The 144,179-nt window shown below is 38.4% G+C and overlaps 1 protein-coding gene and 1 pseudogene across 1 annotated transcript; one reads left to right on the top strand and one right to left on the bottom strand.

Annotated features, from left to right (window-relative positions):
- Window positions 1-45,855: 45,855 nt before the first annotated feature.
- On the bottom strand, window positions 45,856-87,872 carry LOC100911818 (selection and upkeep of intraepithelial T-cells protein 10-like). Its single transcript, XM_017593925.2, has 6 exons — window positions 87,797-87,872; window positions 78,642-78,923; window positions 66,210-66,380; window positions 65,401-65,505; window positions 62,520-62,642; window positions 45,856-45,980 (listed from the first exon to the last, which is right to left on the bottom strand). Exons 1-6 carry the CDS (start codon window positions 87,870-87,872, stop codon window positions 45,856-45,858), a joined length of 882 nt encoding a protein of 293 aa, XP_017449414.2.
- On the top strand, window positions 46,424-55,326 carry Dek-ps1 (DEK proto-oncogene, pseudogene 1; annotated as a pseudogene).
- Window positions 87,873-144,179: the final 56,307 nt, after the last annotated feature.

Genomic DNA, 144,179 nt, shown 5'->3' on the forward strand with positions numbered 1-144,179 from the left:
TAGCTCTGAGGGCCTGCAGAAAGAAACGGGACAGCATGTATCAGCAGCTTGACAGCACACCTAAAAGCTCTAGAACAAAAAGAAGCAAACACACCCAGGAGGAGTAGAAGGCAGGAAATAATCAAACTCAGACCTGAGATCAACCAAGTAGAAACAAAAAGGACCATACAAATAATCAACAGAAACAAAAGCTGATTCTTTGACAAAATCAACAAGATAGATAAACCCTTAGCCAGACTAACGAGAGGACAGAGAGCATGTATCCAAATTCACAAAAAAAGAAATGAAAAGAGAGACATAGCAACAGATTCAGAGGAAATTCAAAAAATCATCAGATCATACTACAAAAGCCTATATTCAACAAAACTTCAAAATCTGGAGGAAATGGACAATTTCCTAGACAGATACCAGGTACCAAAGTTAAATCAGGATCAGATAAACCATTTAAACAATCCCAAAACTCCTAGAAAATAGAAGCAGTCATTAAAATTCTCCCAATCAAAAGAGCCCAGGTTCAGATGGGGTCAGTGAAGGATTCTATCAGACCTTCATAGAAGAACTCATATCAATACTATCCAAACTATTCCACAAAATTGAAACAGATGGAGTGCTACCAAATTCCTTCTATGAAGCCACAATTACTCTTATACCTAAACCACACAAAGACCCAACATAGAAAGAGAACTTCAGACCAATTTCCCTTATGAATATCGATGCAAAAATACTCAATAAAAATCTTGCAAACCGAATCCAAGAGCATATCAAAACAATCCTCTATCATGATCAAGTAGGCTTCATCCCAGGTATGCAGGGATGGTTAAATATATGGAAAACCATCAACGTGAACCCTATATAAACAAACTGAAAGATAAAACCCACATGATCATTTCATTAGATGCTGAGAAAGCATTTGAAAAACTTTAACACCCATTCATGATAAAAGTCCTGGAAATAACAGGAATTCAATGCCCATACCTAAACATAGTAAAAGCCATATACAGCAAATGAGTAGCCAATATTAAACTAAATGGAGAGAAACTTAAAACATTCCCACTAAAATCAGGGACTGGACAAGGCTGCCCACTCTCTCCCTACTTATTCAATAGTTCTCGAAGTACTAATCAGAGCTAACAGAAAACAATAAGAAATCAAAGGCATACAGAGTGGAAAGGAAGAAGTCAAAATATCACTATTTGCAGATGATATAAGAGTGTATTTAAGTGATCCCATATATTCCATCAGAGAACTACTAAACCCGATAAAACACCTTCAGGAAAGTGGCTGGGTATAAAATTAACTCAAATAAATCAGTAGCCTTCCTCTATACAAAAGAGAAACAAGCTGAGGAAGTAATTAGGGGAACGAATCCCTTCATAATAGTCCCAAATAATATAAAATACATCGGTGTGAATTTAACCAAGCAAGTAAAAGACCTCTGTGATAAGAACTTCAAGCCTCTGAAGAAAGAAATTGAAGATCTCAGAAAATGGAAAGATCTCTCATGCTCATGGATTGGCAGGATTAATATAAGAAAAATGGCCATTTTACCAATGCGATCTACAGATTAAATGCAATCCCAATAAAAATTCCAATCCAATTCTTCATAGACTGATACAGAAAAAATTGCAAATTCATCTGAAATAACAAAAAATCCAGGATAGCTAAAACTATCATCAACAATAAAAAGACTTCCAGGAGAATCACTATCCCAGAATTCAAGCAGAATTACAGAGCAACAGTGATAAAACTGCATGGTATTGGTACAGAGACAGATAGATAGACCAATGGAACAGAATTGAAGACCCAGAAATGAATCCACACATTTTATTTTTGACAAAGGAGACAAAACCATCCAATGGAAAAAAGATGGCATTTTCAGCAAATGGTGCTGGTTCAACTGGAGGTCAGCATGTAGAATAATGAAGATTGATCCATTCTTATCACCCTGTATAAAGATTAAGCCCAAGTGGATCAAGGACCTCCACATCAAACCAGATACACTCAAACTTATAGAAGAAAAAGTGGGGAAGAATCTCGAACACATGGGCACTGGAGAAAATTTCCTGAACAAAACACCAATGGCTTATGCTCTAAGATCAAGAATCGACAAATGGGATCTCATAAAATTGCAAAGCTTCTGTAAGGCAAAGGAAACTGTTGTTAGGACAAATCGGCAACCAACAGATTGGGAAAAGATCTTTACCAATTCTACAACTGATAGAAGGCTTATTTCCAAAATATACAAAGAACTCATGAAGTTAGGTTGCAGGGAGACAAATATCCATATTAAAAATGTGGTTCAGAGCCAAACAAACAATTCACAGCTGAGGAATGATGTATGTCTGAGAAGCACCTAAAGAAATGTTCAACATCTTTAATCATGAGGGAACTGCAAATCAAAACAACCCTGAGATTTCACCTCATACCAGTCAGAATGGCTAAGGTCAAAAACTCCAGCGACAGCAAATGCTGGCGAGGATGTGGAGAAAGCAGAACACTCCTCCATTTTTGGTGGGATTGCAGACTGGTACAAACATTCTGGAAATCAGTCTGGAGGTTACTCAGAAAATTGGACTGAGGACTCAGCTATATACAGTATATACTCCTGGGCATATACCCAAAAGATGTTCCAACATACAACAAAGATACATGCTCCACTATGTTCATAGCAATTTTATTTATAATATCCAGAAACGGGAAAGAACCCAGATGTCCTTCAACAGAGGAATGGATACAGAAAATGTGGTACATCTGCACAATGGAATACTACTCAGCTATCAAAAACAATGACTTTATGAAATTCATAGGCAAATGGATGGAACTAGAAAATATCATCCTGAGTGAGATAGCCTAATCAGAGAAAAACACACATGGTATGCACTCGTTGATAAGTGGATATTAGCCCAAATGCTCGATTTACCCTAGATGCACAGAACACATGAAACTCAAGACGGATGATCAAAATGCGAATGCTTCACTCCTTCTTTAAAAGGGGAACAAGAATACCCTTGGGAGGGAATAGCGAGGCAAAATTGAGAACAGAGGCTGAAGGAATGCTCATTCAGAGCCTGCCCCACCTGTGGCCCATACATATACAGCCACCAAACTAGATAAGATGGATGAAGCAAATAAGTGCAGGCTGACAGGAACTGGATGTAGATCTCTCCTGAGAGACACAGCCAGAATATGGCAAATACATAGGTGAATGCCACCAGCAAACCACTGAACTGAGAATGGGACCCCCATTGAAGGAATCAGAGATAGGACTGAAAGAGCTTGAAGGGACTTGAGAGCCCATATGAACAACAATGCCAACCAACCAGAGCTTCCAGGGACTAAGCGACTACCCAAAGACTGTACATGGACTGACCCAGGGCTCCAATTGCATATATGCAGAGAATAGCCTATTAAGGGCACCAGTGGAAGGGGAAGCCCTTCCTGCAAAGACTGAACCCCCAGTGAACAGGATTGTTGGGGGGATGCTGGTAATGGCGGGAGGATGGGGAGGGGAACACCCATATAGAAGGGGAGGGCTAGGGGCTAGGGGGATGTTTGCCTGGAAACTGGGAAACGTAATAACAATTGAAATGTAAATAAGAAATACCCAATTTAATAGAGATGGAGAAAAAATGGAAAAAAAAGAAATACAATTCAGCTACAAAAATAAACCATCATGAATTTTGTAGGCAAATGGATGAATCTTGACCATACCATTCTGAGTGAGGTGAAACACCGCAGAATTACATGCCTGGTATGTATTCACTTATAAAAGGGTATCAGTCATAAAACTCAGGATACCCATGCTACACCTCACGAACCCAAGGAGACTTGATAGGAAGTAGGGCACAAGCAAGTGTGCTTAAGTCTCAACTTTAAGGCAGAATGGAATGGTTGTTGAAGTGTGTAGGCTGTTGACTATGGGGGAAAGCCTGGTAAAGTTGAATAAAAGCTTGAAGTCCTGGAGACCCTGAAGGGAGAAAAGGAGCTTCATCTGATTCCAGCACAAGAACCCTGTCATATACCCACAGGGTCCCACCCATATATGTTCAAATCAGAGTTCTCCATGCTATTGAGTTATCTAGAGGTCCCGAGGGAGTTCCAATAAGTCCCTTGCCAGATATTCCTCACTGCAAAAGGTATTTAATTTCAGGTCCAACCTCAGAATTGGGGTATGATTTTACACATCCAATTTCCACTATGACAATAAACTGTTTAGAACTAGGCACTGCCTCTTTTCTTTTTTATTCATTGCATATCTTTTACTTACATTTTAAATGTTATCCCCTTTCCTGGATTCCCATCCAGAAACCTACTATCTCTCACTGCTTCTATGAGGGTGCTCGCCTACCCACTCACCCACTCCCTCCCACCTCCCTGTCCTGAAATTCCCCTACACTGGGGCATCAAACCTTGACTGGACAAAGGCCTTTCCTCCAAACGATGCTCAAGAAGGCATCCTCTTGTACTTATGTGGCTGGAGCCATGAGTCAATCCCTGTGTACTCTTGAGATGGTGGTTTAGTCCCTGGGAGCTCTGGGGAGTAGGGTTGATAGTTCTTATGGGTTGCAAACCCCTTCATTCCTTTCTCTAACTCCTCCCGTTGGGACTCCATTCTCAGTTCAATGATTGGCTACAATCCTGTATTCATGAGGCTCTAGCAGAGCCTCTCAGGATACAGCTATATCAGGCTCCGGTCAGCATGTACTTCTTAGCATCCACGATATTGTCTAGGTTTGGTATCTGTATATGAGACAGATTCCCAGGTAGGGAACTGTCTGGATGGCCTTTCCTTTATTTCATACTTTGTCCCCATATTTTCTCCTGAGTGTTTTTGTTCCCCTTTCTTTTTCAAGCTTTCCTGTCCATCAGCCCCCTAACTGCTCCCCCTCACCTTCTATATGGGTGATCTGCTGCCCATCTACCCCCAATTACCACCCCCAACAATCCCTTACACTTGGGGTCCACCTTTGGTAAGACCATGGACTTCACCTTGCACTGGTGCCCCAACAAGCCTATTTACTGCAACCTATGCAGTTGGAGCCCAGGTTCAGTCCGTGAAGTCTTCAGGTAGTGGTTTAGTCCCTGGGAGCTCTGGTTGGTAGTCATCGTTGTTCATATGGGGTCACAAGCCATTTGGGCTCTTTCAGTCCTTTCTTTAATTCCTCCAACAGGGTTTCCGTTGTTCTCAGTTCAGTGGCATTTGCCTCTGTACTCAGCATGTTCTGGCTGTGTCTCTCAGGACAGATATATTTCTGATTCCTGTCTACATGCACTTCTTTTTTTTTTTTAATTAACTTGAGTATTTCTTATTTACATTTCGAGTGTTATTCCCTTTCCTGGTTTACGGGCCAACATCCCCCAACCCATCCCCCTCCCCTTCTTTATAGGTGTTCCCCTCCCCATCCTCACCCATTGCCGCCCTCCCCCCAACAATCACGTTCGCTAGGGGTTCAGTCTTAGCAGGACCCAGGGCTTCCCCTTACACTGGTGATCTTACTAGGATATTCAATGCTACCTATGAGGTCAGAGTCCACGGTCAGTCCATGTATATAGTCTTTAGGTAGTGGTTTAGTCCCTGGAAGCTCTGGTTGCTTGGCATTGTTGTTCATATGGGGTCACGGGCCCCGTCAAGCTTTACAGTTCTTTCTCTGATTCCTTCAATGGGGGTCCTGTTCTCAGTTCAGTGCTTTGCTGCTGGCATTCGCCTCTGTATTTGCTGTATGCTGGCTGTGTCTCTCAGGAGAGATCTACATCCGGCTCCTGTCTGCCTGCACTTCTTTGCTTCATCCATCTTGTCTAATTGGGTGGCTGTATATGTATGGGCCACATGTGGGGCAGGCTCTGAATGGGTGTTCCTTCTGCATCTATTTTAAACTTTGCCTCCCTATTCCCTCCCAAGGCTATTCTTGTTCCCCTTTTAAAGAATGAGTAAACCATTCGAATTTTGATCATCCGTCTTGAGTTTCATGTGTTCTAGGCATCTAGGGTAATTCAAGCATTTGGGCTAATAGCCACTTATCAATGAGTGCATACCATGTGTGTTTTTCTGTGTTTGGGTTACCTCACTCAGGATGATATTTTCCAGTTCCAACCACTTGCCGATGAATTTCATAAAGGCACTGTTTATTATAGCTGAGTAATATTCCATTGTGTAGATGTACCACATTTTCTGTATCCATTCCTCTGTTGAAGGACATCTGGGTTCTTTCCAGCTTCTGGCTATTATAAATAAGGCTGCTATGAACATAGTGGAGCACGTGTCATTTTTAAATATATTGGGGCATCTTTTGGGTATATGCCCAAGAGAGGTATAACTGGATCCTCAGGCAGTTAAATGTCCAATTTTCTGAGGAACCTCCAGACTGATTTCCAGAACGGTTGTACCAGTCTGCAATCCCACCAACAATGGAGGAGTGTTCCTCTTTCTCCACATCCTTGCCAGCATTTGCTGTCACTTGAGTTTTTTGATCTTAGCCATTCTCACTGGTGTGAGGTGAAATCTAAGGGTTGTTTTGATTTGCATTTCCCTTATGACTAAAGATGTAGAACATTTCTTTAGGTGTTTCTCAGCATTCGGCATTCCTCAGCTGTGAATTCTTTGTTTAGCTCTGATCCCCATTTTGTAACAGGGTTATTTGTCTCCCTGCGGTCTAACTTCTTGAGTTCTTTGTATATTTTGGATATATGGCCTCTATTTGTTGTAGGATTGGTAAAGATCTTTTGCCAATTTGTTGGTTGCCATTTTGTCCTAACAACAGTGTCCTTTGCCTTACAGAAGCTTTGCAGTTTTATGAGATCCCATTTGTTGATTCTTGATCTTAGAGCATAAGCCATTGGTGTTTTGTTCAGGAAATTTTCTCCAGTGCCCATGTATTCGAGTTGCCTCCCCAATTTTACTTCTATTAGTTTGAGTGTATCTGGTTTTATGTGGAGGTTCTTGATCCACTTGGACTTAAGCTTTGTACAGGGTGATAAGCATGGATCGATCTGCATTCTTCTACTTGTTGACTTCCAGTTGAACCAGCACCATTTGCTGAAAATGCTATCTTTTTTCCATTGGATGGTTTTGGTTCCTTTGGCAAAAATCAAGTGCCCATAGGTGTGTGGGTTCATTTCTGGGTCTTCAATTCTGTTCCATTGGTCGATCTGTCTGTCTCTGTATCAATACCATGCAGTTTTTAGCACTACTGCTCTGTAATACCGCTTGAGTTCAGGGATAGTGATTCTGCCGGAAGTCCTTTTATTGTTGAGGATAGTTTTATCTGTCCTGGGTTTTTTGTTATTCCAGATGAATTTGCAAATTGTTCTAACTCTTTGAAGAAATGGATTGGTATTTTGATGGGGATTGCATTTAATCTGCAGATCACTTTTGGTAAAATAACCATTTTTACTATATTAATCCTGCCAATCCATGAGCATGGGAGATCTTTCCATCTTCTGAGGTCTTCTTCAATTTCTTTCTTCAGACTCTTGAAGTACTTATTGTACAGATCTTTTACTTGCTTGGTTAAAGTCATACCAAGGTACTTTATATTATTTGGGTCTATCATGAAGGGTGTCGTTTCCCTAATTTCTTTCTTGGCTTGTTTCTCTTTTGTGTAGAGGAAGGCTACAGATTTATTTGAGATAATTTTATACCCAGCCACTTTGCTGAAGTTGTTTATCAGCTTTAGTAGTTCTCTGGTGGAACTTTTGGGATCACTTAAATATATTATCATATCATCTGCAAATAGTGATATTTCGACTTCTTTTCCGATCTATATCCCCGTGATATACTTTTGTTGTCTGATTACTCTAGATAGAACTTCAAGAACTATATTGAATAAGTAGGGAGAGAGTGGGCAGCCTTGGCTAGTCCCTGATTTTAGTGGGATTGCTTCAAGTTTCTCTCCATTTAGTTTAATGTTAGCAACTGGTTTGCTGTATGTAGCTTTTACTATGTTTAGGTATGGGCCTTGAATTCCTATTCTTTCCAGGACTTTAATCATGAAGGGGTGTTGAATTTTGTGAAATGCTTTCTCAGCATCTAATGATATGATCATGTGGTTTTGTTCTTTCAGTTTGTTTTTATATAATGGATCACGTTGATGTTTTTCTTTATATTAAACCATCCCTGCATGCCTGGGATGAAGCCTACTTGATCATGATGGATGATTGTTTTGATGTGCTCTTGGATTCGGTTTGCCAGAATTTTATTGAGTATTTTTGCGTCGCTATTCATAAGGGAAATTGGTCTGAAGTTCTCTTTCTTTGTTGTGTCTTTGTGTGGTTTAGGTATAAGAGTAATTGTGGCTTCATAGAAGGAATTCGGTAGTGCTCCATCTGTTTCAATTTTGTGGAATAGTTTGCATAGTATTGGTATGAGGCCTTCAATGAAGGTCTGATAGAATTCTGCACTAAACCCGTCTGGGCCTGGGCTCTTTTTGTTTGGGAGATCTTTAATGACTGCTTCTATTTCCTTAGGAGTTATGGGGTTGTTTAACTGGATTATCTGTTCCTGATTTAACCTCCGTACATGGTATCTGTCTAGGAAATTGTCCATTTCCTGCAGATTTTCAAGTTTTGTTGAATATAGGCTTTTATAGTAAGAGCTGATGATTTTTTTGAATTTCCTCTGAATCTGTAGTTATGTCTCCCTTTTCATTTCTGATTTTGTTAATTTGGACACACTCTCTGTGTCCTCTCGTTAGTTTGGCTAAGGGTTTGTCTATCTTGTTGATTTTCTCAAAGGATCAAATTTTGGTTCTGTTGATTCTTTCTATGGTCCTTTTTGTTTCTACTTGGTTGATTTTGGCTCTGAGTTTCATTATTTCCTGCCTTCTACTCCTCCTGCGTGTATTTGCTTCTTTTTGTTCTAGAGCTTTTAGGTGTGCTGTCAAACTGGTGACATATGCTTTCTCCTGTTTCTTTCAGCAGGCATTCACAGCTATGAGTTTTCCTCTTAGCACAGCTTTCATTATGTCCCATAAGTTTGGGTATGTTGCACCTTCATTTTCATTAAATTCTAAGAAGTCTTTAATATCCTTCTTTATTTCTTCCTTGACCAGGTTATCATTGAGTAGAGCATTGTTCAACTTCCACGTATATGTGGGCGTTCTTCCCTCATTGTTATTGAAGACCATCTTTAGGCCGTGGTGGTCTGATAGCACACATGGGATTATTTCTATCTTTCTGTACCTGTTGAGGCCCGTTCTTTGACCTATTATATGGTCTATTTTGGAGAAAGTACCATGAGGAGCTGAGAAGAAGGTATATCCTTTTTCTTTAGGATAGAATGTTCTATAAATATCTCTTAAGTCCATTTGGTTCATGACTTCTCTTAGTCTGTCTACGTCTCTTTTTAATTTCTGTTTCCATGATCTGTCCACTGTTGACAGTGGGGTGTTGAAATCTCCTACTATTATTGTGTGAGGTGCAATGTGTGTTTTGAGCTTTACTAAGGTTTCTTTTACGTATGTAGGTGCCCTTTAATTTGGGGCATAGATATTTAGGATTGAGAGTTCATCTTGGTGGATTTTTCCTTTGATGAATATGAAGTGTCCTTCCTTATCTTTTTTGATGACTTTTAGTTGAAAATTGATTTTATTTGATATTAGAATGGCTACTCCAGAGGGCTTTTTCCGATCATTTGCTTGGAAAGTGGTTTTCCAGCCTTTCACTCTGAGGTAGTGTCTGTCTTTTTCTCTGAGGTATGTTTCCTGTAGGCAGCAGAATGCAGGGTCCTCGTTGTGTATCCAGTTTGTTGGGGAGTTGAGGCCATTGATGTTGAGAGATATTAAGGAATAGTGATTATTGCTTCCTGTTATATTCATATTTGGACATGAGGTTATGTTTGTGTGCTTTTCTACTCTTTGTTTTGTTGCCAAGACTGTTAGTTTCTTGCTTCTTCTAGGGTATAGCTTGCCTCCTTATGTTTGCTTTACCATTTATTTTCTTTTGTAGTGCTGGATTTGTAGAAAGATATTGTGTAAATTTGGTTTTGTCATGGAGTATCTTGGTTTCTCCATCTATGTTAATTGAGAGTTTTGCAGGATACAGTAACCTGGGCTGGCATTTGTGTTCTCTTAGGGTCTGTATGACATCTGTCCAGGACCTTCTGGCTTTCATAGTCTCTGGTGAGAAGTCTGGTGTGATTCTCATAGGTCTGCCTTTATATGTTACTTGACTTTTTCCCTTACTGCTTTTAATATTCTTTCTTTATTTTGTACTTTTGGTGTTTTGACTATTATGTGACGGGAGGAATTTCTTTTCTGGCCGAATATATTTGGAGTCCTGTACGCTTCTTGTATGCTTATGCATATCTCTTTCTTTAGGTTAGGGAAGTTTTCTTCTATGATTTTGATCAAGATATTTACTGGTCCTTTGAGCTGAGAGTCTTCACTCTCTTCTATACCTATTATCCTTAGGTTTGATCTTCTCATTGAGTCCTGGATTTCCTGTATGTTTTTGGACCAGTAGCTTTTTCCGCTTTACATTATTTTGACAGTTGAGTCGATGATTTCTATGGAATCTTCTGCTCCTGAGATTCTCTCTTCTATCCCTTGTATTCTGTTGGTGAAGCTTGTATCTACGGCTCCTTGTCTCTTCTTTTGGTTTTCTATATCCAGGGTTGTTTCTATGTGTTCTTTCTTGATTGCTTCTATTTCCATTTTTAATTCCTTCAACTGTTTGATTGTGTTTTCCTGAATTCTTTCAGGGATTTTTGTGATTCCTCTCTGTAGGCTTCTACTTGTTTATTTATGTTTTCCTGTGTTTCTCTAAGGGAGTTCTTCATGTCTTTCTTGAAGTCCTCCAGCATCATGATCAAATATGATTTTGAAACTAGATCTTGCTTTTCTGGTGTGTTTGGATATTCCGTGTTTGCTTTGGTGAGAGAATTGGGCTCTGATGATGCCATGTAGTCTTGGTTTCTGTTCCTTGGGTTCCTGCGCTTGCCTCTCGCCATCAGATTATCTCTAGTGTTACTTTGTTCTTCTATTTCTGACAGAGGCTAGACTGTCCTATAAGCCTGTGTGTCAGGAGTGATGTAGACCTGTTTTCCTGTTTTCTTTCAGCCAGTTATGGGAACAGAGAGTTCTTCTTTCGGGCATGTAGTTTTTCCTATCTACATATCTTTAGCTGTTCCTGTGGGCCTGTGTCTTGAGTTTACCAGGCAGGTCGCTTGGAGCAGGAAGGTTTATCTTACCTGTGGTCCTGCGGCTCAAGTTTGCTCGTGGTGTTGCTTATGAGCTCTCCTCCGGGGCAGCAACCAGGGAGATCTGCGCTGCCCTTTCCGGGAGCTTCCCTGTACCCACATGCACTTCTTTTTTTTTTTTTTTAACTTGAGTATTTCTTATTTACATTTCAAGTGTTATTCCCTTTCCCGGTTTACGGGCCAAAATCCCCCTAACCCCCTCCCCTTCTTTATAGGTGTTCCCCTCCCCATCCTCACCCATTGCCGCCCTCCCCCCAACAATCACGTTCACTGGGGGTTCAGTCTTAGCAGGACCCAGGGCTTCCCCTTACACTGGTGATATTACTAGGATATTCAATGTTACCTATGAGGTCAGAGTCCACGGTCAGTCCATGTATAGTCTTTAGGTAGTGGCTTAGTCCCTGGAAGTTCTAGTTGCTTGGCATTGTTGTTCATATGGGGTCTCGGGCCCCCTCAAGCTTTCCAGTTCCTTCTCTGATTCCTTCAATGGAGGTCCTGTTCTCAGTTCAGTGCTTTGCTGCTGGTATTGGCCTCTGTATTTGCTGTATTCTGGATTTGTCTCTCAGGAGAGATCTACATCCGGCTCCTGTCTGCCTGTACTTCTTTGCTTCATCCATCTTGTCTAATTGGGTGGCTGTATATGTATGGGCCACATGTGGGGCAGGCTCTGAATGGGTGTTCCTTCTGTCTCTGTTTTAATCTTTGCCTCTCTATTCCCTGCCAAGGGTATTCTTGTTACCCTTTTAAAGAAGGAGGAAGCATTCGAATTTTGATCATCTGTCTTGAGTTTCATGTGTTCTAGGCATCTAGTGTAATTCAAGCATTTGGGCTACTAGCCACTTATCAATGAGTGCATACCATGTGTGTTTTTCTGTGTTTGGGTTACCTCACTCAGGATGATATTTTCTAGTTCCACCCATTTGCCTATGAATTCATAAAGTCATTGTTTTTGATAGCTGAGTAATATTCCATTGGTATATATATATATATATATATATATATATATATATATATATATATATATATATGTAACCACATATGGGTCAGGCTCTGAATGGCCATTCCTTCAATCTCTGTTCTAAATTTTGTCTCCCTATCTCCTCCTATGGATATTTTTGTTCTGCTTTTAAAGAAGGAGTGAAGCATTGGCATTTTGGACTTCCTTCTTGAGTTTCATATGGTCTGTGTGTCTTGGATAATTCAAGCATTTGGGCTGACATCCACTTACCAATGAGTGCATACCATGTGCATTTTTCTGTGACTGGGTTACCTCACTCAGGATGATTATTTTCTAGTTCCATCCATTTGCCTATGAATTTCATGAAGTCATTGTTTTTGATAGCTGAGTAGCTCTCCATTGTATAGATAAGAACGACTGGCACATCGACACATTGCTTTACCTTCTTGAGCTACATGTGGTCTATGAATTGTATCTGGATATCCCAAACTAACATCCATTACCAATGAGTGTGTACCACTTCTGTTCTTTTGTGATTGGGTTACCTCATTCAGAATATTTTCCATTTCCTTCCACTTGCCTAAGAATTTCATGAAGGCATTATTTTTAATAGCTGAGTAGTATTTCATTGTGTAAATGCAACACATTTTCTGTAACCATTCCTCTGTTGAAGGACATCTGGGTTGTGTCCAGCTTCTGGTCATGGGAACTATGCTATGAACATAGTGGAGCTTTGTCCCCATTATATGTTGGAGCATCGTTTTGGGACTATTCCCAGGAGTGGTATAGCTGGTCCTCAGTTAGTACATGTCCAATTTTCTGAGGAACCACCAGACTAATTTACTGAGTGGGGAAACATGCAGACTTTCTTTGCCTACAGAGCCACAGTTTACTCTCCTGTAGAAGGCCTCTCTATTCTCCCAACCACAACTGCCACCAAGCCTGCCACTGCCAAGCCAAGGAATCTCCCTGCTGGAGCTTTCCTCCTGAGACCTGGCTAGATACTGTTCCCAGTGCAAGGGCCTCCCCACTCAGTTCTCAGCTCTTCTGAGACTCCCAATGGAGCCTGGAAAAATAAGTGGTCCAGGCCTCTTCACAGGCAAGGGGACCCCAAAACAAGTTCCAGCTTTCCCATGACTATTACTGCATATCTATCCCTGGTGTGATGCCTTGGTGCTTCCCTACTGTCATCACCCAACCCAGTGGCACCATGGGGTGAGCACAATCCTAACTCCCTGTGTTCTACCTCCCCAAGTCTGCCCTGTGGCTGAGCAGATGTGGGCACACCACCCTACAGAAGGTAGATGGAAGCAGGTAACTCAGTGGGAGAGGGAATCTTGAGGTAAGTGGGTTGGTTTGTGGTTAGGTGTGAGAGGGGCAAGAGCATGGCCAGGTGGCCATGGAATGATTGAATGGTAAGTGATAGATCAGGGACTAGGGAGCTTCTACAGGAAGAGACAGAGAGCTGTAATAGGAGAGGTACCCAAGAATTAATTGGGAATGCCCACAGCGTTAGGAATATGGAGCCTAAGAAGGTAATCTTCTATGACTAGACAGAAACTTCAGTGGGGCAATATAGACACTAACCCACTCACAAAACTTTTTACCTGAAACTTTTCCTGACTACAAGAAATACAAGATTAATGATGGAGCAGAGACTGAGAGGATGACCAATCAATAATCAGCCCAATTTGTGACCCCTCCCTTTGGCAAGCATCAATCCCTTACACTATTAATGATACTCTGTGTTTCTTGCACACAGGAGTCTAGCATGGTTATCCTTTGAGAGGCTCCATCCACCAAACAACTCAGACAGATACAGACACCCCCAGTCTAACAGTGGATGGAGCTTGGGAATTTTATGGAAAATTGGAGGAAGGATTACAACCCCTAAGGGAATGGGAACTCTACAGGAAGGCCAACATAATCAACTTACCTGGACTATTGGAGGTATAAGAGACTGTACCTACAACCAAAAAATATTCACAGGTTGGACCTAGGCCTCCCAACACATATGTAGCAGAGTCATAGCTTGGTCTTTTTGTGGAGCTGGAGCTAACCCAGAAACTCTTGTCTATATATGGGATATGCTTTTCTTCTAGCTGGACTGTCTTGTCTGGTCTAAGTGGGAGAGGAAGCACTTAGCCTTCTAGAGACTTGAAGTGCCAAAGTAGTATGGTACACAAGGGGGCCCACACCTGCTCACAGGAGAAAGGGAGGGGAGTGGGGGTGACTGGGAGAGTGGGAGATGAACAGGATGTAAAGTAAATAAGGAAAAATGTAAATAAGTAAATAAGGAAAAAATAAATAATTTTTTTAAAAAATTAAGAAAACCCATATTTGTCTATGTAGCATTACTTCAAGACAATATATCTCTGTTGAATTGCAGAAATCTACCCAATAGGGTTAGTTAATGCCTGGGGATTATTATGTTAATTAAATGACAGGAAAAACATATCAGTTGTAAGAAACAATCCTGAACTGGTCTCTTTGGGATTTTGCCTCATTTTGCAGACCATGCCAAAAAAAAAAAAAAATGGTGGGCCACTTCCAGGAATGCCACCTGCTAGTCTTAGCCTATCCTAGATGGTTCATGACACCCTCTGAAATCCAGGGCCTCTTTTTATAAAATACAATCTCTTGGATACATTTAGTGTTGCTTCTACATTTATGATTTGAAGGCTGACCACTTGGGATTGGGTAACCAACTAATCCTCAAAAAACACTAATTCTTTTCTCAGTAGTTATTAGTTGCCTGAAGTTCATGGTCCAGAGCTGGATCTGTCTTAGATTTTCCCTTCCACAACAACATGGTTATTAGTGTTGTCACTGTTCTGATAATGTTTAATCATTCATATTTTGGTATCTGTGGTATAGCTTCTCTGTAATTTCTAGGAAACAATATTCTAGCAGATCCTCTGGCTCTTACAATATTCTAAAAATGTTCTATGAGCCTTTGATATAGGGGTCATGTTGTAGATGTATCTATTTGGGATGGGTACCCCATAATCAGTTGTTCCACATGTTTGGATGTGTTTTCTGTAATGGTCCTCTCAAGAAAAAATTTTTTCTTGATCACTGGGTATAGAAATATATATATTTAGAATGGAATTATGAATTATGCAGGTCTAGTAAAGTGGTAGTGGTAGATTCTCCTCTAAGATCCATGAACTCACTAGTCCTGGGTTTATTCTTTTACTTCCAGTAGTTCATTGATAATTATACCTCCCCAATCACTCTCCTATTCCATCCATTGTAAACTATCTTATGTGTTCTGATTCCTTCACATTTTATTATGTTTTTGAGATCAGATAATTCTATTACCCTGGAAATTTGTTTGGCTTCTATGCTTCATTAGGCTACCTGGTTATTTTGTTTCAAAAATCTTCTAAGCCATTATATGCTCTCTGAAAGTTGAAGTGAGAGGGTTTTGTTTGTACTGTTGAAGGCTGTTGAAATCTGAAAATTCAAAAGATGAGGTTTTAGTAATCTCTGGGAAATTTTTTCTCATGCTTTACATATGCATCGATTCTGCCATATAGTGACTTAACAAATGCTGGTTCTATTTCTGGAATATAAGATTAGATAAGAAAAAAATGTTTACTCTTCTGCTAAATTCTCTGTCACACAGTCATAAAACTGGTTTCATATGCATAATTTTCTTTGCAAACAGTACATCATCTTTATTATAGATAGTTGTGACTAAGAAAACACAAAGTGAAAAAGAAAGGCATTGATGTGAGTTGCTTGTATCATTTTAAAGATAACTGATTGTTTTGTTTAGAAGTTGCTTGTTTTTTTCTTTCTTAAATAAGCTATCGAAGAGAGAAATGATCTGCATATTCTTACTTATCTAAGTAAGAAAGTTTGAAAGTTGATTTTATAGAAGAAAGTAGAATAGTTGTCTCTAAAAGCTGAGATGAGGGATGACCATGGGAGTTAAGAGGGAGGCTTAATTATAGGTAACAAAAGATAGTTATTTAGGAAAAATAAGCTCAGTTAGTCTGAGTACACTTTTTTTAGATTCAATTGATAAGATATAATTGCCCACCTAAACATACAAAGCCCAGTACCATCCATCCCTTAGGAACATTAATAACAACCTGTAAATACACAGAGAGGAATCTTTACGTCAGCCTCCATTATCTCTCCCTTCTCTCTCCCTCCTCTCTCCCTCCTGTCTCTTCCTTTCTGTTCTAATCTCGTCCTCTTCTTTCAAACTTCTCTCCCACCCATCCTTCCTTCTCCTCCAATGACAGGCCTCCTTCTATCCTGTACCTGCCCCGCACCTGTACTTTACATATTCAATGGGGAGAAGGTTCAGGTGAAGTCACCTGATTCCTGAGTAGAGACTAGGCAGCTGTGCTTGGGGCAGTGGAATTAGCATAAAAATACAGATAACTTCAGGGCAAACCACAACATTTCCCCCTTTTTGTCCAATAAAAAAGTATTTTCACTTATATAAATTGAGTACAATTATTACCATTCTACAATTTATAAAGCATCTGATATACTCAACACCCAGTCCATCACTATATCAGTTAAACAGAACATTTAGTTATCCATTCCAGCTGAAGAAAGGCTTAAAATCTATATTATATCTTGGCTAGCTTGTATACTATCTGATAACTATCCAATAAATATGTATTTTCAGAGTTAAACAGCCTGATGAGCTATGAGACTCTAATCAGTCTTCAACCCCGCCAGAAATCTGAGAATGATCAAATATCTATACACATAAAAAGCCTAACATGGCTTCCAGAACTAAGTAGAGACAAATCTCCACTAGCACAGGTCCCTGTTAGCAACATGTGAGCACAAGTCTTCAACCTTCTAGCTCAAAATCAACTGACAGACTCTTGAAATGCAGATTTTGAAGGGCTGATCACCCTGTCTTGGCAGAGTTTATCAGTCAACTATTCTGCATAATTTGTCCTTTTCTGGACAGTATTAGTCTGCAGATGAAACAGGCAGTTTTGTTCATTGGCAGCCTAGCCACAAAGTATTGCCTCATCTGGAGGTAGAGATGTTTAAATTCTTCATTAAATCCACCAAAGGGGAACTGTTAGGAGCAGATATGTCTCAACAGAAGATAAATAACTTTAAATCTCAAATTTTGTGGATTTCTGACGTTTTTGAAAACTATCTACCTATATAAGACAATCTGGACTGTTGTCTTTATACCTTAACATCTTGAAAGTACTCTCACAAAGTCAGCAATATGTTTGCTATTTGGCCCTTAACTCATATGTGTAATCAACTCAGAAGTTTGTAATGACTTCGATAGAAGGACTAGCTCTAAACCTTGTATTTTTTAAAACAAAGATATAATTTTAGCTTAGTTACCAAATGAGATTATGACTGTATAACTCAATCTAGTTAATTCCTCTGAGTACTCTTTACAATAATCTATCTTGCTTTTCAAATAATGGAAAGAGAAAAGTTTGAAGATATTGAACAGTATTTAAGGAAACATAATTTCTCCTTTGCTAATGTGAGCAGGGCACATTAAATTATCAATCTGGTGAGCTAGAGAGATGGCTCAATAGTAAAGAGTAGTTAATGGTATTACAGAGAACAGAAACTTGCTTCCCTACACCCATGCCTGATTGCTCACAACTACTTGTAATTCTAGTTTCTGTGGCTCTGACAATATCCTGGCCTGCATGGGTACACATATGCACATGTGCATACTAACACATGGAAATATACATAGAAAATAAAAGTAAATATTTCTAAAATAATTTATGTCCCTGGAAACCCCAAAATATTCATTATACCTCTTTTACAAAGGAAAATTTTAAATGTTGAAACAAAAACAAACAATGTAAAATTTAGAGAAAACTAATACAAAACACAGCCAATCAAAATGGTAAAGTTTACTTACAAATGTTTATAGGAGGTGCTTGCCTGAAACAGTAACATCCTAGCCATTCTTCTGGTAATAGCAAAATGATGTTATTGCTTATTCTGTACTTTTTCATTAATTAATTTATTTATTTACTTCATATCCTGATCACATCTTTCCCTCCTCTTTTCCCGCTCTCATGTTAACAAACCCTTCCCCCTTTTAATTGTTTTATCTAAGGGCTTGTCTATCCTGATGATTTTCTCAAAGAACCAGCTCTTGGATTCCTTGATTCTTTGTATTATTCTAGTTCTTTCTAATTATTAATTTCAGCCCTATGTTTGATGATTTCCTGCCATGTACAACTCTTGGGTGTGTTTAATTCTTTTTGTTCTAGAACTTTCAGGTATGCTTTAATGGTGTTATTATGAGTTCTCTCCAATTTTTTGGAAATAGCATTAAGACACAATGCTATGAACTTTCCTCTTAACACTGCTTTCACTGTGTTCCATATGTTTGGGTATGATGTGCCTTCATTTTGTTGAACTCTAGAAAGTCTTTAATGTTTATTTATTTATTTATTTATTTATTTATTTATTTATTTATTTATTTATTTAATCTTTATTTCTTTACAAACCCAGTGGCCTCTCAGATAGAAGTGGTCAGTTTCCTTAAGTTTGTAGGCTTTCTGTTGTCTTTGTTGTTATTCAATTCCATCTTTTATTCATGATGGTCTGATAAGATACAAGAAATCTCATTTTTTTTATTTGTTAAGGCTTGCTTTTGTTATTGACTACGTGGTACTTTTGTAGAAGCCTCCGTGTGGTGTAGAGAAGAATATATATTCTTCTATGTTTGGGTTAAACGTTTGCTACATATCTGTTAGGTACATTTGATTTATAAATTCTGTTACTTTCATATATCTCTGTTTAGTTTGTGTCAATGAACTGTCCATTGGTGACAGTGAAATGTGGTATGTCTCCCTTATTAATGTATGGGATTCAATGTGTAAGTTAAACTTTAGTAATGTTTCTTTTATGAATGCATGTGCCCTTGCATTTGGGGCATAGATATTTAAAATCGATACATCATGTTGGTGGATTTTTCCTTTGATGAATATGAAATGTTCTTCCCCATCTTTTTTATTACTTTTGGTTCAAAGTCTATTTTATTAGAATTAGAATGGCTAACCCAACCTGTTTCTTGGGTCTGTTTGTTTGTTTGTTTGTTTGAAAAACCTTTATCCAACCCGTTACTCTGAAGTAGTATCTTTATGTTGCTGAGGTGTTTCTAGTATACAGCTGAATGATAGATACTGTTTTCATATCTAATCTGTTAGCATGTGTCTTTTTGTTGGGGAATTGTGTTCATCGATGTTGAGAGATATTAATGACCACCAATAGATAATTTATGTTTTGCTGATTGTGTCTATATTTCCTTTAGATAAGAGCAATTATGTGTTAAAATGTTGAGAATGGTGGACCCATTGCCTAACCTCTGCATATGGTCTCTACAAGTTCTCCCTCCCCTTTGTTGGTCATTTCACATAATCTCATCCCTGCTGGCTCCTGGAAGCCTATTGCTTTTCTGGCCTCTGTGATTTGCTGGTGACTATCCCAGTTCTCCACCCTCCTGCACACCTCTGTTCAAATTCCTGACCCTCTGTATATCATCCCTGTATCCTCTCTTACCTGGTACTGTCCCCCCTTTCTCCTCCTCCTCCTCTCTTCCTCCTAAGTCCTGCCCACTCTCTAAATCCGTGAGTATTTTGTTTCCCATTCTAAGAATGTCCTTCTTAGAATGTAGGAAAATGTGGGAAAAGCATCCACATTTGGGTCTTCTTTCTTCCTGAATTTCATATAATTTGAAAATTGTATCTTGAGTATTCCAAGCTTTTGGGCTAATATTCACTTATCAGTGAGTGCATCCCATGTGTGTTCTTTTGTGACTGGGTTATCTCACTCAGGATTACATTTTCTAATTCATCCATTTGCCTAAGAATTTCATGAAATTCTTAGGAGAGACAGTCTTAGAGTAGCTCTTCTAGCTCTTACATATTTCTTCCCTTCTGCCACAAAGTGCTCTGAGCCTTAGACATAAAGGTTATGCTGTAGATGTATCTATTTGAACTGATCACCTCATAATCCAGTGGTCTGTATATTTTGACCAGGTTTTTTTTTTTTTGGTTTTTAGTTTATTGTTGTTGTTGTTTGTTTTTTGTTTGTTTGTTTGTTTGTTTGTGTAATGGTCTTACTCTGCAGTGAAGAAAAACTCCTTTGATAAATGGTGGTAAAACTACACTTCTGGGTATAGGAATACATATTTAAAATATAATTGTGAATTACACTGGACTAGTAAAGTGGCAGTAGTAGATTCTCATGTAAGATCCATGGCTTCACTCGTTTTGAGCAGTTGGCTTAATTTCTAGTACCAGGTATGGTTTTCCTCTTAATGAGTTGGCCTTAAATCTAGTTAGAGAGCTGTAGATTATTTCCAAGATATAAATGCCTATATTGCAATTTGGGGGGTATTTTTCCATGCTAGTTCTGATTATAGTTTGGTGATATCATGGCTAGATTGGAGTACTGATAGTTTTCCCCTTTGGCAGCTTGCATAGCAACATCTCACATTCTTAATCCTATTTCACGGGGAAGAGGCACTCAATTTAGATCCAACTCGACTCTTCTGATACACGTGTCCAAAGTTCATGATGTCTCCAGCAACAGGAACTTCCCATCAAATTCTGGGAGACAGCCAAGGAAAACAACAATAACCTATAAATGTTTGGGAGTCTCTTGGGACTTCCCAGACAAACAATAGAAAATAAGGTTTCTCATGCCAGGTGCTGAGGGTTTTCATAGATGTTCTATAGCTATTGGAGAAAGCATTTTCACCTCATGTGGCAAATCTTGATTTAATATATATCTGTAATGGGTGGATTGGATGCCCCTTTCTGTTATGTCTGAGGAGAGCAACACTATACATAAAATAAATAAATCTTAAAAAAAAGAACATGAAATATGTACAATAAATGTTAAAAATCTTGTAGAAATATTCAAAACTCTGATGGGTTTTTATTTATTTATTTATTATTTTATTTGTTTAAATTTCAAATGTTATCCCCCTTCCTAATCTCCCCTCCACAAAGCTCCCATCACATCCCCCTCCCATTTGTCTCTAAGAGAATAGTTCCCCACCAATCAACCCACCTACTTCCACCTTACCCCTCTGGCATCCAACTACATTGAGTCAGCAAGTCTCCACAGGACCAAGTGTCTCCCTTCCCATTAATGCCAAATAATTCAGTCCTCTCCTATATATGTAGAGAAAGTCATGGATCCACACATGCATATGTGGTTGGTGGTTTAGTCTCTGGTAGTTCTGTGGGGTCTACTTAGTTGATACTGTTGTTCTTCCTATGGGGTAGCAATCCCCCTCAGCTCCTTCAGCCCTTCCACTAACTCTTTATTTGGGGTCCCTGGGTTCAGTCAAATGATTGGCTATGAGGATCAGCATCTGTCTTAGTCAAGTGCTTACAGAAACTCTCAGAGGACAGCCACAACAGGCTCCAGTCTGTAAGCACATCTTGGCATCAGCAATAATTTTGGGTTTGGTGTGATCAGATGGAATGGATCTAAAGGTGGGTTGGTCTCTGCATGGCCTTCCCTTCAGCCTCCACTCCATTTGTATCCCTGCATTTCCTTTAGACAGAAACAATTTTGGGTTAAAAAATTTTAGATGGGTGGGTGGCCCCATCCCTTCACTGGGGGTTGACATTGTCCTTTGCCTTGCAGGAGCTGTTGAGTTTCATGAGGTTCCATTTGTCAATTGTTAGTCTTAGAGCCTGAGGCATTGTTGTTCTGTTCAGGAACTTTTCCCCTGTAACTGATGTGTTCAAGGCTCTTTCTCATTTTCTTTTCTATTAGATTAAGCATATCTCTTTTTAATTGGATATTTAATTGGATATTTTATTAATTTACATTTCAAATGTTATCCCCTTTCCCAGTTCCCCTCCAGAAAACCCCTATCCTATCCTCCTCCCCCTGCTTCTATGAGGTGCTCCCCTACCCACCTACCCACTCCCTCCAGCCTTCCTGCCCTGGCATTACCATACACTGGGGCATTGAGTCTTCACAGGACCAAGGGCCTCTCCTCCCATTGATGACTGACTATCAACTAAGTAGACACCCCAGAGTGCACAGAGACTAAGCCACTAACCAAAGAGTATACATGGAGCAACCCATAGCTCCAGCTGCATATGTAGCATACCTTATTTTATGTTTAAGTCCTTGATCCACTTGGAATTAAGCTTTGTACACAAAGACAAAAATGGATCAATTTACAGTATTCTGCATACACACTATAAAAATAAGTGTGAAGATTACTCAAAGAGCTAAAACTACATGTGCCATTCTATGCATGCTTAAGTATATATCCAATGCATCTGCACTTACTATAGTGACACTTACTCTCTCATGTTGACTCCTTTTTTTTCCAAAATGGCCAGGAAATTGCCAGAAGTTAAATTCAAGTAGCATACTTACAATATGCAAAATACTATTGTGGACATAAAGATACATGAATTTCTTTTGGACCCTTATTTTAATTGAGCTGTACACTAAGAAGAGAAACTTCAGGATCCTATGATTTCTTTATTTGTTATTCCAATTTCCAAAGTGATCATTTAACATTCCCACCAATCACATATAAGAGTTACAGCTTCTTATGATCTGATCAATATCACTTCATTTTATATATCAGACTTCTGAATGGGCATTAACGCACACGTTTTTTTCTTAGAGATATTATTTTAGTGAGTTTTGTCCATTCATACACCCATTTTGAAGAGAGGTTTTTAAAGTCATTTTCAAATATTTAAATAGTGTTGTTTGGTTTGACTCTTGAGTATGAGAAATTCTCTGTGTTTTATCAATAGATATTAATCATTGTTACCCTTTCCACAGATTGCCTTTTTATTTTGTAAAGAATGCCTTTAAATGAACAAATTAAAAAATATGCAGTCCATACTATGGTCACTTGATTTTTGACAAAGGAGCCAAAACCTTCCAATGGAAAAAAGATAGCATTTTCAGCAAATGGTGCTGGTTCAACTGGAGGTCAACATATAAAAGAATGCAGATCGATCCATGCTTATCGCCCTGTACAAAGCTTAAATCCAAGTGGATCAAGGACCTCCACATCAAACCAGATACACTCAAACTAATAGAAGAAAAAGGGGGAAGCATCTCGAACACATGGGCACTGGAGAAAATTTCCTGAACAAAACACCAATCACTTATGCTCTAAGATCAAGGATCGACAAATGGGATCTCATAAAACTGCAAAGCTTCTGTAAGGCAAAGGACACTGTGGTTAGGACAAAATGGCAACCAACAAATTGGGAAAAGATCTTTACCAATCCTACAACAGATAGAGGCCTTATATCCAAAATATACAAAGAACTCAAGAAGTTAGACCACAGGGAGACAAATAACCCTATTTAAAAATGGGGTTCAGAGCTAAACAAAGAATTCACAGCTGCGGAATGCCGAATGGCTGAGAAACACCTAAAGAAATGTTCAACATCTTTAGTCATAAGGGAAATGCATATCAAAACAACCCTGAGATTTTACCTCACACCAGTGAGAATGGCTAAGATCAAAAACTCAGATGACAGCAAATGCTGGAAGGATGTGGAGAAAGAGGAAGACTCCTCCATTGTTGGTGGGATTGCAGATTGGTACAACCATTCTGGAAATCAGTCTGGAGGTTCCTCAGAAAATTGGACATTGAACTACCTGAGGACCCAGCTATACCTCTCTTGGGCCTATACCCAAAAGATGCCCCAACATATAACAAAAACACGTGCTCCACTATGTTCATCGCAGCCTTATTTATAATAGCCAGAAGCTGGAAAGAACCCAGATGTCCTTCAACAGAGGAATGGATACAGAAAATATGGTACATCTACGCAATGGAATATAACTCAGCTATCAAAAACAATGACTTTATGAAATTCATAGCCAAATGGAGTGAACTGGAAAATATCCCAAGTGAGGTAACCCAATCACAGAAAAACACACATGGTATGCATTCATTGATAAGTGGCTATTAGCCCAAATGCTTGAATTACCCTAGATGCACAGAACACATGAAACGCAAGACAGATGATCAAAATGTGAATGCTTCACTCCTTCTTTAAAAGGGAACAAGAATACACTTGGCAGGGAATAGGGAGGCAAAGATTAAAACAGAGGCAGAAGGAACACTTATTCAGAGCCTGCCCCACATGTGGCCCATACATATACAGCCACTCAATTAGACAAGATGGATGAAGCAAATAAGTGCAGGCCGACAGGAACCGGATGTAGATCTCACCTGAGAGACACAGCCAGAATACAGCAAATACATAGGTGAATCCCAGCAGCAAACCACTGAACTGAGAACGGGACCCCCATTGAAGGAATCAGAGAAAGGACTGGAAGAGCTTGAAGGGGCTCGAGACCTTATATGAACAACAATGCCAACCAACCAGAGTTTTCAGGGACTAAGCCACTACCCAAAGATTATACATGGACTGACCCTGGACTCTAACCTCATAGGTAGCAATGAATAGCCTAGTAAGAGCACCAGTGGAAGGGGAAGCCCTTGGTCCTGCTAAGACTGAACCCCCAGTGAACATGATTGTTGGGGGGAGGGCGGCAATGGGGGGAGGATGGGGAGGAGAACACCCATTTAAAAAAAAGAAATATTCAAGTTAATAAAGATGAAGAAAAAATTTAAAAAAATATGCAGACCATTTTTTTTCTACAGTTTCTCTTGTTTTCTGTGCCATTGATATTGCATGTCAGAAATCAATGTCAAAAGATTATGGAATGGCCAAAAAGAACCTAAGGAAATATTCAAAAACATGGAAATGCAAAACAAAACAACCCTGAAATTCCACGTCACACCAGTGAGAATGGCTAAGATTAAAAACTCAGGTGACAGCAGATGTTGGCAAGGATGGGGAGAAAGAGGAACACTCCTCCATTGTTGGTGGAATTACAGACTGGTACAACCATTCTGGAAATCAATCTGGAGGTTCTTTTGAAAATTGGACATTCCACTACCTGAGGACCCAGCTATACCTCTCTTGGGCATATACCCAAAAGATATCCAACATATAACAAAGACACATGCTCCACTATGTTCATAGCAGCCTTATTTATAATACCCAAAAGCTGGAAAGAACCCAGATGCCCTTCAACAGAGGAATGGATTCAAAAAATGTGGTACATCTACACTGAGGAGTACTGCTCAGCTATCAAAAACAATGACTTCATGAAATTCATAGGCAAATAGAATGAACTAGAAAATATCATCCTGAGTGAGGTAACTCAATCACAGAAAAACACACATGGTATGCACTCATTGATAAGTGGATATTATCCAAAATGCTCAAATTACCCAAGATGCAATTGACAGACCACAAGAAGCTCAAGAAAAAGGATGACCAAAATGTGGATGCTCCCACTCCTTCTTAAAAGAGGAAAAAAGTATCCATAGGAAAGGATATGGAAGCAAAGTTTAGAGCAGTGACACAAGGAATGGCCATTCAGAGCCTGACCCACATGTGGCCCATATATATACAGCCACCAAAACTAGATAAGACTGATGAAGCTAGAAAATGCACGCTGAAAGGGACCCGTTAGAGATTTCTCCTGAATGACACATCCAGAGCATGTCCAATACAGAGGTCAATGGTAGCAGCAAACCACCGAACTGAGAATAGAACCCCTTGGGGGAAATTAGAGGAATTATTAAGAGTTGAAGAAACTTGCAACCCCATAAAACCAACAATGCCAACCAACCAGATCTTCCAGGGACTAAACCACTACCAAAAGACTATACATGGACTGACTCAGGGCTCCAACTGCATATATGGCAGAGAATAGCCTTGTTGGGGCATCAGGGAAAGGGGAAGCCCTTGGTCCAGCCAAGGGTGGATCCCCAGTGCAGGGGAATATGACGGGGCAATAAGGGGAATGTATATTGGGATTACCCATATGGGGGAGGGGGAGGGGAGGAATGGGGGCTCATGGACAGGAAACCAGGAAGAGGAATAATCTTTGAAATGTAAGTAAAGAAATATATCTAATAAAATATTTTAAAAAAAGAAATTAATGCCAAAGTAAATGTAAAAAGTTTTTCCTATGTTCTCTAAGAGTTATAATAGTCACACAATTTGGGCACTATGTTATGTATGGAAATGTAGGGATAACCAATTTTCCTGCATTGTTTCGTGAAAAGATTATGCATTACCCGGTGAAAGATATTGGTACCCTTAAAAAAGTGGTTATTATTCTGTGACATATAAAATCTCTGGGACATTCCACTGGCCCCTATGTCTATCCTCATGTTAGTACCACAATATCACATATTTTTGTGTGATGAAGTGATACAAAAGGGTAGCAGATTCAATCCATGACTATTAATTCAATTGCTGGGGTTCTGGTAAGAGGAAGAGGTTTTTTTGTTTGTTTGTTTGTTTGTTTGTTTGTTTGGTTGGTTGGTTGGTTGGTTGGTTGGTTGGTTGGTTGGTTTTGGTTTGGTTTGGTTTGGTTTGGTTTGGTTTGGTTTTTTGGGGTTTTTTGGGTTTTTCTTTGTTTTGGTTTTGGGGGGTTGGGTTTTTTTGTTGGGTTTTTTTGTTTGTTTTTGTTGTTTTTATTTTTTTAAATGAAGGCCATAATTCAGTTTGTTTGCACTCCTGGGAAATAAAGAAGCCAGCGCACATTTTTTCTTTTCTTTTCTTTCCCTTTCTTTTCTTTTCTCTTTCTTTCATTTCTTTCTTTCTTACTTTCTTTCTAGTTTTTTTTTATTATCTAGTTTTTTGTTTGTTTGGTTTAGTATGGTTTGAGTTTTGTTTTTCAAATAGTCCTGGCTCTTCTGAACTCCTTTTATAACAAGGCTGGCCTCTAACTCACAGAGATCTGCATGGCTCTGCCGTTTGGGTGCTAGGATTAAAGGCACAGTGGTCCATGCCTACCCAGTGCACACATTCTTAGTATTTACAGTACAGAATCAACACATTTGTCAACATATATTTTACAGACTTTCTTCTACTCTGTGGAAGTTGTTTAATTTTCATTCAATGAATCTTGAATAGAAAAAAAGCTATTTTATTCATATATGTGATGAAACATCTTAAAATGTCAGTGTTATGTTTTCAAGTACATTTTCATTTCTGTGCAAATATCATCACTATCCATTTCCAAACTAATTCTTTTTCTTTCTAAATCTTTAGTAACTCTCTGACGCTGACTATCCCTACCTTCAATTACTAGAAATTATCATCCTATTTTATTCATGTATACTACAATTAGATTAAGTGTTTTATAAAGTAGGATCTTACAATGTTTTTGAACAGCTTTTTCATTTAGTATAATAGTTTCAAAGTTTATTTATATTTCATATGGCAGAATTTCTTTCTTTCTTAAGACTGAAAAATCCATTGTATTACTCTTATATATTTTGCTTATCTACTCATCCATTGATGGGCATCTACATGTTTTAGTTGTTATACATAATGCTACTCTACTACCAACATAGACACATAACTCTTCTAGATTCTGCCTTCAACTATTCAATAATACATAAAAATGTATATGTTGAATATTCTAACATATACATTATTATTGGATATTTTTATTTACATTTCAAATGTAATCCCATTTCCCTGTTTCCCAACAAAAAACCCTATTCCCACCCCCTCCCTTTCTTCTATGAGAGTTTTGCCCCTCCAATGAGTCACCCCTTCCTGCCTCCCTGAAATGATATTCCCCTACACTGTGGAGCCCAGCTTTGGCAAGACCAAGGGCTTCTCCTCCCACCGGGGCCCAAAAGGCCATCCTTTGTTACATATGCAGCTGGAGTTATGGGTCTGTCCATGTGTACACTTTAGTAGGTGGTTTAGTCCATGGGAGTCTGGTTGGTTGGTATTGTTGATATTATAGGGTTACAGACCCTTCCAGGTCCTTCAATTTTTTGTAACTCCTCAATGGGGACCCCATTCTCAGTTCAATAGTTAGTTGCCAGTGTCTTCCTCTGTATTTATCAAGCTCTGGCAGAACCTCTCAGGAGAGAGCTATATCAGGCTCCTGTTAGCATACTCTTCTTGGCATCAGCAATATTGTCTGGGTTGGGTGGCTGTATGTATATGGGCTGGATCCCCAGGTGAGACAGTCTCTGAATGTACTTTCCTTCAGTCACTGCTTCAAACTTTGTCTCGATACCTCCTCCTATGAATATTTATGTTTCCCCCTTTTAAGGACTGAAGCATCTGTACTTTGGTCATTCTTCTTCTTGACCTTCATGTGGTAATTCTGGCTTTTGTGCAAATATCCACTTATTAGTGAGTGCATACAGTGTGTGTGTGTGTGTGTGTGTGTGTGTGTGTGTGTGTGTGTGTGTTCTAATGACAGTGTCCTTTGCCCTACAGAAGCTTTGCAATTTTATAAGATCCCATTTGATGATTCTTGATGTTAGAGCATAAGCCATTGTTGTTCTGTTCAGGAAATTTTCCTGACTGACCATATGTTCAAGGCTCTTCCCCACTTTTTATTCAATTCATTTGAGTATGTCTGGTTTTTATGTGGATGTTCTTGATCCACCTGGACTTCACCTATATACATGGTAGTAAGAATGGATCAATTTGCATTCGTCTACATGCTGACCTCCAGTTGAACCAGCACAATTGGTTGAAAATGCCATCTTTTTCCACTGGATGGTTCTAGCTCCTTTCTCAAAAGTCAAGTGACCCTAGGTGTGTGGGTTAATTTGTGGGTCTTCAATTCTATTCCATGGATCTACCGACCTGTCTCTGTACCAATACCATACAGATTTTATCAGTATTGTTCTGTAATGCTGCCTGTGGTCAAGGATGGTGATTTCCCCAGAAGTTTTTTTCTTGTTGGGGATAGGTTTCACTAATCTGGGTTTTGTTTTTTTTTTTTTTTTTTGTTATTCCAAATGAATTTGCAAGTTGCATTTTGTAACTCTATGAAGAATTGAGTAGGAATTTTGATGGGGATTGCATTGAATCTGTAGAATGCTTTTGGCAAAATGGCCATTTTTACTATATTAATCCTGCCAATCCATGAGCATGGGAGATCTTTTCATCTTCTGAGATTTTCTTCAATTTCTTTCTTCATAGATGTGAAGTTCTTGTCATACAAATTTTTCACTTGTTTGATTAGAGTCACACTGAGGTATTTTATATTATTCTTGACTATTATGAAGCATGTCATTTACCTAATTTCTTTCTCAGCCTCTTACTTCTCTGGATAGGACTTCTAGTACAATATTGAAGTAGTAGGGAGAGTGGGCAGCTTTGTCTAGTCCCTGATTTTATTGGAACTGCTTCAAGCTTCACTCCAGTTAGTTTGATATTGGGTACTGATTCGCTGTATATGGCTTTTACTATGTTTAGGTATGGGCCTTGAATTCCTGATCTTTCTAAGACTTTTAACATGAAGGGGTTGTTGAATTTTTTCAAATGTTTTCTCAGCATCTAATGAGATGATCATGTGTTTTGTTGTCTTCGTGTTTGTTTACATAGTGGATTATGTTGATGGATTTCCATATATTGAACTATTCCTGCATAACTGGGATGAAGCCTACTTCATCATGATGGATGGTCATTTTAATGTGTTCTTCGATTGGGTTTGTGAGTATTTTATTCAGTATTTTTGTGTTGATGTTCATATGGGAAATTGGTCTGAAGTTCTCTTTCTTTGTTTGGTCTTTGTGTGGTTTAGGTATAAGTGTAATTGTGGCTTCATAGAAGGAATTGGGTAGTGTTTCTTCTGTTTCTATTTTGTGGAATTGTTTGGACAGAACTGGTATTAGGTGTTGTATGAAGATCTGAAGCTTGAAATTTTTTGGTTGGGAGACTTTTAATAAATGCTTCTATTTCTTTAGGAGTTATAGAACTGTTAGGATGGTTTATCTGATCCTAATTTAACTTTGGAACTTGGTATCTGTCTAGAAAATTGTCCATTTAATCCAGATTTTCCAGTTTGGTTGAATATCGGCTTTTACAGTAGAAACGGTTAATTTTTTAAAATTTCTTTAGATTCTGTTGTTATGTCTCCCTTCTCATTTCTGATTTTGTTAATTTGGGTACACTCTCCTTGCACTCTGATTAGCCTGGCTAAGGGTTCATCTATCTTGTTGATTTTCTCAAATATCTAGCTCCTGGTTTTGTTGATTCTTTGTAATCTTCCTTTTGTTTCTACTTGGTTGATTTCAGGCTTGAATTTGATTATTTCCTGCCATCTACTCCTCTTGGGTAAATTTGCTTCTTTTTGTTCTAGCTTTTTGGATATGCTGTTAAACTACTAGTGTTTGCTCTCTCTAGTTTCCTTCTGGAGGAATTCGGAGGTATGTGTTTTCCTCTTAGCATAGCTTTAATCGTGTCCCATAAGTTTGGTATGTTGTGCCTTCATTTTCATTATATTCTAAAAAGTCTTTAATTTCTTTATTTATTTATTCTCTGAACAAGTTATCCTTGAGTAGAAATTTGTTCAACTTCCCTGTGTATGAGGGATTTCTTTCTTTCATTTTCTTTTTTGTTGTTGTTGTTGTTGTTGTTATTGAAGACCAGCCTTAGTTTGTGATCAACTGATAGGATGGATGGGATTATGTCTATGTTCCCATATCTGTTGAGACCTGTTTTGTGGCCAATTATATGGTCAATTTTGGAGAAGGTAGCAGTAGGTGCAGAAAAGGTATATTCTTTGGTTTAGAATGAAATGTTCTATAAATACTGGTTAAGTCCATTTGGTTCATAACGTCTGTTAGTTTCTCTATGTCTCTGTTTAGTTTCTGTTTCCATGATCTGTCCATTGATGAGAGTGGGCTGTTGAAATCTCCCACTATTGCAATGTGTGCTTTGAGCTTTTGTAAGGTTTCTTTTATGAACATAGGTCCCCTTGCATTTGGAGCATAGATATTCAGAATTGAGAGTTCATCTTGGTGGTTTTTCCTTTCATGAATATGAAGTGGCCTTTCTTATCTTTTTTTAAAATAACTTTTGGGTTAAAGTCGATTTTATTCTGTATTATAATGGCTGCTCCAGCTTGTTTCTTGGGACCATTTGCTTGGAAAATTGTTGTCCATCTTTTTACCCTGATGTAGTGTCTGTCTTTGTCACTGAGGTGTGTTCTCTGCATGCAGCAAAATGTTGTGTTCTCTTTTCATAGCCAGTCTATTAGTCTATATCTTTTTATTGGGCAATGGAGTTGATCAATGTTAAGAGATATTAGTAAATAGTGATTGTTGTTTGCTGTTATATTTGTTGTTAGAGATGGAATTATGTTTGTGTGGTTATCTTGTTTTGGGTTAGTTCAAATTAGATTATATTCTTGCTTTTTCTAGAGTGCAGTTTCCCTTCTTGTGTTGAAATTTTCCATCTATTATCCTTTGTAGGGCTGGATTTGTGGAAAGGTACTGTGTAAATTTGTTTTTGTCATGCAGCATCTTGATTTCTCCATCTATGTTAATTGAGGGTTTTCCTGGGTCTAGTAGCCTGGGGCTGATATTTTTTTATTCTTAGGGTCTGTATGACATCTGCCTAGGATTTTCTGGCTTTCAAAATCTCTAGTGAAAAGTCTGGTATAAATCTGATAGGTCTGCCTTTATGTGATACTTGACCTTTTTCTCTTACTACTTTTAATATTTCAAAAGAACACACTGCACCTCACACAATAATAGTGGGAGATTTCAACACTACACGCCTACCAATGGGCAGAACATGGAGAAAGAAACTAAACAGAGATGCAGAGAAACTAACAGAAGTTATGAAACAAATGGATTTAACAGATAACTATAGAACATTTCATCCTAAAACAAAATAATACACCTTCTTCTCAACACCTCATGGTACCTTCTCCAAAATTGACTATATAATCAGTCACAAAACAAGTCCCAACAAATAGAAGAAGATTGAAATAATCCCATGCATCCTACCAAATCACTATGGACAAATTCTGGTCTTCAATAACAATACAACAACAGAAAAATCACATACATATTGAAGCTGAACAATGCTCTCCTCCATGATATCTTGGCCAAGTAAAACAATAAAGAAACTAGTTAAAGACATTTTTACAATTTCATGAAAGTGAAGGCACAATGTACCCAAACTTATGAGATACAATGAAGGCAGTGCTGTGAGAAAAACACATAGCTCTCAGTGCCTCCAAAAAGAAACTGGAGAGAGCATACACTAGCAGCATGATAGTACACATAAAAACAAGGCTCAACCGCCAGGGTAGTGGAATATCAGGAAGGGGAGGCAGGAATGTTTGAGTGGATGGATGGTGGAACACCCTCCTAGAAAAAGGGGGAGAGAAGATGGGATAGTGGGTTTATGGATGGGAAATCAGGAAAGGGGATGACATTTGAAATGTAAATAAATAAAGAAAATCAATAAAAGAAGGAAAAAAAGAAATCTGAAACTGTATTGCACTTCAGAATCACCTAAAAATACACATTTAGTAAATTATGTGCTATACATATGCACACTACTTTTGAAACTTGTAAGATAATAACTTTACAGAGTCTACTCCTCCTTACTGCATGATTTCATCATAACCTTTAATATAAGCTTATAGCAAAAACAGCAGGTCCACCTCTATTTATACTCTGGGGACTGTTCAGCCACAAGAGCAGGAGGACCTAATTGAGGACTGCCTGAGAAACCAAGGATTACTGGTGCAGGCATAGACAGCCAATTTGAAAACGCTGTTTAGAAGAAATGTTTCTGGTGCAGGTGGAGGGTATTAAAGGATTCTGCAGCAGTGTTCAAAGAGCTTGCTGTGTCATTTCTTACCCACTCTCAGAGTCTGTGTAGTGTGCTATTTCACAAATAACTCAAAAAAATGACTGGATAAAACTTTTTAATTTAAATTTAATTTTTAGGATATTTTATGTATTTACATTTCAAATGCTATCCTCTTTCTCTCCTTTTCCATACCCCCTCCCCCTCTCCCTACTTCTATGAGGATGCTCCCATTCCCACCCGTCCACTCCCACCTCACCACCTTGACATTCCCCTACATTGGGGAAATGGGACTTCACAGGAACAAGTGCTTTTTCTCCTGTTGATACTGAACAATACCATCCTCTGCCACATATGTGGCTGAAATCATGGATCCTTCCATGTGTGCTCATTGGTTAGGGGTCATGTGTACTCACTTGTTAGTGCTTTTGTCCTTGAGAACTCTGGTGGGGTTTGGTTTGTTGATACTGTAGTTTTTCCTATAATGTTGCAAATCCCTTCAGCTCCTTCAGTCTTTTCACTAACTCCTCCATTGTGGTCCCCTTGTTCAGTCCAATGGTTAGCTGTAAGCATCCTCATCTGTATCAGTAGGGCTCCAGCAAAGCCTCTCAGGGAACACTCATATCTGACTTCTGTCAGCAAGCACTTCTTGGCATTGACAATAGTGACTGGGTTTGGTGGCTGCATGTGGGATGGATCCCCAGGTGGGGCAGTTTCTGGGTGGACTTTCCTTCAGTCTTTGCTCCACTCATTGTCCCTGTATTCCCTCCAGTGAGGATGCTTTCTCTATTCCATAGTATAGTTTTGCCTTCTTTGTCAAAAGTTGGGTGTCTATAGGCTTTTGGTTTTATTTCTGGGTCTGAAGTTCTAGTTCATTGTTCAACCTGTCTGACTCTGCACTAATACCATGAGCATGTGTTTTTTGTTGTTGTTGTTTTTGTTTTTGTTTGTTTGTTTGTTTTTAAATCACTGTTGTTTTATAGTACAGCTTGAAGTCAGGGATGGTGATTTCACCAGAAGTTCCTTTTTGGTGAGAATTATTTTGGCTATCCTGGGTTTTGTTGTTGTTGTCACTTTTCCATATGAATTTGAGAATTGCTCTTTACATGTCTGTGAAAACTTGTGTTGGAAATTTGATGGGGATTGCATTGAGTCTGTAGATTGCTTTTGGTATGATGGCCATTTTCACTATGTTTTTCCTACCAATCCATGAGCATGGAAGATGTTCCCACATGATCATTTCATTAGATGATGAAAAAGTCTTTGACATAATGCAACATCACTTTGGGTTAAAAGTTTTGTAGAGATCAGGAAATCATGGCAAATATCTAAAATTAACAAAAGTAACATATAGCAAACAAACAGCCAACATCAAAGTGGAATGGTACTGGTCTAACTGGTGGTCTGCATTAGGAGAATGAAAATTGATCCATATTAATCATCCTGTACAAAGCTCAAGTCGAAGTGGATCGATGACCTCAATATAAAACCAGATACACTGAGTCTAATAGAAGAGCAAATGGGAAAGAACCTCAAACTCATAAGCACAGATAGAAATTTCCTGAACAGAACACCAGTAGCTCAGGCTCTAAAATTAGCAATTGACAAATAAGACTTCATGAAAACAAAAAGATACTGTAAGTCAAAGGACACTTTCAAGAGGACAAATCAGCCACCTACAGATTTGATAAAAAAAAAAAAAAAACAAAGCCAACTTCGCTGATCCTGGCCCAGGCTCCCTGCTCCCAAACCCCATGGGAGAGATAGCACACCACCCTGACAGGTGGGCACTCCTAAGACTGCAGAGCCAGAGAGAATAACAATACTGCCCACCCCTGCCCACATCAATGACCCAAGAGGAAACTATATAGGGCCTCTGGGAACCAGAAGATAGGGGCACTGAAGCAGCAGGTCCCCTACAGTCCAGACACCACACGGATCTGAAGGGACCTGGACAAAAGCTCCCTGCACCCAAATCCACTGGGAAGGAGAGCTAAACCTTCAGAGGGGCAGACAAGCCTGGGAAGCCAGAAGAAAGTACACTCTGCCCACATTTCTGACTCCAGAGGAAAACACCTAACACCATCTGGGATCCCGGTGCACGGGGGCCCCAGGAAAAGGCAGCGCAGGCCCTCCTGGTTGCCGCCCTCAAGGAGAGCTCAAAAGCAGCCCCCCAGGAGGAACTTCAACCACAGGTAAGACCAACTTTTCTGATCCAAGCTACCCGCATGGTGGACTCAGGACACACAGAAGCAAAATTCCTCTGGGATAAGACACTTCCGGTTTTTAGCTGGAGCCCCAACCCCACTGATCCTGGCCCAAGCTCACTGCTCCCAAAACCCTTAGGAGAGAGAGCTCACCACCCAGAGAGGTGGGTACTCCTGAGATTGCAGAGCGGGAGAGACCACCAATACTTTCCACCCCTGCCCAGATCCCTGGCACAAGAGGAAACTGTATAGGGCCTCTAGGAACCAGAAGATAGGGGCACTTGAGCGGCAGGTCCCCTGCAGTCCAGACACCACCGGACCTGAAGGGGCCTGGTCAAAAGCTCCCTGCAACCAAATCCTGTGGGAGGGAAAGCTAAACCTTCAGAGGGGCAGACACACCTGGGAAGCCAGAAGAGACTACACTCTGCCCACATTTCTGACTCCAGAGGAAAACACCAAACACCATCTGAGAACCCAGTGCATGGGGGCCTGGGAAAAAGGTGGCACAAGACCTCCTGGTTGCTGCCCTCACTGAGAGCTCAAAAACAGCCCCCCACGAGCAACTTCAGCCAAGGGACCACAGGTAAGACCACCTTTTCTGCGCCAATTGACCTGCATGGTGAACTCAGGACACAAGCCCACAGGAACAGCTGAAGACCAGTAGACAGGAAAGACTTCACTCCCCAAAGCAGAACACTCTGCTTCTGCTGAAAGAAAACAGGAAAACAGGTCTACAGCGCTCCTGACACACAGGCCTATAGAACAATTTAGGCACTGTCAAAAATACCAGAACAAGGTAACACTAGAGACAACCTGATGGTGAGAGACAAGCGCAGGAACCCAAGCAACAGAAACCAAGACATCATCAGAGCCCAATTCTCCCACCAAAGCAAACACTGATTATCCAAACACAACAGAAAAGCAAGATCTAGATTTAAAATCACATTTGATCATGATGATGGAGGACTTCAAAAAAGACATGAGGAACTCCCTTAGAAAAACCAAGGAAAACATAAATAAGTAGAAGCCTATAGAGAGGAATCACAAAAATCCCTGAAAGAATTCCAGGAAAATATAATCACACAGGTAAAGGAATTAAAAATGGAAATAGAGGCAATAAAGAAAGCACAAAGGGAGAATAACCTGGATATAGAAAACCAAAGGACGAGACAATGAGCCGTAGATATACGAATCACCAAGAGAATACAAGAGAAAGAAGGGAGAATCTCAGGAGCAGAAGATTCCATAGAAATCATCGACAAAACAGTCAAAGATAATGTAAAGCAGAAAAAGTTACTGGTCCAAAACATACAGGAAATCCAGGACTCAATGAGAAGATCAAACCTAAGGATAATAGGTATAGAAGAGAGTGAAGACTCTCAGCTCAAAGGACCAGTAAATATCTTCAACAAAATCATAGAAGAAAACTTCTCTAACCTAAAGAAAGAGATGCCAATAAACATACAAGGAGCCTACAGAACTCCAAATAGATTGGACAAGAAAAGAAACTCCTACCATCACATAATAGTCAAAACACCAAATGCACAAAACAAAAAAAGAATATTACAAGCCGTGAGGGAAAAAGGTCAAGTAACATATAAAGGCAGACCTATCAGAATCACAACAGGCTTGTCACCAGAGACTATGAAAGCCAGAAGATCCTGGATAGATGTCATACAGACCCTTAAGAACACAAATGCCAGCCCAGGTTACTGTATCCAGTAAAATTCTCAAACAACATAGATGGAGAAACCAAGACATTACATGACAAAACCAAATTTACACAGTATCTTTCTACAAATCCAGCCCTACAAAGGATAATAAATGGTAAAGCCCAACATAAGGAGGCAAACTACACCCTAGAAAAAGCAAGAAACTAATCATCTTGGCAACAAAACAAAGAGAAGAAAAGCACACAAACATAACCTCATATCCAAATACGAATATAACAGGAAGCAACAATCACTATTCCTTAATATCTGTAAACATCAATGGACTCAAATGCCCAATAAAAAGAGATAGATTAACAAACTGGATACGCAATGAGGACCCTGCATTCTGCTGCCTACAGAAAACAAACCTTAGAAACAAAGACAGACACAACCTCAGAGTGAAAGCCTGGAAAACAACTTTCCAAGCAAATGGTCTGAAGAAGCAAGATGGAGTATCAATTCTAATATCGAATAAAATCGATTTTCAACCAAAAGTCATCAAAAAAGATAAGGAAGGACACATCATATTGACCAAAGGAAAAATCCACCAAGATGAACTATCAATCCTAAATATCTATGCTCCAAACACAAGGGCACCTACATACATAAAAGAAACCTTACTAAAGTTCAAAGCACACATTGCACCTCAAACAATAATAGTAGGAGATTTCAACACCCCACTCTCATCAATGGACAGATCATGGAAACAGAAATTAAACAGTGATGTCGACAGACTAAGAGAAGTCATGAGCCAAATGGACTTAACGGATATTTATAGAACATTCTATCCTAAAGCAAAAGGATATACCTTCTTCTCAGCTCCTCATGGTACTTTCTCCAAAATTGACCATATAATTGGTCAAAAAACGGGCCTCAACAGGTACAGAAAGATAGAGATAATCCCATGCGTGCTATCGGACCACCACGGCCTAAAACTGGTCGTCAATAACAATAAGGGAAGAATGCCCACATATACGTGGAAATTGAACAATGCTCTACTCAATGATAACCTGGTCAAGGAAGAAATAAAGAAAGAAATTAAAAACTTTTTAGAATTTAATGAAAATGAAGATACAACATACCCAAACTTATGGGACACAATGAAAGCTGTGCTAAGAGGAAAACTCATAGCGCTGAGAGCCTGCTGAAAGAAACAGGAGAAAGCATATGTCACCAGCTTGACAGCACACCTAAAAGCTTTAGAACAAAAAGAAGCAAATACACGCAGGAGGAGTAGAAGGCAGGAAATAATGAAACTCAGAGCCAAAATCAACCAAGTAGAAACAAAAAGGACCATAGAAAGAATCAACAGAACCAAAATTTGATTCTTTGAGAAAATCAACAAGATACATAATCCCTTAGCCAGACTAATGAGAGGACATAGAGAGTGTGTCCAAATTAACAAAATCAGAAATGAAAAGGGAGACATAACTACAGAATCAGAGGAAATTCAAAAAATCATCAGATCATACTACAAAAGCCTATATTCAACAAAACTTGAAAATCTGCAACAAATGGACAATTTCCTAGACAGATACCAAATACTGAAGTTAAATCAGGACCAGATAAACCATTTAAACAACCCCATAACTCCTAAAGAAATAGAGGACATCATTAAAGGTCTCCCAACCAAAAAAAAGCCCAGATCCATATGGGTTCAGTGCAGAATTCTATCAGACCTTCATAGAAGAATAGAAGACCTCATACCAATACTATCCAAACTATTCCAAAAAATTGAAACAGATGGAGTGCTACCGAATTCCTGCTATGAATCCACAATTACTCTTATACCTAAACCACACAAAGACCCAACAAAGAAAGAGAACTTCAGATCAATTTCCCTTATGAATATCAACAAAAATACTCAATAAATTTCTGGCAAACCGAATCCAAGACCACATCAAAACAATCATCCATCATGACCAAGTAGCTTCATCCCATGAAGGGATAGTTTAATATATGGAAAACCATCAATGTAATCCATTATATAAACAAACTGAAAGAACAAAACCACATGATCATTTCATTAAATGCTGAGAAAGCATTTGACAAAATTCAACACCCCTTCATGATAAAAGTCCTGAATAGAATAGGAATTCAAGGCCCATAACTAAACATAGTAAAAGCCATATATAGCAAACCAGTAGCTAACATTAAACTAAATGGAGAGAAACTTGAAGCAATCCCACTAAAATCAGGGACTAGACAAGGCTGCCCACTCCCTCCCTTCTTATTCAGTATAGTTCTTGAAGTTATAGACACAGCAAGCAGACAACAAAAAGAATCAAAGGGATACAGATTGGAAAAGAAGTAGTCAAAATATCACTATTTGCAGATGATATGATAGGATATTTAAGTGATCCCAAAAATTCCACCAGAGAACTACTAAACCTAATAAACACCTTCAGCAATGTGGCTGCATATAAAATTAACTCAAATAAGATCAGTAGCCTTCCTCTACGCAAAAGCAAAACAAGCCAAGAAAGAAATTTCGGAAATGACACCTTCCATAATAGTCCCAAATAATATAGAATAACTCGGTGTGATTTTAACCAAGAGAGTGAAAGATCTGTATGATAAGAACTTCAATCCCCTGAAGAAACAAATTGAAGAAGACCTCAGAAGACGGAAAGATCTCCCATGCTCTTGGATTGGCATGATTAATATAGTAAAAATGGCTATTTTACCAAAAGCGATCTACAGATTCAATGCAATCGCCATCAAAATCCCAACCCAATTCTTCAGAGAGTTAGACAAAACAATTTGCAAATTCATCTGGAATAACAAAAAACCCAGAATAGCTAAAATTATCCTCAACAATAAAAGGACTTCCGGGGGAATCACTAGCATGTAGAAGCATGCAGATCGATCCATTCTTATCACCCTGTAAAAATCCTAAGTCCAAGTGGATCAAGGACCTCCAAATTAAACCAGATAGACTCAAACTAATAGAAGAAAAAGTGGGGAAGCATCTCAAACACATTGGCACTGGAGAAAATTTCCTGAACAAAACACCAATAGCTTATGCGCTAAGATCAAGAATTGACAAATGGGATCTCATAAAACTGCAAAGCTTCTGTAAGGCAAAGGACACTGTTGTTAGGAGAAAACAGCAACCAACAGATTGGGAAAAGATCTTTACCAATCCTACAACTGATAGAGGGCTTACATCCAAAATATACAAAGAACTCAAGAAGTTGGACTGCAGGGAGAAAAATACGCCTAGTGAAAAATGGAGCTCAGAGCTAAACTAAGAATTCACAGCTGAGGAATGCCAAATGGCTGAGAAACACGTAAAGAAATGTTCAACATCTTTAGTCATAAGGGAAATGCAAACCAAAACAACTCTGCAATTCCACCTCACACCAGTGAGAATGGCTAAGATCAAAAACTCAGGTGACAGCAAATGCTGGCGAGGATGTGGAGAAAGAGGAAGACTCCTCCATTGTTGGTGGGATTTCAGACTGGTACAACCATTCTGGAAATCAGTCTGGAGGTTCCCCAGAAAGTTGGATATTGAACTAGCTGAGGACCCAGCTATACCACTCTTGGGCCTATACCCAAAAGATGCCCCAACATATAACAAAGACACATGCTCCACTATGTTCATATCAGCCTTATTTATAATAGCCAGAAGCTGGAATGAACCCAAATGCCCTTCAGCAGAACAATGGATACAGAAAATGTGGTACATCTACACAATGGAATATTACTCAGCTATCAAAAACAATGACTTTATGAAATTCATAGGCAAATGGAGGGAACTGGAAAATATCATCCTGAGTGAGGTAGCCCAATCACAGAAAAACATACATGGTATGCACTCATTGATAAGTGGATATTACCCCGAATGCTTGAATTACCGTAGATGCACAGAACACATGAAACTCAAGAAGGAGGACCAAAATGTGAATGCTTCACTCCTTCTTTAAAAGGGGAACAAGTATACCCTTGGGAGGGAATAGGGAGGCAAAGTTTAGAACAGAGGCAGAAGGAACACCCATTCAGAGCCTGCTCCACATGTGGCACATACAAATACAGCCACCAAACTAGACAAGATGGATGAAGCAAAGAAGTGCAGGTCAACAAAAACTGGATGTAGATCTCTCCTGAGAGACACAGCCAGAATTCAGCAAATACATAGGGGAATGCCATCATTAAACCACTGAATTGAGAACAGGACCCCCATTGAAGGAATCTTAGAAAGGACTGGAAGAGCTTGAAGGGGCTTTAGACCCCATATGAACAACAATGCCAACCAACCAGAGCTTCCAGGGACTAAGCCACTCTCCAAAGACTATACATGGACTGACCCTGGACTCCAACTGCATACTTAGCAATGAATAGCCTCGTAAGAGCACCATTGGAAGGGAAAGCCCTTGGTCCTGCCAAGACTGAACCCCCAGTGAACATGATTGTTGGGGAGAGTGGGTAATGGGGGAGGATGGAGAGGGGAACACCCATAGAGAAGGGGAGCGGAGGGGTTAGGGGGATGTTGGCCCGGGAATAACAATCACAGTGTAAATAAGAAATACTCAAGTTAATAAAAATGGAAACAAAAAAAAGAATGAAGGTTGATTTTTGTACTAAGGTTTGTATATGATTGAGAATGAATGTAAGGAGAGAGATTGTAGAGACCATGTTTCTGATTTATGGAAATTATACATATTATTAAACTGATCTATATATATTAGCTCTCCAATCGAGAGCTAATATCAAAAATATATAAACAACTGGAAAAGTTAACCTCCACAAAACAAACAATCCAACTAAAAAATGGGTTACAGAGCCTAAACAAAGAATTCACAACAGAAGAATTTCAAATGCATGAGAGGCACTTAAAGAAATGTTCAAAGCCCTTAGTCATCAGAGAAATATAAATCAAAATGTCCCTGATATTCTACCTTACACCAATCAAAATGGCTAAGATCAAAAACTCAGATGACAACACATGTTGGTAAGGATGGGGAGAAAGAGGAACACTCCTCCATTGTTGGTGGGATTGCAAATTGGTAAAAACCACTCTGGAAATCAGTCTGATGGCTCCTCAGAAAATTGGAAATATTTTTATCTGAAGTCCCAGCTATACCACTCCTGAACATATAACCAAAAGATGCTCCAACATATAACAAACCACATGTTCCACTATGTTCATAGCAGTATTATTTATAATAGCCAGGGGCTGGAAACAGCCCAGATGTTCTTCAACAGAAGAATGGCAACAGAATTTGATTCATTTACACTATGGAGGAGTGCTACTCATATTAAAAATAAGAACATAGGGTTGGGGATTTAGCTCAGTGATAGAGCGCTTGCCTAGCAAGCGCAAGGCCCTGGGTTCGGTCCCCAGTACCGAACAAAAAAAAAAAGACTAAAAAAAAAAAAAGAACATTATGAATCTTGTAAGCAAATGGATGGAACTAGTTATTATCATTCTGAGTGGGGTAACTCAGACCCAAAATTACATATATGGCATGTACTCACTGATTAATGGATTTAGCCAAAATGTACAGAAAACCTAGGACACAAACAGACCTTAAGAAGTATAACAAGGGGGTTGGGGATTTAGCTCAGTGGTAGAGCGCTTGGCTAGTAAGTGCAAGGCCCTGGGTTCAGTCCCCAGCTCAAAAAAAAAAAAGAAAAGAAAAGAAAAAAGAACAAAAAGAAGTATAACAAGTAGAAAGGCCCAAGAGAGGATGTTTCTGTTCCACTTAGAAAGAGGAAGGAAATAATCACAGGAGGCAGACAGGAGGGACCTAGGTGGGAGAGTAGAGGGGGTGAAAAAAAGGGGAACAAGATCAGGTATGGGGTTGTGAGACAGGAGAGAAACCCAGAGGGCCAAGAGAAGGAATGGAGATAAGCAGCCTAAGGGGAGAGGTAGTGGGAAGGGATACAAGCGACCCATGAGGCAAGAGACTCTAAGGACTCAATGGGAGGACCTTAGCCAAAATGTGCTATATTGGGGAGAAAGAATTCGAAGAGCCCACCTCAAGGAGAAAGACAGGACATCAAGCAGAGGGGACCTGCAGTCAAAATTTCTGACCCAGAAATGAACCCGTTTAAAAAGAATTACAAGGACAAAAATGGAGAAGAGACTGAAGGAAAGGTTGTCCCATGAACTACCCAACTTGGAATCCATCTAAGGGGTCAGGGATGGGGTGGTCACCAAAGCCTGAAACTATTACTGATTCTATGATGTGCTTCCAGACAGGAGCTTGGGATGACTGCCTCCTGAGAGTCTCTACCAGCCCATGACTCTGACAGAATGAAATACTTACACTCAATCATTGAATTCAAGTTGGAGACCTCTGTGGCTGAATTAGTGGAAGGATTGAAGAAGCTGGAGGGGAGAGCAACTGCATAGGAAGAGCAACCGCATAGGAACACCAGCCATCACATACCAGGGAGCTCTCGGAGACTGAGCCACCAACCAGGACCATACTCGGGCCAGTCTGAGGCCCCTGGTACAAATTTAGCAGAGGTCTGACTGGTCAAGCCTTAGTTGGAGAAGATGTGCTTAATCCTCAAGAGACTTGAGGCCCTGAGGCCCCAGGAAATGGAAAGACCTTTGGGTAGCACCCTCTCGGGGAAAGGGGGAGGGATAATTGAATTAGGAACTGTGGCAGGGGGACTGAGACAATGGGCAAAGATGAGAATGTAAATAAAATAATGAAAATTGAAAAAAATATATAAACTTCATTTCATAAGAAATTTTAGATTGTGACATTTTATCACAACAAACAAAAGTAGATAATGAAGGCATTGATTATCAAAGAATGGGGCATTGCTATGAAGAATCTTCTCCCTTTCCTCTCTCTCTTTGAAACAGAAGAAACTAGAAAAAACAGTTAAACACTATACATAGAACATAGCAGGACATTCTACTAGGAGTTTGGAAGACAGTCCTGAGAATAGTGTAGACTAAGGAGGCCTAATTCTAGAGCTCCCAAGGGAAATAACATCTCTGTAAACAAACTGGGCTAAAGTCTATTCAGAAGATATTTTGACAAAAAATAATCTGGCTATTTTCTGTTCACATGCTGCTAATTTAGAGGAAGCTGAACTTAATGAACTCAATTCTCTGGCACAGGAGGGCATAGCTTTAGAAAATTCCTTCCTAATCCAGAAGATAACAATTGCCAATAACTGCAAAACTAGGGTTGAAATTTCACATCCAATTCATATTTGGTGCTGGGGTTTGATCTGGTTTAGGCTTGCACTGATATTTTGCATGCTGTTACAACTATTCTGAGTTAATGTGCATAGCTTCTCTATTATATCAGAATATAATATTTCCTTGTACTTATTCTCCACCTTTGGCTCTTATATGCTTCTAGAATGATCTTTGAGCACTGAGTGGGTTGCAGTATACATATCCCTTTAGGTTGACCATTCTATAGTTGTTTATAGTCTGCACCAGGGGCAGTTGTTCTGAGTTAATCATTGTCTTCTGAAAACATAAGCTTCTCAGGTGAGTATTCAGAGACACAGTAAATAGTGAATGTAATAACAAGTCATTAGTAAGTGGCTTAATGCTATGTTCATTTATCAGGATAATGATATTACCTTTTTCCGCTGCAACCTGTGCCCTGTTTAGCCATAAGTTCTTTGCTTGATAATGGAGCCAAGTATTGATCCTATGTATTGAAACTGAAATCCAATGAAAAAACAATTTGTTAATCCTTTGATTTACAAATCCTATGTCACTGTTACAGCAGCATGCGTGCAGAGTTCATATCTGGGTATAAATAATTACTTTTCTCCTCTGGTAGCCCACATAGCACCTACCAGAACTATGAAACTAGTTAATGGATGAATCTTTCAGAACTGAAGAGATGGTCTTGTCATTAAAGAATTAGACTCATATTCAGTGATTTCTTTTTCTATTTCTTTACATTGAAACTTTTTTCATTGTTTAAGCTTATTTCCTAAAAATATCCAAACACATATTTTTGTTTCATTTTGTTTTAGCATCATTTTTATAAACAAATATTTCAGTCCCTTTATATTTCTGATTACTTTAAGGATTTTTTAAATTTTTATTATGTTTATTTTTGTTTGTATCTATACGTGATTATTTGGAAGTGAATGCATATGCAAAAGAAATCTTAGAAAGGGTTTTGGATCCCTTGGAATTGGAGTTACAGATGGTTATGAGCCATCTGACATGAGTGCTTGGAGCCAAACCCTTGTCCTCTGGAAGAGTAAATACTCTTAATCATTGAGCCATTTCTCCAACCTCTTTCACTGATGTATATTTTAATTCTTCCAGGAAATATTCATTATATGTTAACTAGTTATTATTTTATAAGTGTAGATATTCTCATATCTGATAGATATTATTTATGAAATTATTTATATTTTGATACTAATTTATGAAATTTATAAAGATAATGCATAATTAATATATCTTTAGAAATTTTCAATAGCTAGTAAAATATTTTATTTTGCTAATAAACACTGACTTAATATAAGTGTAATTTTTTTGTTTCAAAACAACTTTCTCATAAATTTTTCTTATTGATTTCCCTTACTACTTTCAGTCATCCTTTTTAAAAATATTTTCACACCTGAAAATTTTTCAGGAAATTATTTTAACAAATCCATATTGATTAAATCTTTACTGAATTTAAGATGTGAAGGAGCACATGCATTACATACCATGTAGATATTTCTTGGTGTCAAAATCTATGTTTTTTGCCCTGAAACTACATAGGCATAGACACAAACAACAAAAACAGTGCAGCCGGTTGTATTTATATATTTGTCCACATATATACATATATTCATGTTCAACAATAATAATCAAAAGAGAAAGAATCGATTTGAGCACATGGGAAGGGATGGAAGGAGGATACCTGGAAGGAGCTGGGGAGAAAAAAAAGGAGAAGAGGAGAAGTGTATTTTTAAAAATATATACTTTTGAGACAGAACAAAATTTAATCAGAAGACCCTCCCGGTTGTATGCTTTATAGATATAAATTTTACAACCCAAATAACTATTTTTTTCTGTCTTTCTTTATTGCCTTAAGTTTCCCAATTGAGACTGCAGTCCAGTCTTAAGAGCTGAAGAAGGTTGAAGCTGTCCTGTTCACAATTTTCCTGGTGCTGACTAAATATTGCCTCTTCTCAAGATCACATCATTAATTTCTTGCAATTCAACATATTCAGAACTATTTTCCTCAGAGTTGTGTGTTGAATGATCCAGAGAAGGTAAGCAGGATATCTGGTCATAACCTGGAAGAAAGTATTTCATTATCTGACACATCAACACACACACACACACACACACACACACACACACACACACACACCACTATTATGTAGCAACATGTTATATTCAATCATCATATAAAAGTTAAAAGAAGCATTGGGGATTTAGCTCAGTGGTAGAGTGCTTGCCTAGCAAGCTCAAGGCCCTGGGTTCGGTCCTCAGCTCCGAAAAAAAAAAAAAGTTAAAAGAGAGATCCTTTTCTACAGTGAGGTACTCAAGAACCACAGTGCTAGAAAGCCATTAGTCTTAAGGCAGAATATGACATAGTTTGGAATAAATAAATCTTGGCAGATATAGATATTTTATATTCATTGTTGGGTTTATATAAATAGGACTCCCTTTAATAAAGGCATCCGATTACCTTGTGCTGTTGTGAGAATGTACAACAGCTTTCACATCTCTTAAGATGGCTGTCCTTACCAACTTAACTTCTGAGTTTAGGAATGAGATCTCCAGAACTGTCATCTGTATAGCTTATTTAAGGTAAATATAACTAGGACAGCTCATTTTTCTAAATGAATATTAACTATGAAGTTTTTTTATTTTCCTTTTATTTATTCTCTCATACAATATTTCCTGACTGCAGTTTCCCCTCCTCCTTTTCCTCCCAGTTCCCATCTCTATTTCACTTCTCCTCCACATCTGCTCCATTTCCTTCAGAAAGGAATCAAGCTCCCCGGGATATGAATGAAACATAGAATAGCCAGATGCAACAAAACTAAGAAAAGCCTTCATGCCAAGGCTGAACAGGACAACCCAGTAGGAAAAGAAGTGTCTCAAGAGTGAATGAAAAAGTCAGAGACACACCTTCCCATTGTTAGGAGTCCCACAAAAACATCAAGCCATAACATAAGCAGAGGACTTAGTAAAGACATTTCCAGGCTCTATGTTTGCCACTTCAGTCTCTGTGAGTTCCTATGACTCCTGGTTATTTGCTTCTATGAACTGTGGTATCCTCAAAACCTTTTGCTCCTATAATTCTTCTTCCCTCTTTCTGCAGGGTTACTGAGCTATAAAGGTGAGAATCCGAGACCTCTAACTAGATGTACTGTCTGTCTACCATTTGGCTGTGGGTCTCAATATATGCTTCCATCAGCTGTCAGAGTAAGTCTCTCTGAAGACAATTACTCTACATACTAATCTATGTGTATACAGGGTATACAATTAGGAATCATTTTTTTCTATCCTAGGTGTCTAGAATATCCATCCTCCATTTTCTGGTTATCTGGGCAGTATATTACATGGGCTTCCTCTCCTGACAAAGACCCAAAATTAGGCCAGTCATTTTTGGCCATTCCCATACATTCTGTACCTCTATTACCCGAGTACACCTACCAGGCAGGATAGATAGTAACTCAAAGGTTTTGTGACTCCATTGGTACACTCCAACCACTAAGAAGAAACACCCATTCAGAGCCTGCCCCACATGTGGCATATATATATATATATATATATATATATATATATATATATATATATATATATATATCCACCAAACTAGATAAGATGGATGAAGCAAAGAAGTGCAGGATGACAGGAACCGGATGTAGATCTCTCCTGAGAGACACAGCCAGAATACAGCAAATTCATAGTTGAATGCCAGCAGCAAACCACTGAACTGAGAACGGGACCCCCATTGAAGGAATCAGAGAAAGAACTGGAAGAGCTTGAAGGGGCTTGAGACCCCATATGAACAACAATGCCAAGCAATCAGAGCTTCCAGGGACTAAACCACTAACCAAAGACTATACATGGACTGACCCTGGGCTCCAACCTCATAGGTAGCAATAAATAGCCTAGTAAGAGCACCAGTGGAAGGGGAAGCCCTTGGTCCTGCCAAGACTGAACCGCCAGTGAACATGATTGTTGGGGGGAGGGTGGTAATGGGGGGAGGATGGGGAGGGGAACACCCATAGAGAAGAGGAGGTGGAGGGGTTAGGAGGATGTTGGCCCAGAAACCGGGAAAGGGAATAACAATCGAAATGTAACAATCGAAATGTAAATAAGAAATACCCAAGTTAATAAAGATTAAAAATAAAAAGCCTTGTCTGGTTACAGAAGATGACCAGTTAAGTTTCTATGTCCTCCATTACTAGGGTAAACCTCATAGAATCTTAAAGTTTCTACTGAACTAAGTTTACACATTGTTTCCAAATGTCAATTCCAGTCATCTAGTCATCTTTCTCAGTTCTCTCTCTCTCTCTCTCTCTCTCTCTCTCTCTCTCTCTCTCTCTCTCTCTCTGTCCATCCTTTCCTATCCTATCACCTTATCTCACCTATTACAGTCCCACCCGATTCTAGAATGCCCACAAAAATCTGTTCTAATCTCTCTTACCAAGGGGATCCAAATTAGCAAAATATGAAATTAAAATTAACAACAGATACTGAGAAAATCCAAAGAATGTTTAGGTCATACTTTAAAAACTTGAACGCCACAAAATTGGAAAATCTAAAAGCAATATATTATTTTTCTGATAGATCCCACTTACTGAAATTAAATCAAGAACAGATAGATAATTTAAATAAAACTGTGACCTCTATGGAAATAGAAACAGTATTAAAAGTCTCCTCATGAAAACAGCCAAAGGCCACATGGTTTTAGTGTGGAACTTTATCAAACTTTCAAAGAAGAACTAATATTAATACTGCCCAACCTATTCTGCAAAATAGAAACAGAAGGAATATTCTCAAAGTCATTTCATGAGGCCAGAGTCATGCTTATATCCAAACTATCCAAACTACAAAAAGATTCAGCAGGATTCTGAGGAGCAGAGAGCAAGCCTGTGGCCCGAGGACCTTGGCCCTTGTACTTTCTACTCAGTGACTACCTTCTTTGCGCACCCACAGACACCACGTGTCAGTGACAGCAGCCCCCACTACAGAGGGAGAAGACATTCCTGTGTTGCCTGCATCTGAGAAGGAACCCCTGAGATACCTAGTCCCAGACAGGAGAGGGAAGAGGAGGAGGAGGAAAGAAGGAGGAGGAGGAACACAAGAAGGATGAGGAGGACAAGGAGAACATGGAGGACAAGGAGGACGAGGAAGAAAAAGAAAATAGTCTTATCATGGAAGGTAAGAGAGTAGAAAAGGCAAGAAGATGAAAGTAGAAAAATTGAGGATGCAAGTGTCTTCCTTGCAAAGAGAGTCCTTTACAATTGCATAAGGGAGGTGAGAAACTTTGTGAAGTTGAAGGGATACATTGCTTTCAGAGTAAGAAAAAAAGAGATGAACTTAGTAATCTACACAAAATGCTTTTCAACAGGCCAGGCACAGTGTCCTCCTTGAAGAGGAATGTGGGTGAGTTCAGTGATATTACATTTGAAAGAGGCAGTGCCCAGTATAAAAAGGAGGAAGAAATGATGAAAAAGTTTAGAAATGCCATGTTAAAGAGCATCTATGAGCTTCTTGATTTAAAGAGGTCAGGTGTGAACAGTGAACTAGTGAGGAGGATCTTGAATTTCTTAATGCATCCAAAGCCTTCTAGCAAAACATTGCCAAAATCCAAAATGAAAAAAAATCTTCCTGCAAAGGTAGTAAAAAGGAACAAAAGAGTTCTGGAAAATCAAAGCAAACTAAATAGCCAGAAATTCTGTCAGATGAAGATGAAGAAGTGATTCTGTAGTGATGAAGATGAGAAGAAAAATAAGGAAGAGTCTACAGAAGAGAAAGAGAAAGAAAGTGAAGAGGAGCAACCACCAAAAACAACATCTAAAAAAAGAAAAGGCAAAACAGAAAGCTACCGCTAAAAGTTAAAAATAAACAAAAAAATCTGTACAGAGTGCTAATGTTAAGAAGGAAAAGGGCCAAGTAACATACAAAGTCAGGCCTATCGGAATTGCACCAGACTTCTCAACAGAGACTATGAAAGCCAGAAGAGCCTGGTCAGAGGTCATGCAGACTCTAAGAGAACACAAATACCATCCCAGGCTACTATACCCAGCAAAACTCTCAATCAACATAGATGAAGAAACCAAAATATTCCAGGACAAAACAAAATTTAAACTGCATCTATCTACCAAATCCAGCCCTACAAAGGATCAAAGAAGGAAAATTTCAATATAAGGAAGATATGTATACCAAATAAAAGACAAGTTATTAAGCATCTCACAACAAAGCCAAAAGTAGAAAACCATAAGCACATACGGACAAAAGCAAATCTAACAGGAACCAACAGTCATCTGTCTTTAATATCTCTCACTATTAATGGACTCAACTCACCTTTAGAAAGATATAAGCTAACAGACTGGATATGCAAACAAGATTCAGGATTTTCCTGCATACAAGAAATACATCTCATTAATAAAGACAGACCTTATCTCAGAGTAAAAGGATAGAAAAAGGTCTACCAAGCAAGTGGTCCCAAGAAAGAAGCTGGAGTTGCCATTCTAATATCCAAAAAAAAAAAAAAACTTTCAACCAAAAGTTATCAAGCATGATGAGGAAGGATACTTCATATTCATCAAAGGGAAAATTCACCAAGAGAAGATCTCAATTCTGAACATCTATGCCCCAAATGCAAGGGCACGAACATTCATAAAAGAAACTTTAGTAAAGCTCAAAAGCACACATTGAACCCCACACAATAATAGTGGGAGACTTCAGGACTCCACTCACCAATGGACAAGTCACTGAAACAGAAACTAAATAGAGACACAGTGAAACTAATAGAGGTTATGAACCAAATGGATTTAACAGATATATACAGAACATTTCACCCTAAAACAAAAGAATACATCTTTCTCTTCAGCACCTCATGGTACCTTCTCCAAAATTGACAACATAATTGTTCAAAAAACAACCCTCAACTGATATAAGAAGATTGAAATAATCCCATGCATGCTATCAGACCACCAAGGCCTAAAGCTGGTCTTCAATAACAGAAAAAAGCAACAAAAAAAAACTATCTACATGTGGAAACAAAATCACTCTCTACTCTGTGATAATTTGGTCAAGGAAATAAAGAAATTAAAGACTTCCTGGAATTTAATGAAAATATTGACACATCATACTCAAACCTATGAGACACAATGAAAGCAGTGCTAAGAGGAAAATTCATAGCACTAAGTACACTAGAAAAGAAACTAGAGAGATCTTACACTAGAAAAGTAATAGCACAACTGAGAGCTCTAGAACAAAAAGAAGCAAACTCACCCAAGAGGAGTAGAAGGAAGAAAACAGTAGAACTCTGGGCTGAAATCAACCAAATGGAAATAAAGAGAAGAATACAAAGTATCAGCAAAGCCAAAAGCTGGTTCTTTGAGAGAATCACCATGATATATAAACTCACAGCCAAACAAATTAAAGGGCCCAGAGGCAGTATCCAAATTAACAAAATTAGAATTTAAAAAGGAGACATATCTACAGAAATGGAGGAAATTCAAAAAATCATCAGATCCTACTACAAAAGCCTATATTCAACAAAACTGGAAAATCTAGATGAAATTAATGTTTTCCTAGACAGATACCATATACCAAAGTTAAATCAAGAGCAAGTAAACATTCTAAACAGGCCCATATCCCATCAGGAAATAGAAGAAGACATTAAAAAACTACCAACCAAAAGAAGCCCAAGGCCAGATGGATTTAGCTCAGAATTCTACCAGACTTTCAAAGAAGACCTGATACCAATACTCCTCAACTTATTCCATAAAATAGAAACAGAAGGAACACTACCTAAGTCATTCTATGATGCTACAATTACTTTGACACAGAAACCACACAAGGACCCGACCAAAAAAAAGAGAAATTCAGACCAATTTCACTTTGAATATCAATGTAAAAATACTCAATAAAATTCTCACAAACCAAGTCCAAGAACACACAAAACCATCATTCACTATGATCAAGTAAGCTTCATCCTAGCGATGTGGGGTTGGTTCATTATATGAAAATTCATGAACATAATCCACCACATAAACAAACTCAAAGAAAAAAATGACATGATCATCTCCTTAGATGAAGAAAAAAAATACAGCACCCCTTCAGGTTAAAAGTATTAGAGAGATCAGGAATTCAAGGCACACACCTAAACATAATAAAAAGCAATTTATTGCAAACCAACAACCAATATCAAATTAAATAGAGAGATACTTGAAGCAATCCCACTAAAATCTGGGACAAGACAAAGATGCCCACTCTCCCCATATCTACTCAATATAGTACTCAAAGTGCTAGCTAGACAACAAAAGAGATCAAGGGGATACAGATTGGCAAAGAAGAAATAAATGTATCACTATTTGCAGATGATATAATAGTATGAATAAGTAACTCCATAAATTCTACCAGAGAACTCTCTAGCTGACAAACAACTTCTGCAAATGATCAGATATAAAATTAACTCAAATAAATCAGTAGTCTACCTTTATACAAATGATGAACAGGATGAGAAAAAATTAGGGAAACAATTCCCTTTTAAATAGCCACATATAATATAAAATATCTTGAGGTAACTGTAACCAAACATGTGAAAGATGCTAATGATAAGAACTTCATGTCTCTCAAGAAAGAAATAGAAGAAGATATAAGAAAATAAAGAGATCTCCCATGCTCATGGACTGGCAGACTTAACATAGTAAAAATGGCCATCCTACCAAAGGTAATCTACAGATTCAAAGCAATCCCTATCAAAAAGCCCAACACAATTCTTCAAAGACATGGAAAGAGTAATTCTCAAACTCATCTGTAAAGGAAAAACCCACAGAATAGTGAAAACCATCTTTAACAATAAAAGAATGGCTGGGGGAATCACCATTCCTGATCTCAAGCTCTACTACAGAGCAATAATGTTAAAAGCTGCAGGGTGTTGTAAAGAGACAATCAGCTTGATCAATGGAATACAATAAAAGGCCCAGAAATAAAACCACACACTTATGCACACTTCATCTTTGAAAAGGAAACCAAAAATATACAATTGAAAAAGAGAAAACATCTTGAATAAATGCTGCTGGTTTAACTAGATGTCTATATGTAGAAAAATGAAAATAGAACCATATTTGTCACTCTGCACAAAGTTCAAGTCCAAGTGGATAAAGGACCTCAATATAAAAACAGATACACTGAATCTAATAGAAGAGAAAGTGAAATAGAACCTTGAACTCACAGGGGGAAATTTCTGAAACAGAACTCCAATGGCTCACACTCTAAGATCAATAATTGATAAATAGGACCTCGTGAAACTGGAAAGCTTCTGTAAGTCAAAGGACATAGTCAATAACATAAATTGGCATCCTACAGATTGGGAAAAAGTCTTCACTAACCACACATTGATAGAGGGTTAATATCTAAAATAGATAAAAACACAATAAGTTTACCACCAAAAAAAACCAAACAACCCAATCAAGAAATGGGATATAGAACTAAAATGAGAATTCACAGTAGAGGAATCTCAAATGGCTGAGAAGCATCTAAAGAAATGTTCAAAGTCCTTAATGATCAGAGAAGTGGAAATCAAAACAAACTTGAGATCCCACCTTACACCAGTCAGAATGGCTAAGATCAAAACTTCAGGTGACAACATATGTTGGCAAGGATGTGGAGAAAGAGGAACACTCCTCCACTGCTGTTGGGATTGCAAACTGGTACATTCACTCTGGAAATCAATTTTGAGGTTCCTCAGAAAATTGGAAATAGACCTACATAAAGATCCAAAAATAAAACTCTTAGGAATATACCCCACAGATGCCCTGCCATGCCACTGGGACACATGTTCCACTATGTTCATAGTGACCTTATTTGTGATAGCCAGATGCTGAAAACAACCCAGACGTTCCAGGACAGAAGAATGGATACAGAAAATGTGGACCATCTACACAATGGAATACTACTCACCTATTAAGAAAAAGGACATCCTGAGTTTTGCAGGCAAATGGGTGGAACTGGAAAATGTCATCCTGAGTGAGGTAACTCACACCCAAAAGTACGTGCATGGTATGTTCTCACTAATAAGTGGATATTAGCCCCCAAAAAAGAGTACAGAATACTAAAATACAGTCCACAATACTCAAAAAGGTCAACAAGATGAAATGCCCATGTGGGGAGGCCTCAGTTCCACTTGGGAGGGAGAAGAAAACAACCACAAAGGTGGAGGGAGGGAAGGACTGAGGAGGAAAAGGGGTTGGGGGTTATGAGAAAGGGGAATATGATCTAGTATTGGGTCAGGGAAAAAGACTGAAGGACTGAGGACCAGCAGAAAGAATGGAAGCAGGGTCCTCAGGAGAAAGGAAGTTGGGAGAACCCTCTAGAATGTACCAGAGACTTGGAAGTAAGAGACTCTCAGTACTCAAAGGGGGCAGATGCTAGATGAAATGCCCTACAGTGGGGAGAGGCAATTTGTTGAACCCACTTCCAGCAGAAAGACAGGGCTTCAAGTGAGGGATGGGGTTGCTATCCCACAGCCAAATTTCTGACCCATAATTCTTCCTATCTGAAAGGCATTCAGAGATGGAAATGGAGAAGAGCCTGAGGAAAAGGAGGTGTAGTTACAAGCCCAAAGTGGGATCCAGCTCAAGGGGAGGCCCCAAGACCCGACACCAATACTGAAGCTATAGGGCATTCACAAAAACAGACCTATCATGACTACTCTCCAAAAGATCCAACAAGCAGCTGAAAGAGTATGTTCACCCAACCAATGAACAGAAGCTGCTGGCCCCTCTGGTTGAATTAGGGAAAAGCTGGAGGAAGCTAAGAAAATCAATCCTGTAAGAGGACCAGCAGTCCAATTTACCTGGACCACTGAGTTCTCTTAGAAACTGGATTACCGACCAGGCAGCAAACACCACCTGAGATGAAGCCTCTCAACACATATAAAGCCGACCACTCCAGGGCCTGGGTTCAGTCAGAGAAGATACACCTAACCCTGAAGAGAACTGAAGATCCAGGAAATTTAGAGGCCTGATGGGGTGGGTGGGATGAAGACATCTTTGTGGAGACAGGGTTTGTTGGGGAGGAGGTATGAGATGTGGAACATCTGGGGTGTGGACCATGATGGGAATAAAATGTGGTGTGTAAAAATTTTAAAAAAAAGAGAAGGCAAACAGCAGTACCACCAAAAAGAACTAAAACAGTGCCAAAAAAGAATCTGAATCTGCGGATAGTTCTGATGATGTACCCTTAATTTTTAAAAAAATTGAAAAATAAACAGCTACAGATGAAAAGCTAAAGGAAACAGTGAAGAAATTACTGACTGATGCTAACTTGGAAGAAGTCACAAAGAAGCAGATTTGCAAAGAGGTATATGAAAATTATCCTGCTTATGGTTTAACTGAGAGGAAAGATTTCATTAAAACAAGTATAAAAGAGCTACTCTCTTGAGATAGAAGACAGATGGCTTGTTTGCAGATTCAAAGATCTGATTTGTTCCAGCAAAAGACTATTGTTGATAGAACTTGCTGCTGACTCTTTTGCATGTTACATATATTTGAGATTGTGGTTTTTAATTGAATTTTCTTGCAGTTTTCAGTTTAAGTCTTACATGATAGTAATTGTTCCTTGATTTTTATAGATGTACATTTTGGGTTTCTTTATTGTAAGGTCATAGATTCCTGAACTATTATGAATTTTAGTGAACTTAAAGTTAGCTTGCTTAAGACATACTTAAGACATCAAAGCAAACACTGGTATAACCAGCATTTATATGCACAAAGACTATTGCAATATTTAGTATATGAAATAGTTTGAATACACCTTCTGTTAGTGTGAAAACATAGTGGCAGTTTGTTCATCATAACAAAGCACAGCTGTTCAGATGACCGAGTTAGTACTTTTCTGCATGTGTATATATGTCAAGTTGTTGGCATGACAGAAGTAACAGATGTTATTTTTTATTTTTAAAAACCAATTTGTTGTATATATTTTTATTTCTTTTGTGCAAGTCAATATTTTAATCTCTTGCATCTTTAAACTGTTAACTAAATATCAGTGTTTATCCAGGCAGCAATGAGAGAACAGTCAGAGTTGAGTGGTGATGGCACTGAAGGACTGTTGGTTTCTGATTTGCCCTGAGAGTGCCAGAGAAATTTTATAATGAGGATATACACATCACAGCTTCAAAAACCAGGAAAGAGTGAGCATACCTGGCTTGTATATAAGTGAACTGACAGTAGTAAACTTTTGACCGTATAAATATTAGATGCAAAAACCTAGTTACCTTCATAATTATGATTAAAAGTATCAGGTGTAAGGCCAGAGTTGGTGTGGACAATGTAGGTACCTTTAAAAATATTTATCAAAAACCATATAGTAAATTACTTTAATATTTAAGTATTACAGAAACAAGGCTCTTTGATTTTAAATTTTTGTTAACCAAGATTTTAAGATGGTGAAACAGAGTGTCCATGAATCTAAATTTCAACTGCCCTTATAACCTATTTCTGAATTATAATATTCTGCTGGAAAAAGTGACGTTTGATGTACAGAGTGTTTGATCGTCACATCATAGATCAGATTTGAGCATTAACAGCTATCTTCACATATTTGACTTCAATATGCTTAGAGTAAAATGGAACAAGCAATTAATTGGGGATGAAAAGCCTTTAAGTAATTTGTCAGAAATCTTTGCAATAAAGAATAAATAAATGTTAAAAAATTAACGGCAAAAAGATTTAACAAACGAAGAGAATTGCAGACAAGTTTCTCTTATGAACATAGACTTCCATGCTGTCTCCACTGTGTGTCACAAGGAAGGGGAGAAAAAACACCAGTGAGCTCATGAAACATAAAATTCCTTTATTATTCCCACCACATAAGCACTGATGGATCAGGATTTGGGACCTTGCTTCATCTGGCAGCCCCAAGTAAACACTGAAGCAGGGAGTATAAGCAAAAGCTTTATAAGAATCAGAGACAAGTTATGGTTATAATTTTTACCAATCAGATCTCAGTGATTGGAGTCTTCCCCAAGTGGTTCATCATTATCAACTGACATATAATTTAAGTGAATTTGACCAACCAATCAAATTCATTTGTTCTTTTTGTTGTTAGGAATAGACATCATGTGTTGGGAGCAATATTGTTTTTTAGAGAGGGAGATAGGAACAGTTATGTTTGGAGAATTGTTGTTGCTTAGAGGGAGTTGTTCAGTTAGGTAAAATGAAGTCTAAAGTCAAAATAGCAATACTTAAGTTCTGTTTATCAGTTCTCAACAGGTGCAAAAATACTTAATAAAATATTTGCAAACTGAATCCAAAAACAAATTAAAAATATCATCTACTATGACCAAATAGGTTTCATACTAGAGATGCAGGGATGGTTCAACATATAAAAAAATCAATCAATATGTTCTACCATAATAAGAACAAACTTAGAGGGGGGAAAAAAACCACATGATCATATTATTAGAGGCCTAAAAAGCCTATGAAAAAATCTGACCCCCCCTCATGCTATGAAGTCTCTTAATCAGTTTTAGTGATCTGCTTAGGACCTCAGGATTTTATTGACTCTATTAACCACATCCACTATGAGTAGCCTATTTTTACTCTGTTTCTGTTTTTGATCCACTTAGAATCGAGTTTTGTCAAGAGTGATAGATATGGATCTATTCGCAGTCTTCTACATGCATACATCTAGTTAGACAGGCACCATTTGTTGAAGATGCTTTCCTTTTTTCATTGCATAATATTAGTTCTTTAACAAAAATCAGGTGTTCAGAGATGTGTGAGTTTATGACTGGCTCTTCAATTTTTTACATTGAACAAAGTGTCTACTTTTTTCCAATATCATGGAATTATTATTACCATGGCTCTGTAGTAGAGTTTTAATTCAGAGATGATGATGCCACTAGACGTTTTTTATTAATCAAAATTGTTCTTCACTAACCTATGCCTTTTGTTTGTTTGTTTCCATATGAAGTTGAGTATTGTCCTTCCAAGGTCTATAAAGAATTATTTTGGAATTTTGATGCGGGTTACAATAAATCCATAGCTTGCTTTTGATGGGATGGCCATTTTTTTCTACTTTGATCTTACTGACCCTTAAACATAGGAGATTGTTCCATCTTCTAATATATTTTTCTATTTCTTTCTTCAACTACTTGAAGATTTAATCACTTAAGTCTTTCCTTGCTTTGTTAGAGTTGACCCAAGATATTCTGAATTATTTGTGGCTGTTATAAAGAGTGCGGTTTCCATAATTTCCTTCTCAGTTCATTGTTATTTGTATATAGGAAGGCTACTAATGCTTTTTAACTAATCTTGTATCGAGATACATTGATGAAGGTGTTTATCAGCTGTAAGAATTCTCTGATAGAATTTTGGAAGCCATTAATGTATACTAACAAATCATCTGTGAATAGAGAAAATTTCAATTATTTCCTTTCCAATTTAAAGTCCCTTGATCTCTTTCAGTTGTGCTATTGATCTAGTCAGAATTGCTATTATGTTGAATGGATAAGGAGTGAACAGCCTTGTCTTGTTCTTGATTTTATTGGAATTGATTTGAGTTTCTCTGCATTTAATTTGACATTGACTATAGGCTTGGTGTAAATTACCTTTATTATAATCCGGTATGCTCTTTGTATCACTACCCTCTCCAAGACTTTACATATTTGCCTCCAACTCAAGGGCATCAATATTCGTTACAAATTACTAAAGCTTTAATTTCACATTGAGAGTGGATGGCTATTTTGTACTTAGTCTCCATTTGCCCATAGAGTGAAATTAACTTCAAGTTCTCAGACTTCACTTACCAGAAGTAATTATCCATAGCTGACATTCAATATTCCCCTAAAATTTCATAATACTATGGTTTATTGTTTATGCTCTGTTATCTAAATTCGCTGAAATGCCCCTATTCACCACTTCTCTGTTACCCCTCTTCACTCACTTAGGACCAATCTGCCCTAAAGTCAGCTGATAATAATTTGTCCAGAGAGTCAAAATGTAGTTCTGTCACCATCCTTACCTTCTAAAATTATGAACCTGGTTTTTTCTTTAAAAAGCTGGCCCTAAGAAAAGACTGAAAACACAATTAGATTCCTGAATCCCTTTTTGTGGGCCTGATTGATCAGTCTTTTGGTGTGTTCTTGCATAACTGAGATAAGTGTTCTTATGGTTTGTGTGGAAATTCCTGAAATCCAAAAATTATATCTTCCTCTTGGCACCTCCTGAAACTTTCTCCAAAATTGGCCACATGCTTGCTTACAGTGTAAGCCTAAATAGATATAAGAAAATGGAAATAACCACTAGTATCTTATCAGACCACCATGATTAAAGCTAGATGTCCACAAAAAGAAAAACAACAGAAAGCCTACTAATGCATGGAAACAGAGTCACTCTCTACTCAATGAAAACTGGGTCAAAACAGAAATGAAGGAAAGAATGAAGGTCTTTCTAGAATCAGCGAAAATGAATATACATCATATTCAAACTTGTGGGACACAAGGAAAGTGGTGCTGAGGAAGGTTTATAATATTAAGTGCTTACATAAAAAATAGAGAGATCTTATGCTAGAAACTTAACAGTACAACTGAAAGCTCTAGAATAAAAAAAAGATGGCAGGAAATAATTAAACTGATGGCTAAAATCAATAAAACAGAAATAAAGAGAAAATTCAAAAAATTAATGAAACAAAGAGCTGGTTCTTTGAGAAAAATCAACAAGATAGATAAACCCTTATCTAAACTCTTACTTTGTCTCAATAACAGATAGAACTAAAGTCTGGTGAACCTGTTTTCATTTAGTGTCTTCCCCACTTTCATTGAGTTACTTTTTGTACACGTTACTCAAGGAAAACTGAAAAAATTAGTGATGTCATTTTCTGAATCCTGGGGCTCTAGGAGCAGCAAAGCCTCAAAGTTCATCCCGTGAATTAACTCAAAAGAGCAGGGCTGTACCCTGAAGCAAGCATGTTCTGAAAACCTAGTCATTCTTCCAAGTCAAAATGACTTATTTATACAATCTCACAGTTCCAGAATTGGGAAATTGATCAAGGATGTCACACCTTCATTTCCTGAAAACAGTTTCTTAAGCAGTGAAACTGACAATAACAAAATTATATCCTAATGAAACATAACATCCTCTCGTTTAAGCCAAATTTTTGCAAATATTTCTATAAGCACATTATTTTTAAGACACTCATTTTTATATACAGAAAATTAATTCTGTTTTTATATCAATATATTAATATTTTACCTTACATAATTTATGTTTTGAGACAACTTATGTATAATTGTGCATATAGTATCAACTACTTCTAATAGCTTTCTTACCAGGTGCACATGTGTATTTCACTTATGTAATAGCTCTATTTAACTAGAGCGAACAGGTAGATTTTTAACTCAAACAGAAATTTAAATATTTAATTTTATGTAGAGCCTAACAGAAACAACAATATAAAATGTGTGACATTCTTGTGTTTTAAAGTTTTCCATTTTAAAATTGTGTTAAAATACACTCATATGTTAAAGACATCTAATTGTTTTGAAATGTTAAGCCATTAGTAAACCATCCAAATAATTCTAATTATTATCAGATTAATTATATATAAAAGTTTTATAAGATTTATTTGGATAAGCCTCAAAAATTTACTTCCATATTCCAAACAAATTATAGAAGATATTTATAAATGAAATAATTGTATAGCTATTAAAACATACCTGAAATCAATAAGAAATATATACATTGCTTAATAAAATTTATTATCTGACTTGAGAATTGTTTTGTTATATATATCATTTCTGAACATACATATTTAGTCTAATTATATAATCAACAGTACTTTTAAATTTAACATTAAAGTTTCTCTACTTTTAAGCCAATTCCAAAATTAATCTTTTAAATTTGCTTGCTAGTTTGTCTAACCAAAGCCAGTCCACCTACAAATGTAAGGTTTGTCATCCTTCCTTTGTGAAGAATAAAAAATTCCACACCGAGTCAACTTACCTAGGTTCTATATGTTACTATATATACATTTGTGTCTCCTGTTGAAAGGGGAATTTACATGAAGGTATTTGACAAACATATGCATATTTTTTCTTTGTATCAAGCAGAGTCTCAATAAATATACTTATATATCAGGTATTAGTTTTTGTTTATCTTATTATATTTTATTTTGTTATATTTTATTATTAGCCCTTAAAAGCCTTTTGGGTTATTTTTCTCCTAATCGGACAAAAAGGAAAGTAGATCTGGATGGAAGGGAATATGGACAGGAACTGGGAGGAGTAGGGAAAGGGGAAACTGCAATCAGGGTATATTATGTGAGAAAAGAAAAAATCTATTTCCAATAAAAATAAAACTAAAAAATCAAGAAAAGTTGATGTAAAGATGAGATTGAGTGTCCCAGTTTTGAATGACACTGTACTTTCTTTACTTTGGCTAATAAAAATGAAACAGGAAAATGAATCATGTTTTGGAATTGTATGTTTAAAAGTCCTGAAAAAGAGGTCCCTAGCAACCAATAAATAATCTCAAATATACATTGTTTCTTTTTAGAATCTGTTTTCGAAGAAAATATGTATTAAAATTTGCATAGTCAGTATAAAATGTTGTGATGATATACAACTTTTAACTTATGACTCCAATCAACATTGTTTTAAATTAAAAAATGTACTTTTATTAAACTACCTATACCTTTTCCCTTTTTCTTTTCTTTTCCTTTCAAATAATGGCCAAATTCCTAAGCAATCTTTCACAGACACTCAGCTTTATCACTTACTCTGTGAAACAAATTTTCCCTTCTAGATGGGAATGCTTGCTAGTTTCCATGAAAAAAGTCCTGGCTTTCTCTCTTCCTCTTCTCCATCTCCCATGCCAGCAGATGCTAAAATTTATAGTTTGCAGGCCCTGTAGTTTTTCTCTTTAATAAAATTGTACCACACTTTCCCTTTATGTCTGTGTTTAAATTATTTTATTAATGAAACTAATATCCCAAAGAGGAAAAGCCAGATTCTATTTTCTCTCTGGGTGGCCCTGAATGTTTTTTCTAAGTATGCTTTATTGAATGTCTTTATAACCTTTCAAGGCCAGTTAAAGACAGTAGCTGGAGAAATAAAAATCCTTGTAGTTTAATTCAGCTTATCTTGGTCTTGTTAAGTTATGGAAGAAACTTTCTTACAACAGCATTCAATAAGAATTCAAATTAGAATTCAGAAAATTAATTACACTTTGTGAGAGGGGCAAAGTTCAACTCTATCTACCTAGACCTGTGGAGGAGGAACCTGACAGTGCTTCCCATCGTCAAGGATAACACTTCAGAAAATACTTAAAGGAGGAACAGCAGTGAACCACATAAGGAAGGCTTCAGTTAAGGTAGATCTTCCCTTTTCAACCAAGTCAGTAAAGATACTCCTTTACAGGCAAGCCTACATACTAACCTAATGAACACTAAGAACTGCATGAATCCTAAAATGCCCTGATTTTCTTATGGAAAAAAAAAGTAGCAATAATCCAAGTTTCTATTTTCCTCCAACTCACCAAGCAAAGATTTGATTCACAGGGATTCAGGTAGAGAAAGAGGAGACTTAAAGTTCCTTGGAGAACCTTGGAATTCCCACCCCAACCTTAACTTACGGTTTAGGGTCCAAAGTAGAAACAAAATGATCCCAATGAAAAATATCATCACTAAAATCAAGATTATGCATATTTTCTGCAGCCAATAACTATACAATGAGTATGCATCATCCAAAATAGAAGCTGGAGGGGGAAAGAAAGAAATATTAGGCATACTTTAAAATAAGTAAAATACAGACAGGAAAATATGCATGAGTTAAGAAACCAGATCAGAGTATCCTAGTCAACAAGAAGAAGGAAAAGGAGATTTTAAGTAGCCTTCATTTCTGGGCAAAGTTTAGGCCACCAATCTATAGTTTTATAACAAGATTTGCAGGTTGAGTGAGTCCAAGGGTTTGTGCAGTTTAGTCTGAGCCATATGTGAAAATGATAAGATGTTGTTACTTGTAATCATTTATCTACCAGTAGCTGGAAGCATCATCTTGCTTATTTTTATTCTCTGGTTCCAGATCTGCCAAAACAAGATGTTGCAGAAACAGCACAGAGGAAATACATGGTTTCAATGAACACACATGTACAAACACATACACATACACACAAAACACGCACACACAGCAAGTACAGCCCATGTAACACTAGATGTATGTCTTTCACTAGATGGCAGTCAACATACCAGAGGCCACAGCTTTAAAGAAAATTGATTCTCCCTCTCCCAGGAGTTGTCAAATGCCAATACCTCCATAGCAATGGGTGCAACTTTATGCCCAACATGCTTCTCCATGCTAGACTTTTGTCTGACCCGAGTCTACACAGGTCATGTGTATCCTGTCTCAATTGTTCTGAGTTCATATGTATAACTGTCCTGCTGTGTACAGAAAACACTGATTCTTTGTAGTCACCCAACAGCTATGACTTCTACAACTTTTCTTTCTTCCCTTCTGCAATGATACATGAACCTTGGGTGGAGGTGTGCTATAAATATCCTGCTTAGGAGTAACTGTTCAGACATCTTTTATGCTCTGTACCTTGATTTCTGTGATGTCATCTATTGAAAATAGGAGCTTCTCTTATGAGAACTGAATGATGCACAGTCTAGGTTCATGGTATTTGTGGTACCTATGTACATACACACTGCATCTTACCTGATAGCTGAAGTCCAGTTCGTTTTCATTATATCTGATTTGCTGTTTAATGTTTTCACTGTGTATTTTTTTAATTCAACTAGTATCATTGAATCTATATAGAAATTTTACTTGGACTTTTTAAATATTCTTAAATTTCTATTATAGTTTTTGACTGTTAGTATTTTAAGTCCATTCTTTCATTTTTAAATACAAAATATACATTTCATATGCTTAATATACACAAAAAGTTCAGACCACGGTTCCAAATTTTGAAATCTAAGCTTCTTTGACAGTCTTTGTCTTCAAATTTTCATGCTAGTTAATACCTGCAGTCTTGATATGGAGAATAATTTCTAAAACATATTTATTTTTATTTTATGCACATGAGTGTTAGAAGCCAGAAAATATCTACAGAACCACTAAAACTGTAGATATAGTGAGTAGTGAGCTGCCAGTGAGATGCTGGAACAGAATCCAGATCTACTGCAAGACCAGCAAGTGCTCATAAGTACTGAGCCATCTCCTGAGTCCCTAAATTCTTCATTGTATTCTGAAAGTTGTACAATTTTACTTAGTAATTTGTTTTTTACAGATTATTTCTGTGATTGCTACTTTGATCCCACCAGATAATTGTGAATATTTCTATTAGAATCCTCCTTAAGAGAGTTCTGAGAATTAGAATTAGCCCATTTAATCCTGACATGGTCTTTAGAATCAGGATATCATAATCCCAACAAAATCATATAAAGGAAAAGGAGGGAAAGTCATAAAAAGGAGGGAAAGGAGAAGATGAGGAGAAAGGATGCATATACATTGATATTTTCTATTACTCAAAATATCTTTGTTGTTTCCTTGGTGTCAAATATAATTTTAAAATTACATATATGTATAAGTGTTACATGAATAGAAATATGTATTTTAATCAGAAATACTGGTATATGGTATTTAGTGTATTTCATAGTGTTGAAAGTTAATTATATCTCCCATATCTTTATAGAGTATTGCTATATTTCAATTTCCTTTGAGTTCATTTATTTGAATTGGAGGCTTGTTTTAATGATTCACAGTGAAGTAGATGGCATGCGTTTCATTGGCAGCCATTCTGAAATATATCTTGAACTGGAAAAAGGCATATGTATATCTAATAGCTGATAAATTTTGTCTTATGTATGAGTGCAAATTATGTATGACAATAGCTAGATCTTTTGGTTTTCTTTGGTGGTTGCTTTATAATAAAATAATTTTTAATAACCATAATGAAGTGAAAGTTATTTCTAAATCCTCAGATAATGTCCCATACATGATGTAGGCTGTATTGTGACTATACTTTCAATCTATACATATATGCCAAAGAAGAACAAATATCTTTAAGCAGTCTTAGAAACTGAAAAGAAAAAATCAAATGGGAAAAATTGGACTAGTTTTCTTTCATTAATTTTCAAAAAGATTTCTAAACTAAATGTATTTTAATGTTATAAATTATTGGTTTAGTGTAAATGATAAGTGACAACAGAAAATTGTACTTTGTAGGAGACTTTCTGTAGTTGATTAAATGAAGTCCAGAACTGGAGAAATAAAGCATTTCATTGTTATACAAAGAAATGTGACTGTGAGTATAAAAATATAAGCAGTCATGAAGAAGACTAAAACTTTGAAAACTATGTAATTCCGAAAACAGAATTTGAAGATACTGGTATATTACTGAAACCTTGAGTGCTACTGTTGTGACAAAGACTACAAAGATAAATAATTCCAAGATGAAAAGTCACTGGACAGAGGAGAGGGGAAATGCCAGATCCTGTTCTAGTGCAACTCACCTCTGCTCCTGAACTTCAAGTATAGAGGGAGGAAGCCAATATACAAAATGAGCAGGAAACTCTCCCAGATAAGTGTACAGCAAACTTTCATTTTATTATTCAAAACTGAAAAATAGTAGTAAAAGTTAGGCACTAAGTCTTGGAGAATGCATTCCAGCAGCAAGAGACTTACAGGAAATATCATTGTCTTGAAAGTTTGGTGTTATATTCATTTGTTTATTTAAGTTATGTCAGGGCTAAAGCTTTATAAGCAAGATTTTTAGGGTAGGGTTAGGAACTTTTAGAGAAGACAGAACTTAAAATTTGGTGAAGCTAAGATTATCACCATTTAGACTGAAGATGGAATGTACTTAAAATAATATCAAATAATAAAAATCTTCTTGCATTTTTTCACAACTGTGTAGCACAAAATCAGCCTGAGAATATGATTTGGGTGATGTGGGAACCTGTTCAATAGAACTTTGTCTCCATTCTTTAGTTCCCAAAGACTGAAGAATCCACAGAGAAGGGCTTCTGTGAAACTCTGAGCTAACCAAAAAAGGAAGAAGCTGCCTTGCATTCACCCAGTAAGGAATCCTCTGAGAGAATTCTGAGACCTTGAGGGGAATATCAACTATAACTATACCCTACCACTGAAGAACTTCGAGGGAGGTGGGGAAGGGTGTACCATAACCTGAGGATCTCAGAAGATTTTGAGAACCCTTTTAATAAAGAATATTGAGATACACTAACATTCAGAGTCACACTATTTTGTATGATTCACATCTGAATATTGTATTTCAAGAAGAAATGGTTTCAGAGCTCTTTACCTTTTTGGATTTTAATCATTAGTTCTATTAAATAAACAGGTTTTCCCATGATTAAACAAAAAATAAGCATTCCTCTGAGAATAATAATAAAAACTATAGTGCTTAGATATGTTAAAGGACATAAAAATTTGTTTGACATCAATGACATATACTCCGATTTGAACAGGACATCTGAAAGAAAGAACAAACGGACCTGGTGTTATTATTTGGACATACATTTCCCAGAAATGATTCATATTACAAGTCCCCTGATCCAACCACTGAGAAGTGTTTGAGCCTCAAAAGCTCTGACTGTGTCAGTAAATTAATGTATTGATGGACTCAAAATCTGATGGCATTTTTTTTGTGGAACCTGGCAAAAAATGTTAGGAAGTAAAGTTGGTTGGATAGAGTAGGTAACTAGGGACACATTTCAGAAGGATATATCTTGCTCCTGTCCCACCTCCAATTGCTCATTCAGGGCCATTTGATAGTTTGTTATTGTTTGAAACTGGAATTATCTAGGCACCTGAAAAGAATGAAGATTAAAGACTCAGGGAATCTAGGTCCCCTTGTCACAATGCCTGGAAGATAGAAATTTGGGTAGCTGTGAAGATGAGGCAAAACAGTCAATTTTGTCTCCTCAATACTCTGATATTTTAGAGGCATTTGTGTCTTATAATGTGACTATTGGACTACTGAAACAATGCACCCCTAAAAAAATTAGGATTTCCCCCAAAATATCAAATTCAGAGAAGGAAAAGCTCCAGTTCAAAGAGAAACTTATCTCCCCAAATAGATATTTTACAGAGATCTAGCACTTTGTTGGACTACCTTTTAGGGTGAAACTGAATCCCAGACAATGATGGAACAATTGTGGTAATAGGGTACTACAACTTGGCCAGAACTTCTGAGGTTATATAACCTTGGCTGTATAGTTAAACTTTAATCTCAGTTCAGGTTCTTGAAAGTGGCCTTGGGGAAGTGACTGGATTTTTTATACCTCTTCCCAGAATAGCCACATAGACTAAATCTCTATTTTGTGCATTTCTCTATTAACTAGCTGTTTGAAATGATTCTTTGGCACAGACTATAGCTTTCAACTTTCATATCAGGTTTTCTCCTTCAACCATATGAATCCCAAGAATTGAACTAAGGTTGAAAGGTTTTCTAACTGCTTGGTCATCTTGCAAGCCCTTGCTAATAAAGTAAATTATTATTGCTATTTCTTCATGTAATTCTATACTATTCAGAGACTAATAGCTTCTGAATTTTGTTTTTGCTCTGAGTCGAGTTCCATTTGTTAAGAGCCCTAATCTACATCTATACTACAATGTAGAAAGAATATATTGTGTATTGTATGGATGCATCACCTGTTAATGAAAAAACCGATTGCCTATGCCTTAGACAGAAAATAGAATGTGGAGTATCTGGGATGCAAAAAGTATTCTGGGATAGAATCAGGCCTGGCAAGGTTCACATGGAAAAATGTGAGGAGATTGATAGAGAGTACTTGAGCACAGGCAACTAGACATGTAGGTTAAAATAATTGGGTTATTGTAGTTATGATCTAGTCAGAGTAAAGCTATATGGCCAAGATAATTTAAATAAATTTTGAGTCTGAGTCATATTTCAGGAAACATGGAGCTGGGAAAAAGAACCAACCCAAACTTTGACAAATGGCACCCAAGTTATAGCAAGTAGATCCCAAGTTTACAACCTAAAAAGGCCCAGGTCAAAAGTGGGGAAAAAGTCAGGCTAGCCAGATGAGAAGCCTGGTCAATTTTAAAAATTAACAAAACCAGACCAAAGTCAAAGCTTCCCTGAATAACTCAAGATTTGTGGCTGGGATGATTTCCTAGTAAAGGAGCACTGGAGGATAATGTGGAATGAGACATTTTTTAAAAAGCCCCTATTAATTAAAAAGCAGAACACAGAAGATGGGGCAACTCCCAAGGGCAGAGTATCTTGGGTGACAAGGGAGATGAACCTGGCTTCTATTTACACACAGACTGAATCCAGCAGAAGCAGAAGTAGATGGCAAAACCAGGGTTGAAGGGGGAACTTACTGGAGACCATAGCTGCAAGATAAGTCACATCAGGTTCTACCATGCTTAGCACAGCCTATAAGTCCAATCTTGTCCTATGAGAATTAAGGCTCAGTATTCATTGTATGCTAAAATGCATCCCTATGTTGGCTGCTATGACCAAAGTCAAGCTGAAAGTATAGTGCCCTCTCCCTGAAAAGACATGAACAGGAGCATGGCCAGATGCAGCACAGACTTTAAGCTAAAATAGAGTACACACAGGAGACAGGGAAAAGCAGATGTTTTATGAATTCTAGACCAGATTGTTTTACAAAATGAAGTCAGGGTAAGACTTTCTGCTTGCATATACAGCCACTTACAAAAGACAGACTAAAATTAAAAATGACACATTTTCCACTAAAAGTATTATACAGGATTTTGCTTAATAATACTAAGAAATGCCCTTAGTAATTTAAAAAATAAACACTCATTGATCTTAAATTTATATAAAGGAAAGAGAATATAGGTATTTTTTCCACATGAGATGCGTATATAATTTCAAATTGAAAGATAATGCTTAAAATCCTGTGGGGGAGAAAGATGGATTCTTGGAAGTACAAACAATCCTGAGAACTCAGAGGAGACAACTATGACTGCTCACATTCCTGGCCCAAGAAGAACTTGCCTAGTACCCTCTGGGCCCTCTGAACACAGGAACCTAGGAGCAATCAGAAACATGGCCCTTCCAGTCTCTGCCTGTGCCCAGAGCTGAAAGCCAGTCACCAGGAGTACTGACACAACTGAGAACAGAAGTAACACTTCTGCATCAAGCAACCTGCCTGGTGGCCTCAGGACACACAAAAGCAGGAGCAGTCTGGCACAGGAAAATTCCAGTTGCTGCCTGTACCCAGAGCTGACCAGGTACCACTAATCTCTGTACCCAGATCTGGCTGGGAAAAAAAGGTCTACAGAAGTGCTAACACACAGGCTTACAGGAGTGTCAGAGAAAGAAGACAAAGTAACACAGGAAACAACATGATGGTGAGAGGCAAGCACAAGAATCTAAGCAACAGAAACTAAGACTACTTGGCATCATCAGAACCCAGGTCTTGAACAAAAGCAAATACTGGATAATCAAACAGACTGGAGAAGCAAGATTTAAATTTAAAATCACATCTCATGATGATGATAGAGGACTTTAAGGAGGACATAAATAGGCACTCGAGCGGCAGGTCTCCTGCGGTACAGACACCGCCCGGACATGAAGGGACCTGGTCAACAGTTCTCTGCACCCAAATCCCATGGGAGGGAGAGCTAAAGTTTCAGAGGGGCAGTCACACTGGGAAGCCAGAAGAGACTACACTCTGCCCACATTTCTGACTCCAGAGGAAGACACCGAATGCCATCTGGGACCCCAGAGCATGGGGGCCCCAGGAAAAGGCGGCATAGACCCTCCTGGTTGCCACCCTCATGAAGAGCTCAAAAGCAAACCCCTACGAGCAACTTGAACCGCGTGACAACAGGTAAGACCAACTTTTCTGTTCCAAGCGACCTGCCTCATGGACTCAGGACACACAGAGGCAAAATTTCTCTGGGACCAGACACTTCTGGTTTTTAGCTGGAGCCCCAACCTCACTGATCCTGGCCAACAGCTCACTGCTCCCAAAATCCTTGGAAGAGAGAGCTCACCACCTGGACAGGTGGGCACTCCTGAGACTGCAGAGCAGTAGAGACCACCAATACTGCCCATTCCTGCCCACATCCCTGGCCCAAGAGGAAACTGTATAGGGGATCTGGGAACTGGAAGATAGAGGGAACTCGAGCAGCAGATCTCCAGCGGTCCAGACACCGCCCAGACCTCAAGGGACCCGGTCAACAGTTCACTGCACCCAAATCCCGTGGGAGGGAGAGCTAAACATTCACAGGGGCAGACACACTGGGAAGCTAGAAGAGACTACACTCTGCCCACATTTCTGACTCCAGAGGAAAATACCTAATGCCATCTGGGACCCCGGTGCACCGGGGCCTCTGGGAAAAGGCACACAGGCCCTCCTGGTTGCAGCCCTCACTGAGAGCTCAAAACCAAGCCCCCACAAGCAACTTCAGCCGTGGGACCACAGATAAGACCAACTTTTCTGCTCCAAGCAACCTTCCTGGTGAACTTAGGACACAGACCCACAGGAACAGCTGAAGACCAGTAGACAGGAAAGACTACACGCCCAAAAGCAGAAAACTGGGCTCCCATAACTGGCTAAAAGAAAACAGGAAAACAAGTCTACAGCACTCCTGACACACAGGCTTATAGGACAGTCTAGCCACTGTCAGAAATAGCAGAACAAGGTAACATGAGGGACAACCTGATGGCGAGAGGCAAGTGCAGGAAGCCAAGCAACAGAAACCATGACTACATGGCAGCTTCGGAGCCCAATTCTACCACCAAAGCAAACACTAAATATCAAAACACACTGGAAAAGCAAGATCCAGAATTAAAATCACATTTGATCATGATGATGGAGGACTTAAAGAAAGATATAAAGCACTCCCTTAGAGAAATGGAGGAAAACATAAATAAACAAGTAGAAGCCTATAGAGAGGAATCACGAAAACCCCTGAAATAATTCCAGGGACACAAATCAAACGGGTGAAAGAATTAAAAATAGAAATAGAAGCAATAAGGAAAGCAGAAAGAGAAACAACCCTGGATATAGAAAACCAAAGGAAGAGACAAGGAGCTGTAGATAGAAGCATCACCAACAGAATACAAGAGATAGAAGAGAGAATCTCAGAGGCAGAAGATACCAAAGATATCATGGACACAACAGTCAAAGATAATGTAAAACAGAAAAAGCTACTGGTCAAAACATACAGGAAATCCAGGCCTTAATGAAAAGATCAAACCTAAGGATAATAGGTATAGAAGAGAGTGAAGACTCTCAGTTCAAAGGACCAGTAAATATCTTCAACAAAATCATAGAAGAAAACTTCCCTAACCTAAGAAAGAGATGCCCATAAGCATGCAAGAAGCCTACAGAACTCCAAAGAGATTGGACGAGAAAAGAAACTCCTACCATCACATAATAGTCAAATCACAAAATGCACAAAACAAAGAAAGAATATTAAAAGCAGTAAGGGAAAAGGGTCAAGTAACATATAGAGGCAGACCTATCAGAATCACAACAGACTTCTCAACAGAGACTATAAAAACCTGAAGATCCTGGACAGATGTCATACAGACCCTAAGAGAACACAAATGCCATCCCAGGTTACTGAATCCAGCAAAACTCTCAATTAACATAGATGGAGAAACCAAGATATTACATGACAAAATCAAATTTACACAATATCTTTCTATAAATCCAACTCTACAAAGGATAGTAAATGGTAAAGCCCAACATAAGGAGGCAAACTACACCCTAGAAAAAGCAAGAAACTAATTGTCTTGGCAACAAAACAAAGAGAAGAAAAGCACACAAACATAATCTCACATCCAAATACGAATATAACAGGAAGCAACAATCACTATTCCTTAATATCTCTCAACATCAATGGACTCAACTCCCCAATAAAAAGACATAGATTAATAAACTGGATACACAATGAGGAACCTGCATTCTGCTGCCTACAGGAAACAAACCTCACAGACAAAGACAGACACTACCTTAGAGTGAAAGGCGGGAAAACAACTTTCCAAGCAAATGGTCTGAAGAAGCAAGCTGGAGTAGCTATTCTAATAGCGAATAAAATCGATTTTCAACCAAAAGTCATCAAAAAAGATAAGGAAGGAAATTTCATATTCATCAAAGGAAAAATCCACCAAGATGAACTCCCAATCTATGCTCCAAATACAAGGGCAACTACATACATAAAAGAAACCTTACTAAAGCTCAGAGCACACATTGCATCTCACACAATAATAGTAGGAGATTTCAACACCCCACTCTCATTAATGGACAGATGATGGAAACAGAAATTAAACAGAGACATAGACAAACTGAGAGACGTCATGAAGCAAATGGACTTAACAAATATTTATAGAACATTGTATCCTAAAACAAAAGGATATGCCTTCTTCTCACCAGCTCATGTTGCTTTCTCCAAAACTGAGCATATAATTGGTCATAAAACAGGCCTCAATAGAGAGATAGAAATAATCCCATGTGTCCTATCAGACTACCATGGACTAAAGCTGGTCTTCAACAACAATAAGTGAAGAATGCCGGCATATACATGGAAGTTGAACAATGATCTACTCAATGATACCCTGGTAAAGGAAGAAATAAAGAAATAAATTAAGACTTCTTAGTATTTAATGAAAATGAAGGTACAACATACCCAAACTTATGAGACATAATGAAAGCTCTGCTAAGAGGAAAACCCATAGCTCTGAGTGCCTGCATAAAGAAACAGGAGACAGAATATGTCAACAGCCTGACAGCACACCTAAAAGCTCAAGAACAAAAGGAAGCAAATACACCCAGGAGGAGTAGAAGGCAGGAAATAATCAAACTCAGAGCTGAAATCAGCCAAGTAGAAACAAAAAGGACCATAGAATCAACAGAACCAAAATTTGATTCTTTGAGAAAATCAACAAGATAGACAAACCCTTAGCCAGACTAACGAGAGGACACAGAGAGTCTGTCCAAATTAACAAAATCAGAAATGAAAACAGAGACATAACTACAGAATCAGAGGAAATTCAAAAAATCATCAGATCCTACTACAAAACCTATATTCAAGAAAACTTGATAATCTGGTGGAAATGGACAATTACCTAGACAGATACCCGGTAGCCAAGTTAAATCAGGAATTAGTAAACCATTTAAACATCCCCATAACTCCTAAAGAAATAGAAGTAGTCATTCAAAGTCTCCCAACCAAAAAGAGCCCAAGTCCAGATGGGTTCAGTGCAGAATTCTGTCAGACCTTCGTAGAAGACCTCATACCAATAATATCCAAAATATTCCACAAAATTGAAACAGATGGAGCGCTACTGAATTCCTTCTATGAATCCACAATTACTCTTATACCTAAACCACAGAAAGACCCAACAAAGAAAGAGAACTTCAGGCCAATTTCCCTTATGAATGTCAATGCAAAAATACTCAGTATAATTCTGGCAAACCGAATCCAAGAGCACATCAAAACAATCATCCATCATGATCAAGTAGGCTTCATCCCAGGCATGCAGGGATGGATTAATATAAGTTAAAACATCAACGTAATCCACTATAAATGTGAACTGAAAAATAAAAATCGCATGATCATTTCATTAGATGCTGAGAAAGCATTTGACAAAATTCAATATCCCTTCATGATAACAGTCCTGGAAAGAATAGGAATTCAAGGCTCATAGCTAAACGTAATGAAAGCCATATACAGCAAACAAGTAGCTAAAATTAAACTAAATGTAGAGAAACTTGAAGCAATCCCACTAAAATCAGGGATGAGAAAAGGTTTCCCACTCTCTCCCTACTTATTCAATACAGTTCTCCAATCCTATCCATAGCAATCAGAAAACAATAGGAGATCAAAGGGATACCGATTGGAAAGGAAGAAGTCAAAACATCACTATTTGCAGATGATATGATTGTATACTTAAGTGATCCAAAAGTTCCACCAGAGAACTACTAATCCTGATAAACACCTTCAGCAAAGTGGCTGGGTATAAAATTAACTCAAATGAGTCAATAGCTTTCCTCTACACAAAAGAGAAACGAGCCGAGAAAGAAATTAGGAAGATGACACACTGCATAATAGTCCCAAATAATATAAAATACCTTGGTATATCTTTAAACAAGCAAGTGAAAGATCTGTATAATAAGAAGTTCAAGCCTCTAGAGAAAGAAATTGAAGAAGATCTCAGAAGATGGAAAGATCTCCCACGCTCATGGATTGGCAGGATTAATATAGTAAAAATGGCCATTTTACCAAAAGCGACAGAGACAGACATATAGACCAGTGGAATAGAATTAAAGACCCAGAAATGAACCCACACATCTATGGTCACTTGATCTTTGACAAAGGAGCCAAAACCATCCAATGGAAAAAAGATAGCATTTTCAGCAAATGGTGCTGGTTCAACTGGAGGTCAGCATGTAGAAGAATGCAGATCGATCCATGCTTATCACCCTGTACAAAGTTTAAGTCCAAGTAGATCAATTACCTACACATCAAACCAGATATACTCAAACTAATAGAAGGAAATGTGGGGAAGAATCTCGAACACATGGGCACTGGAGAAAATTTCCTGAACAAAACACCAATGGCTTATGCTCTAAGATCAAGAATCAACAAATGGGATCTCATAAAACTGCAAAGCTTCTGTAAGGCAAAGGACACTGTTGTTAGGACAAAACAGCAACCAACAGATTGCGAAAAGATCTTTACCAATCCTACAACTGATAGAGGACTTATATCCAAAATATACAAAGAACTCAAGAAGTTAAACTGCAGGGAGACAAATAACCCTATTAAAAAGTGGGGTTCAGAGCTAAACAAAGAAATCACAGCTGAGGAATGCTGAATGGCTGAGAAACACCTAAAGAAATGTTCATCATCTTTAGTCATAAGGGAAATGCAAATCAAAACAACCCTGAGATTTCACCTCACACCAGTGAGAATGGCTAAGATCAAAAACTCAGGTGACAGCAAATGCTGGAGAGGATGTGGAGAAAGAGGAACACTCCTCCATTGTTGTTGGGATTGCAGACTGGTACAACCATTCTGGAAATCAGTCTGGAGGTTCCTCAGAAAAGTGGACATTGAACTACCTGAGGATCCAGCTATATCTCTCTTGAGCATATACCCAAAAGATGCCTCAACATATAACAAAGACACATGCTCCACTATGTTCATATCAGCCTTATTTATCATAGCCAGAAGCTGGAATGAACCCAGATGCCCTTCAACAGAGGAATGGATACAGAAAATGTGGTACATTTACACAGTGGAATATTTATCAGCTATCAAAAACAATGACTTTATGAAATTCATAGGCAAATGGATGGAATTGGAAAATATCATCCTGAGTGAGGTAACCCAATCACAGAAAGACATACATGGTATGCACCTACTGATAAGTGGCTATTAGCCCAAATGCTTGAATTACCCTACATGCCTAGAACAAATGAAACTCAAGACAGATGATCAAAATGTGAATGCTTCACTCCTTCTTTAAAAGGGAACAAGAATACCTTTGGCAGGGAAGAGAGAGGCAAAGATTAAAACAGAGACTGAAGGAACACCCATTCAGAGCCTGCCCCACATGTGGCCCATACATATACAGCCACCCAATTAGACAAGATGGATGAAGCAAAGAAGTGCAGACTGACAGGAGCCGGGTGTAGATCGCTCCTGAGAGACACAGCCAGAATACAGCAAATACAGAGGCGAATGCCAGCAGCAAACCACTGAACTGAGAATAGGACCCCCGTTGAAGGAATCAGAGAAAGAACTGGAAGAGCTTGAAGGGGCTCAAGACCCCATATGTACAACAATGCCAAGCAACCAGAGCTTCCAGGGACTAAGCCAATACCTAAAGACTATACATGGACTGACCCTGGACTCTGACCTCATAGATAGCAATGAATATCCTAGTAATAGCACCAGTGTAAGGGGAAGCCCTGGGTCCTGCTAAGACTGAACCCCCAGTGAACTAGACTGTTGGGGGGAGGGCGGCAATGGGGGGAGGGTTGGGAGGGAAACACCCATAAAGAAGGGGAGGGGGAGGGGGATGTTTGCCCGGAAACCGAAGAATTATTATTAAGTATTAAATAAATTTTTTAAAAAATCCAAAAAAAAGAAACAAACAGAAATTATGAACCAAATGAATTTAACATATTTAAAGAACATTTCATCCTAAAACAAAATAATATAGTTCTTCTCAGCTCCTCATGATACTATCTCAAAAAATGACCATATAATCAGTCACAAAACAGGCTACAACAGATACAAAAAGATTGAAATACTTCTCTCAGCTCACCATGGACAAAGGTGACTTCAAAAAAACCACAAAGGACAGAACACATATACATAGAAGTTAAACAAATCTCTATGCAATGATAACTTGATCAAGGAAAAAATAAGAAAGAAATTAAAGACATTAAAATTAAGGAAATTAAAGAAATTAAATTAGAATTTAATGAAAATGAAGGCACAATATACTGAGAAAGCATTTGAGAAAAATCAACCCCCCCTTCATGTTAAATGTCTTGGAAAGCTCAGGAATTGAAGGCCCATACCTAAACAAATTAAAAGTAATATATAGCGAAATAGTGGCCAATATAAAACTAAGCGTAGAGAAACTTGAAGCAATCCCACTAAAATCATGGAATAGACAAGACTCCCACTCTCTTCCTCCATATTCAATGTAGTACTCAAAGTCCTAGCCTCCTAGCCAGAGCAATCAGACAACAAAAGGTGGTCAAATGCATACAAATTGGAGAGGAAAAAGTCAAAATATCACTATTTGTAGATGATATGATAAATACTTAAGTGAACCCAAATGTTCCACCAGATAACTACTAAGCCTGATAAACAACTTCAGCGAAGTGGCTGGATGTTAAATTTACTCAAACAAATGAGTAACCTTCTTTTACTCAAAGTATATACATGCTGAGAAACAAATTAGGGAAACAACACCCTTCACAATATTCACAAAGAACATAAAATACATTGGTATGATTCTAACCAAGCAAGTGAATGATCAGTATGACAAGGACTTGAAGTCTCTGAAGAAAGAAATTGAAAAAGAACTCAGAAGATTGAGGTCTCCTATGCTCTTGGATGGTCAAGATTAAGTTTGTAAAAATGGCTATCTTGCCAAAAACAATCAACAGATTCAATGCAATACCCATCAAAATTCCAACACAATTCTTCATAGAGTTGGAAGGAGCAATTTGCAAATTCATTTGGAATAGCAAAAACCCAGCATAGTTAAAACTATTCTCAACTTCTGGGGGAATCACCATCCCTGACCTCAGGCCATATTACAGAGCAACAGGCTAAAACTGTATGGTACTGGTACAGATACAGGGAGGTAGATCAATGGAATAAAATTGAAGACCCAGAAATGAACCTATGCACCTATAGCCATTTGATCTTTGACAAAGGTGATAAAACCATCCAGTGGAAAAAAGATAGCATTTTCACCAAATGGTGCTGTTTCAATTGGAGGTCAGCATGTAGAAGAATGAATGCAAATCAATCCATTCTTATTGCACTGTATAAACTTAAGTCTAAGTGGATCAAGGACCTCCACATAAAACCATATACACTGAATCTAATAGAACAGAAAGTGGGAAAGAGACTTTAATACATAGAATTAGGAGAAAATTTCCTGAACAGATTACCAATAGCTTATGCTCTAAGATCAAGAATCGACAAATGGGACCTCATAAAATTGCAAAGCTTCTGTAAGGAAAAGAAACTGTCAATAAGACAAAACAGCAACACACTGAATTTAAGGCTTATGAGAAATCTCCCTATGATAAGGATCACCAGTCTATATCATAGGCTGCCAGGCTTCCTTATGTTTGAGACTTTGTTTTTATGTCTCCCTCCATTTTCTTGCATGGGAGTGGAGGCAGTTTCCTGTAATTATCCTACTTCTATGACTTTAAGCTGCCCTGTTATCACTTTCATGCTTCTTGGTGCTTTCTTCTATTTTTCTATTTAGAATATGACCTTTCCTTGTTACCCTGACTCCTCTTATCTACAAAGCCACACACAGAAAAATTCGAATCTTCATTTTAGCCCAGAAGTTGTACATGCTGTTTTCCAGATGAGACAAAACAGTAATTTTAAAGGAAAAATCACGTTCAAGCGTCCAAATCTAGAACTACTTTATGTGGAAGTCATATAGTGTTTGAATCCTTAACCTGCAACACAGACTAAGGACTCATTGTCCAATTATTTCAATATCTTCTTTAAGATTTAGTTTTACGGGGTTGGGGATTTAGCTCAGTGGTAGAGCGCTTGCCTAGCAAGCGCAAAGCCCTGGCTTCAGTCCCCAGTTACGAAAAAAAGAAAAAAGATTTAGTTTTACATATGTGTACATGTGTGGAGGTGAGTATCTATGAGTGTATATGAGCACATAATTGCAGGAGAATTTGGAGTCTAGAAGAGGGTATTGGATTCCCTACAGCTTGAGTTGTAGATAGTTGTAAGCATCTAGTATGCTAGGAACCAAAGAGAACAAGAATTCTTAACTTCTGAACCTTTGCACTAGCCCCAATGCCTTTCTTTAAAATATTCTTCATAGCATCCAGTATTTCTCTGATTTTCAGCAACCCAAACAGTGTAGCTTTATAGCAATTTGTAGCATGTAATGTAACTTCACGTTTATTATTTCACTCAGTTCTATTCTTAATTTGACCTCTTGACTAAAACATTTGATATTTGATAGAACCAAGTTATAAAAGCTTACCTGGTAGGACAATACTTCTCTTTTTCTCCTGATTAGTAGTTACATTGTAAATGGAGCAAGAAATAGGACCTTGTACTCTGTTCTTCAGAAGAATTCTGCTCTTCAAATATAATAACCCAGCTCTATCCTCAAAATCATATGTGGTTGAATGTGAAGTTATATTCCCCTCGCTGTCTTTCCATGTCATCTCAACAGGTGGTGTCAAACTTCCTGAAGTACATTCCACCAGTACCCCTCCTGTATCTGGAAACTGAATGGTAACCTGCATATCCACACTCATAGCTAGGAATAAAAGAAAGATGGCATTTTGATTCAGTGTGGATTCAAGAGTTGAGAAGACAGCGATATCAATACTCTGTAGAAAGATAAATCAATTCAATAAAACATAATTAAATTTCAAAGGATTTTTGCACAGGTACATGTGACCTGATAGATGAATATTAAAATTTTCATATATGCATTTATACATATGTGAAATTTCATATGTAATAATTCAAATTACTAGCATTGAATTAGCATATAATAACTTGAAATGATAATAATATTTCATTTTTACTTTAATGGTATATTTTAACATGTCTTTCATTATTATGTAATGGTATAGCATAATGGTTCAGTATATTTATATAATAGAAGACAGATAAATTGATTTTGAGTGAGCACATGTTGGAATTCACTACAACTAAAAAAATAACAAAATATTCATAGTAAATTATTTAAAACTTATATTTTAAAACAATTTGCAAAACATTTATATAGTATATTAAGATTTATTGAAAAGTATACATATACACATAAGCACGCCCACAAATACATTATGTGCATGCATTTCTGTATATATACATACATGTATGTACATGTGTGTTTTATATTTGATGTGTATATGTGGTATAAACTCAGACATTGATGTATAAGAAACAAATTATTTTAGCTTTGTGTTGAGAATAATTCATGATTTCATAGCTCTGGGACTAAGGACATTTCACAATGAATTCACTGTATTATTATGTTTTATTTATATTCTCAGGTGGAAGCAATTACCACTTTCATCAAACAAATATCTTTTTCCAGAAAATGGAGTCCATCCCAGAAACTATGGCTAGGTACAATGTAGAGATCAAAGGACTATAGGGAGTCCAATCCAGTAGGTACAATTACATTATAACTTCTACTTAGGGAACATAGCCAAAGTGGGGGTGGAAAAATTGTTAAAGTCAGAATACAAGAGGCCTGCACTGAGACAGTCTCTCCTAGAAATGTCAGCATAAACAAGACTGAAACAATAGCAACATCAACAGGCATAATAAAATAGGAGGAAAATTTGCAGGGTCTCATACAAGATAAAGAAATTCAAGAAATTAATGATTGCTGTCAAAACAAGTCTCCTTTATTAGTTGTTCAATGCAGAATGGCCTGCCCTGTTGTATATACATATGTATATTTATATATTTGTGTGTATATGTGCATATATATATGGTTGTATGATGCCTGATTGCATTATTGTATGACAATAATAATTTTAGAAAAAGAAACTATCAACGTAAAAGTGGGGGTAGGACATAAGAATTAGAATTAGGATACATGGGAGGGACAGAATTAGAGAAACTGATATAATTCTAATTGTAAGTAAGAGTATATTACAGATATATTGAAATTGTAATTGTATCATTCCTTCCTTTCCTTTTCTCCCTTCAACCTGTCCCATACCTCTCTCCCTCTCTCCCTCTCTCCCTCTCCCTCCCTCTCTCTCTCCCTCTCTCTCTCTCTCTCTCTCCTTCTCTCTCTCTCTCTCTCTCTCTCAAATTCATATCCTCTTTTTTTCATGATTGTAGCAAATATACTATTTTTGTTGCTTTGTTTTAGTTGGTTTCTTTTTGAAACCAGATCTTATTACATAGCTATAATTGCCTGAAACTCCTGATGAACCTCAAGCAGGCTTTTAACTTACAGTCACCTGTCTTTGCCTCCCAAGTGTTAGGATTAAAGGCTGTCTCTTCTTTACTTGGCTGACAATTTTCTTTGCTGTACATAAACATTTATTTTCATGAAGTCAAATTTGCCTATTGTTGGCCTTATTTCATGTGTTACTGTGTAGTGAATGCTACAAAGTTCAGTTTTGCTTCTACATAGAAGCAAAAGTCTTCAAGGATGACACAGTCATTGCAAACAGGATCTCACAGCAGTTTCAGTAACCTGCAATAGGCCTGCTTAAGACTGAGCCTGCGTTGATTATTAAGGGAATTGCTTATGGGACACTATCAGTTTGTGCTGAACTATTGGTAGATATTTTTTTTTATTAACTTGAGTATTTCTTATATACATTTCGAGTGTTATTCCCTTTCCCAGTTTCCGGGCAAACATCCCCCTCCCCCCTCCCCTTCTTTATGGGTGTTCCCCTCCCAACCCTCCCCCCATTGCCGCCCTCCCCCCATAGACTAGTTCACTGGGGGTTCAGTCTTAGCAGGACCCAGGGCTTCCCCTTCCACTGGTGCTCTTACTAGGATATTCATTGCTACCTATGGGGTCAGAGTCCAGGGTCAGTCCATGTATAGTCTTTAGGTAGTGGCTTAGTCCCTGGAAGCTCTAGTTGCTTGGCATTGTTGTACTTTTGGGGTCTCGAGCCCCTTCAAGCTCTTCCAGTTCTTTCTCTGATTCCTTCAATAGGGGACCTATTCTCAGTTCAGTGGTTTGCTGCTGGCATTCGCCTCTATATTTGCTGTATTCTGGCTGTGTCTCTCAGGAGCGATCTACATCCGGCTCCTGTCGGTCTGCACTTCTATGCTTCATCCATCTTGTCTAATTGGGTGGCTGTATATGTATGGGCCACATGTGGGGCAGGCTCTGAATGGGTGTTCCTTCAGTCTCTGTTTTAATCTTTGCCTCTCCCTTCCCTGCCAAGGGTATTCTTTTTCCTCATTTAAAGAAGGAGTGAAGCATTCACATTTTGATCATCCGTCTTGAGTTTCGTTTGTTCTAGGGATCTAGGGTAATTCAAGCATTTGGGCTAATAGCCACTTATCAATAAGTGCATACCATGTATGTCTTTCTGTGATTGGGTTAGCTCACTCAGGATGATATTTTCCAGTTCCAACCATTTGCCTACAAATTTCATAAACTCGTTGTTTTTGATAGCTGAGTAATATTCCATTGTGTAGATGTACCACATTTTCTGTATCCATTCCTCTGTTGAAGGGCATCTGGGTTCTTTCCATTTTCTGGCTATTATAAATAAGGCTGCGATGAACATAGTGGAGCACGTGTCTCTTTTATATGTTGAGGCATCTTTTGGGTATATGCCCAAGAGAGGTATAGCTGGATCCTCAGGCAGTTCAATGTCCAATTTTCTGAGGAACCTCCAGACTGATTTCCAGAATGGTTTTACCAGTCTGCAATCCCACCAACAATGGAGGAGTGTTCCTCTTTCTCCACATCCTCGCCAGCATCTGCTGTCACCTGAGTTTTTGATCTTAGCCATTCTCACTGGTGTGAGGTGAAATCTCAGGGTTGTTTTGATTTGCATTTCCCTTATGACTAAAGATGTTGAACATTTCTTTAGGTGTTTCTCAGCCATTTGGCATTCCTCAGCTGTGAATTCTTTGTTTAGCTCTGAACCCCATTTTTAATAGGGTTATTTGTTTCCCTGCGGTCTAACTTCTTGAGTTCTTTGTATATTTTGGATATAAGTCCTCTATCAGTTGTAGGATTGGTAAAGATCTTTTCCCAATCTGTTGGTTGCCGTTTTGTCCTAACCACAGTGTCCTTTGCCTTACAGAAGCTTTGCAGTTTTATGAGATCCCATTTGTCGATTCTTGATCTTAGAGCATAAGCCATTGGTGTTTTGTTCAGGAAATTTTTTCCAGTGCCCATGTGTTCCAGATGCTTCCCTAGTTTTTCTTCTATTAGTTTGAGTGTGTCTGGTTTGATGTGGAGGTCCTTGATCCACTTGGACTTAAGCTTTGTACAGGGTGATAAGGATGGATCGATCTGCATTCTTCTACATGCTGACCTCCAGTTGAACCAGCACCATTTGCTGAAAATGCTATCTTTTTTCCATTGGATGGTTTTGGTTCCTTTGGCAAAAATCAAGTGCCCATAGGTGTGTGGGTTCATTTCTGGTTTTCAATTCTGTTCCATTGGTCTATCTGTCTGTCTCTGTACAAATACCATGCAGTTTTTATCACTATTGCTCTGTAATACTGCTTGAGTTCAGGGATAGTGATTCCCCCTGAAGTCCTTTTATTGTTGAGGATAGCTTTAGCTATCCTGGGTTTTTTGTTATTCCAGATGAATTTGCAAATTGTTCTGTCTAACTCTTTGAAGAATTGGATTGGTATTTTGATGGGGATTGCATTGAATCTGTAGATTGCTTTTGGTAAAATGGCCATTTTTACTAAATTAATCCTGCCAATCCATGAGCATGGGAGATCTTTCCATCTTCTGAGGTCTTCTTCAATTTCTTTCCTCAGTGTCTTGAAGTTCTTATTGTACAGATCTTTTACTTGCTTGGTTAAAGTCACACCGAGGTACTTTATATTATTTGGGTCTATTATGAAGGGTGTTGTTTCCCTAATTTCTTTCTCGGCTTGTTTCTCTTTTGTATAGAGGAAGGCAACTGATTTATTTGAGTTAATTTTATACCCAGCCACTTTGCTGAAGTTGTTTATCAGCTTTAGTAGTTCTCTGGTGGAACTTTTGGGATCACTTAAATATACTATCATGTCATCTGCAAATAGTGATATTTTGACCTCTTCTTTTCCGATCTGTATCCCTTTGATCTCCTTTTGTTGTCTGATTGCTCTGGCTAGAACTTCAAGAACTATATTGAATAAGTAGGGAGAGAGTGGGCAGCCTTGTCTAGTCCCTGATTTTAGTGGGATTGCTTCAAGTTTCTGTCCATTTACTTTAATGTTAGCAACTGGTTTGCTGTATATGGCTTTTACTATGTTTAGGTATGGGCCTTGAATTCCTATTCTTTCCAGGACTTTTATCATGAAGGGGTGTTGAATTTTGTCAAATGCTTTCTCAGCATCTAATGAAATGATCATGTGGTTCTGTTCTTTCAGTTTGTTTATATAATGGATCACGTTGATGGTTTTCCATATATTAAACCATCCCTGCATGCCTGGGATGAAGCCTACTTGGTCATGGTGGATGATTGTTTTGATGTGCTCTTGAATTCGGTTTGCCAGAATTTTATTGAGTATTTTTGCGTTGATATTCATAAGGGAAATTGGTCTGAAGTTCTCTTTCTTTGTTGTGTCTTTGTGTGGTTTAGGTATGAGAGTAATTGTGGCTTCGTAGAAGGAATTCGGTAGGGCTCCATCTGTTTCAATTTTGTGGAATAGTTTGGATAATATTGGTATGAGGTCTTCTATGAAGGTTTGATAGAATTCTGCACTAAACCCGTCTGGACCTGGGCTCTTTTTGGTTGGGAGACCTTTAATGACTGTTTCTATTTCCTTAGGAGTTATGGGGTTGTTTAACTGGTTTATCTGTTCCTGATTTAACTTCGATACCTGATATCTGTCTAGGAAATTGTCCATTTCCTGAAGATTTTCAAATTTTGTTGAATATAGGTTTTTATAGTAAGATCTGATGATTTTTTGAATTTCCTCCGAATCTGTAGTTATGTCTCCCTTTTCATTTCTGATTTTGTTCATTTGGACACACTCTCTGTGTCCTCTCGTTAGTCTGGCTAAGGGTTTATCTATCTTGTTGATTTTCTCAAAGAACCAACTTTTGGTTCTGTTGATTCTTTCTATGGTCCTTTTTGTTTCTACTTGGTTGATTTCAGCTCTGAGTTTGATTATTTCCTGCCTTCTACTCCTCCTGGGTGTATTTGCTTCTTTTTGTTCTAGAGCTTTTAGGTGTGCTGTCAAGCTGCTGACATATGCTCTTTCCTGTTTCTTTCTGCAGGCACTCAGCGCTATGAGTTTTCCTCTTAGCACAGCTTTCATTGTGTCCCATAAGTTTGAGTAAGTTGTATCTTCATTTTCATTAAATTCTAAAAAGTTTTTAATTTCTTTCTTTATTTCTTCCTTGACCAGGTTATCATTGAGTAGAGCATTGTTCAATTTCCACGTATATGTGGGCATTCTTCCCTTATTGTTATTGAAGACCAGTTTTAGGCCGTGGTGGTCCGATAGCACGCATGGGATTATTTCTATCTTTCTGTACCTGTTGAGGCCTGTTTTTTGACCAATTATATGGTCAATTTTGGAGAAAGTACCATGAGGAGCTGAGAAGAAGGTATATCCTTTTGCTTTAGGATAGAATGTTCTATAAATATCCGTTAAGTCCATTTGGCTCATGACTTCTCTTAGTCTGTCTACATCACTGTTTAATTTCTGTTTCCATGATCTGTCCATTGATGAGAGTGGGGTGTTGAAATCTCCCACTATTATTGTGTGAGGTGCAATGTGTGTTTTGAGCTTTAGTAAGGTTTCTTTTACGTATGTAGTTGCCCTTGTATTTGGGGCATAGATATTTAGGATTGAGAGTTCATCTTGGTTGATTTTTCCTTTGATGAATATGAAGTGTCCTTCCTTATCTTTTTTGATGACTTTTAGTTGGAAATTGATTTTATTTGATATTAGAATGGCTACTCCAGCTTGCTTCTTCTGACCATTTGCTTGGAAAGTTGTTTTCCAGCCTTTCACTCTGAGGTAGTGTCTGTCTTTGTCTCTGAGGTGTGTTTCCTGTAGGCAGCAGAATGCAGGGTCCTCGTTGCGTATCCAGTTTGTTAATCTATGTCTTTTTATTGGGGAGTTGAGGCCATTGATATTGAGAGATATTAAGGAATAGTGATTATTGCTTCCCGTTATATTCATATTTGGATGTGAGGTTATGTTTGTGTGCTTTCATTCTCTTTGTTTTGTTGCCAAGACGATTAGTTTCTTGCTTCTTCTAGGGTATAGCTTGCCTCCTTATGTTGGGCTTTACCATTTATTATCCTTTGTAGTGCTGGATTTGTAGAAAGATATTGTGTAAATTTGGTTTTGTCATGGAATATCTTGGTTTCTCCATCAATGTTAATTGAGAGTTTTGCTGGATACAGTAATCTGGGCTGGCATTTGTGTTCTATTAGGGTCTGTATAACATCAGTCCAGGATCTTCTGGCCTTCATAGTTTCTGGCGAGAAGTCTGGTGTGATTCTGATAGGTCTCCCTTTATATGTTACTTGACCTTTTTCCCTTACTGCTTTTAATATTCTTTCTTTATTTTGTGCGTTTGGTGTTTTGACAATTATGTGACGGGAGGTGTTTCTTTTCTGGTCCAATCTATTTGGAGTTCTGTAGGCTTCTTGTATGTCTATGGGTATCTCTTTTTTTAGGTTAGGGAAGTTTTCTTCTATGATTTTGTTGAAGATATTTACTGGTCCTTTGAGCTGGGAGTCTTCACTCTCTTCTATACCTATTATCCTTAGGTTTGATCTTCTCATTGAGTCCTGGATTTCCTGTATGTTTTAGACCAGTAGCTTTTTCCGCTTTACATTATCTTTGACAGTTGAGTCAATGATTTCTATGGAATCTTCTGCTCCTGAGATTCTCTCTTCCATCTCTTGTATTCTGTTGGTGAAGCTTGTATCTACAGCTCCTTGTCTCTTCTTTTGGTTTTCTATATCCAGGGTTGTTTCCATGTGTTCTTTCTTGATTGCTTCTATTTCCATTTTTAATTCCTTCAACTGTTTGATTGTGTTTTCCTGGAATTCTTTCAGGGATTTTTGCGATTCCTCTCTGTAGGCTTTTACTTGTTTATTAATGTTTTCCTGTGCTTCCCTAAGTGTGTTCATGTCTTTCTTGAAGTCCTCCAGCATCATGATCAAATATGATTTTGAAACTAGATCTTGCTTTTCTGGTGTGTTTGGATATTCCATGTTTGTTTTGGTGGGAGAATTGGGCTCCGATGATGGCATGTAGTCTTGGTTTCTGTTGCTTGGGTTCCTGCGCTTGCCTCTCGCCATCAGATTATCTCTAGTGTTACTTTGTTCTGCTATTTCTGACAGTGGCTAGACTGTCCTATAAGCCTGTGTGTCAGGAGTGCTGTAGACCTGTTTTCCTCTCTTTCAGTCAGTTATGGGGACAGAGTGTTCTGCTTTCGGGCGTGTAGTTTTTCCTCTCTACAGGTCTTCAGCTGTTCCTGTGGGCCTGTGTCTTGAGTTCACCAGGCAGCTTTCTTGCAGCAGAAAATTTGGTCTTACCTGTGGTCCCGAGGCTCAGGTTCGCTCGTGGGGTGCTGCCCAGGGGCTCTCTGCAGCGGCAGTAACCAGGAAGACCTGTGCCGCCCCTTCCCGGAGCTTCAGTACACCAGGGTTCCAGATGGTCTTTGGCTTTTTCCTCTGGCGTCCGAGATGTGTGTGCAGGGAGCAGTCTCTTCTGGTTTCCCAGGCTTGTCTGCCTCTCTGAAGGTTTAGCTCTCCCTCCCACGGGATTTGGGTGCAGAGAACTGTTTATCCGGTCTGTTTCCTTCAGGGTCCGGCGGTGTCTGTGGCAGGGGTCCTGCTGCTCCTGGGCCCTCCCCCGCGGGAGCCCAGAGGCCTTATACAGTTTCCTCTTGGGCCAGGGATGTGGGCAGGGGTGAGCAGTGTTGGTGGTCTCTTCCACTCTGCAGCCTCAGGAGTGCCCACCTGACCAGACGGTTGGGTCTCTCTCTCACCGGGTCTGGGAGCAGAGAGCTGCTGCGGGCCGGGATCCGCGGGTGTGGGACTTCCGGTAAACACAGAATGTGCCCGGTCCTAGAGAAATTCTGCTTCCGTGTGTCCCAAGCTCACCAGGCAGCTTTCTTGCAGCAGAAAATTTGGTCTTACCTGTGGTCCCGAGGCTCAGGTTTGCTCGTGGGGTGCTGCCCAGGGGCTCTCTGCCTATTGGTAGATTTTAAGGCAGAGGTAATCATTGTCTTCTGTTTTGTGTGTTCACCATGCCCCAGCAGATAATCTGCAACATGTGGCCACACAAACAGTCCTGGTTACAAAGCAATGGGTTATAATTCAAAGCAAAAAGCATAAATGTGAAAAGGGGACAGATCAAGAGGAGAGGAAGTGACAAGAGTGAAAGGAGAATAAAAGTATTGGAGCCAAGTAAGCAGATTGCCTGAAAAGCATGCATTAAATTGTCTAAGGAAAAATTTCATCAATAAAATTTGGAGGATGTCTCTACCTTGGGTGAGTACTGTGATCTGTAAGAGAAGGAAGACCATGAAGAATCCAGGTAAACAGGAAGCTGAAGGCTCCATCACACCTGAAAATTTAAATTTAAAATGTGGCATCAAAATTGGTGCATTAAGAACAAGACAACACTGAGAAAAGCAACAAGAAACCATTCTGTAATCCCACCTTTTGGGAAAATTCCCATTACAAGGGAAAATATTAATGGCTGGTTCCTCTCCTCTAAAGTGATCTCTTCTAGAGTCCTGTCCTGTTTTGCATTTGTCTCTATGCTTTCAGGAAATTAACTTTACTGAATGGAGAATCATTCATCCATAAGAAGAATAAAATCCTGTCATTTTCAGCAAAACAAGTAGAACTGGAAGACATAGTATTTAGTAAAACAAGTCAAACACAGAAAAAATATTATCTTGTATTTGTGGAACCAAGCAATATAAACCTAGATAATTACTTCAGAACAAAGTTAACCTAAACAATTCTTTCAGAAGATGAGAGACAGAGTCACCATTTCACACCATCCGTATTTACAACCAGTGTAAATCAATATCCATGAAAGTGGCACTGTCTTGATGGAAAATTGAAGTTATAATTTTTTACATTGGCGAAGAATTTATATATTGATACAGATTTCATTGGTATAAATCTTTGTATATCGATACAAAATTTGAAATTACTATTGTTACTTTTAGATGGGCACTGTGTCTATGTAACTCATTTAAGAATGAAAGGATTTGACACAGTCCTTCTATAGCTGCTATTACAAACTGTTTAATTAATTAATTATTTTAAAATGAAGTACCCCACAAAAAGTTACAAATGAAAGTAATAGAGTGTTGATAACTTTATAATAGAGAAATATAATAGACATCTTTTCAGTCATTCAAAATTTCTAACCAAAAATTGAATATACCAATATCTAGTGGTGAGAAAATCTTATTTGATGGCCCAGGCTAAAATAATTATTGTATACCTAATCAAAAAATAAACTATACAAACTTAAACTGGTAGCAATCTTATAATATACTTGTCCTATAATCCTCAAGAGAGAATTTCCCAGATTTAAAGAAACTTGAAAGAACTACATCATTAGTGCCTTGCGTAATCCTTGATGAGATTATTTTGCTATAAAGAACATTGCATGAACAAATTGACAGACTGGAATGGATTCTCTGTGTAGAATAAAATTTTTGTACTGTTTTTGTGTAAAGTGAAATTCTCAAGAAAATATCTTCATTTGTGTTCAATATCTACAAAGTTCTGTAGATGTTTAAAATTGATAGTTAAAATTTCGGAGATTAAATGAAGCTGGAATGTTGTAGATCTTGGGCTTCCTTTTACCATCTAAATAGGCATTTATTACCCAGTCTGTGTTTGACTTAGCACGCTAGTGGCTATCAGTAATTTTCTTTTTAACAATGCATAGACTGTGTGATTAGAAAAGTAGTTTAGTGGCTAAGAGCACACATTCTCTTGCAAGTTCAATTCCCAGTATCCACATCAGATATTTCACAAATTACAACAAATAATTCCACATTCATCTTTGCAGGCACCGGCACTCACATGCACATGCCTACACAGAGATAAAATAAAATAAAATTGTAATTATATATAGACAAACTTATAGCATCCACCAACCCAAAGGCTTTACCAGATCGCATCTGAGGGCTATAGAACTTTTCCTACATTACTTGAAACCCACTTACCTTATGATCAAACTAAGTATATATAAGTATCTCAATTTATGGTTTCCTTTGTCCTGTTAATTCATTAAACTGTTACCAGCAGTTTCATCTAAATTTGTATTCCAGGGCCATGGCCATTAATATTTGGCTGGAAAATAAATTATCTCTTATTCTCTAAAATGAAGTGGTTTTACACTGATAATTAAAGCAATCATGAATGTTTGGGGTTTTTTGGGGGTTTGTTTTGTTTGTTTGTTTTTGGTTTGGTTTGGGTTTTTTTGTTTTTTTGGGTTTTTTTGTTTTTTTGGTTTTGTTTTTTTGGTTTTTTGGTTTTTTTGGAGCTGAGGACTGAACCCTGGGCCTTGTGCTTGCTAGGCAAGCGCTCTACCACTGAGCTAATCTCAATCATGAGTGTTTTAAAGTTATTTCAAAGTTTAACTTTGAGAGACAGTTGCTCCCACACTACAAGTGAAAATGTGGTAAACCAGAAGTTTATAGACTGGCAATACTCATGAAATAACTAAAGGCATGAAGAACTAATGAACTGGATTGTGGAAAATGAGGGAATTCTTTGATGAGGAAAGTCCTTCAGCTGTTTTCACTTCTGATAAAATCATGGGAGGAGGAGAAAACCTATCATAAACAAAAACAAGAACAAAACGATCATATGTGGGCTGGAGTGTTCTAATACAGGAGCCTTGACAACAGAGTGGTCTGTGCACATGCCTAGAATGCAAATAAAAGTGGAGCATGTGGACATAAACCTGTAATCTCATTTTTAGGTGTAGGAGTGGAGCTAGGTGATTCCCAGAGGCTTGCTGGCTAGCCAATCTAGCCAAACCAGTGAACTTGAGGTTCAGAGAGAAACCCTGTCTTCAAAGTAAAGTAGAAAGTTATTGACGTAAATACCTGATGTTGGCCTCTGACCACATACACACAATCACCCACTCACACATAAATACACACACACACACACACACACATAAATACACACACAAACATATACACACCTACAAACATAAACACACACATGAAACAAAATAAATTTATCATTAAATACTATAATTAGAACATTAAATTTAAAATATTATTAAATATGTCAAAATATAATTTATAAATATAACATTAAACATAAATTATAGAAAAAAGTCTTATAAAATGAGGATAGGATTCCCACAATGAAAACTATAAAATATTGTTTGAAGAAGTTAAGGAGCCACATGAATTCAAAGCTATAAAAATTCCTAGATTGACAAAGTATTGTTTATGAATTTACTGTTAAGTTTTACCTGTACAATAAACTTAATCCCAAAATCTAAACAGATTTTTTAAGGAAGTTAGTGTAGTGCATATATAATTTTGTGGGAAAGTTCAGGATATTGATTATCCATAAATAACTATTTTCTCAAAGATCTAATATGCATCTATTTATTTTCCTGAGGCAGAGTCATTCTATGCTGCCAAGGAAGGTCTTGAACTCCTTGGCTCAACATCTAATATCAGAGTTGATTAATGCATATTTATGGTATATACTAACTGACTCCATGATGGAAATACCTGTAAATTCAAGCTGTAAATTCAGAACATAGACTGCACTACCTACTAAAATTATAACAAAGGCCTAATACATCAAATTCATAGTTCTAGGAAACTGTATACTAACTAACGTACTGTACTAACCGTGCTTATTGGTTTCTGTAGTTCTGCTTCTGGATAACTGTGTTTGTGAATTGAACAATGTCAACCTAGAGCATAGCTTTTGTACTTAAAACTTACTCTGAGAAAGACTCAGTGCTACACTGGGATCCCAAGCACCCAAAGTAGTAGTTACAAGTCAACTAATAAAGAAATTCTGTTGGTATAATCCAATGGCCTAGCAGTCTTGTCTGATGCATATCCCACAACACTATGATATTTAGATAAATTTACAGACCTGTCCCTATGCCTCTGTTAATATATACAGTACAGATTTTTGTTTGGTATTGTAGCTGTGCATATAGACCTTTGTAGCAGAAACACTTGAATATGCAATATGTGACAGGGATCCTATAAATTGTAGGCATTTTATAAAGGAACCACTCTATGACTTAGACAAATCAGACCCCAAGTTTGCCTAATGCTTTGACATACCCCTCTAGGGTGGTCAAGAAACCATGCCCAAGAGAACAGAGCAGCCACAGATATGACCATGACAGACATTAGGTATGACTCCCAGTCCAAAGATGTCCTGGGTACCAGGCAATAGCAATGGCCACTGTCCCTTACCTTTGCACATTACCTATGGGACCTCCTTGAGCCTCATATCCCATATGTGCACAGAAGATGGCACCCAACTTCCTTTCAGGATCTATGGAATTATCAGTACCATAGTCTTGGTTCTATAACCAGGTGCAAAATAGCCATGACTACCCTTGAGCAGCCTACCAGAAAGGCATATAGCCTGCTCTACCTGGGTAAACACTTCCTGGAACAAAGGTGAATAACACATTCCCTGTGCAGAGGTTCATCATGATTACCTCAGGTTCCAAGATTCAGAAGAGAGACCCAGGGTCACTGGGCTCCATCCCCAGCTGTTGTACCTAAAGCCCCTTGCAGACACCTAGGAACTTCCTAACCAATTGAACTCTAACTGCTAGCAATTTGCCAGATGAATTACAAAAAGTTTTTATCACTTATTCTATAGACACAGCCATGAGGTGGTAAAATTCATGACCTTTGTGTTGGTGAATGGCTACAAAGGTACAGCTGACATATATAAGGATAAAATTTGAAGTACAGATTTTATTAAGTGGGTGGAGCACTGCCTTGAAGAAAAGGCAGTAATGATAATCATAGCAATCAGCTCCAAATCCTATCAGATTATAGAAGGCACTTAATCACAAGTAGATAATGATGAACCTGAACATGTCTTACATTCCTCAAATGATGCAAGTCAGGTTCATAAAACAAGGAATCATGAACTTCGGATTAATCTCTGTACTCTTCTCAAATGCCAAGAAGAAGCATGTGTCCACATGCTTCAGAATACTTTTTGGACTAATTTCTAGCTGCTCTAAGAATTAAAAGGGAAAAAATATTGCTGTTGCTGTTCCAAGAGAAAGAGTTCCTTCTTACAGCCCTCTGCCCACCATCAATCAGATCATACCTTTATGGTATTAGTAGTCTCAAGATCAGCAGGACTCCATTCTCACCATGTTCTTCTAGCTGACGCTGGGATATGGCACTCAAGTTTGTTTTTTAATGACTCCTGGAGGTGAGGGCATTCAGGGCCCAGAACACCTCTTCTGAAGGTTTCTCAGTCACCTAACACTTTGGAACTCTGTATTTCCTTCCTTTGAAATGTACCTAAGGTATGCATGCCCTCCTGAGTCCAGGTTGTCCACTCTGAGCTTCCAGTATTTAGTGAGTTGCTACTATAAGAGTGGCAGCAAGCATACATGACCACAAATAGTCTCATGTAACTTCAGTTACTTTGATGTGTTTGCCAGATGCTTGTATGTCCCCAGACTAAACTGCCTCATGTTCAAATAATTAAATGAAAATAAAATTTTATTTAAAGCAATTGAATCTCTGATAGACACACTAACTGATCATGAAATCTTACACTGACTTATGAGAGCATTCATATAGATTAGCTTGTTACTTAAACTCTGAAATTAATCAAGTTAGCCTAAGATAATAGATAGTCCAGGAAATATGTGACTGTATCTATCAATGTGGACAAAAGGTCTGATAATAGTCATGTAACAAGCATAGTTGTTCAAGGTTTGCTATTGGGCAGGAACACTCAATCAAGTGAACTAGGTACTTCATTCTATGGATGTCAATTAGCCTTTATTTGAAACAACTCTAGTGTTCATTGAGGGAGAGAAAAATTCTGATCTCAAAAAAAATGCATTTCCCCTCCTTCTTCTTTTCCTATGAAGCCATTAATTGCCCAGCTTCCATTAGTAAAGACTTAACCATCTACTGCTATTCCTCTGTTACTTACATTGGATCACTTTGTACACACAGAAGACAATAGTTCATCTTCACCAAGTCAGATAATTAACATTAAAAACATATCTTGTTAAGGGGATAATACAAGTGTGCTTCTCTTGATCACTTCTTGTGGTGCTAGATTAGAAATCTGTAGTAAAAGTGATCACTGCTAATCAAAAACTATGCTATTCTAGAAACATGTACCTGGTTATAATATAGATGCACACCTACAACTAGAGTTTGAATGTGTCCTTTCTGTAATTAAAGATTGATTCATCACTAGCATCTAGCATCCTAGGTCTCTAACAAGGAAGCGTGTTGAACCTGAAGGAGTCTAGTTTAAATAGTTTGGACCATGTGAGAAAATAAGGATAAATTATCATCTTGAAGAGGAACAAGAATTTGAGTATCCCATTTTCATTAGTGTTTTAATAACCTAAATAAGAAAAGGCAACATGCAGTCTGAAACTACATTTATCAGCATCTATTTGCCTTTAAATTAATTGTGAAATGCTAAATATTGATTTGTGAGCTTTCTTCAAACTATTAGAAAACTTCTCTTGAACAATATACATAGTAGGAATGAATGCAGTAGGAAAATTAGGATTAAAAAATAATTTACAAACTATACCCTACAAATAGCAATCATCACATTGTAAGCAAAGGATTAGATTACTCACCCAAATGTGCTTAAATCAATGCAAAAATGTCAGCATGAACTTGCTCCCTCCTTGTTCTCAGAAACAATACTGTGGAAGCCAATGCTACTGTGTGAATGGAAAGGAGAAGGGCAGAACTAAGCTAGCAGCCAGCTCATTCACACAACATATTTTAAATTAGCAAACTGGAGCCACGCCAAAGAAAGTCAGCACCAGAAACAGAAAGCCTTTCTGAAAGTCAGTCTAGCAGCTCTATTCCTGAGTGAAGGCAATCCCCTCACTTAACATTGCACAAAACCAATTTGGTTTCTTCTTTCAGATTTACTGAAGTATAATTAGTAAACTAAAACTGACTGTTTAAGGTGTACAAATACAAGTTAGTATTTTGACATACAAAACCTGAATTGCCACAATCAAGTTAATTTGCATTTACCTTTGTCTTACCTTGTATATGTCCTTTTGGTGGTAGGTACATGTAAGAACTACCAACTAGGCACAAATTTAAGCTTGTGAACTGTAGCCACCTTGCATAAAACTTAGTCATCTTGCACAGCTAACATATTGATTAGTCATCAGCCCATTTCTTCCATTTCCTTGTTCATTGCAAATATGGCAAATATTGATGATCTATTCTATATTTTTTTATATATTTGAGTGTTTTATTTGCTTGTGTAAATAAAAGTAATTGTCTTTCTGTGTCTGGTGGTTATATCACATTAGCAACACTAGATGTCAGCTATAAAACTATAGAATTTAATTTTTTCCTGTTTTGACTTTCTTAAGTTCCATCATGCCTTGTTGTTCTGGAATTTCTCGCAGAACAGGAATATTTATTCTGTTCTTTATTACACAATCACAGCTAAAAGTGATTTTGAGTTTTAGAAAAGTTTTTGAACTCAGAATTTTTAAAAGAATATTAATACTGGTAAGAACTTGGAGACTCTAGAGATAGACTAAATGCATTCTGCATTATCTTCGGTTCCCAGGGTTTGAATATAAAATACCCTCACATATTCATATGTTGAACACATGATCACAATGTTATAGCTCTATTTTGAAAGCCTCTAGAAATTTTAAGAGCTGAAGTAAGTACACCAACAGAGTTTCTTATCCCCATTGCTTCCTGTTCCACTCAGAAACAGAGACTGGAAACCACCATCAGACTCATCAGAAACACTAAGAAAAATATAAACATTTTTATCCTTCTGGATATTCAGTTAAGTATTTTGGCCATAGCAATAAAATGTAACAGGAATAATTAAAGATACTACATGTAGAATACTCTCCAAGATGATGAAAAACTAAAACCAAGTCCATTATCTTGAAATATTCAAAAATAAATAATTGACAAAACTCAGCCATTTATTAATTATTAAGAATACTACCAGAAACACTATACTTATCATGAAGATGCCATACACAAAGTTATGGTATTGTTTTGTTTTCACAAAAAAAGTTACCTCTGGGATAGGAAATTTATAGATCCAGTTATCACTGATTCCTGAAATTTATTCATTCTTTACTTTCCATATAATAAGAGTCCTATGACTTCTCATATACAACCAAATTTCTTTGATAAAATATGCATTATTTGTCTCTAAACTATTAAAATCTTCCAAGTGCTTTAACATAACATTAGACTAGCTGTAGTAGGCAAAATAAAGTTAATCTATAAAATAGTTGCTACACTGTACTTGAAGAAGTAGTATAGTTCCTAATTTATAAATAATTCATAATTACAAATGTAATGTATATTATGTAAATAGAATATTATGTTTTATATATAATGCAGTATGTAATATGTGATATGTAATATATAATATATAGTATGTAATATATATTATATGATCTGTGATATGTGATATATATGTGATGAATGATATATAGCATACAGTACATAATAGAATATAATATCATATATGATATAGTGTAATGTGTAATATATAATATATAATGCATGATACATAAGATATAAATTATGATATATGATATTTAATATAATGTATATAATGTATGTAATATAATGTATGGTGTATAATATATGAAATATATTATGTGAAATATATGATATATTGTATAATATATGTTTTATAATATAGTATATAATATGTACAATATAAAATGTAATAGATAATACATGCTATGTTATATTGTATATGACATATGATTTGTGATGTGTGGCATGTGATATGTGATATGCGATGTATGATATATGATATATACATACTGTATGATGTTACACATAATATAGGTTATATAATATATAATATAAAATGTATAATGTTTTATATCATATCAGATATATAATACATATGTATATGTTGTATTTCATGTAATATATATAATATATCCTAAAATTTATACTTTATAATGTATAATCTATAACATATTACTATATTATATATTGTGTAATATGTAGTGTTTAAAATATATTGTACAATACATATGTAATATGTAACATGTAATATATTATGCATGATAAATGATATGCAATTTGTTCTCTATAATATGTAATATGCAATAGTTAGAAACTGAAAAAATATATTTTAAGAATATGTATCTTAATAGTTGAAAGAAAAAAATTAAATACATATAACATTTATACTACATTATATATGTATGTAAATATAATAATAGTTATATAAATAATTAAATTCAGTTCTTAATATATTAGCTTCCCTTAAGTGTAGATTGTCACCAAAAGTAGAATATAGGCTCCATTCTAACCTCTTCTAACACATTGTGGGTTTTGCCAACCACAAAATAAGATTAGTACATGTTCGGTGTAGGCATCACAATTTTATAATAATTTTTGGCTAAATGCCATTTTCATCTACAGATTCACAAGTGTACAATCCATGGTTTTGAAGAGCTGCCTTTGGTTATGGGTTAACACCACCCTCATAGCTTAGCTAAAGGGGATATACTTAGAAAATAGGCAAACTCTGACTCTCCAACCATTACAGTGAAATGGAGTGAAGAGATTATGAATGTTACAAATTAGATTCCAGGGTAAGGATGCAATTTCTCTTCAAACATTGAGAATGAGTAGTTTATCAATAGGTACTTACAGGACTCATGTTTAAATAGGTGATTCCTGGCTTAGGAATGTCAGTAACAAAGAAACATGAGGTTTTTCTTAGTTCTTCTAACTAAGAAGTCTTAAGACTTCTGAGAAAGTATGAATTTCAAAGTGCTGACTCTGTGTCCTGATTTTTTTTTCTAGTGAAGGGAAGGAAACGTAGTAGCAATCAGTGACGCCCACATTGGTAATTTCCAACTGCATCAATTATCTTTAAGGAAGTGTATCAGAGAAAATTTCCCAGAGAAATTAATTCATGATTGTGCCCAGGGTGCCCAAGATAAGGTATGTGGAGGAAAAATTAGAACCAAAGCATAGCCCAGCTCAGAGAAAATGGACAAGTTTCAGTAGAAATTTAAACTGAAAAGAAGGTACAGAGGACCTAGGAAAGGATCTGGACCAGACTTGAATTATGCTCTGATGACTGGTAGGAAAAGGGAAGGGATCATTGATAATAGTTTTCTTATGGTATAGATCTTAAATGTCACCCTCAAAGACACATATGTTAAACATTTGATCACTAGCCTGTGATGTTATTGAGAAGTGGTGAAACCTGTAAATCTGGTGTCAAGTGGATGAAAATTAGTGAGATCATGCCTCTAGAGAAGATAGTGTGATAACAGCTCAACTTTATCTCCCTCTTCCTCCCTCCTACAGGTATCCCCACATCCTCTCTTCTTCACCCCCCCTTTTTACATGTGAATGCATTTAAGTGAAATAGTAGTTTAATTGAATTGAGACAAAATATCAAATAAATAACCTCTTGGGGTATTCAAAATGAAAAGTGTGAAGCTTTAGCTCTCTGAGATTTAGTTTTTCCATAGTTTTGTAGGTTCTTCCTCAGTTACAGTATCTTGCGTGTTACCCAGCCTAGATGCAATGTTTCCTGAAGACTCTGAATCATGAAGAGTATGATGTTCTCTGTTGCTGTCCTGTAACAACAGGACATGCTTATCACGTAAACTCACTTTTTACAATGCCATTTATACATGTTGTTTCTGTTTTTTACTTTTATTTTTCTTGGATATTTTATATATTTACATTTCAAATAATATGCCCCTTTCCCCTGTGCCATACTCCTCCCCTTCACCCTGAGGATGCTCCTACTTCTACCCACCCACTCCATCCTCAACCCCCTGGCATTCCCCTACATTGTGGAAATGAGTGTTCACAGGATCAAGGGCTTTCCCTCCTATTGATGCTAGACAATGCCATTCTCTAACATATATGTGACTAGAGTCATGAGTAACTCCATGTGTGCTTATTGGTTGGTGGTTTAGTCCTTGGGAGCTCTGGTGGAGTCTAGTTGGTTGATATTGTTTTTCTTCCTATGGAATTTCAAATCCCCTCAGCTACTTCAGTCCTTTCTCTAAGTGCTCTATTGGGGACCCAGTTCTCAGTCCAACTTTTGGCTTCGAACATCTGCATCTATATTTGTCAGGCTCTGGCAGAGGGTATCAGGAGACAGTTATATCAGGTTCCTGTCTGCATGCACCTCTTAGCATAGCCAATAGTGACTGGGTTTGGTGGCTGCATGTAAGACGGATCACCTTGTGTGGCAGTCTCTGGATGGCCTTTCCTTCAGTCTCTACTCCTCAATTTGTCTTCACAATTCCTCCTATGAGTATTTCATTGTCCCTTCTACGAAGTAATTAAGCATCCGCAATTTTGTCTTTCTTCTTCTTGAGCATCATGTGCTATGGAAACTGTAACTAGGGTATTCCAACCTTTTGGGCTAATATCCATGAATGCATACCAAGTGTATTCTTTTGTGGCTGGGTTACCTCACTCAGGGAGATATTTTCTATTTCCATCCATTTGCCTAAGAATGTCATGAAGTCATTATTTTTAATAGCTGAGTAGTACTCCATTGTGTCAATGTACCACATTTTCTGTATCCATTCTTCTGTTGAAGGGCATCTGGGTTCTTTCCAGCTTCTGGCTATAATAAATAAGGCTGCTATGAACATAGGGAAGTATGTGTCCTTATTAAATGTTGGAATATCTTTTGGGGATATGCTGGAGTTGTATAGCAGAGTCTTCAGGTAGTACTATGTCAAGTTTTCTGAAGATACATCAGACTGAATTCCAGAGTGGTTGTATCAGCTTGCAATCCTACCAGCAATGGAGGAATATTATAGCTTATGATCTAAGATCAAGAATCGACAAATAGGACCTCATAAAATTGCAAGCTTCTGTGAGGTAAAGGATACTGACAATAGGACAAAACAGCAACCAACAGATTGGGAAAAGTTCTTTACCAATCCTACATCTGATATAGGGCTAATATGAAATATATACAAAGAACTCAAGAAGGTAAGACTCCAATAATTAGATAACCCTATTAAAAATGAGGTACAGAGCTAAACAATGAATTTTTAACTGAGGAATATCGAATGGCTGTGAAGCACCTAAAGAAATTTTCAACATCTTTAGTCATCAGTGAAATGCAAATCAAAACAACCCTGAGATTCCTCCACCTCACATCAGTCAGAATGGCTAAGGTCCATATCCCAGGTGACAGTTGATACTACCAAGGATGTGGAGAGTGAGGAAAAATTCTTCAAATATATTAACTGAGGGAGCATACTCTGGGAGCAAGTGAAGGAAATACAGGATAGGACAAAGACATTGCTAAGTGATACTGTAGCAGCAATAGCTCTGCCACATACATATGAGGCCAGCCTCATGAACTGCCAAAAATCTATTGGTAAAACTCCTATTGAGGATTTCTCTTACTTTTGTTTTTATCCTTTAATGCCAAATGATGGTACAAAGTAAATAATGTAGAAGGTGTATACTTAAAGTTCTGATACTCCAATAAATATACAAAACAAAAATGTATGTTGAAAATGTCAAGAGAGAAGCAATAACACATAAACAGGAAGATCTATGACAGTACTACCCAGATGCTCAAGACTCCACAAAATTTCTAGATACTTATAGGCTAATCTTCCTGTTGAGCATACACTCCAGATATTCCCAATGAAATATTTGTAAACTGAATATAAAGAAGTCTTAAGGGGAAATTGATTCCACAAATTCATGGCCAAATCATACAAATCATACCAACCAAATGAAAAAGAGAGAATTAAATTTCATAAATTAGAGATTAAAGAATGATGCATTACCATAGCTATTAAAAATTCAGACATACCTTAAAAACATCTATTACAATAAACCAAAAAGTCTAAAAGAAACATATAAATTTCTAGGTGCATAAAACTCACAAAAATTAAACCATCATGAGATGAAAAAAAGGAAACTAATGAGCAATAAGCTTGATAAATTTATTTTTATTTTTAAATTTCAGCCTAAAATAGTTCAGGACCAGATGAATTCCCCAGCGATCTGTGCCTTTCCTTTAAGGAAGGACTAACATTAATGCTTCTCAAATAATTTTGCAGATAGAACAGAAAAAGAATATTTTCAAATTATTTTTAATGAAGCTAGTGTTATCTTGATAACAAAACTATAAAAAGGCACATGAAAAAGAAATAATTAACCAATCTTCCTAGTATAAATACAAATATTTCCAATAAAACACTCAACAATGGTTATCAAAAAAGTAAAACATTGAAATGATCATTTACTGTGATAAATTGTGGTTCATATATATGCACGTATATATGTATATATATATATAATCTATGACATATATAAAATCATAAAGCATATATAACATAGAAACATAGTAAGACATAGAAACAATCCCATTCACAACTGTCTCAAAGAAAATTATCCTTAAAAATCACTACGAAAGTGAAGAACCAATGATCTTCTGCATTTCACTGAAATCTGTTGTAACTTCTCTTTTGCAATCTATAGTTTTATTAATTTGGGTAGGATTTTTATCTCTTTCACTTGGTTAGTTTGGCTTTCAAAGAATCAACTTTTTATGATTGATTTTTCCGCTGGTCTTGACCTCATCTTGTGGGTTCTGCACAGCCCCTTTGTGAGACCCACAAACCCCAGAAAAGGCTGTTAAGCCTAAAGACACCAAGGAAGCATCCACTGCATTGGCTTCCACAGGGATTAAAATTGTGTCCATTTGCCATCAGGAAAAAGTCACTAACTAGACTACCCGATCCTGTCCCTTTAAAGGCATCTACCTAATGCAGTGCTCCCAATCCTTGACTAATGGCCAGTTCTGCCAGATTCTGGTTGGGTACTATTCAGGGATCAGCCCATTCCAAAATATTCACTGAGAGAAATGACAAGCTCTCCTCACTCATTTTGACCACATCCTTTCCTAATGAGGAGGGGAAGCCCCTCCATGACTGCAGAAAAATTATAAAAGAGGGTTTTGTTTTTCTCCTCACAGCCGGACATAAAGGATGAGCCACTCCTCAATTTAGATATGAAATCTTTTACTGATGGAAGCTGGAGCCTACAACCAGGGAAATATCACTTCACATACAGAGACTCAAAGCTGCAATACATTGAGAAAAGGGACTGATTGCCTTCACTAAATATTTAAAAACAGAATGCAAAGTTAATAGTCACTAGAAGCTGTTGGAGCCCCAGGGCTTTAGTAATGGTGCAGTGCCAGGCTCACACAGAGTCCAAGATCACATGTTCTCTCAGGCATCCACTCTAGCAAAACATCACAGGCCATTTTTTCAGGCAGCTTCCAGAAAAATACCACATGTCTGTTTCTTCATAAAAATCCTTCCAAGTGGCTGCTTCAACAAAAACATCTGCTCATTAGACAGTTTCTAGAAAATCATCACATGACACAACTGAGGCTCCAAAGAAATCAAAAATTTCTACTTCACTTCACACTGACTCAAAAACAGAAATCTTGCATATCTGAATATGTATAAGTAGAACTTACTGACATGCAGCTCTGCTGAATGAGTACCCTCTGCTTGGAGTAGCAATATTTGCTGTTTATGGAGTACACATTTCAGGCTAGATAGTTGTTTTTCCTACCTGTACAGAGAATTAACTTGGAACTTGCATACAGCCACATTCTTCAGGACTTGTTGAAAAATAAATAGAACTTTTAAAGTGGCACTAAATAGTGCCAGGAATAGGTTGCATATAATTGAGTTGTCATCCCTGATTCTCCATGGAAATTCCCAAGCAACCCAAGTCATTGCTATGGCTATTAATTGCTCTACACAGACTGATGATAGGTCTGTATTGCTGAAGACCTCCACATAACTCTCTGAATGTGGATATGTAGAGCCAGTGCCCACCTAGATACTTCACCCATGCTGACAAGTGTTCATGGTACTTAAAGATACTCTGAGCACTACTAGAAGAAAGAGATAAACATCATCCAAGCTATAAACTCTGTAGTCTAAAATGGTGACCCAAAAGCATAATATGGTAGTGGAATAGCAGCACAAACATTCTGGAAGTAATCAACCACTATCTGACTGGATTTAAGTCCCACTCTACGAGATGTGACCCATGCCTGACATTGCTCTGTTGGCCAAGTATTTTAGACTAGATAAGCCATAGACCTGTGGGGGAAAATACTACTCAGTCCAAATAGGATATCTCCATCAAATCCCTCTCCTTAGGACTCTGGGAACTTCACAGAAGGGGAGACATAAATATTGCAAGAGCCAGTAGAGATGGAAGACACCAAGGAAACAAGATGCCTTCTAGGCACAAGACTGTCACATATATGAACTCATGGAGACTATGGCAAAAGGTATGTGTCCTGAACAGACTAAGCAGCTCTCCTGTTTAGATTGTGTCTGACTGCCCGCCTCAACCATTCCCAAAGGACTCCAGGGATCTCTGAGCTAAACACATCCACCCCAGCACTTCTTTAAAGACTGGGCTAATACGTCACAGAAAATTTCTCACCAGTCCTTCATCTCTTAAAGTTGAAGGTATTAAACCATGGATACATCACACACACACACACACACACACACACACACACACACACACTCCACTCAGAGGAATGAATGAATGAATGACATACAGAGTCTTCAAATATGATCACGAAATATCCATGCACGTGTCACAGCATCACACTACAGTCATGAATACGCACAATTATTTGTTGAAATTTTTAATTGTAAAAAGATTTTTATGACTACTAGAGGGAGCCAAACACTTCTCACTTACTAAAATTACAGGTTAGAAAAATCTAGCAAGGAACAAGGAGGAAACCTGTCTCCCAGTTTAGACATGGGCCCCAACTCACCTTTTTTGCCTGCGACATCACTAGTCACCCTAGCTAATCTTCAGATAGAGCTTGCTCTACAGAAAGGCAAATCTGTGCCTTCCTAGACTGGGCTTATATTTAGCCATTGTCAGAAAAATCCTGAAAAGGTGATGTTGGGGGGGCAGTCATTTACAAACAGCACCTGTAATAGTGAGATCAAACTTAGTGGGTTCCTCTATTAAGTCTCCAACTTTTCCTCACTCACCACCCTTCTCGCATGTTCATACTATTGCCTTTCCTTTTTCCAACACAGGGAAAGCCTGAGCCCAGAGCTTAACACTTCCACATGACACCTCCAATTAAGGTAGCAATGCATTCTGATGCATTATGTAGCTTTCACTTCAGAAACTGCTTCCTAAACTTTAAACTCTTAAAGTGGTACACTCCATTGATAACATGATCATTGCTTCCAGTAGCCATCTACACAGTCAGAATTGAGGCAAGAAACCCAACCCACAAAAAAAAAGTTCATGGCCTTGTCTTTCTCCAAGTGTTGCAGCTTAACTGATGAGCCACCCCAACCTCTGATAAACACTCCTGAGTCTGAAAGTCTCTATTTTACAGGAGCATCTTCTGTCAAGACACCCATCCACCTTTGAAGGTAAGAATCTAAATCTGTGATCCTTGGCTTATTAGAGATGTAGATTTCTCTACTTTTGATGTTTGCAATCAGTCCCTCCTCAACCTGGAATGATATCTCAGTTTGTGGTTACCACTCCTAAACATGATTAATTCAGTGTGGCATCAAAAGCTGAAACAAAAAAAATGCTCAGATATGTCTGTGCTCTCACACAGGCAACTGTCTGCCTACTGGTACTGCCTCGGGGTACCTAATTGGGTTCTTGTGAATAAAGAAGTATTGGACTTCCCATGACTAGATATTTAAAGTTGACTTGGACCAAAAGACAGACCACCTATGGCGTCCTTCCTCAGTTCTCTTTTCCTCTTCCCTATCCCATTCCCCACAGGCAGGTTGGAGTATATCTGTTTTCTAACTGTCCCCAAAATTCAGCTTTCTTCCTCACAAAACTTTTTAGATTCCAGTTCCTCAATTTTCTCCAAGGAAGTATGAGGCTATCGAGATCCTATTTTCAGGTCCTTTCAACCAGGGTTGCCATAGACGATAGTAGGAGCTGATCCTCTCAAAGCTGAGAGTGAAAATTGGCAACCTTTCGTAGTGATGCATCCAACCTTCCTTCCCATTGTCCTTTCCAACACTAAAAGATGTCAAGATATTCACACAGGGAGAAATAGATGAAGGTATACACATGAAAGCACACACACAGGCATCACAGAAACACAGGAAAGCACATAAATGTATAAATACATGAAACACACACTCAGCCACAAAACAAGCAAAACACACACACACACACACACACACACACACCAAAAGAGGAAGAGACAGAGACAGGGAGAGGGATAGGGAGATTCAGAGGCCCACCAGAGGTACACATGGACACACACACCCTCTATTAAAGACCTAATGACTTCCCTGGGTATGGAAAATGAATCCAAAGCAAAATGTGTACCATCCAGTATGAGTGCTCAATAAATGTTTGTTGGACTAACCTGAGCCACAGGGGATCCAGACCAGGCAGATGCTTCAAGCAGAAATGAGAAAAACGTGTCCTACCTGCATTTTCGGGTAATTTTAATCCTGCACATAAGGTTATAACAGAAAAACTTTACATATTGCCAACATCTCTGTGACCCACTGTCCTTTTCCCACAAAGCCAGACTGCATCTAGACTCCCTGCCGTGGCCACTTCTTTTTATGCTATAGCTTCTAGGGTATAGGAAAGTCTTCATTAGCTTTCTGGTACTTTCCCTATCTTTACTTAAGAAATCTTACATGCCCTGTCATCAGTCTACCTGGGCAGTTCTGGAACCAGGTGTGCTTGGCTCTGAGGCTCATGCTAGAAAGCTTTTTGGTGTAGAATCTCTAGTACTATAACAAAAGGAGGGGCTCAAGCATTTGAAAGTGCAGCCCAGCAAGTAACAGGGGCAGATTGGCTGGGAGCTCAGGCAGTTCCAGAGGATGTAATCATGATCCTAGAAGCTTCCCAGAGGCTGGATATATATACAGGGGGTTTTCTTTCATTTGGTCATTAAACCTTAGGGCAGAGACACTCCAGTAAAACAGGGGCTCCAGCATCACACTGGCCTAGGATTCTTGGGGATTCTTCCAGGGAGGAAACTAGAATAGTCTGGCAAGTCACCTGAAAGAAACTGTCACTCTTTCTCAGCCACAAGTTTGAGAATAACAGGATCTGTATGTCAAAGATTTCTATTAAGATATAGTTATTGAACCTTCCTATACACTCCTCTATTTATAATATTATCACCTCATCATCATACAAAGGAGAATGCTGAGGTGTTTGAGCAGAATTTTGACAAGCTCATTACTGGCAAAGTTGGAACACAGGACACAAGTTTCTCTGATACATTCATGTTCATTTTGTCTCAGAGCACTCAGTGTCCATTGTCACCTACATGCCTATTCTTACAACTCTCTCACCATGGCTAGAACAAATCAATCTTGGGGTCCTTAGAATCTGTGGTTTCTTCCTTTCTTAGAGTTCTTTGCACCAGTGAAGTCCAACTCTCCTGGCCACCATTTCCCTGTATGATTATGGGAAGAAGGACCCCCACCATCCTTCCAGTGGCAGCAAATCCATTTTATTCCATGTTTCCAGTAAACAAGAGGAGCTTTCTATACCCTGGATCTCTCTCCTACTTCAAGGAGTGATTCTCACAGCTGTCCACTGCTGCAGAAGCCCATTGATTCTTACCCAAGGACAGAAGGAACTCTGATTACCAACTTGGCTGCTCAGTCTGCCTCCTCACCTTGCCCCTTTGTTCACTGTAAGCTCATCATGGTCCTTCCAAAGAGGCTCAGCTCCATATGTTGCCTCCTTGGTTTCATTACCTCCTTCCCCCATCTAGAGGACAAGCTCCTTCCCCACCAGACCTTTGTCAGCAAGGAGTTGCCCCAGCACCACAGCATAGGTAGCCTTTTATAAGTACAACAGATGGAGACAATGTAAGAATCAGCCTAATCAATTGTTTAAAATTATTCCTCTTCAAGAGTTCTCGATTTGGAATAGCTATTGTGAGCGCTGGCCTGGTGGGCTGTATGGCTTTAATGTTCTGAATCAGAATCTTGGGGCAGGAGTCGAGCCATTTAGTCTCAGCCTGCATCTGTGAGGTAAAGCTGACAAACCACAGCCTTTCATCAGCATTCATTGCAAGAACCTGGTTACCATTTCAGGTGTACCACCTTTTAGCCATGCAGTTTAAGTCTAATGACTTACCATCTGTGAAATTCCCGTTATTCTGCCCTGGTCCCCCTCCTTCATGCCTATATTTAGAGCTATCATGAGAATTAAGTCAAGTATTGCTAAACTGTCCACTGAAAAGTCCAGAGCTCAGCTAATCAGACTCCCTACAGTCTCTAAATTGCACCTCTATGAGAGATTCTCACACTGGCTCCCCATGCTTTGTAACACACTGAGAAAATCTAGGTTTGTCTATTTCTATCTACCTGTCACTTATCTATCTCAACTCTTCCTTTTCTTCCTCCTTTCCTCTATTTTCCCCATTAGGCATAGACTCTGTGAGGATAAAGACCATGGTTAGGCAATATGCCTGTATAATTCCAGGACACAGACACACTTAACACATGGTAGAGTCTCTGAGTATTTTGGGTCTAAGGAAATGAAGAGAACAGACTCCAATCTTTGGACTCTCAGTCAGATCATACAAAATTCACTATAATTGCCAGCATTTACAAAAGTGGAGGATGCTGCTCTAGGGGCATGGCACATAATAGCTTCTAAAGCCTATTTTATCCCCTGCAGTTATGAAGTACACTAACCCTGTCCTGTGCCATAACTTTCTGTTTGTCTGGATGTTGTTCATTCACTTTTAAACTTGGAAGGTAACTGTTTCAGAATGCCTTGCCCAAGATGACACAATTAGAGGATTTCAGAATCAAGATGAAACACATATCTATAATCCCAAAGCAATAACCTCCTCCAAAACAAAAATCTTCCTTCCTCTCTGGAGTTTCTTTCCCTATGCACAGAACTCCTGAAAGTCAAGGTGAAAGACATAAAAAACTCAAGCACAACTTGGGATCCACATGCTTTCAAGCCTATCTGATTCATTCTCATCCAAACCTCTCTAGACAGAATCCATAAAACCACAGCTTTATTCTGTACCCCTCCCATCCCAGCCAAGAGGCCACTCCACTACTCTTGGCTAGGAATATTATTTCAAATACTCAGTGTGGACAGATGTTGACTAAAAAAATAGATAGGTCCTGGAATGTCCACTTGATATAGATCACAAGCCCCAACTCCCTGCCTTCCCCCAAGCTGCCTAGACACAAAGAAGTCAATGATTAATTATGCCAAGATAAACAGAGTTAATTTTCTTCCTGGATAAAACTAATTATGACTGTGTTTGTTTTGGTCAGACAGAATTACTGTCCCTAGTGACAAATATTCCTTATTAAAAGAGTGTTTGTTTCAAAGGGGTGGGGGCCAGGGTCTCTAAAAACAATTAGATAGTATTTTCTCATCTTTTCATTTGAAGAGGGATAGCAATTAGATGCTGGATCCAGTGAAATATGGGAAACCTCTTTTTCTGAGGACCCTCCCTCAGATGTGTTGAGCAGCCTAGGCAAATCATGAGATGCCTCTAGCAGTTTAGAGGTTGTACTTCAGAATTATTATGCCTTGTACCTGATTATTTCAGATCAGTACTCTCTCTGGCACCATAGTGAGAAGGCAGAACAGAACATTTTGGATCTCACAACTCACGAACAAACTCAAGTTCTTCCTGTCCCATAGGTCAGCTTCAGGGCAAAATGCTAAAGGTTGGGAAGAGAAAAAGGCCATGACCAAATTGCAAACATATGACATGTGTTCATCTGAAGAATTTGTAGGAACATAAGGAAGAAATCTGGAGAAGAGTCCAGCAGATTCAGAAAGAGCACAAGAACCAGTGTGAAGTGAACTGTGAGAGTTTTGGGTGAGCTCAGAGAGTTTTATTGGATCCAGAACAATTAGTCTGAGATAGCAGGGGAAACTGAGGTATTTGGTAACAGATGAGAAGGATAACAAATCATATTACTGAGGCTATTATGTATATTGCCACAAACTTCCAAAACTAGTTCCATAAAAATGTGCTAAATATCCAAAAATCAAAGTATTGTTAGGGCCAGGTCTCTAGTCAAAAGCTTTTCTTACTTCTTTCAGATCCTGCAGGAGACCCAGGCATGTCTTGACTTTTCTCAGTCTACCTCTAGATTACAAGACTCTCCTCCCATTTATTCTTTGTCTGTTTCCAGTTCACCTCTTCTGCAACTCATGTCTCTTCTGCCATTCAGCCCCATGTGAATCCTCACTACCATCATTCTTACTAGTCACATTTCAGTATCCCTGTTCCTAAGTAAATCTACCCTCTGAGGTACCAAGAGTTAGGACTGCTGCATGCCTCTGGGGAGATAAGATTCTCTTCATAACACAGGATCCAGAGGCCACCATCAAAAGTGTGAAGCTCATTCTGTGAGCAGAGGGAATACTATGAAGGCTGTGTACATAATACAGGGTTTGTGGTCTACTCTAATTGAGGGCTAAATGTGTAAGACTCACTCATTGCCATAAACAGCAATAGGAGATTAGTTAGGAGAAAAGTGGATGTGGTAGGTAATACAGGTGAGTCTTAATCATGCCTCAAGTCTGACAGTAAAAGAGGTGGGTTGGGAAAAGGGAAATTCAAGTTAAGGACACTTACAGTTCCAAGATTCTAAAATTCTACAGTACAAAGACCATGGTGGTTAATTGGATGTTGGAAGAACAAGGGTAGAATAAGGTTCTGGGTTAAGCAACTGAACTCAAGGAGAGGAAGCAAATTGAAGGGAACTTTGTTTTGAAACTAAAGCTATGAGCAATATCAAGTGGAGACATTCAGAAGGAGGCTAGACATGTGGACATCCAAGGTTAAAGTACACCCCTCTGTAATAGTGGCCTAAAGATCACACACACATATGCACACACACACACACACACACACACACACACACACACAAACACACCACCATAAGCAGCAGCATCACCACCACAACTACCATCACCACCACCATCATCATCATCACCACCATGATCATAGAGGTAGGAAAATGACCATACAGTTTGAAAAGAGGTCTGAAATAGTGCCTGAGAGGCCTGTCAGATTAGCAATCCAAGAATCAAGAGATCGAACTGAAAAATGATAGTCACTGATGTTGGCAGAGAACAAAAATAAGAAGCCAAGGTCAGGAGGTCAGCCTCCTGCCATGGTGGTGCATGGAGTAGTACATAGCAATGTGCCCCAGTGCTGGTTATCTACCACGGTGCATATGTGTGTGCATGTGCATGTGTGTGTATCCTTGTGTGTTTGTGTCATTGTGTATCTGTGAGTCTGTATGTCTCTGTGTCTGTGTGTGTCTGTATGTATGTATGTCAGTGTCTGTGTGTCTGGCTGGCTGTGTCAGTCTCTGTGTCTGTGTATCTCTGCAAGGACACATATGCAGTCTCTCCCCACCCTCCCAACCTTCTACCCAAACTGTCTCAACTTCTTGGGGCGACTATGGGTCATGTCACTTCATTTGGTTTTCTTGCAGACTCACTGAAATGGTATAGTACAAAATAGTTGTTTGTTACTAACATATATAAATTGTGATTGTGTAAACTTCCATTATATTAATTACTGATAAAGTTCTCTAACAGAAACTTAGCGATCTCCCAGAACAAGACCAGTGATACCAAATGCTGATGCAACAGGTGGAGAAAAACAGGAGATAAGCATCAGGCAGCCAGGGGTGTTTAGAAAGATGCCAGAAAGAGGTTTCATGGGAGAGGCTCACACTGTGTTGCTGTGAGGTGGATAGAAATGCAGAGGCCACAAGTCAGGCAACCTGGTGACACTCTCAGTGACAGTCACTGGGCCCACTTTGCCCTTCTCTGAAAGTGGGTGTTTAAGCTGTAAGACTTTTTGAGTCACTGGCCTTTGTAAATTAGTATGTAAAATGAAGATGAAAAGAGAAGATACACTCCCTTGCCTATTCACACAGATTTTCTGTATTGAAACCATTACCTCAGACTTTCTCTGCATGGCTAAACTTAGTCAGACTTCTGAACCTTCTCCTAGGCTATATGTCCAGTGCCTTGTAAAATTCAATTTTAGTACATAGTATTGCCAAAGATCACCATCAATATCTGACCAATATTCTCATTTCTCACATGTTTATGTACATGATCACCTCAGATTCTTCCAAAGAATTATGGTAGCTTAGGTCAGCCAAATCCCATACCACACACACATACACATACACACACACACACACACACACACACACACACACGCGCGCAAATACATACAAACACACTCACATGCAGAATGAGAGAGAGAGAGAAAGAGAGAGAGAGAGAGAGAGAGAGAGAGAGAGAGAGATTCCTACTGTTTCTTCATAACATTTTCTATACATCAATCTTCTGTTCATTGGATCTGTATCCCTGTTTATCCCTGATGCATTCAGAATAGAACCCAACTCTATTCTGGAATCTACCTTAACCTTTGCAACAAAATGTCTTCACCATTTTGTATAACTCTGGTTTTGTTTGACATCTCAGAGGAATAGCAGAGAGGTTCTTGTTTGCCAAGGACTATGAGAGAGAGGAGCATCAGAGCTAGAATTGAAAGAAAGCATCTAGATGATGTGACAACAGGAAGGCACATTGGGGATTGAAGCATGGACTCTGGAGACAGGCTGACTGACTTTGAATTCAATTCAAGCAAAAAACCATTCCACACAGTTATGGTTATTTGGGAGCTCATTGGCTTGAGAAATTCTCTTGTTCCCAGTTCTGGGCAAACATCCTGGTGAGATGTGCTGCAGTTCTAGACTTTGCATTTGCAGGTATCTGCTGTTGTCTGGAATGTTCAAACAAGGATGCAAGTGCCTGAAACAAGCTTACTCAGAGTTAGCCTGCATAGTTAAAAATATCTGCTTGGGTTCCAAATTTGACCCATTGAGTCAGAATCTCAAAACAGAGCTTGAGCATTTGTGTTATAGCTTTTCTAGGTGAACAGGGTTTAGACCCATATGTAGAGTTATATAATTGCCTCTCCCTATTTCAGACACAGCACTTGCCCCCTGGTGAAAACAAAAGGTCCTGCAGGGTGTACTAAAGATCCAACTCCAGGCAGAGTGAAAAGTTTCTGGTGTCTCCTCTGGAGAACTTGCTCTCAGATTAAGATGAACTTAACTCTTCAGTCTAATTACCTCCAGCAATGAATCCAGAAAAAAATATGTTTGAAAAAGCAAGATAGATATGCATGTCAAGTGTAGGCTTTCTCTCAGATGTGAAAGAAAACAACAAAACCTACCTTCCTTTCTCCTCTGAATGGGAAAAGTGGTTCTTGCTCTGCAAATATATACTACTTGCAGTGATAAATGGATGCCTAGTGAAAGAGTTGCTATTAACTTGCAGTGGAAGACGCAAACGTGTTCTGATTTGCTTTTTTATTCATAATTATAAGGAGTAGTAGATGAAAGCAGTAGCTCTTAGAGCAGTGAGGAGTAACATGTGCTCAGCACAAGGCCTCCTTGGCCTATAGTAGATTTTGGTAGCACAACAGTTGAGACCAGCTTATTAGCCTTACTTAATTTGAGTCAAAAGACAAATAGCTCAGTTGTTGTTGTCCCCTCTAGCTTCTGCAATTAACAACAATCTGTGTGATTCACCAGCCTCATCTCCTAGTATCTCTAGACAAGCCAAAAGTCCATTCCAGCTCAGTTCACAGTTCTACTCTCATATCTAATTTCCCCAGCATTTTCTCTCCTGTTTGCCCAAAAAGCAACTCCAGTGGAAAGAATGAGAAGGAAATGTGGTCTAAATGAGAAGGGATATGGTTTTAATGAGAGGGTGTAGTATTGATGGGAATGGGTGTGGTCTTAATTAAAAGGGGTGTGGTCTTGTCTGTTTCTTTTCTTAGGTCTAGTGCCTTTCAGGTTGAGGCAGTAAAGGAAATAAGAAGTCCAGGTGCTCAACTTACATAAGAGGCTGCTTGGAATGGAATAAAGAGCCCTGTTCCCCCTATGTTTCCATCTCAGCCCTCGCCTGCAGGTGAATTCCATACGTAGGTCTCCCATTGAATAAGGTGGTATATGGAGTTATATTTGTACACAGATGATTATCTTCATGTTACCTCCCTCTGTTATTGAAGACTCCATAGGAAGAAACAAACTTGTCCTGATTTTTTTCTTTTATTTTTCCATCAGAGTAGATTCTATGGGCTTCTTCTCTGGTTAGATGTCACCTTATATGATTAAGAGTGATCCAGGCATCCACAATGCACATGCTACTTTGGCTTCTGCTCTTGTGCAATGGAGCCATGACACACATTAACATTGTCTTTTCACCAGGCCCTGAAGGGAAGTTGGTAAAGTGGATGGGAATAAGAACATTTACTTATTTTCACTGGAGTTCATACTGTGATTTTCACTAGTGGGTTGCTCCACCATCTCCCAGGTTGCAGAAATGTGTGCAAACAAGTCACATTTAGATATTTTTAAACTTTCATCTAAAATAAAACATCCAGGGTCAAGTTCACCTTTCTACTAGAAACAAGCAACAAACAAAGTATCAGAAACTGTAGTTTTCTAGATACTGGCCATCAGAAAACAAAAGTTAGTTACCCTGCAGAGAAGATCCACAAATCAGGCAATCACTAGAATGGCCATCCCCCATCATGTCTCCAGGAAGCTTTCAGGCCAGCGGCAGCATAAGGACTTCAGAGTGTGGTCATGAGGCCCTTATTGTGACAAGCTTGCTAAGAGTTAAGAGTTTGGGAAGTCGGGTTAGCGGGAGTCCCAAACCCGCAGATCCCTGCCCGCAGCAGCTCTCTGCTCCCAAACCCCATGGGAGAGAGACCTCACGGCCTGGTCAAGTGGGCACTCCTGAGGCTGCAGAGAGGAAGAGACCACCAACACTGCCCACCCCTGCTCACATCCCTGGCCCAAGAGGAAACTGTATACAGCCTCTGGGTTCCCGTAGAGGAGGGCCCAGGAGCAGCAGGTCTGCTGAGTCTGAGAAACTGCCAGAACCTGAAGGGACAGACCGGATAAACAGTTCTCTGCACCCAAATCCCATGGGAGGGAGAGCTAAAACTTCAGAGAGGTAGACACACCTGGGAAACCAGAAGAGACTGCACTCTGCACACATCTCTGACGCCAGAGGAAAACACCAAATGCCATCTGGAACCCTGGTGCATGGAAGCTCCCAGAAAGGACAGCACAGATCTTCCTGGTTCCTGCCGCCTCAGAGAGCCTGTAGGCAGCACCCCACGAGCAAACTTGAGCCTCGGGACCACAGGTAAGACCAACTTTTCTGCTGCAAGTGACCTGCCTGGTGAACTCAAGACACAGGCCCACAGGAACAGCTGAATACCGGTAGAGAGGAAAAACTAGACGCCCGAAAGCAGAACACTCTGTCCCCATAACTGACTGAAAGAAAACAGGAAAACAGGTCTACAGCACTCCTGACACACAGGCTTATAGGACAGTCTAGCCACTGTCAGAAATAGCAGAACAAAGTAACACTAGAGATAATCTGATGGAGAGAGGCAAGCGCAGGAACCCAAGCAATAGAAACCAAGACTACATGGCATCATCAGAGCCCAATTCTCCCACCAAAGCAAACACGGAATATCCAAACACACCAGAAAAGCAAGATCTAGTTTCAAAATCATATTTGATCAATCATCTGGAGGACTTCAAGAAAGACATGAAGAACTCCCTTAGAGAAACACAGGAAAATATTAATAAACAAGTAGAAGCCTACAGAGAGGAATCGCAAAAATCCCTGAAAGAATTCCAGGAAAACATAAATAAACAAGTAGAAGCCCATAGAGAGGAGTCACAAAAATCCCTGAAAGAATTCCAGGAAAACACAATCAAACAGTTGAAGGAATTAAAAATGGAAATAGAAGCAATCAAGAAAGAACACATGGAAACAACCCTGGATATAGAAAACCAAAAGAAGAGAATAGGAGCTGTAGATACGAGCTTCACCAATGGAATACCAGAGATGGAAGAGAGAATCTCAGGAGCAGAAGATTCCATAGAAATCATTGACTCAACTGTCAAAGATAATGTAAAGCGGAAAAAGCTACTGGTCCAAAACATACAGGAAATCCAGGACTCAATGAGAAGATCACACCTAAGGATAGTAGGTATAGAAATGAGTGAAGACTCCCAGCTCAAAGGACCAGTAAATATCTTCAACAAAATCGTAGAAGAAAACTTCCCTAACCTAAAAAAGAGATACCCATAGGCATACAAGAAGCCTACAGAACTCCAAATAGATTGGACCAGAAAGGAAACACCTCCCGTCAGATAATAGTCAAAACACCAAACGCACAAAATAAAGAAAGAATATTAAAAGGAGTAAGGGAAAAAGGTCAAGTAACATATAAAGGCAGACCTATCAGAATCACTGATGAAACTATGAAAGCCAGAAGATCCTGGACAGATGTCATACAGACCCTAAGAGAACACAAATGCCAGCCCAGGTTACTGTATCCTGCAAAACTCTCAATTAACATAGATGGAGAAACCAAGATATTCCATGACAAAACCAAATTTACACAATATCTTTCTACAAATCCAGCACAATAAAGGATGATAAATGGTAAAGCCCAACATAAGGAGACAAGCTATACCCTAGAAGAAGCAAGAAACTAATAATCTTGGCAACAAAACAAAGAGAAGAAAAGCACACAAACATAACCTCATATCCAAATATGAATATAACAGGAAGCAATAATCACTATTCCTTAATATCTCTCAACATAAATGGCCTCAACTCCCCAATAAAAAGACATAGATTAACAAACTGGATACGCAACGAGGACCTTGCATTCTGCTGCCTAAAGGAAACACAACTCAGAGGCAAAGACAAACACTACCTCAGAGTGAAAGGCTGGAAAACAACTTTCCAAGCAAATGGTCAGAAGAAGCAAGCTGGAGTAGCCATTCTAATATCAAATAAAATCAATTTTCAACTAATTCATCAAAAAAGATAAGGAAGGACACTTCATATTCATCAAAGGAAAAATCCACCAAGATGAACTCTCAATCCTAAATATCTATGCCCCAAATACAAGGGCACCTACATACGTAAAAGAAACCTTACTAAAGCTCAAAACACACATTGCACCTCACACAATAATAGTAGGAGATTTCAACACCTCACTCTCATCAATGGACAGATCATGGAAACAGAAATTAAACAGACACATAGACAGACTAAGAGAAGTCATGAGCCAAATGGACTTAACAGATATTTATACAACATTCTACCCTAAAGCAAAAGGATATACCTTCTTCTCAGCTCCTCATGGTACTTTCTCCAAAATTGACCATATAATTGGTCAAAAAACGGGCCTCAACAGGTACAGAAAGAAGGAAATAATCCCATGCGTGCTATCAGACCACCACGGCCTAAAACTGGACTTCAATAACAATAAAGGAAGAATGCCCACATATACGTGGAAATAGAACAATGCTCTACTCAATGATAACCTGGTCAAGGAATAAATAAAGAAAGAAATTAAAGACTTTATAGAATTAAATGAAAATGAAGGTACAACATACCCAAACTTATGGGACACAATGAAAGCTGTGCTACGAGGAAAACTCATAGCGCTGAGTGCCTGCAGAAAGAAACAGGAAAGAGCATATGTCAGCAGCTTGACAGCACACCTAAAAGCTCTAGAACAAAAAGAAGCAAATACACCCAGGAGGAGTAGAAGTCAGGAAATAATCAAACTCCGAGCTGAAATCAACCAAGTAGAAACAAAAAGGATCATAGAAAGAATCAACAGACCCAAAAAGTTGGTTCTTTGAAAAAATCAACAAGATAGATAAACCATTAGCCAGACTAACGAGAGGACACAGAGAGTGGGTCCAAATTAACAAAATCAGAAATGAAAAGGGAGACATAACTACAGATTCAGAGGAAATTCAAAAAATCATCAGATCTTACTATAAAACCCTATATTCAACAAAACTTGAAAATCTACAGGAAATGAACAATTTCCTAGACAGATACCAGGTACCGAAGTTAAATCAGGAACAGATAAACCAGTTAAACAACCCCATAACTCCCAAGGAAATAGAAGCAGTCATTAAAGGTCTCCCAAACAAAAAGAGCCCAGGTCCAGACGGGTTTAGTGCAGAATTCTATCAGACCTTCATAGAAGACCTCATACCAATACTATCCAAATTATTCCACAAAATTGAAACAGATGGAGCACTACCGAATTCCTTCTATGAAGCCACAATTACCCTTATACCTAAACCACACAAAGACACAACAAAGAAAGAGAACTTCAGACCAATTTCCCTTATGAATATCGACGCAAAAATACTCAATAAAATTCTGGCAAACCGAATCCAAGAGCACATCAAAACAATCATCCACCATGATCAAGTAGGCTTCATCCCAGGTATGCAGGGATGGTTTAATATACTGAAAAACATCAACGTGATCCATTACATAAACAAACTGAAAGAACAAAACCACATAATCATTTCATTAGATGCTGAGAAAGCAGTTGACAAAATTCAACACCCCTTCATGATAAAAGTCCTGGAAAGAATAGGAATCCAAGGCCCATACCTAAACATAGTAAAAGCCATATACAGCAAACCAGTTGCTAACATTAAACTAAATGGAGAGAAACTTGAAGCAATCCCACTAAAATCAGGGACTAGACAAGGCTGCCCACTCTCTCCCTACTTATTCAATATAGTTCTTGAAGTTCTAGCCAGAGCAATCAGACAACAAAAGGAGGTCAAGGGGATAAAGATGGGAAAAGAAGAAGTCAAAATATCACTATTTCCAGATGATATGATAGTATATTTAAGTGATCCCAAAAGTTCCACCAGAGAATTACTAAAGCTGATAAACAACTTCAGCAAAGTGGCTGGGTATAAAATTAACTCAAATAAATCAGTAGACTTCCTCTATACAAAAGAGAAACAAGCCGAGAAAGAAATTAGGGAAACGACACCCTTCATGATAGACCCAAATAATATAAAGTACCTCGGTGTGACTTTAACCAACCAGGTAAAAGATCTTTACAATAAGAACTTAAAGACTCTGAAGAAAGAAATTGAAGAAGACCTCAGAAGATGGAAAGATCTCCCATGCTCATGGATTGGCAGGATTAATATAGTAAAAATGGCCACTTAACCAAAAGCAATCAGCAGATTCAATGCAATCCCCATCAAAGTCCAATCCAATTCTTCATAGAGTTAGACAGAACAATTTGCAAATTCATCTGGAATAACAAAAAACCCAGGATAGATAAAACTATCCTCAACAATAAAAGGACTTCAGGGGGAATCACTATCCCTGAACTCAAGCAGTCTTACAGAGCAGTAGTGATAAAAACTGCATGGTATGGGTACAGAGACAGACAGATAGACCAATGGAATAGAATCGAAGACCCAGAAATGAACCCACATACCTATGGTCACTTGATTTTTGACAAAGGAGCCAAAACCATCCAATGGAAAAAAGATAGCATTTTCAGCAAATGGTGCTGGTTCAACTGGAGGTCAACATGTAGAGGAATGCAGATCGATCCATGCTTATCACCCTGTACAAAGCTTAAGTCCAAGTGGATCAAGGACCTCCACATCAAACCAGACACACTCAAACTAATAGAAGAAAAACTAGGGAAGCATCTGGAACACATGGGCACTGGAAAAAATTTCCTGAACAAAACACCAATGGCTTATGCTCTAAGACCAAGAATCAACACATGGGATCTCATAAAACTGCAAAGCTTCTATAAGGCAAAGGACACTGTGGTTAGGACAAAATGGCAACCAACAGATTGGGAAAAGATCTTTACCAATCCTACAACAGATAGAAGCCTTATATCCAAAATATACAAAGAACTCAAGAAGTTAGACCGCAGGGAGACAAATAACCCTATTAAAAAATGGGGTTCAGAGCTAAACAATGAACTCACAGCTGAGGAATGCCAAATGGCTGAGAAACACCTTAAGAAATATTCAACATCTTTAGTTATAAGAGAAATGCAAATCAAAACAACCGTGAGATTTCACCTCACACCAGTGAGAATGGCTAAGATCAAAAACTCAGGTGACAGCAGATGCTGGCGAGGATGCAGAGAAAGAGGAACACTCCTCCATTGTTGGTGGGATTGCAGACTGGTACAACCATTCTGGAAATCAGTCTGGAGGTTCCTCAGAAAATTGGACATTGAACTGCCTGAGGATCCAGCTATACCCCTCCTGGGCATATACCCAAAAGGTGCCCCAACATATAAAAAAGACACATGCTCCACTATGTTCATCACAGCCTTATTTATAATAGCCAGAAGCTGGAAAGAACCCAGATGCCCTTCAACAGAGGAATGGATACAGAAAATGTGGTACATCTATCTACACAATGGATTATTACTCAGCTATCAAAAACAATGACTTTATGAAATTCATAGGCAAATGGTTGGAACTGGAAAATATCATCCTGAGTGAGGTAACCCAATCACGGAAAAACACACATGGTATGCACTCATTGATAAGTGGCTATTAGCCCAAATGCTTGAATTACCCTAGATGCCTAGAACAAATGAAACTCAAGACAGATGATCAAAATGTGAATGCTTCACTCCTTCTTTAAAAGGGGAACAAGAATACCCTTGGCAGGGAATAGAGAGGCAAAGATTAAAACAGAGGCAGAAGGAACACCCATTCAGAGCCTTCCCCACATGTGGCCCATACATATACAGCCATTCAATTAGATAAGATGGATGAAGCAAAGAAGTGCAGGCCGACAGGAGCCGGATGTAGATCGCTCCTGAGAGACACAGCCAGAATACAGCAAATACATAGGCGAATGCCAGCAGCAAACCACTGAACTGAGGATAGGACTCCCGTTGAAGGAATCAGAGAAAGAACTGGAAGAGCTTGAAGGGGCTCAAGACCCCATATGTACAACAATGCCAAGCAACCAGAGCTTCCAGGGACTAAGCCACTACCTAAATGGACTGACCCTGGACTCTGACCTCATAGGTAGCAATGAATATCCTAGTAAGAGCACCAGTGGAAGGGGAAGCCCTGGGTCCTGCTAAGACTGAACCCCCAGTGAATTACATTTTTGGGGGGAGGGTGGCAATGGGGGGAAGGTTGGGAGGGGAACACCCATAAAGAAGGGTAGGGGGAGGGATTAGGGGGATGTTTGCCCGGAAACCAGGAAAGGGAATAACACTCGATATGTATATAAGAAATACTCAAGTTAGTTAAAAAAAAAAAAAAGAGTTTGGGAAGTCAAGTAGGTTAGAGGTGGCAGCACCAAGTATTAAAGAGCTATATGTAGGAAGGTCTACAGGGGATGCCTATATTGAAGTACTAAAAAGAACATACATTTGAGCAAATACTGGAGGACATAATAAATCTGAGATTAAGACACATTGATGTTTACACTGGATCAGAATATTGGATCTCTCTCCTTTCCCAGAAAATACAAAAGACTCATAATTCATTGGCATTCTACTGAAAAGTCTTGTTCAGTGATTGAGAGTAGTTGCCTATAGACTGCTCAAATGTGCCAAACAAATCATAAAAGCAAAATACAAAACGATCAAGTTCTTCCAAAGTCCTTTAATATATCCTAAAACAAAGTTCAAAGGGATTTATAGGAATAAAAAGAAATCTAACATCCAACAAGGTAAAAGTTACAGTTTCTGACATCTAATCAAAGATATCAGGCATGCAAAGAACCAAGGAAGGAGAACTAATAATTAAATAAAACATTTAAAGATATAGGGTATATTTGTAATTAGTAAATTAGGCTATCAAAATAATAGAACTGTATTTTATTTGTTCAAAAGTTAACTACCCAGTGCTACTGAATTTATTAATCTCAAAGGAGAACCTAGAGCCATCACTTTCCAAAGGAGCATACTTCCTAGGTATAACATAATTATTGGTCCTTATGCTCACAGAGAAGTGTATTCTTCACCCCTCATCAAGGAAGCCTGTCTTTTCAGTAGACTAAGATGATAACAGAAAACCATAACCAATCAAAAAGCAGAGCTGTAGAGCTCAGTCTCAAAACCCATGCATCTAAAAAACACTCCCACTTCAAATGCTCAAGGAACATTGGAGAAGAGATAACAAAAAATGTAAGAATCAGATAAGGGAGTTGCTGTGAGATTATGTCTCTTAGTAATATTAGAATCTACACCCATAAAGAATCACCAACTTAACTGCCTAAATGTAAGCTAAACAAGTATGACATCAGTGAGCAGCACAACATGGATCAGAAAAATGTCAAGAGGCCTCAACCCTGCACAAAGAACTAAATGCAACTGAAGAAATCTGAGAACAATAGATGTGGTCACTTCCAGAGAAGAGAACACCAATTGGTTGCCCAGTACTGAATGGTCAGCTCTGAAACATAAATACAAGTAACAGTATATGAAATGAACAGGTTATATTTAAAAATCTGATCTATCTTCTCTCTGTCTCTCTGTCTCTCTCTGTCTCTCTGTCTCTCTCTGTCTCTCTGTCTCTCTCTGTCTCTGTCTCTCTCTATCTCTCTCTGTGTGTGGGTGTGTGTGTGTGTGTGTGTGCGACTTAAGGAGCTCATCCAATTAGTTATCATACTAATAGAATATTTTATAACATTTGAATGGCTCTTCACTTGTCTCATTCCAAGATTAAGATTTTAAGATAATGATAATTTTAATATCTCTATATCTATTTGCTAACATGGTATTTATAGCTTAAAATTTTTCTACAGAGAAATCTCTACTGTCTTCATTGCTAACTTCTATCATGAATTAAAGAAAGGAGAAATACTACTTTTACACAGAAAATTGAAGGAGAAATGCTTCCCAAATCATTGTCTTATGCCAGCATTTTGTCTGGTGCTGAAACCAGATAGTGATATCACCAGAAAATTACAAACCAATGTTACCAAAAAAATGCAAAATCAGAAAAATAGAAAATCAAATCCATATTAAAATTTAACAAATAAAATCCAATGCATTAAAAGTATAACACATCGGGGTCAAGTGGAGAGTTTCCAAAAAATGCAAATTACGTATCACATTCGGATATCAAAGCATGTTGAAGAGATCTGATGCTTGGCAATGTGAATACACTATAAACTATTGAGCTGATACTTAAAAATGGTTCAAATCACAAATGGATGTCGTCTGATTTTTTTTGATATTTAACACCTTTAATTTCCTTCTCTTACTTATTGCCTTGGTTACACTTCAGAACTTGTTAGAAAACCTATTGCTGCAAATACCACATACTGGAATAGTAGGATAGAAATCAAACTGTATTAACCTGGAGGCTACATACCTCTGGCTAACTTTCACAGTGCTGGAAGATTTTATGCAACATTGTCAGAGAAGAAAAGTTATTAATAGTCTTATCCAGTGGTGAACCCTTTGAACTATAAAAACAATATGCCTGACAAGATATGCCCTCCTGGTATATTATTAGCATGAATGGTATATAAATAAACAGCCAGTTTATGATTGTATTTGGAACTCTTGTCCTATACTATCAACTGAGCCAAAAATGTGTCTGGACAGATAGGTTCTAAGAAATATTCTTATGCTATTGTTATGTACACTTATATGTTAACAGATACAATGTTAAACCTCTAAGTTTTTATCTTTACAGTCATAAATATTGCTTACCTCAATCTTCATTAGAGAATCATTTTTGTATTATTATTATTAGAAGTAAGAGTAGGAGCAGCAGCAGTAGTAGTAGTAGTAGCAGCAGCAGCAGCAGCAGCAGCAGCAGCAGCAGCAGCAGCAGCAGCAGCAGTAGTAGAAGATGGTGATTAATAGAGAGACTTACTGGTCAATATGTAAAGAGTGAAATACTGTGGATTATAAAGTTCTAAATGGGGTATTTATATCTCACTCCTGCCCCTAATGCTCATGGATCATGTTGGAAGAGGAAGGAAAATGATTGTGAAAGCTAGACACAGTGGATAACTACAGGAAACAGCATTTCTCAGATATAACAATGTCATGACAGACATGAACTACAGTATTGATAACTACATGCATAAGATTGTCAAAAGATCAGGCCAGGAGAATTCACATTTTGAGTTGAGGACAGAATAATGAAGTCCTATTCATTAACTTAGGAGATATTGCCAATTGGTAGATATTGGTAGAAAGTCAGTTTTCTTCAGTGATATGGCTCCTGATAGGTTACCCATGCTCTAGTAGATGGACAGATGACTAAGTCCATACGGTTAGCATTAAGTGGACTCATTAGCTTTAGAAAAATATCCTATTAAGCTGGAATGGAAAGGTAGTAGATGATTGGGGGAAGCAATTAGATAGAAGACTGTTTACTTAATCAAAAACATTTCAGGGATGTCTGTAAATTTCAGTGTTGTGCATGACAAAAAGTGCTATTGGCTGATTTAAGGAGATACCAGAAATAATTTCTACTATTCCAGTACTGATGGAAAAAATACTGATTTATACTGTTTTTAAAATAAATATTGATAAAGCCCCCATCAGAAATTTACCCTTAAAAATTATTTTAAATATCATCATATATTATTAGAAGGAACTACAAATGACTAATAAATACCACAAAGATTCACAAGCATCTTCATTTAAAAAAGCACAAAGAGGTCCTGGTGTGAAGTGCCCAAATCTCAAATATTTTTGTAGTTGATGAGCTAAATAATGTGATTCTTGAGTTTACAGATGTAAAAGCTGTCCCTGAAGGCTGCAGTACCAGTATCTATTGTCCCTGTAAACTACACTTGCACCACCCCAGAAACCCTGGTACTGATATGGTAGCATAGGCTTAAAGTCTCAGAGGGAGAGAGCCACAGTTACCCAATGATGTCAGCTTATAGAAAGTCCAAAACAGGAAAGACGAGTGGGATAATTACCTCACAGCACATTTACTCTCTACGAAGTAATCACATATGGGTTGAAATTTTAAGAGCAGATCGTGATCATTTTGACCTCTGGTCAAATCCTTGTACTTGAGAACTTTGAGGCAGATGTGGCAATCACGTGTCATTGCCTTTACTACAGGCCCATGGGACTGTTGCCAAAAGCAGTGTTCTCTGAAAAAAGCAACTACCTCTCGTTGACTGCAAAGTACAGTTACGTAAGGAAACCCATATATATTTAAAAATTAATTTTACTCCAGACTTTTGAATGTTATAAGTTTGAATTGGTATTGAAGAAACAAGCTCTCCTCATTTCAAATGATTTAAAGCAGAGGCCTTATTTGCCAACAAACTGTCACAGAGAAAGTCGGTTTGGGGTTTCCTGTGAGGAGATTGTCCTTAAAAAATATAGAAGCATGTGCTGCGTATGCCCTAAAACTATACCTAAAAGATATCAGTCACCTGAATCATTTCCCATCTACAATGGCAGAGAAATCTTAAATTTCCTTTTTCTTGCAGACTCTGTGGGGGACACCAGTGCCTACTGTCATTTTCTCACATTACAAGGTTTGACTCAGGACAGAAAATGGCCTATAGCCTACATAGTACCAAATATTTGAAACGATGTCCTCATTAATTATGTTAGCTTATTTTCTTGTTGAGTTGAGACTCGGTCTTTGGACAGGGTTAGGGGTTAGTCTGTGGCTCTGTGGAAGCCTTGTTTTATGCAAAGGGTCTTTGTGCCATCCTATGGAGAACATGTTAAATACGACTTGAGATAGAAAACTAGAACTGGGTTAGAGAAATATACAGAGAGAGAGGGGGTGGGAGGGAGAGGGAGAGGGAGACAGAGAGGGAGAGAGAAGAGACCCTGTCCTCACCATGTATTCTGTAAAGAGTTCTTATCACATAATGTGTTTCCATTCTTCATTGTGCTTTGCAGTTGCATTTGGGTGATATAGTAGCTATTTCCAGTAAAGCTGTCAAGTCTATTATATGAGAGTCCTCAGTCCTAGAATAACACCACACTGGAGATGGGAAATAAGTGGATGGAAGCTGAGCAATATGGATAGATATAGGTTTGATCTTTCATATATTGGTTGATTAAAAATGAGAAAATCTCTTTCCTTTTCTAGATATCTGATTTTTCAACATGACATGATGTTACAGCTTCCATGTGTCTTTCAAAATTTATATGCTAGAAATGTAATTTCCAATGCAACAGAATTTGGAGGTGAAGCTAAAGAGGAAGCCAGGATTTGCCTTCATAATGTAATAATGATTGACATCATCATTACAAGAATAGGTTACTTACTCTGACAGTGAATTTGTTATGTGAGTGAGCCTGACTACTTTGATTTCCCACTCTCTTCTTCTCCCTTGCCCCTTTACTCTCGTCCATGGACTGATTCAATATAAAGCACCTATCAGATATCAGTGTTAAGATCTTATACTTTTCAGCCTTCAGAACCATAAACTAAAGTTTAAATTGATTATAGATTATTTAGATAAAAGAGTAATTGTGGCTTCATAGAAGGAATATAGGTAGCACTTCATAGGTAGTGCTCCATCTGTTTCAATTTTGTGGAATAGTTTGGATAGTATTGGTATGAGGTCGTCTATGAAGGTCTGATAGAATTCTGCACTGAACCCGTCTGGACCTGGGCTCTTTTTGGTTGGGAGACCTTTAATGACTGCTTGTATTTCTTTAGGAGTTATGGGGTTGTTTAAATGGTTTATCTGTTCCTGATTTAACTTTGGTACCTGGTATCTGTCTAGGAAATTGTCCATTTCCTGCAGATTTTCAAGTTTTATTGAGTATTTTTTATTGATATTTTAATAGAAATTGGTCTGAAGTTCCCTTTCTTTGTTGGGTCTTTGTGTGGTTTAGGTATAAGTGTAACTGTGGCTTCACAGAAGCAATTGGGTAGCATTCCTTCTGTTTCTAGTTTGTTGAATAGTATGGACAGTATTGGTACTAAGTCTTCCATGAAGGTCTGATAGAAGTCCATCAAGTCCTGGGCTTTGCTTGGTTGGAAGATTTTTAATAACTGATTCTATTTCTTTAGAAGTTGTGGGACGGTTTAGATGGTTTATCTTATCCTGATTAAAATTTTGTGCCTGGTATCTGCCTAGAAATTTGTCCATTTCATCCAGATTTTCCAGTTTGTTGAATATAAGCTTTTGTAGCATGATCTGATGGTTTCTTGAATTTCCTCAGATTCTATTGTAATATTTCCCTTTTCATTTCTGATTTTGTTAGTTTGGATGTTCTCTCTGTGCCCTCTGAGTAGTCTGGCTAAGGGTTGATCTATCTTGTTGATTTCCTGAAAGAACCCCCTCCTGGTTTTGTTGATTGTTTGTATAGTTATTTTTGTTTATATTTGGTTGATTTTAGCTGTGAGTTTGATTATTTTCTGCTGTGTACTCCTCTTGTGCTTATTTGTTTCTCTTTGCTCTAGAGCTTTTAGGTGTGCTGTCAAGCTGATAGTGTAGGCTCTCTCCAGTTTCTATTTGGAGGCACTCAGATCTATGAGTTATTCTCTTAGCCCTGCTTTCATTGTGTCCCTTAAGTTTTGGTATACTATGCCTTCATTGTCATTAAATTCTAAAAAGTCCTTATTTTTCTTTATTTCTTCCTTGAACAAGTTATCATTGAGAAGATTGTTGTTTAATTTCCATGTGCAAGCAGGCTTTCTGTTGTTTTTGTTGTTATTGGAGACCAGTCTTAGTCCATGGTGGTCTGATAGGATGCATGGGATTATTTCTATCTTCTTGTATCTGTTGACATGTTTTATAACCAATTATATGATCAATTTTAGAAAGTTACCATGAGATGCTGAGAAGAAGATACATTCTTTTGATTTAGGATGAAATTTTCTATAAATATCTGCTAAGTCTTTTTGGTTCATAAACTTATTTTAGTTTCACTATGTCTCTGTTTAGTTTCTGTTTCCATGATCTGTCCATTGATGAGAGTGGGCTGTTGAAATCTTCTACCACTATTGTATGAGAGCCAATGTGTGCTTTGAACTTCATTAAGGTTTCTTTTATGAATGTAGTTGCCCTTGCATTTGGAGCATAGATATTCAGGATTGAGAGTTCATCTTGGTGGATTTTTCTTTGATGAATATGAAGTATCTTTCCTTATCTTTTTTGAAAAATTTTGGTTGAAAGTCCATTTTACTCAATATTCGAGTGGCTACTCCAGCTTGTTTCTTGGAACCATTTACTTGGAAAATTGTTTTCCAGTCTTTTACTCTGAGATAGTGTCTTTCTTTGTCACTGAGGTGTGTTTCCTGAATGCAGCAAAATGCAGGGTCCTCTTTACGTATCCAATCTGTTGGTTTTGTTTTTTATTGGGGAATTGGGTCCATTGCTGTTAAGAGATAATAAGTAATAGTGATTATTGTTTCCTGTTATTTTTGGTTTTAGAGGTAGGATTATGTTGTGTGGCTCTCTTCTTCTGGGTTTGTTGCAAGAAGATTACTTTCTTGCTCTTTGTAGGGTATAGTTTCCCCCCTTGTCTTGATGTTCTCCATATATTATCCTTTGTATGGCTGGATTTGTGGAAAATATTGTGTAATATTGGTTTCTTCGTGGAATATCTTGGTTTCTCCATCTATGTTAATTAAAAGTTTTACTGAATATAGTATCTTAGGCTGGCATTTTTGTTCTCTTACAGACTGCATGACATCTCCCCAGGATTCTCTGGCTTTCATAGTCTCTGGTGAGAAGTCTTGTGTAATTCTGATATGTCTGCCTTTATATGTTACTTGACCTTTTCCATTACTGCTTTTGATATCTCTGCTTTGTGCATTTGCTGTTTTAACTATTATGTGACGGGAGGAATTTCTTTTCTAGTCCTATCTATTTTGAGTTCTGTGAGCTTCTTTTATGTTTATGGGCAACACTTTCATTAGGTTAGGGAAATTTTCTTCTATGATTTTGTTGAAGAAAATTACTGGCCCTTTAATTTGGGAATCTTTGCTCTCTTCTATACCCATTATTCTTAGGATTGATCTTCTCATTGTGTCCTGGATTTCCTGGATGTTCTTTGGTTAGGAGCTTTTTGCATTCTTTGATGGTTGTGTTAATGTTTCCTATGGTATCTTCTGCCCTTGAGATTCTCTCTTCTGTCTCTAGGTTTTCTATTTCCAGGGTTGTCTCCCTTGTGATTTCTTTATTGTTTCTACTTCCATGTTTAGATCCTGGATGGTTTTGTTCAATTCCTTCACCTGTTTGGTTGTATTTTCCTCTAATTCTTTAAGGGATTTTTATGTTTCCTCTTTAAAGGTTTCTATTTGTTTACCCATGTTGTCCTGTATTTCTTTAAGGGAGTTATTTTTTGTCCTTCTTAAAGTCTTCTATTATCATCATGTAGTGTGATTTTAAATCCAAATCTTGCTTTACCAGTGTGTTTGGTTATCTAGTATTTGCTTTGGTGGGAGATCTGGGCTCTGATGATGCCAAGTGGCCTTGGTTTCTATTGCTTAGGGTCCTGAGCTTACACTTCACCATCAGGTTTTCTATAGTGTTAGCTATTCTTGTTGTCTCTTACAGTGGCTTGACTGTCCTGTAAGCCTGTGTTTCAACACTCCTGTTGACCTGTTCTCTCCCAGCCAGTCTGGCTACAGAGAGCTGTGGAATCACATCAGCTGTAGGTGCAGGCAGAAATCACAAGGGTCCTGGCCCATCCTGCTTCTGGGTTTATGTGTCCTGGGAATACCAGTTGGTCACTCAGAGCAGAAGAGTTTGTCTTACCTGTGCTCTGAGGTGTGTTATCACTCCTGGTGACTTGCTTTCAGCTCTGGGTGCAGAAAGAGACTGGAAGGATCCTCTCCATGACTGCTCCCAGGTTTGTGTGGATTCCTCTTGAGTGAGGAATGTGAACAGAAGTAGTTGTATCCCCTGAGCTCTCAGGATTGTCTGTACTTCTGAGAGTACAGCTCCCTCCCCTGGTGGGTTTGGGTACAGAGAGTTGTGGGACTGGGCAGCTCTGGGAGTAGGCAGAAACTGGAAAGGTCCTATCCCTGACTACTCCTAGATTCCTGTGTCCAAAGGACTCTAGGCAGGTACCTCATAGGCCCGCAATGTGAACAGAAGTAGAGGTCTCCCCTGAGCTCTCAGTATTGTCTTCACTTCTGAAACTCCAGCTCTTGCCCCCATGAGATTTGGGTACAGAGAGCTGTGGAACCATGTCAGCTCCAGGCACAGCCAGAAACCAAGACGTCAAATTGTGTTGCTGAAAAAATATTTTAAAAAATGCTGTTTTTTATCCTGCACTAGGTGGGGCACCACAGTGCCTCCTAGATATCTGTTAGATATCTTCATCCCACCCCATTTTCTCCATCACACATCACACTGCTGATGGCTACTCTGAGCATGGCAACAATCTCTCTACCCATCTAGTTCCCAAGGCAGGTTGCCACCATGCCAGACATACACATCCAAATTCCATGGTGGCCTAGTGTCTCCACCCACCACATACTCTCTTAAATTCAATTAAATTGCCACATGAAAGAACACCCAACACAATACCCTCTGATCCAACTGATAAGATATAAATGCTGCCCAGCCTCACTGATCCCAGCCCACAGCTCACTGCTCCCAAACCCCTTGGGAGATAGAGCTCGCCACCCGGACAGGTGGGCACTCCTGAGACTGCAGAGTGGGAGAGACCACCAACACTACCGACCCCTGCTCACATCCCTGGCCCAAGAGGAAACTGTATACAGCCTAGAGGAAACTGTATACAGCCTCTGGGAACCAGAAGATAGGGGCACTCTTACAGCAGACCCCCTGAAGGGAATCAGTCAACAGTTCTCTGCACCCAAATCCCATGGGAGGGAGAGATAAACCTTCAGAGGGGCATACATGCCTGGGAAGCCAGAAGAGACTACATTCTGCTCACATTTCTGACTCCAGAGGAAAACACCTAATGCCATCTGGGACCCCAGTACACGGGGGCTCTGGCAAAAGGTGGCACAGACCCTCCTGGTTGCTATCCTCACTGAGACCTCAAAAGCAACCCCAATGAGCAATTAGAGCTGTGGGACCACAGGTAAGATCAACTTTTCTTCTCCAAGCGACCTGCCTGGTGGACTCAGGACACAGGCCCAGAGAAACAGCTGAGGACCAGTAGACAGGAAAGACTACACGCCGGAAAGCAGAACACTCTGTTCCCATAACTTGTTGAAAGAAAACAGGAAAACAGGTCTACAGCACCCCTGACACACAGGCCTATATGACAGTCTAGCCACTGTCAGAAATAGCAGAACAAGGTAACACCAGAGAAAAACTGATGGTGAGAGGCAAGGACAGGAACCCAAGCAACAGAAACCAAGACTACATGGCAACATCAGAGCCCAATTCTCCCACCAAAGCAAACACTGAATATCCAAACACACCAGAAAGCATGATCTAGATTTAAAATCACATTTGATCATGATGCTGGAGAACTTCAAGAAAGACATAAAGAACTCTCTTAGAGAAATTCAAGAAAACATAAATAAACAAGTAGAAGCCTATAGCGAGGAATCACAAAAATCCCTAAAAGAATTCCAGGAAAACATAATCAAATGGGTGAAAGAGTTAAAAATGGAAATAGAAGCAATAAACAAAGAACACAGGGAAACAACCAGGGATATAGAAAACCAAAGGAAGAGACAAGGAGGCATAGATACAAGCATCACCATAAGAATACAAGAGATAGAAGAGAGAATCTCAGGAACAGAAGATTCCATAGAAATCATTGACACAACAGTCAAAGATAGTGTAAAACAGAAAAAGCTACTGGCCCAAAACATACAGGAAATCCAGGACTCAATGAGAAGCTCAAACATAAGGATAATAGGTATAGAAGAGAGTGAAGACACCCAGATCAAAAGACCAGTAAATATCTTCAACAAAATCATAGAAGAAAACTTCCCTAACCTAAATAAAGAGATGCCCATAAACATACAAAAGGCCTACAGAATTCCAAATAGATTGGACGAGAAAAGAAACTCCTCCCATCACATAATAGTCAAAACACCAAATGCACAAAATAAAGAAAGAATATTAAAAGCAGTAAGGGAAAAAGGTCAAGTAACATATAAAGGCAGACCTATCAGAATCACAACAGACTTGTCACCAGAGACTATGAAAGCCAGAAGATCATAGATAGATGTCATACAGACCCTAAAAGAACACAAATGCCAGCCCAGGTTACTGAATCCAGCAAAATACTCAATTAACATAGATGGAGAAAACAAGATATTACATGACAAAACCAAATTTACACAATATCTTTCTACAAATCTAGCCCTACAAAGGATAATAAATGGTAAAGCCCAACATAAGAAGGCAAGCTATACCCTAGAAAAAGCAAGAAACTAATCGACTTGGCAACAAAAAAAAAAAAGAAGAAAAAGCACACAAACATAATCTCACATTCAAATATGAATATACCAGGAAGCAATAATCACTATTCTGTAATATCTCTCAACATAAATGGTCTCAACCCTCCAATAAAAAGACATAGATTAACAAACTGCATACACAATGAGGACCATGCATTCTGCTGCCTACAGGAAACACACCTCAGAGACAAAGACAGACACGACCTCAGAGTGAAATGCTGGAAAACAATTTCCAAGCATATGGTCTGAAGAAGCAAGCTGGAGTAGCCATTCTAATATCGAATAAAATTGATCTTCAACTAAAATTCATCAAAAAAGATGAGGAAGGACACTTCATATTCATCAAAAAAAAAAAAAGTCAACCAAGATGAACTCTCAATCCTAAATATCTATGCTCCAAATACAAGGGCACCTACATACATAAAAAAAAAACCTTACTAAAGCTCAAAGCACACATTGCACCTCACACAATAATAGTAGGAAATTTCAACACCCCACTCTCATCAATGGACAGATCATTGAAACAGAAATTAAACGGAGACATAGACAGATTGAGAGCAATCATGAAGCAAATGGACTTAACAGATATTTATAGAACATTCTATCCTAAAATAAAAGGATATACCTGCTTCTAACCACGTCATGGTACATTCTCCAAAATTGACCATATAATTGGTCATAAAACAGGCCTCAACATATACAGAAAGATAGAAGTAATCCCATGTATGCTATCAGATAACCACGGGCTAAACCCGGTCTTCAATAACAACAAGGGAAGAATGCCCACATACACATGGAAGATGAACAATGTTCTACTCAATGATAACCTGGTCAAGGAAGAAATAAATAAAGAAATTAAAGAATTCTTAGAATGTAATGAAAATGAAGGTGCAACATACTCAAACTTATAGGACACAATGAAAGCTGTGGTAAGAGGAAAACACATAGCTCTGAGTGCCTGCAGAAAGAAACAGGAGAGAGCATATATCAGCAGCTTGACAGCACACCTAAAAGCTCTAGAACAAAAAGAAGCAAATACACCCAGGAGGAGAAGAAGGCAGGAAATAATCAAACTCAGAGCTGAAAGCAACCAAATAGAAACAAAAAGGACCATAGAAAGAATCAACAGAACCAAAAGTTGGTTCTTTGAAAAAATCAACAAGATAGATAAACCCTTAGCCAGACTAATGAGAGGACACAGAGAGTGTGTCCAAATGAACAAAATCAGAAATGAAAAGGGAGACATAACTACAGAATCAGAGGAAATTCAAATATCATCAGATCCTACTACAAAAGCCTACATTCAACAAAACTTGAAAATCTGCACGAAATGGACAATTTCCTAGACAGATACCAGGTACTGAAGTTAAATCAGGAACAGATAAACCACTTAAACAACCCCATAACTCCTAAAGAAATACAAGCAGTCATTAAAGGTTTCCCAACCAAAAAGAGCCCAGGTCTAGATGGGTTCAGTGCAGAATTCTATCAAACCTTCATAGAAGACCTCATACCAATACTATCCAAACTATTCCACAAAATTGAAACAGATGGAGGACTAACTAATTCCTTCTATTTAGCCACAATTACTCTTTTACCTAAACCACACAAAGACCCAACAAAGAAAGAGAACTTCAGACCAAATTCCGTTATGAATATCGACAAATAAATACTCAATAAAATTCTGGCAAAGTGAATCCAAAAGCACATCAAAACAATCATTCACCATGATCAAGTAGGCTTCATCCCAGGCATGAAGGGATGCTTTAATATACGGAAAACCATCAACGTAATTCATTATATAAACAAACTGAAAGAACAAAACCACATGATCATTTCATTAAATCCTGAGAAAGCATTTGACAAAATTCAACACCCCTTCATGATTAAAATTCCTGGAAAGGACAATACCTAAACATAGTAAAAAGCCATATACAGCAAACCAGTAGCTAGCATTAAACTAAACGGAGAGAAACTTGAAGCATTACCACTAAAATCAGGGAGCAGACAAGGCTGCCCACTCTCTCCCTACTTATGCAATATAGTTCTTGAAGTTCTAGCCAGGGCAATCAGACAACGAAAGGAGTTCAAAAGGGATACAGATTGGAAAAGAATAAGTCAAAATATCACTATTTCCAGATGATATGATAGTATATTTAAGTGATCCCAAAAGTTCCACTAGAGAATTACTAAACCTGATAAACACCTTCAGCAAAGTGACTGGGTATAAAATTAACTCAAAAAATCAGTACCCTTCCTCTACACAAAAGCGAAACAAGCAGAGAAAAAATTAGGGAAATGACACCCTTTATAATAGTACCAAATAATATAAAATACCTTGGTGTGACTTTAACCAAGCAAGGGAAAGATCTGTATGATAAGAACTTCAAGCCTCTGAAGAAAGAAATTGAAGATCTCAGAAGATGGAAAGATCTCCCGTGCTCATGGATTGGCAGGATTAATATAGTAGAAATGGCCATTTTACCAAAAGCGATCTACAGATTCAATGCAATCCCCATCAAAATACCAATCCAATTCTTCAAAGAGTTAGACAGAACAATTTGCAAATTCATCTGGAATAACAAAAAACCCAGGATAGCTAAAACTATCCTCAACAATAAAAGGACTTCAGGGGGAATCACTATCCCTGAACTCAAGCAGTATTACAGAGCAATAGAGATAAAAATTGCATGGTATTGGTACAGAGACAGACAGATAGACCAATGGAATAGAATTGAAGACCCAGAAATGAACCCACACACCTATGGTCACTTGATTTTTGACAAAAGAGCCAAAACCATCCAATGGAAAAAAGATAGCATTTTCAGCAAATGGTGCTGGTTCAACTGGAGGTCAACATGTAGAAGAATGCCTATCGATCCAAGCTTATCACCCTGTACAAAGCTTAAGTCCAAGTGGATCAAGGACCTCCACATCAAACCAGACACACTCAAACTAATAGAAGAAAAACTAGGGAAGCATCTGGAACACATGGGCACTGGAAAAAATTTCCTGAACAAAACACCAATGGCTTATGCTCTAAGATCAAGAATCGACATGGGATCTCATAAAACTGCAAAGCTTCTGTAAGGCAAAGGACACTGTGGTTAGGACAAAACAGCAACCAACAGATTGGGAAAAGATCTTTACCAATCCTACAACAGATAGAGGCCATATATCCAAAATATACAAAGAACTCAAGAAGTTAGACCGCAGGGAGACAAATAACCCTATTAAAAAATGGGGTTCAGAGCTAAACAAAGAATTCACAGCTGAGGAATGCCAAAGGGCTGAGAAACACCTAAAGAAATGTTCAACATCTTTAGTCATAAGGGAAATGCAAATCAAAACAACCCTGAGATTTCACCTCACACCAGTGAGAATGGCTAAGATCAAAAACTCAGGTGACAGCAGATGCTGGCGAGGATGCAGAGAAAGAGGAACACTCCTCCATTGTTGGTGGGATTGCAAACTGGTACAACCATTCTGGAAATCAGTCTGGAGTTTCCTCAGAAAATTGGACATTGAACTGCCTGAGGATCCAGCTATACATCTCTTGGGCATATACCCAAAAGATGCCCCAACATATCACAAAGACACGTGCTCCACTATGTTCATCACAGCCTTATTTATAATAGCCAGAAGCTGGAAAGAACCCAGATGCCCTTCAACAGAGGAATGGATACAGAAAATATGGTACATCTACACAATGGAATATATCTCAGCTATCAAAACCAACGACTTTATGAAATTCGTAAATGGTTGGAACTGGAAAATATCATCCTGAGTGAGGTAACCCAATCACGGAAAAACACACATGGTATGCACTCATTGATAAGTGGCTATTAGCCCAAATGCTTGAATTACCCTAGATGCCTAGAACAAATGAAACTCAAGACGGATGATCAAAATGTGAACGCTTCACTCCTTCTTTAAAAGGGGAACAAGAATACCCTTGGCAGGGAATAGAGAGGCAAAGATTAAAACAGACACAGAAGGAACACCCATTCAGAGCCTTCCCCACATGTGGCCCATACATATACAGCCATCCAATTAGACAAGATGGATGAAGCAAAGAAGTGCAGGCCGACAGGAGCCGGATGTAGATCGCTCCTGAGAGACACAGCCAGAATACAGCAAATACATAGGCGAATGCCAGCAGCAAACCACTGAACTGAGGATAGGACTCCCGTTGAAGGAATCAGAGAAAGAACTGGAAGAGCTTGAAGGGGCTCAAGACCCCATATGTACAACAATGCCAAGCAACCAGAGCTTCCAGGGACTAAGCCACTACCTAAAGACTATACATGGACTGACCCTGGACTCTGACTTCATAGGTAGCAATGAATATCCTAGTAAGAGCACCAGTGGAAGGGGAAGCCCTGGGTCCTGCTAAGACTGAACCCCCAGTGAACTGGACTGTTGGGGGGAGGGTGGCAATGGGGGGAAGGTTGGGAGGGGAACACCCATAAGGAAGGGGAGGTGGGAGGGGGATGTTTGCCTGGAAACCGGGAAAGAGAATAACACTCGAAATGTATATAAGAAATACTCAAGTTAATAAAAAAAAAGGGAAAAAATAACTCCTTTAAGGAAATACAGGACAACACAAGTAAACCACTAGAAGCCCTTGAAAAGGAAACATAAAACACCCTTTAAAAACTACAGGAAAAAGCAACCAAACAAGGGAAGAAGGAAATGAACATAACAATCCAGTAGTTAAAATGGAAATAGAAACAATAAAGAAAGCACAACGGGAGACAAACCTGGAGATGGAAAACTAAAGGTAGAGATCAGTGGTCATAGATGCAAGCATCACCAACAGAATGCCAGAGATAGAAGAAAGAATCTCAGGAGCAGAAGATACTATAGAGAACTTTGACAGAACTGTAAGAGATAATATAAAATGGAAAAAGCTCCAAGTCCAAAACATACAGGAAATTCAGGACACAATGAAGAGATGAAACCTAAGGAAAATAGGTATAGAAAAGAGTGAAGACTCCCAACTTAAAGGGCCAGTAAATATCTTCAACAAAATCATGCAAGAAAACTTCCCTAACCTAAAGGAAGAGATGCCCATAAACATACAAGAAGCCTACAGAACTCCAAATAGATTGGACCAGGAAAAATTCCTCCCATCACATAATAGTCAAAACACCAAATGCACAAAAAGAAAGAAATTATTAAAAGCAGTAAGGGAAAAAGGTCAAGTGACATATAAAGGCAGACCTATAAGAATCACACCAGACTTCTAACCAGAGACTATGAAAGCCAGAAGATCCTGAACAGATGTCATACAGACCCTAAAATAAACAAATGCCAGCCCCGGCTACTATGTCCTGCAAAACTATCAATTAACATTGAGGGAGAAACCAAGATATTCCATCGCAAACCAAATTTACACAACACCTTTCTACAAATCCAACCATACAAAGGATAATAAATGCCAAAGCCCAACACATTGTGGTAAGCTACACACTAGAAAAAGCAAGAAAGAAATCTCCTTGCAACAAAACCAAAAGAAGAGAAGCACACAAACATACTCCCACCTCCAAATACAAAAATAAAAGGAAGCAACAATCACTATTCCTTAATATCTCTCAACATAAATGGACTTAATTCTGCGATAAAAAAGACACAGATTAACGAATTGGATACATAAACAGGACCCAGCATTTTGCTGCCTACAGGAAACACACCTCAGAGACAAAGACAGACACTACCTCAGAATAAAAGGCTGGAAAACCACTTTCCAAACAAATGGACTGAAGAAGCAAGTGGGAGTAGTAATTCTAATATCGAATAAAGTCAACTTTCAACCTAAAGTCATCAAAAAAAAATAAGGAAGAACACTTCATATTCATCAAAGGAAAAATTCACCAAGATGAACGCTCAATCCTAAATATCTATGCTTCAAATACAAGGGCACCTACATACATAAAAGAAACCGTACTAAAGCTCAAAGTATACAATGCACCTCAAACATTAATAGTAAGAGATTTCAACAGCCCACTCTCATCAATTGACAGATCATGGAAACAGAAATTAAACAGAGACATAGAGAGACTAATACAAGTTATGAACCAAATGAATTTAATGGATATTTGTAGAGCATTCCATCCTAAAAATAAAATGATATACCTTCTTCTCAGCACCTCATAGTACCTTCTCCAAAACTGACCATCAGGCCTCAACAGATATAGAAAGATAGAAATAATACCATGAATCCTATCAGATCACCACGGATTAAAGCTGGTCTTCAATAACAACAATAATGAAAGAATGCCCACATATACATGGAGGTTGAACAATGCTCTATTCAATGATAACTTGGTCAAGGAAGAAATAAAGAAAAAAGTTACAGACTTCTTAGAATTGAATGAAAATGAAGGTACAATGAATACAAACTTATGGGACACAATGAAAGCTGTGCTAAGAGGAAAAAATCATAGCTCTGAGTGCCTGAAGAAAGAAACAGGAGAGAGCATATGTCAGCAGCTTGACAACACACCTAAAAGTTCTAGAACATAAGGAAGGAAATATACCCAAGAGGAGTAGAAGGCAGGAAATAATGATACTCAGGGCTGAAATCAACCAATTAGAAACAAAAAGGATTGTACAAAGAATCAACAGAACAAAAAGCAAGTTCTTTAGGAAAATCAATAAGATAGATTAACCCTTAGCCAGACTAACCCGAGGGCACAGAGAGAGTATGCAAATTAACAAAATCAGAAATGAAAAGGTAGATATAACCACAGAATCTGAAGAAATTCAAAAATCATCAGATACTACTAGAAAAGCCTATATTCAACAAAAATGGAAAATCTAGAGGAAATTGGCAATTTCCTAGACAAACACCAGATACCAAAGTTAAATCAGGAACAGATAAACAATTTAAACAACCCCATAACTCCTAAGGAATTTGAAGCAGTCACTAAAACTCTCCCAAACAAAAAGAGCCCAGAACAAGATGTGTTTAGGACAGAATTCTATCAGACCTTCATAGAAGATCTCATACCCATACTGTCCAAACTATTCCACAAAATAGAAACAGACAGAGCACTACCAAATTCCTTCTATGAAGCCACAATTACTCTTATACCTAAACCACAAAAGGACCCAATGAAGAAAGAGAACTTCAAACCAATTTCCCTTATGAATATTGACACAAAAACACTCAATATAATTCTTGTAAACTGAATCCAAGAACACATCAAAACCATCATCCATCATGGTCATGAAGGCTTCATCCCAGTTATACAGGGATGGTTCAATATATGGAAAACTATCAACGTAATCCACTATATAAACAAACTCAAAGATAAAACCCACATGATCATTTCATTAGATGCTGAGAAAGCATTTGACAAAACTCAACACCCCTTCATGATAAAAGTCCTGGGAAAAAAACAGGATTTCAAGCCCATACCTAAACATAGTAAAAGCCATATACAGCAAGCCAGTAGCTAACATTAAACTAAATGGAGAGAAACCTGAAGCAATCCCACTAGAATCAGGGACTAGAAAAGACTGCCCATTCTCTCCCTACTTACTCAATACAGTTATCAAAGTCCTAGCCAGAGCAATCAGACAACAAAAGGAGGTCAAAGGCATACAAGTTGGAAAGCAAGAAGTAAAAATATCACTATTTGAAGATGATATGATAGTATACTTAAGTGACCCCAAAAGTTCCACAAGAGAACTACTAAGCCTGATAAACAACTACAGCAAAGTGGCTGGGTATAAAATTAACTCAAATAAATCAGTAGCCTTCCTATACACAAAAGATAAACAGGCTGAGAAAGATATTATGAAAACGGCACCATTCACAATAGTCCCAAATAATATAAAATAGCTTGGTGTGACTTCATCCAAGCAAGTGAAAGATCTGTATGATAAGAACCACAAGAAAAAAATTGAAGATCTCAGAAGATGGAAAGATCTCCCATGCTCATGGATTGGCAGGATTAATATAGTAAAAATGGCCATTTTACCAAAAGCCACATACAGATTCAATGCAATCCTCATCAAAATTTGAATCCAATTCTTCATAGAGTTAGAAAGAACAATTTGCAAAATCATTGGAATAACAACAAACCCATGATAGTGAAAACTATACCCAACAATAAAAGGACTTCTGAGGGAATCACCATCCCTGACCTCAAGCAGTATTACAGAGCAATAGTGATAAAAACTGTATGGTATTGGTATAGAAACAAGCAGATAGACAAGTGGAATAGAACTGAAGACACAGAAAGGAATCCACACACCTATGGTCACTTGATTTTTGACAAAGGAGCCAAAACCATCCAATGGAAAAAAGATAGCATTTTCAACAAATGGTGCTGGTTCAACTGGAAGTCAGTATGTAGAAGAATGCAAATTGATCCATTCTTATCACACTGTACAGATGCTCCAACATACAACAAAGACACATGCTCCACTATGTTCATAGCAGACATATTTATAATTGCCAGAAGCTGGGAAGAACCCAGATGCCCTTCAACTGAGGAATGGATTCAAAGAATGTGGTACATCTACACAATGGAATACTACTCAGCTATCAAAAACAATGACTTCTTGAAATTCATAGGCAAATGGAATGAACTAGAAAATATCAACCTGAGTGAGATTACTCAATCACAGAAAAACACACTTGGTATGCACTCATTGATAAGTGGACATTAGCCAAAAAGCTCGAAGTACCCAATATGCAATCCACAGACCACAGGAAACTCAAGAAGAAGGATGACCGAAATGCAGATGCTCCCACTCCTTCTTAAAGGCAGAAAAAAATATCCATAGGAGGGGATATGGAAGTAAAGTTTAGAGCAGTGACTCAAGGAATGGCCATTCAGAGCCTGACCCTCATGTGGCCCATATATATACAGTCACCAAAACTAGATAAGATTGATGAAGCTAGAAAATTCATGTTGAAAATGACCAGATATAGATCTCTCCTGAGAGAGACATCTAGAGCATGTCCAGTACAGAGGTCAATGCTAGTAGCAAACCACTGAACTGAGAATAGGACTCCCTTGGGGGGAATTAGAGGAAGTATTGAAAGTGTTGAAGGAGCTTGCAACCCCATAAGAACAACAATGCCGAGTTCTCTGCACCCAAATCCCGTGGGAGGGAGAGCTAAACCTTCAGAGAGGCAGACAAGCCTGGGAAACCAGAAGAGACTGCTCCCTGCACACACATCTCGGACGCCAGAGGAAAAAGCCAAAGACCATCTGGAACCCTGGTGCACTGAAGCTCCCGGAAGGGGCGGCACAGGTCTCCCTGGTTGCTGCCGCTGGAGAGAGCCCCTGGGCAGCACCCCACGAGCGAACCTGAGCCTCGGGACCACAGGTAAGACCAAATTTTCTGCTGCAAGAAAGCTGCCTGGTGAGCTTGGGACACGGAAGCAGAATTTCTCTAGGAGGCACGGTCTGTGTTTACCGGAAGTCCCACACCCGCGGATCCCGGCCCGCAGCAGCTCTCTGCTCCCAGACCCGGTGAGAGAGAGACCCAACCGCCTGGTCAGGTGGGCACTCCTGAGGCTGCAGAGCGGAAGAGACCACCAACACTGCTCACCCCTGCCCACATCCCTGGCCCAAGAGGAAACTGTATAAGGCCTCTGGGCTCCCGTGGGGGAGGGCCCAGGAGCGGCAGGACTTCTGCGCCTGAGACACCGCCGGAACCTGAAAGAAACAGACCGGATAAACAGTTCTCTGCACCCAAATCCCGTGGGAGGGAGAGCTAAACCTTCAGAGAGGCAGACAAGCCTGGGAAACCAGAAGAGACTGCTCCCTGCACACACATCTCGGACGCCAGAGGAAAAAGCCAAAGACCATCTGGAACCCTGGTGCACTGAAGCTCCCGGAAGGGGCGGCACAGGTCTTCCTGGTTGCTGCCGCTGCAGAGAGCCCCTGGGCAGCACCCCACGAGCGAACCTGAGCTTCGGGACCACAGGTAAGACCAAATTTTCTGCTGCAAGAAAGCTGCCTGGTGAACTCAAGACACAGGCCCACAGGAACAGCTGAAGACCTGTAGAGAGGAAAAACTACACGCCGGAAAGCAGAACACACTGTCCCCATAACTGACTGAAAGAGAGGAAAACAGGTCTACAGCACTCCTGACACACAGGCTTATAGGTCAGTCTAGCCACTGTCAGAAATAGCAGAACAAAGTAACACTAGAGATAATCTGATGGCGAGAGGCAAGCGCAGGAACCCAAGCAACAGAAACCAAGACTGCATGCCATCATCGGAGCCCAATTCTCCCGCCAAAACAAACATGGAATATCCAAACACACCAGAAAAGCTAGATCTAGTTTCAAAATCATATTTGATCATGATGCTGGAGGACTTCAAGAAAGACATGAACACACTTAGGGAAACACAGGAAATCATTAATAAACAAGTAGAGGCCTACAGAGAGGAATGGCAAAAATCCCTGAAAGAATTCCAGGAAAACACAATCAAACAGATGAAGGAATTAAAAATAGAAATAGAAGCAATCAAGAAAGAACACATGGAAACAACCCTGGATATAGAAAACCAAAAGAAGAGACAAGGAGCTGTAGATACAAGCTTCACCAACAGAATACAAGAGATGGAAGAGAGAATCTCAGGAGCAGAAGATTCCATAGAAATCATTGACTCAACTGTCAAAGATAATGTAAAGCGGAAAAAGCTACTGGTCCAAAACATACAGGAAATCCAGGACTCAATGAGAAGATCAAACCTAAGGATAATAGGTATAGAAGAGAGTGAAGACTCCCAGCTCAAAGGACCAGTAAATATCTTCAACAAAATCATAGAAGAAAACTTCCCTAACCTAAAAAAAGAGATACCCATAGACATACAGGAAGCCTACAGAACTCCAAATAGATTGGACCAGAAAAGAAACACCTCCCGTCACATAATTGTCAAAACACCAAACGCACAAAATAAAGAAAGAATATTAAAAGCAGTAAGGGAAAAAGGTCAAGTAACATATAAAGGGAGACCTATCAGAATCACACCAGACTTCTCGCCAGAAACTATGAAGGCCAGAAGATCCTGGACTGATGTCATACAGACCCTAAGAGAACACAAATGCCAGCCCAGGTTACTGTATCCAGCAAAACTCTCAATTAACATTGATGGAGAAACCAAGATATTCCATGACAAAACCAAATTTACACAATATCTTTCTACAAATCCAGCACTACAAAGGATAATAAATGGTAAAGCCCAACATAAGGAGGCAAGCTATACCCTAGAAGAAGCAAGAAACTAATCGTCTTGGCAACAAAACAAAGAGAATGAAAGCACACAAACATAACCTCACATCCAAATATGAATATAAAGGGAAACAATAATCACTATTCCTTAATATCTCTCAATATCAATGGCCTCAACTCCCCAATAAAAAGACATAGATTAACAAACTGGATACGCAACGAGGACCCTGCATTCTGCTGCCTACAGGAAACACACCTCAGAGACAAAGACAGACACTACCTCAGAGTGAAAGGCTGGAAAACAACTTTCCAAGCAAATGGTCAGAAGAAGCAAGCTGGAGTAGCCATTCTAATATCAAATAAAATCAATTTCCAACTAAAAGTCATCAAAAAAGATAAGGAAGGACACTTCATATTCATCAAAGGAAAAATCCACCAAGATGAACTCTCAATCCTAAATATCTATGCCCCAAATACAAGGGCACCTACATACGTAAAAGAAACCTTACTAAAGCTCAAAACACACATTGCACCTCACACAATAATAGTGGGAGATTTCAACACCCCACTCTCATCAATGGACAGATCATGGAAACAGAAATTAAACAGTGATGTCGACAGACTAAGAGAAGTCATGAGCCAAATGGACTTAACGGATATTTATAGAACATTCTATCCTAAAGCAAAAGGATATACCTTCTTCTCAGCTCCTCATGGTACTTTCTCCAAAATTGACCATATAATTGGTCAAAAAACGGGCCTCAACAGGTACAGAAAGATAGAAATAATCCCATGCGTGCTATCGGACCACCACGGCCTAAAACTGGTCTTCAATAACAATAAGGGAAGAATGCCCACATATACGTGGAAATTGAACAATGCTCTACTCAATGATAACCTGGTCAAGGAAGAAATAAAGAAAGAAATTAAAAACTTTTTAGAATTTAATGAAAATGAAGATACAACATACTCAAACTTATGGGACACAATGAAAGCTGTGCTAAGAGGAAAACTCATAGCGCTGAGTGCCTGCAGAAAGAAACAGGAAAGAGCATATGTCAGCAGCTTGACAGCACACCTAAAAGCTCTAGAACAAAAAGAAGCAAATACACCCAGGAGGAGTAGAAGGCAGGAAATAATCAAACTCAGAGCTGAAATCAACCAAGTAGAAACAAAAAGGACCATAGAAAGAATCAACAGGACCAAAAGTTGGTTCTTTGAGAAAATCAACAAGATAGATAAACCCTTAGCCAGACTAACGAGAGGACACAGAGAGTGCGTCCAAATTAACAAAATCAGAAATGAAAAGGGAGACATAACTACAGATTCAGAGGAAATTCAAAAAATCATCAGATCTTACTATAAAAACCTATATTCAACAAAATTTGAAAATCTTCAGGAAATGGACAATTTCCTAGACAGATACCAGGTATCAAAGTTAAATCAGGAACAGATAAACCAGTTAAACAACCCCATAACTCCTAAGGAAATAGAAGCAGTCATTAAAGGTCTCCCAACCAAAAAGAGCCCAGGTCCAGATGGGTTTAGTGCAGAATTCTATCAAACCTTCATAGAAGACCTCATACCAATATTATCCAAACTATTCCACAAAATTGAAACAGATGGAGCCCTACCGAATTCCTTCTACGAATCTACAATTACTCTTATACCTAAACCACACAAAGACACAACAAAGAAAGAGAACTTCAGACCAATTTCCCTTATGAATATCGACGCAAAAATACTCAATAAAATTCTGGCAAACCGAATTCAAGAGCACATCAAAACAATCATCCACCATGATCAAGTAGGCTTCATCCCAGGCATGCAGGGATGGTTTAATATACGGAAAACCATCAACGTGATCCATTATATAAACAAACTGAAAGAACAGAACCACATGATCATTTCATTAGATGCTGAGAAAGCATTTGACAAAATTCAACACCCCTTCATGATAAAAGTCCTGGAAAGAATAGGAATTCAAGGCCCATACCTAAACATAGTAAAAGCCATATACAGCAAACCAGTTGCTAACATTAAACTAAATGGAGAGAAACTTGAAGCAATCCCACTAAAATCAGGGACTAGACAAGGCTGCCCACTCTCTCCCTACTT

The sequence above is a fragment of the Rattus norvegicus genome, chromosome 5, assembly GCF_036323735.1.
Source record: "Rattus norvegicus strain BN/NHsdMcwi chromosome 5, GRCr8, whole genome shotgun sequence".
Lineage (NCBI taxonomy): Eukaryota > Metazoa > Chordata > Mammalia > Rodentia > Muridae > Rattus > Rattus norvegicus.

What these genes read in the sequence shown, in the direction of transcription:
- LOC100911818 (XM_017593925.2), bottom strand. Translation starts at nt 87,872, where the DNA reads ATGGAGCCTTCAGCTTCCTGTTTACCTGGATTCTTCATGGTCTTCCTT. An exon ending in GATCACAGTACTCACCCAAG is followed by an intron (nt 78,924 to 87,796) that starts GTAGAGACATCC and finishes TTTTATTCCTAG; the next exon opens with CTATGAGTGTGGATATGCAG. An exon ending in CTTGAAGTTCAGGAGCAGAG is followed by an intron (nt 62,643 to 65,400) that starts GTGAGTTGCACT and finishes TTCCCCCTCCAG; the next exon opens with CTTCTATTTTGGATGATGCA.